Genomic DNA, 144,179 nt, shown 5'->3' with positions numbered 1-144,179 from the left:
CAGAATGTTTGAGGTGAGGGACGCTGTCAGTGTCCCTGCTGATTTCATCTGTGGGAAGTGCACCCATCTCCAACTCCTCAGAAACCGCGTTGGGAACTGGGTGAACTTTGGATCATTCGGAAGGCAGAGGTGGTCATAGATAGAAGCTTTAGGGATGTAGTTACTCCGAAGAATAAAGATAGATGGGGGACGGTGAGAGGGGCTGAGAGGAAGCAATCAGTACAGGGATCCCCTGTGGTCGTTCCCCTTAGTAACAAGTATACCGCTTCGGATACTGTTGGGGGGGGGGGGGGGCGACTTACCAGGGGTAAGCCATGGGGTACAGGTCTCTGGCACAAAGTCTGTCCCTGTTGCTCAGAAGGGAAGGGGGGAGGGGAGTAGAGCATTAGTCATTGGAGACTCATAGTTTGAGGGATAGATAAACCAGGACAGGTGTTAAGATTTGGAGGTAGGTGAGCACTTTGGTGATAGTGACCACAATTCGATTACGTTTACTTTAGTGATGGAAAGGGATAGGTATATACGCAGGGCAAGAGTTATATCTGGGGGAAAGGCAATTATGATGCGATGAGGCAAGACTTAGGATGCATCGGATGGAGAGGAAAACTGCAGGGGATGGGCACAATGGAAATGTGGTGCTTGTTAAAGGAACAGCTACTGCGTATGTACCTGTCAGGCAGGGAGGAAGTGGTCGAGCAAGGGAACCGTGGTTTTCTAAAGCAGCCAAAACACTTGTCAAGAGGAAGAAGGAGGCTTATGTAAAGATGAGACATGACGGTTCAGTTAGGGTGCTCGAGAGTTACAAGTTAGCTAGGAAGGACCTAAAGAGAGAGCCAAGAAGAGCCAGGAGGGGACATGAGAAGTCATTGGCAGGTAGGATCAAGGATAACCCTAAAGCTTTTGATAGATATGTCAGGAATAAACGAATGACTAGGGTAAGAGTAGGGCCAGTCAAGGACAGTAGTAGGAAGTTGTGCTTGGAGTCCGAGGAGATAGGAGAGGTGCTAAATGAATATTTTTTGTCAGTATTCACACAGGAAAAAGACAATGTTGTCGAGGAGAATACGGAGATTCAGGCTATTAGACTAGAAGGGCTTGAGGTTCATAAGGAGGTGCTGTTAGCAATTCTGGAAAGTGTGAAAATAGATAAGTCCCCTGGGCTGGATGGGATTTATCTTAGGATTCTCTGGGAAGCTAGGGAGGAGATTGCTGAGCCTTTGGCTTTAATCTTTAAGTCATCTTTTTCTACAGGAATAGTGTCAGAAGACTGGAGGATAGCAAATGTTGTCCCCTTGTTCAAGTAGGGGAGTAGAGACAACCCCGGTAACTATAGACCAGTGAGCCTTACTTCTGTTGTGGGCAAAATCTTGGAAAGGTTTATAAGAGATAGGATGTATAATCATCTGGAAAGGAATAATTTGATTAGAGATAGTCAACACGGCTTTGTGAAGGGTAAGTCGTGCTTCACAACCCTTATTGAGTTCTTTGAGAAGGTGACCAAACAGGTGGATGAGGGTAAAGCAATTGATGTGGTGTATATGGATTTCAGTAAAGCATTTGATAAGGTTCCCCACGGTAGGCTACTGCAGAGAATACGGAGGCATGGGATTCAGGGTGATTTAGCAGTTTGGATCAGAAATTGGCTAGCTGGAAGAAGACAAAGGGTGGTGGTTGATGGGAAATGTTCAGACTGGAGTCCAGTTACTAGTGGTGGACCACAAGGATCTGTTTTGGGACCACTGCTGTTTGTCATTTTTATAAATGACCTGGAGGAGGGCGTAGAAGGATGGGTGAGTAAATTTGCAGATGATACTAAAGTCAGTGGAGTTGTGGACAGTGCGTACGGATGTTACAAGTTACAGAGGGACATAGATAAGTTGCAGCGCTGGGCTGAGAGATGGCAAATGGAGTTTAATGCAGAAAAATGTGAGGTGATTCATTTTGGAAGGAATAACAGGAAGACAGAGTACTGGGCTAATGGTAAGATTCTTGGCAGTGTGGATGAGCAATGTACATAGATCCCTGAAAGTTGCCACCCAGGTTGAGAGGGTTGTTAAGAAGGCGTACGGTGTGTTAGCTTTTATTGGTAGAGGGATTGAGTTTCGGAGCCATGAGGTCATGTTGCAGCTGTACAAAACTCTGGTGCGGCCGCATTTGGAGTATTGCGTGCAATTCTGGTCGCCGCATTATAGGAAGGATGTGGAAGCATTGGAAAGGGTGCAGAAGAGATTTACCAGAATGTTGCCTGGTACGGAGGGAAGATCTAATGAGGAAAGGCTGAGGGACTTGAGGCTGTTTTCGTTAGAGAGAAGGTTAAGAGGTGACTTAATTGAGGCATACAAGATGATCAGAGGATTGGATAGGGTGGACAGTAAGAGCCTTCGTCCTTGGATGGCGATGTCTAGCACGAGGGGACATAGCTTTAAATTGAGGGGAGATAGATATAGGACAGATGTCAGAGTAGGTTCTTTACTCAGAGAGTAGTAAGGGCGTGGAATGTCCTGCCTGCAACAGTAGTGGACTCGCTAACACTAAGGGCATTCAAATGGTCATTGGATAGACATATGGACGATAAGGGAATAGTGTAGATGGGCTTTAGAGTGGTTTCACAGGTCGGCGCAACATTGAGGGCCGAAGTGCCTGTACTGCGCTGTAATGTTCTATCTATGTTCTATGACTACATTTTTCCATTGCTGATCATGCATATACATATATATATATTTCAGCTATAATTTGTAAAATAAGTAATGACACGCATCTTCAAAAGGGCTTCACAAAAACATATAGCACTATTGCTGCCTCGTATTTTCACTTACTAGCAACCGCGACGGCTGCAGTCTTGGTACAGGTTCCTTTTTAAAAATTTTTTCCAATTAAAGTGCAATTTAGCATGGCCAATCCACTTACGCTGCGCATCTTTGGCTTGTGGGGGCGAGACCCATGCAGACACGGGGAGAATGTGCAAACTCCTCAGACAATGACCCAGGGCCGGGATTGAACCCGGTTCCTCGGCGCCATGAGGCAGCAGTGCTAACCACTCAGCCACCATGCCACCCCATTGGTACATGTTCCTGTCATTGTTTCAAACCCTCTTTCAATTAACCATGTCCAGACTACATTACTGCAATAAGGCAGCCAATATGACAATAGGGCAAAAATTAGAAGAATTTGACTACCTTGGAGGATGCCATCTAAAGTGACCTTACCTACAAGAGCATTTAAGTAGCAAAAGGAGATGCAAGGGAGCAGTATCTTCTGGTAGGAAACACATATTGCTTTCAGGCAGTCTCCAAAACAAGTATTAAGCAGGCTTGACTGTTTTGGCTTCCAACATTAGATGAGTTTGAGTGTGTTCAATGTAGTGTGGCAGCAGACCAATATTTTGGTAAGTAGCTAGGGGGTGGGGGCGTTATGGCAACAGGTACAGTGACTGACTGATAAAGAAAATTTCCATAGTGCAAATTCTGGTTGTGTCTAATCTAACTTCAGGGCCAACAGTAGAAGTCTCTTAAACATGTATGTAGGTTTGCAGCAAGCTGTTGCAGAAACACAGTGCAGCATAAAGCAGCAGGACACAGACATTTCAGTTGGTGATCAGCCAATACCAAGTTCTTGGTCACACTGCCAGAGGAGGTGCCAAGTGTAGATCAGTTACTTTCTTACAAGGATTGAGGAAGGCTTTTTTATATTACAAAAAAATGACCAACTATTCCAGTATTACTCTTTGTGAGTGGTGGCTCTTGATCGACTGAATATTAGAAAGGTATCAACAGACAATTGCAGGAAATCTCTGCAAATATGGAAACAGGAAATGTAGTCAATTTTGCCACGTTTAAGGTTGCCAGTTATTAAATGGCATCGTAAAAATGTTCCTCCATTACGAATGCTGACCGTGCATTAATAAGGAAAATTATGTACCTGTCTGATACTGTCTACTTTCAAGTCTCCTCCTTTTCCTTGACTTTGGTTTTGCCAGTCTGTTAAGCTCAGTTGTTCCATCTGCTTGTAGAAGGTGGCTGGCAGTTCCATTCTTGTTCTCTACAGTATCAGAACTATTGCCTGAGGATAAAATATGGTAATCTGTTTCTCGTATTCAGTTGCATATTTTATGTGGATACTCCAATTTATTTGAAAAATGCAATTAATGTATTTTCATATTACTATATATATATATATATATATAAAAATAAAAAAAAGACAATAAAACGACCTCATAATTCATTACATTTAGGCACTGCAGTCTAGATATGTGCTATCCTTTGTTTAAATAGTTGTATTAATTAAACACACAATCAATATAGATCCGGAACTATTGTCAAATTGAGTCTCATCTACTGTTTCAACATTTAGCTAACGCCTTACGTAAAGTCCAAAAACAATGCATTCTCCAGTTTGTATTTGGTTACTTAACTAATATAACTAAAATAATCATTACATTAACAACAATATACTAATAAGGAAGCATAAAATGGTAAATGGACAAAGAAGCTGAAATACTTTGGTAATTTTAGAGCTTCCATCAGATTATCTCCCTGAAATTAATAATTTCGCCACAAGCACAATTTAAATGGTCCCTATACTGTTCCCCATGTTGACAATACTACAAAAAAATTTAAATAGACCTTTGCAGTTAAAAAGCTGATATATTGCTGCCTACAGTACTGAGGACCCAGGTTCGGTCCCGGCCCGGGGTCGCTATCTGTGTGGAGTTTGAACATTCTCTCCGTGTCTGCGTGGGTCTCACCCCCACAACCAAAAGATGTGCAGGTTAATTGGGTTGGCCAGGCTAAATTGCCCCTTAATTGGAAGAAAAAAAAATTGGGTACTCTCAATTTAAAAAAAAAAGAAAAGATAACAGAAGTGCCCCTGCTCCCCACATTACCAACATATGACTCAGAAAATAACCCCCCTCCTCACCTGCCTTTAACGGCTGACGGTGACCAATGCTCTTATAGAACCCCTCAACAGCACCCCTCAAGGTGAACTTAACCTTCTCAAGTTACAGAAACTCCATCATCTCCCCCACACTGAGGCACAGGGCAGAGAAGCTGCCTTCCACCCCAACAGAATACACCTGAGGGCAATCAATTTGCCCTGGCCTGCAGCTCTGCTACCCCAAATATGGCCCTCAGGGAACTGGGCTCCAAGTCCAAGATCATCCACATGGTGCTAAAGAAAGAACCCCAAAACTTCCAACTTCGTACAGGATCAGAGCATATGTACATGGTTGCCGGGCCCCGCCCACACCTATCGCAAATGTCCTATACCCCCTCAGAAAGTGAGCTCAACCTCATCAGTTATGCCCTATGCACCACCGTTACTCCTATTAACCCTCACGCACGCAGTTCCCTCCTCCCCCCCCCCCCCCCCCCCCCCCCCCATGATATTATTTCCATGTGAGAGAAATACAATGTCCTGAAACTCCATGATTATGTTGCTCTGTGAATAGCTCACATAGACTCTTCTGCAAGCGGGCCTGGCATTGCCTTACGATTGCAATACTGCTAAAAGATCTGACCCAAACTTATGTAATAAAAGCAGAAAATGCAAGAAATACTCAGCAGCTCAGGCAGCATTTATATAGAGAGAAACAAAGCTGTATTTGAGCATTCGGGAATACTCTGCGAATGTTTTAAAATGGCGGCCGAGTCCCGATTCTCAGATTCCCGCTGCCCCCAATTTTCAATCAGAATCAGGTGTTTACAATAACACTGATAATAATCCAACTATATTTTTGAAATTAGTTATAGAAATCTTAATGAATTTTTAAAATATTTACCATATGCAGTAGCCCAAGCTACAGGCACAAATGTTTTGCTAATGTCTGTGTCTTCAATTTGTTGATCATGACCTACTGTTGCATCATCTTCCCCTACGATGACTTCCATGTAAACTTCATCTGCAATATCAGTACAACCTGTGAAAACCAACAAACTGGCATGAGGAGTGACAGAAAATCTCTCTCAATTCCTACAAATTAACTACCAAATATAAAAGGAAAATCTTTCAGGACAATTTGCATACAATTCTCTTGAAACTAGAAAATTGTGCAGATAAACATACCTCAAAAAGGTTCGCATTTTCAAATTGTTTGTGCCATTAAGACTCAGTGGAACTAACATTCTGAACAAGCTGATCAGCATTATTGCAATTCCAAACAGAAAGACTATGATGTTCCAGCAGCCAGTTTGGTTTTAGTCTTTGAATTTGACTTGTGGCATAACATTGGTCTATAATCGATGGAGCCTTCAAAGAAAAGGTGAGTAGCCATATTTTTAAGCCAAGGATTCTGTGATCTCTGATTAAGTTTTGCTGGTTTACAGCAACTAAGAAAAATGATTTTAATGAACGAGATAAAAATAGCCTCAGCGAATGCCAATTTAGTCTTTTTCTCTCATCCATGGTATAGCCACATACATGATCTACAATCAAAACGTTCAGCCAATTTTACCATTCATTCTCATTGGTCAGGGGTGCCACTAATATTTAACAACAGTTAACATATTTAAACTTGTTCACATGTAGATTTTCTTTTTTCCTTTCACAACACTTACTTTTGCCGAACTCAATATTTTATGGGACTGTTTATGACAATTAAGGAGCAGTTCTACTCATACTACTGAGTATTTTTTTGTTAGTACATAGGATGTGGGTGTCGCTGCCTGGGCCAGCATTTATTGCCCATCCCGGAGAGTATTTAAGAGTCAACCACATTGCTGTGGATCTGTAGTCACATGTAGGCCAGGCCAGGGATGGATGACACATTTTTTTCTCGAAAGGACATTAGTGAACCAGATGGGTTTTTACAACAATTGACAATGCTTTCATGGTTACCTTTACACTTCTAGGGCGTCATTCTCCGACCCCCCAGCGGGTCGGAGAATGGCCGTTGGCCGCCGTGAATCCCGCCCGCGCCGGTTGCCGAAGTCTCCGGTACCGGAGATTGGGCGGGGGCGGGAATCGGGCCGCGCCGGTTGGCGCCCCCCCGCTCGATGGGCCGAAGTCCCGCCAATAAATTGCTTGTCCCACCGGCGTAAATTAGAGTACCTATTTACCGGCGGGACAAAGCGGCGTGGGCGGGCTCCGGGGTCCTGGGGGGGACGCGGGGCGAGCTGGCCCCGGGGGGTGCCCCCACGGTGGCCTGGCCCGCGATCGGGGCCCACCGATCCGCGGGCGGGCCTGTGCCGTGGGGGCACTCTTTCCCTTCCGCCTCCGCCACGGTCTCCACCATGGCGGAGGCGGAAGAGACTCTCCCCACTGCGCATGCGCGGGAAACTATCAGCGGCCGCTGACGCTCCCGCGCATGCGCGCCCCGACATGTCATTTCCGCGCCAGCTGGCGGCCGTTTCCGCCAGCTGGCGGGGTGGAAATCCCTCCGGTGCCGGCCTAGCCCCTCAATGTTGGGGCTCAGCCCCCAAAGATGCGGAGCATTCCGCACCTTTGGGGCGGCGCGATGCCCGTCTGATTGGCGCCGTTTTGGGCGCCAGTCGGCGGACATCGCGCCGTTTGGGGAGAATTTCGCCCCTAATTCCAGATGTATATTTAATGCAAATGTCACCATCTGCCGTGGCAGGATTTCAACCCGGGTTCCCAGAGCATGGGCGGAATTCTCCGACCTCCCGCCGCGAATCGCTATTCTCCGATGCGTGGCAAAACGGCTGCCCGAAGAATCGCTGAAAACGGTTCCAGCGGCGATTCTCTGCTGGAGCAGGGATCGTCACGCCGGCGCTGTTCTAACATGGTATAAAGCAGCGTGAGTCAGTCGTGCTGACTCACGCTGTTGGAGTACGTGGGTGACGGCGTGGAGCGGGCCGGGGGGGGGGGGGGGCTGACGCCGTTGGGGGTGGGGAGCCTGTGAGGGGGAGCGGCATGGCCGTGTCTGCGGGGGAGCACACATCTGGGGGTGTTGGGGGAGGGGGCCCAAACATCCGGCGGTGTGGGTGGGGGGTGGCCCACACACCCGAGTGTGTTGGGGGCTGGGGGCCACACATCCGGGCGTGGGGAAGGAGCGGTGGAGGCGACAAAGGCTGCGGGCGGCCATGGCAATGCGGATCCAACGGCCATGCCCAATGACGGCGGACACGCGGCTGTCCACCCAACTTGCTCACTTTGCGGCGCAGGCGGCCCGGCCGTCCTGACGTGTGCCAGACACCCGCACCCCCCCCCCACCCACCAAACTGCTGGCACCCGCCAGCGGGTATGTCCAGGGCGGCACACACGGGAGCCCCCCCGGTGCGGGCACTGCCACCAGATGGTGGCCCTGGCAGAGGGGACGGCCGAGAGGTCACAGGGCACCGAGGGGGCAGGGGTGGGGCACATGCTGGCAACCGGGGCAGCCGTGTAGCCCATGACACCTGGTTGTGTAGGGGTGTATACCAATGCTGAAACCCTGTCTACTCCCACCCCCTACAGATAGTACAATGTTTAGCCATCTTCCAGCTTTGTTGGCCGCCGTGGCGGGGGCTGCTGTCCTGCATGAGGCCCAGTGGAAGCTGGAGCACGGGTGTGACAGGGAGGTGGCGGAGCCTGTTGTAGAGCAGCGGCCTGCAGTGGGGCACATGCGAGCTGCCCAGGCGCAGGAGGGCACCACGCCGTGCGGGAGCTACAGCAGGAGGATGGCGAGGAGGAGGAGGAGGGTGTGCCACGGCCACGGAGGCATCTGATGCGACAACGTGTGTACCAGCCCCGCGTGTCCTTCGAGGACCTCCCGGACAGGGCGTGCAGGAGACTCCGGCTGAGCCGGGAGACCATCGCCCAAATCTACCACCTGATGGCACACCTGGCACCACATGGGACCGGGGGTGGACATGCCCTCCCGGTGGCTGCCAAGGTGACAGTCGCCTTTAACTTCTTTGCAACCGGATCATTCCAGTCACTTAGTGGGGACCTGTCTGGCATCTCCCAGCCATCGGTGCACAGGTGCATCCGGGCCGTCACCCACCCGCTGTACGACATCGCGGACCGGTACATACAGTTCACTGTGGACCGCGCCCACCAGGATGCCCGGATACTCATGATCCAGGGGGCGATCGATGGAGTGCACATCGCCATGCAGCCCACGTCGGAGGAAAGGGTCATGTGCCTGAACAGGAAGGGTACATATTCAATGAACGTGCAGGTGGTCTGTGACCACAGGATGACGATCCTGCACGTTTGCGCCAGGTACCCCTGGCAGTGTGCATGACTCCTTTATACTCACCCAATCGTTCATCCCCACCATGTTTGAGGGGCACCCCCCCACCGCCTGCGGGGCTGGTTGCTGGGCGACAGGGGTTATCCGTTGCGGTCGTGGCTGATGACGCCTATTCGGAGGCCACAGACCGACACGAAGCGCCGCCACAACGATGCCCATGCAGCGACCAGGAGTGTGGTCAAGAGGTGCTTTTGGCTGCTGAAGATGCACTTCAGGTGCCTGGACCGCTCTGGGGGGGCCCTCCAGTACCCGTCGGAGAGGGTCGGCCGCATCGTCGTAGTCTGCTGCGTCCTGCACAACATAGCCCAGCAGAGGGGCGATGGGCTGGAGGAGGACGGTCAGGATGAGGAGAACTTTTCTCCAGATGAGGGGGATGGCGAGGGGGAAGCAGATGCATGGGACATGGGGGATGTCAACAGGAGGCTGCCCAGCGCTGCCGGCTGGGCCAGCAGGCAAGGGTGTCGCTGGTAGCTGCACGTTTCGGCGATCGCGGTGGGGGTCAGCAGTGATGAACATGGGCACAGACAGTTCGGCACCTCCCCCACCACCGACCACCCACACCACCGACCACCCTCACCTCCCACACCACCACATCACCCGCATGCACACGACTCCTCCATGCCACATTCATCTGCGGCACAACTGGATGGGGGCAAACGGTTGATGGTGTCAGCGGGTCTGGTACAAGGCATGGAGGATGATGACAGCCCGCTGTGCGATGGGCTCTGAGCCATACATCGTTCGACAATGGCCACATCAAGACCCTCCACCTGGGTGGACCCTGCACGCGGCCCAGGCACTGCATCCCATGGCCCTGGCGCATAGCTGGGGGCGGGTTGGTGTGGGAGAACGGTGGGGGAGGGGGCCGTGGGGCCGCACGTCCCACGCACCGGAGCTCAACTTCCATCGCAGCGCCCCTCACACACATTGGCACACAGTCCCCACCCGCATCAGACAGAGGCAGCTCGCATAAGTGTGGAATGTGTTCAATAACGGATGTCCGGCACATGTGCCCTAGCCCATCTAACTATTCTGTGCCCTGCACCCGTGCCAACTTACTCATCAGTGTCTACCTTTCTGGCCTTACGGGCCCCATGACTACGTCTCGGTGTTCCCCCAGATGGTACAGCAGAACTGGAGGTGGACACCCGTGATGCCTGCCCTGTGACTAGGGTCCCCTTTGGCGGCCGTTTCCTGGGGCGTCCCGGCCTGGATGGGCCAGGCTGCACCTTGGGCAATTGGGATGGCGTGGTGCCACCCTGTTCTGTCTGCTAGATGCACCAGGCACGGTGGTGGTGGTGGTGGGGGGGGGGGGGGGGGGGGGGGAGGAGAGAAAAGAGTCCGAGGTGGCGCGGCATTCCGGCACCCCCACTGCAGGGGGAGCCAGAACGGGCCCCACCACCTCCTCCTCCCTTGGGGTGCCCGGTGACCCCAGGGGCTCTCCATGGGATGAGGGTGCGAGCGGATCCAGCACCCGGGCACTGAGGCAGCAGTGCTAACCACTCAGACGGTGGTAGGAGTCTGGAATTCACTTCCTGAAAGGGTTGTGGTTGCAGAGACCCTCATAACATCTATGAAGTATTTAGATGTGCACTTGTGATGCAAAAGTATACAAGGGTATGGGCTCTATGCTGGATTTTTTCCAGTCACTCCCCTCTCCACCCCCGGCTGCGCTCAGGCGTAAACCTTGCTGAGGTGCCCGGTTTTCTTTTGCAGCAGCATGGCCAGGGTGTTGGGCAGGACGCCGCCCAGCAGCTTGTTGAGCTCCACGTCGGTGCGGATGGCGAGCTGCAGGGGGCAGGGGATGATGCGGGTCTTCTTGTTGTCCCGGGCCATGTTGCCGGCCAGCTCGAGAATCTCGGCGGTCAGGTAGTCTGGCGCGCCAGCATCTCCTCGGCCTAGTGGCCCTTGCGCAGCAACCAGTGGGTGATGGGGAACTGCAGGCCGGCCCGGGAGGTGCGTGTCTTGGTCTTGGCTCGCCCTTTGCATCCAGTTTTACCGCGACTCGACATTGTTCAAATGGGATTGGAATACTTAGGTGGCCGTTTTCACCGGCGCAGACCTGATGGACTGAAGGGCCTTTTCTATGCTGTACATCTCTATGACTCTAAAAAGGCACTCACTTGTTTGAAGGTAGCAGTTCTCCTCTTGCTGTGATGTATTCACTATGACATAAACAAATGGAAGTTATTGATCTTTTGACTAAAGGACATCATACATGCACGATAGTTAAATCTTAAATTATTAAAAGAAACAAAACAGTTTCCTATGCTTAATCATGGCATTATAATGTAGTGATTATGGTACAGGCTCAGCACTACGTGCACAATCCTATCATGGCAAGTTATGAAACAGAATTCCATAAATGGCATCAGCAAAAAATATTGTAACTGAGTGGTGTTTAAAAAAGAACCGGTAGTGTTTAACTGCATTTAACTCAAAAGACGAGTTATAATCTTGTTTTTACGGGAACATATATTTTAGACAGTCCAAAGATGTGCAGGTTAGGTGGATTGGCCATGCCAAATTGCCCCTTGGTGTCCAGAAGCTTGGGTGGGGATACTGGGTTACAGGGTGGAGGTGTGGGCTTAAGTAGGGTGCTCTTTCCAAGGGCCGGTGCAGACTTGATGGGCCGAATGGCCTCCTTCTGCAATGTAAATTCCATGAAATCTAGACATGTATAGAATATTAATTGCTTTAATGATTATTGTCACCCAGCACCAAAATAAATCAATTTCTCTACAATTTAAGGTTTGAATTCCAAAAGAGGTCCAGAAAAAATTATATATAATTTGACTCATCAAAATGTCTTTAATTTGTCAAGTCTTTCTTTAAAACTTTCAAAGCGTTATCGTGAAAGTACATTTTAATTTAGTTCAATGCAAAAAATGATGTTCATTTGTACCAACTACTTACTTATATCCTCATCTTCCTGGCTGGGATCATTAACAGTCATGTAAACCATCTTTTCTCGTGATATTCTGCCTACATTGCCCTGATCCAGTAATCCAACTGCATGATCATTATCAGGTTCACTTTCGCCAATATCCACTGTCCCACCTTAAATTGCAAAAAAAAACAACTTAGTAGTGCCCCAGCATTAAAATAAAAGCAAATTACTGCGGATGCTGGAATCTGAAACAAAAACAGAAAATACTGGATAATCTCAGCAGGTCTGAAAGCATCTGTGGAGAGAAGGGAGCTGACATTTCCAGTCTGGATGATTCTTTGTCACAGCTAGAGATATCTGGAAACAGGGTCAGATTTATACTGTTGTGGGGGGAGGGGGTGGAGCAGTGGGGCTAGATAAAGGACCAGCAATAGGTGGAGATTGACAAAGATGGCATGGACAGAAAGACAAAAGGAATGTAAATGTAGGTGATCAATGCCAAGAAGAGTGCTGATAGGGGCACATTAAGAGATCAAAATGTGTTAATGCCAGGACAAAGATACAACCTGAAACAGGGAACAGATGGCCCAAGGGGGGTGAGGGGGACAATGGTGAGGGAGTAATGGATGGATGGAAGAAATGAAAATGAATTGATAGAAATAAAAATGGGGTGAAGCTGGAGGAGGGAGTTCACAATTGGAAGTTGTTCAACTCAATGTGAAGTCCAGAAGGCTGTAATGTGCCTAATCGGAGAGGTGCTTGCTGTTCCTCCAGTTTGCACTGGGCTTCTTGAGAACATTGCAGCAGGCCAAGGACAGACATGTGGACATATATCTGACCGTATTTCCAGTTCTCTCTAGCTTTGACAAAGAGTCATCCAGAGTTAGCTCCCTTCTCTCTCCACAGATGCCGTCAAACCTGCTGAGATTGTCTACTATTTTCTGTTTTTGCCCCAGTGTTAAAAGTTCCCTCACAATCAAGATTTTCTACCATTTTCCCCACATTCATCACATTTTCTCATATTGTAAAGAAATATGAATTTCCTATTTCCAAATATATTTCTCAACTCACAGCGAGTGTGACGTCTCAGTTACATAACACAGGCAAGATTACAGATTGTAGGAATCTGAGAATGTGGAAATTATGGACAACAAAGACTGTCAATTTGACCATTGTAGGTATCAGAAGTACAGACACTGAAATCTCATTAAGAATCTGTATCTAAGAGAATTGAAATGAGCGCTACAAATAAAACACAAATAAATGGGCCAAAAGCAGCGGCTGCAATTTTTAAACCTTTAATGTTTTGTGGACATCTTCCTTCTTTTCCAGTCTTGTCAACAAGCTGCCATTTTCGACATACAGCATTTTGAACGCAAACAAGAGCTGTAGCTTCTGTAGGCTTGTAACAATCCAAATTCCACACAAAACTACCACTATATGCAAGAGTGATGTGAAAAAGTACATAAAAGCATATAGACTAGGCATTGTCAAACTCAGGGGCGCGACCCACGGGCAGGTGTCGGGAGGGTCACGGAGCCGTCCGTCACGGCGCTCCCGATCGCGCAAATCTACATGCAACAGCCGAAGCAGCCGGCTGTTAAGAATGCCGACTGCAAGCGGCCTTCAAAATGGCCGCAAACGTGTTAAAAAAAATGCGGCTGCACTGCGCATGCGCGCTGATGATCGAGCACGCGTGCGCGACCGCTTTTCTTTTTTTAAACGGTTGCAGCTTGTTTTACAAGTTCAGGGGGAGTTTTATTCATTTTTTACAAGTTCGGAGGGGGGGGGGTTTATATGTTAAAATTTTACAGGAAATCTTTTTAGAACTTTGGACAGTTGGAGATTCCATACTTTCCGACACCGGAAAGCTTCACCCTCATCCAACAGGTTCCATTGGAGGAGCGTGTACGAGGGCCAAATGGACCCAAAACCATTTCCTCCATTTTTGTCTGCAGCAAACAAGGCAAGGGAAAATGGTGGGTCACGCAGTTCGACTTGCGTGGGTCACGAAGGTCGGCTGGGTTGGATCCCGAAGGTTGGCTGGTTGGTAAAAATGGTCCCCGGAAGAAAAGTTTGAAGAACACTGATATAGACTGGACTTTCATTCAATATTGTTACTTCTTAACTACTCACACAACAACAAGCCAGTACAGAAAAGTCAAGAAATTAGCATGTCAAAACATTTTGCCAAAAATGATCTAATTCAATCACAAATTATGGTTGTAGCCCTCCTTCTATTCATCCCAAATTTATGCTATTCGCTAGGAACATAAGATTAGGAGCAGAAGTAGGCAATTCAGCACTTCGAGCCTACTCCGCCATTCAATCAGATCATGGCTGATCTCTTTCTGGTCTCAAATCTACCTCCACACCAGTTGCCCATGTCCCTTTAACCAGAAGTATATCTATCTCCTTCTTGAAACCATTTAATGGTCCACCTCACTATGGGGCAGCGATTTCCACAAATTTCACCACACTCTGCGAGAAGTAGTTCCTCCTTATCTCAGATCTAAATCTATTGCCTCGCGATCTATATCTATGACCTCTCGTTCTCGATTGCCCCACAAGGAGAAATATTTGGTCTACGTTTATTTTATCAATCCCTTTTAGTATTTTATACACCTCGAACAGATCCCCTCTCATCCTTCTAAACTCCAGCGAGTACAAGTCCAAACAGTTTAATCTCTCCTCATATGTCAACCTTTCATCCCCAGAATCAATCTGGTGAACCTCCTCTAAACTGTCTCCAATGCCACCACATCCTTCCTGAAATAACGAGACCAAAACTGGACATAATATTCCAGATGTGGTCTCACCAATCTCCTATACAATTGCAACACCACTTCTCTCCACTTTTATACTCCAGTCCTTTTGCAATAAAGGTCAACAGGTTTTAGTAGATCATTAACAATATATTAAAAAGGCAGCATTACTCCAGATTACTCACCCAAATCATCATCTCCATCATCTGCTTTGAAAATGTAAACTTTAATGACTTCAGAACAAGCACCATCTGCTTTTAAATGATCGCCTTGTGTTGACAGACCACTTTCAATTTTCAGTTCACCATTTCCTTCATGTCCAATCTTTCCATCATCATCCACTGAAAAATAAAGTGTACAATATACTATTAATTGAATCATGTGCACAGCTAGAAAACACACTTTTTGACTATAGCATGCACACAGCCTGACATGCTTCTTACAAACCACTTAGCCTGCCAGCAAAATAAACCCCATACAATTTGATTGCTTTCAAACCAACTTGCATATTTTATACAAAATGGAAAACTAAATGTGGCTTTCCAATAAAAATATATACACATATCAGACCATAATGTGAAAAAGTAAGTATAGAAAAAGTATCTGGTTCACAGCTTTAAAACCATTCACAGATAAGTAAAAGTTCTCTGGTACCATTTTAACTTTGCTAGAATAAACTTCTATGTAATTAGCAAACTCAAAAATACTACACAAAAGAAAAATACCATGGTTGTGGAAATTGAAATTAAAACACAAAATGCTCAAAACACAACAAGCCTGGAAGCATCCATGGAAAGAGAAATAGAGTTAACCGGAAACATCATTACAGTTTTTCTCCACAAAAATACTAAATTAGGCACCAACTTGCATTGGGTTCAAGAGTCAAGAACTGGTGATAGAACACTGCCTGTCTGTGCAATGAACAATAATCAAGTACAGGGTGATAGATCTTCATCTTGGAAGATATGTTCCCAACACCTCAATCACATTGTATGTACTTTATCTATTTTTTTTAAGCTGTTTTTTGTTTGCATAGAAATGTTAACGATATGTATAGAGAATATTGAATGGATTTAAAAACTAATCTTCAGACTTGATGACTGAGCTGGTAAATACACATTATGATTACAGTGCTGGAGGGCAGCATGGTGGTGCAGTGGTTAGCACTGCTGTCTCACTGCGCCGAGGTCCCAGGTTCGATCCCGGCTCTGGGTCACTGTCCGTGTGGAGTTTGCACACTCTCCCAGTGTTTGCATGGGCTTTGCCCCCACAACCCAAAAGATGTGCAGGCTTGGTGGATTGGCCAAGCCAAATTGCCCCTTAATTGGAAAAAATGAATTGGGTAGTCTAAATTTATTTTTAAAAAGGAAAAGAAAAATGATTACAGTGCTGGGTGGCACGTTGCCTCAGGACGCTGAGGACCCAAGTTCGATCCCGGCCCCGGGCCACTGTCCGTGTGGACGTTGCACATTCTCCCCATGTTTGCGTGGGTCTCACCCTCACAACCCAAAGATGCGCAGGCAAGGTGGATTGGTCATGCCCCTTAATAGGAAAAAAAAGAATTGGGTGCTCAAAATTTTTTTTTAAATGATTACAGTGCTGAGACAGACATAGAAGAAGACAGCTATGGTAATTAACAAGAACAGCTGAATTGTAATGAAAAACACAAAAACGTAAGTTTGCAACATTTAAGTGCATATTCAAAATGGTTAGACCTCGAAAGCCAATCTACAACCGTTTTAAAACTGATCTGATCTCAAAAAGTATGTGTTCTTTTGCTTCACTACGTCATCATTATGATTCATGCAAATATATAAGAGTAAAGCTTTGGAAGGAGGGCAAAAGTCCTATAAAATGAAGGAACAGATCAGACAATCTTCTTGATAAGAACTAGTGGACACTCTCTAAATACTTATTGATGAAGAATGCTAATCCTAAAGTAAATGAATAAAAATGAACATATAAACAAACAAACTCAGTGAAATAATGCATTTTGATAATAAAGCAGAGGGGATCATCTTATAAAATTAAGCTTTAGATCTGCTTCGAAGCAGAAGTCAAATAGTCTGCTCACACTCAACGTCTAGCCTCACACATAATGAATGATCACTGAGTGAGTGAGGTACCTCAGTAATAATGGTACCTCTGGAACCATACCCAGCAGAAGTCACTACCTTCTGATATTAAATCAGGAAAATAAAAAATACATGAAGACCTATTAAAATCATTTAAAGAGTTCCTACAATGGCTCAAAACATTATAATCTAATTACATAACTTGAACCTACCCATACTGAAGTGTGATTACTAAACCAAGGTCACACCAATCATTTAAAAAATCACGATGCTAACATCAATACGAATTTCATGATTTACAAAACAAAGGTGGAGAAGCCCCACCATTCCTTATTTAACACAAATTCTTGAAGTGGCCATTAATGTTGAGGGGGTAGGTAAAAGAGCCAGCCTGAAAAATGTTTAAAAACCCAGAGTAATATTTGCAAGTCAGTGCTCCCAATTCCATTACAGGTACACCTGTACTTCCTTTTTTGTGATTAAACAGGAAGCTTCCAATTTGATTGAACTGATTTTTTGTCTGCTATATGATCTTACTCAAAAAGTTTACAGAATGTCCATTTAATTGCTGTGTACATCATGGCACTGAGCCATATAGCTCAGGAATACCCAAAGTTCAACCGCTACTCTAACTAAGAATTTCAGCCAGACACAGCATTAATTTATATCTGCGTTGCTGAGCTAGGAAAGAGGGCAGACAAATAGTTCAGTGATCTTGCTCCTATTCACCAGTTAACAGTTTAAATTAATTTTAATAGTAAATGAATTTATTTGCTCAAAATATTTAAGTATTGTTATTCAACATGAGCAATACAGAAAGTAGAAAATGTTATACTGGAAATGAATTATGAGTTAAATTGAATGCTGTCATACATAGTAGTATGACCAGGAAAGATAAAACAGTCAGAGGTTGGGTAGGCCTTGTGAAAGATTAACTTGCCATGTGTGGAGAGACGATGGAGAAGAAATGGAAACAGTGTAAATGGCTCAATTCTTGTGACAGAGTTCTTGACAACTGATGATAGGGGTCAGAGGGGTGGGACTAGGGATTTGAGAACATACTCGCACAGGAAAATTGCAACTGATTCTCCTTACCCTCCGAATGATCCTGAAAGTAGGCGGATCATTCAGTAACAATCAACATGGTTAAGGCAGACTTTACAGTGGATGACAAGAATCAAACCAGATGTACTCAAATCTGTGGCAATGAGTTTGGGGTTTGGAGGTGGGAGACAGTGTGACTTAGTGAGTAAGGAGTCCTTTAATTACAAATTAAGCCTCACTAGAATGAATTCAATTTATATTTCCCCTCTCTGTGTTTCAGTCACAAATTGTGAAGTGCCTCAGCCACAAAATATATATATCCAATACAATATATAATGATACATTCAGCTAGTTTTCAGGGCCAAAAAAAAAAAAATTCATTAATATTTAATTTTCCATGTGCCAAAGGCCTACCTCTCTCGTCACTTACAGGAAATCATTAAATAATCCTCACTGGTGTCTTTATTTCCTACTGGAGCCTCAATGGTGACTGGAACGGTCTCTTGACTCTGAACGTGTAAACTACGTGTGTCTATCTCAGTGGAAGGGTCTGTCACTAGGACCTCTTCTCCATCAGGCGACAAAGTGTCCGTGACTATTTCTGCTTCTGTGACAGCAGCATGCTCAACAGTAGCCATATCAGAAATGTCCTCACTTGTCAGGACATGTTCTGCTACACACATGGCCTCTGAGGTGATGTCAGAAGCCAAAACATCTTCAGGGACTGTGCCCAAGGTTTCTTCTGTGGTAACATCTGTGTCCAGTACTTGCTCAGGAACAATGATGGTTTCTGACTCCTCAATAATATCTGGACAGTGAACATCTTCAGCAACAATATCTTCAGCGACAACATCTTCAATGACATCCTGTATTACAACAGAGTCGGTATCATCAGATACAAAGTGGGATCCAGAATTAATAGTGGAATCAACAAAGACAGTTTCTTGAACTTCTACAAGAATATGGTGTCCATCAATGTGTTGGGAAGTCACTTCCTGAACTAGAAAACAGAAAAAAGGGAGAATTTTACTAAAACAGCATTGTATTGACATTCAAAAAAACTGTAACTGAGCGCAGCCAATGAGGCATTCAGTTTATTTAGTTAAGCTCTAAACATTTATGGGGATTATTCTGTACTCGTTATATTCAACAGCTAAAGCATTATATATAGAGCATAAATTTATCAATAACTGGTGGCCATGATAGATTTCTTTTTCAGAATAATTTTTTATTTTCTTAGAAGCGGTTTTTTGGACTAAGAACATATTTATTCTTCTCTGGTATACAATTTATACTGGTCTGTTAAAGTAACCTTCAAACTACTAGTTTCCACTTTTACATTATAAAAATGGTTCAGAAAGAATTCTTAAATGCAGCATTGAGAAATTCACAACTTCTGTGTATCACTCATCCTCTTGTACTTTTCTTCCTACAACTGCTTAAAATCAATTACCTGGACCCACAACTCCTCTACCAAAATACAAAGGAATCCAAATCTGCTCTGTTAATCGAACCCGATAACAGCTTGCAAAATCCAGTTTTTGATATACCAAGTGCCAGAGACCTAGCTTTGCAAAGACCCAAGAAAATACTTCCAGCTGTTACAGCCATTTTTCCGTGTAAAGTAGACTGCAATCATACATAAACACAGAAAATTGGAGCAAGGATAGGCCATTCAGTCATTTGTGCCCCCTCCACCATTCAACAGGATCATGGCTGATCCTCTAGGCGGGATTCTCCGATCCTGGGGCTAATTGTTGACGCTGAAGCGTTTTACGATGGCGTCACCTGACCCCTAGGATCAGCGATACTGCGCCGCAAGGGGGGCCAGCATGGCACTGGAGAGCCTCACGCTGCTCCAGCTGCTGATACGGGCGCCAGCACAGGTGGCGCGAGTTTGCGCATCTGCGCCACGGCCGGCGCAAGTTCGTGCATGCGTGCCACAGCCGGCGCAGGTTCGCGCATGCGCGCGGGTTGCCGTCTCCGTGCCGGCCCCGACGCAACATGGCGGAGACCAACAGGGGCCCGGCGTGGAGGAACCCCCGCTGACCGATATGCCCCGATCGCGGGCCAGGCCACCGCAGAGGCCCCCTGCCGGAGTCGGATCCCGCCCCCCCACCAGGCCGCACCCCTCCCCCCCCCCCCCCCCCCCCTGGCAGCCAGAACGCCGCGGTCCCGCCGGGTAGGACCACACGAGAATGACGCCGGTGGGACTTGGCCGAACTCAGCGGGCACTCAGCCCATCACGCGGCCAGAATTGGCAGGGGGGGGTTTGACTGGTCCCCGACCGGCGCTGCGCCAATTCTCCTGGTTGCCGGAGAGTCTGTATTGCGTATTTCGCGCCCCCACCGGCGATTCTCCGACACGCCGCGGGGTCGGAGAATCCCGTCCTCTATCTTAACACCATACTCCTGAGCTCTCCCCATACCCGTTGATACCGTTAGAATCTAGAAATTGTATATACTTCCTTCTAAATATATTCAGTGATTTGGCCTTAGCAGCATTCTGTGGTACAGAATTCCATAGGTTCATCACTGAGTGAAGAAATTTCTGCCCCTCTCAGTCCTAAATGGCCTGTATCCTGAGACCGTGACCCCTAGTTCTAGACTCACCAGCCAGAGGAAACAACTTCATCACATCCTGTCTGCCCCGCCCTGTCAGAATTTTATCTGTTTCAATTAGACTCCGTCTCAGTTTTCTACATTCGAGTGAGTACAGTCCATGTTGATGCAATCTCTCCTCATGCAACAATCCTGCCATCCCAGGATTGTCTGGGTGAACCTTTGCTGCACTCCCTCGATGGCAAGTACACCCTTTCTTAGATAAGGAGACCAAAACTGCACACAATACTCCCCAGATGTGGTCTTACCAGCGCACTGTACAGCTGAAGTAAGACATCCTTGTTCCCGTATTCAAGTCCTCGTGCAATGTCGGCCAACATACTATTTGCCTGCCTTAACTGTTTGCTGTACCTGCATGCTTTTTCCAATGGCAGGTGTACTAGGACACCCAGGTCCCTTCCCACATCACCATTTAAATAATACTCTGCCATTCTGTTTCTCCATCCAAAATGGATAACTTCACATGTATCCACATTACACTGCATCTGCCACATATTTGCCCACTCACTCAACTCGTCTAAATCACCTTGAAGCCTCTTAACATCCTCCTCACCACTCACCTTCCAACCAGGTTTCACGTCATTAGCAAACTTGGAAACATTACTTTTGACTCCCTCATCCAAATCATTGATGTATATTGTGAATAGCTGGGGCCCAAGCACTGATCCCTGTGGTACTCCAATAGTCACTGTCTGCCACTTCAAAACAAAAACCCTATTTATTCCTACTCTTTTGTTTCCTTTCTTAACCAATTCTCAATCAATGGCAATATATTACCCCAATCCCATGTGCTTTAATTTTGCACATTAACCTCCTACGTGGGACTTTATCAGCTTTATGAGAATCCAAATATATCATATTCACTGGTTTACCCATATCAATTCTACTTCTTACATCCTTAAAAAACTCAAGTAGGTTTGTCAAACATAAGAACATGGAGCAGAAGTAGGCCATCTGACCCCTCGAGCCTGCTCCGCCATTCAACAGGATCATGGCTGATCTGTTTGTGGACTCAGCTCCACTTACCCGCCCGCTCACCGTAACCTTTTATTCCTTTACTGTTCAAAACTCTATCTACCTCAGCCTTAAAAACATTTAACAAGATAGCCTCAACTGCTTCACTGGCCAGGGAATTCCACAGATTTGCGACCCTTTGGGTGAAGACATTGCTCCTCAACTCAGTCCTAAATCTGCTCCCCCTTATTTTGAGGCTATGCCCCCTAGTTCTAGTTTCACCGCCAGTGGAAACAACCTCCCTGCTTCTATCCTATTTATTCTCTTCATAATTTTATATGTTTCAGGCAGCACGGTGGTGCAGTGGTTAGCACTGCTGCCTCACAGCGCCAAGGTCCCAGGTTCGATCCCAGCTCTGGGTCACTGTCCGTGTGGAGTTTGTACATTCTCCCCGTGTTTGTGTGGATTTCACCACCACAACCCAAAGATGTGCAGGGTAGGTGGATTGGCCGCACTAAATTGCCCCTTAACTGGAAAAAATTTATTGGGTACTCTACATTTACTTTAAAAAATAAATAAATAATTTTATATGTTTCTATAAGATTCCCCCCTCATTCTTCTAAATTCCAATGAGCATAGTCCCAGTCTACTTAGTTTCTCCTCATAAACTGATGATTTCCCTTTCATAAGTTCATGTTAACTTTACCTCAGTGTCCTGTTTTTGCATCCTTTACAATAGACTCTAGCATTTTTCCTACTACTGATGTTAGGCTAACCAGTCTAGAATTCTGTTTTTCTCTCCTTTTTAAGTAGCGGGTTAGGTTTGCCATCCTCCAATCTGCTGGGACTGTTCCTGAGTCTACAGATTTTTTGAAGATGACAACCAATGCATCCACTATTTCCATTGCCGCCTCCTTTAGTACCCCGTTATATGTTATACGAACTGCAAACCTTCTGATCTGAAAACCAATACACGAAAATAAGCAAAACGTTATCGGTGCAGTATCCATGAGACAAGAAATTCTCAGTAAATTGTTCGGAACTTTTACTGTTTTCAAAAGGAAGAAAGAAAGTCTATGGAGTTGGGGGGGGGGGGGGGGGGGGAAGAGGGATGGTATGGAAGAAAGTCCAAATAGTAGAGTCTAGGTGGCTTAAGGAATGGTTGGGTTGCCAGCAGTGGTAATAAGGAAGAAGGAATCCAAAATAGACTAGAGAGTGGCAAATCTGTGAAGAGTATGGTTTGTAAGAGTGGAGGAGATTGCAGAGTTGAGAGTATGGTTTGTAAGAGTGGAGATTGCAGAGTTGAGAGGGGAGAGAATATGGATGGATTTACGCATAAGGGTGATAACTATTGAGGAATTGGAAACCAACACAGGTCAGTGAAGCAAATGTGCATAAACATGTTTATGACAACAGCAAGCATCTGGACTTCATAATCTCAATCCACCAGGGAAAAAATATATGTTTCCCGTTAGGATACATTGCAACACAGGAAATTGAAAAGGAATTTAAAAACACAAAACATTTTATTAAGGCATTTATGATTTTATAACAACAGTTACAAATGTAAACATAACTCCATAAATAACATCCCCCTCTCCCCCCAACCAACAACCATACCCAGTCAACCTGGCTTATACACACAGTTCCCCAGTCCCTCCTCCTCCACTCGCTGATCTCCCCCTACCCCCCACATTCCATAACCCCCCCACTTATTGTATCTGCTGACCGTTTAATTTTCCACAAAGAGGTCGATAAATGGCTGCCACCTCCGGACGAACCCTAGCATCAATCCCCTCAGGGCAAACGATTTTCTCAAGTCTGAGAAACCCAGCCATGTCACTAACCCATACCCCCGATTTCAGGGGCTCCGAGTCCCTCCACGCCAATAAGATCCGTCTCCGGGCTACCAAGGAGGCAAAGGCAAAAACGTCAGCCTCTCTCGCTCCCTGGACTCCGGGTCTTCCGACTCTCCACAAATTGCCACCTCTAGACTCGGTGCCACCCTGGTCTTTAAAACTGTGGACATAACATCAGCAAATCCCTGCCAGAATCCCCTAAGCTTCGGACATGCCCAAAACATGTGGACATGGTTTGCAGGCCCACCCGCACACACCTGTCCTCCACCCCTTCAAAAACCTGCTCATCCGGGCCACCGTCATGTGTGGCCGGTGAACCACCTGAAATTGTATCAGGCTGAGCCTGGCACATGATGCGGATGTGTTGACTCTGCTCAGAGCATCCTCCCATAGACCCGCCTCTAGCTCCTTACCCAGCTTATCTTCCCACTTCCGCTTTACCTCCCCTATCTGGGTTCCCTCCCACTCCATGAGCTCTTTATAAATTTTCGAGACCTTCCCCTCTCCCACTCGTTTTCGAAACTACCTGGTGCTGTATCCCCTGGGGCGGTAGAAGAGGAAAGGTCGAAACCTGCCTCCGTGCAAAGTCCCTCACCGGCAGATAACGAAAGCCATTCTCTCGTGGCAGTTCAAACTCCTCCTCCAAACATGGAAAGCTCCCATCAATAAACAGGTCCCCCAGCCTCTCATTCCCCGCTCTCTGCCACCCCTGAAACCCTCCTTCCAGCCTCCCCGGCACAAACCGGTGGTTCCCACAAATTGGAGCCCACACAGACGCTCTCTCCGCTCCCAAATGCTTCCGTCACTGCCCCCATACCCTCAGAGCTGCCATTACGACCGGCTTATGGAGTACCGAGGTGGCGAGAAATGCAGAGGTGCCGTTACCAATCCCCAAAACTTGTGCCCCAACATGATGCCGCCTCCACCCGCTCCCACACCAGCCTTCCCCCACTACCCACTTCCTGATCATGGCTATGAAAAGGAAATTCTTCTTTAAAAATAAATTTAAGAGTACCCAATTATTTTTTTTTCCTAATTAAGAGGCAGTTTTAGCATGGCCAATCCACCTATCCTCACATCTTTTGGGTTGTGGGGATGAAACCCACGCAGACATGGGGAGAATGTGCAAACTCCACAGGGACAGTGACCCAGGGCCGGGATTCGAACAAGGGTCCTCAGCGCCGCCGTCCCAGTGCTATCTACTTCGCCACATGCCGCCCCAATGAAAAGGAAATTCTTGACTAGTGTCATGTGAGAGTACCTTTAACAAATGGGTGCTTAAGAAATGTACCTTTAAGAAATGGGTGTTTATTAGTGATGTCAGGAGTGTGGGTGGAGCTGGGCTGTCTGTCAGCTTTTTACTTTCATTTTAGGCTGTTTGCTGCAGGGTGTGTTTCAGTTTCGTTTTCAGAGCTGGATAGCTGCAGTCACAGCCAGAAGGTGTATGAATCTCTCTCTGTAATCTAAGGACTGTAAATTGATCCTGGTGATTTAAAACTAATAACTTTAACCTGATGTGCTTCTGGTAAAAGGTGTTTTAAGTCTTATGGATGTTAAAAGGAAAGCTTAAAGGATTACTTAGTGTTGTATTCTTTGGGGGTTGCATTTGAATTAATGTTTGCTAAGAGGTTCACTGTATGTTTTAAAAAGGTTAACTTGAATTCATAGAATAAACCTTCTTTTGCTTTAAAAAATACTTTTCCATTTCTGCTATACCACACCTGTAGAGGGGCCGTGTGCTCCCCATACCACAATCTATTAAAAGTTGTGGGTCAAGTGAACTCCGTGCTATACCTTGGGGTTCTCTAAACCCTGGCCCATAACACTAGAGTATTTGAATTAGAGACAGTGGGCTGGATTCTCCCTTTCTAAGGTTAAGTGTGGCGGATCTGTGGTGTTTTACGTGGAAACAAAATCGGCGATGCCACCTCACCGATCCTGCAACCGGTGAGGGGCTGGCAGCCACGCCACGTAAAATTCCCGGCCTCCGCAAAATAAATGGCCGGAGAATGGCCGGGTCTGATGACCTGCGGTGGTCGCGCCATAAAACATGGCGCCGGCCATGCGTGGACCCGACCTGCCAAATAGTATGCCCCCCTGGCCACACCCCACCAGTCTCCCCAGCCCGCACGGAAGCCCCACCCCAGCCAGCAGCACGGCTCCCGCCCGACTGAGACCACACATGTCCCACACCATCAGGAACTCGGTCCATCGGGGGTGAGCCTTCAGGCGACGTGCTGAGGCCGTCCCAACGGCGTGCGGCAGGATGATGCCGTTTTGGAGGAGGCGGAGTATACGAATCCTATGTCAAACAGGCACCGCCCCCAATTTTTTCGTCAAAACGGTTTCTCTGCCCGATCGCCGATTACAAAATCGCTGTCAGGCAATGGGGAATCCCACCCAGGGTTTTCCATTCTGGTGAAGTTTCTGGCCTTCAGTATTGCATGGTGGCTTCTGGCACCAATGGGAGTAATTTGGTGGAGATGTCGAACTGATATTCCTCAGCTTGGTTATGAAGCACACAGCTTCATATTCCTCACATTAGTGACATTCATAACTGGGAAACACTTATCATGCTAATAAGCAGGTGCATGGGAACACCAGCACCTGCACATTCTCCTCCAGGCCACACAATCCTGATTTGGAACTGTGTCGCTACTCCTTCGCTTGCCCTGGATCAAAATCCTGGAACTCCCTTCCTAACTGCACTGTGGGTCTACCTACACCACATGGACAGCAGTTCACCACCTTTTCAAGGGCAATTAGGGATGGGCAATAAATACTGGTTTAGCTAGCGTCACCTACATCCTGTGAATGAATAAACCAAAAAACTTTCATATTACAGCTAACATCAACAAAATAAATTGACCATTAATTCATTTTATTTCTGGTTTGTGGGACTTTATTGATGTGGTGGAGGATCTTGAAATGAAAAGTAACCTTTCAATAACTGTGGGAGCTATCCTCTGCAAAATCATGCGAATTACATTGGCAAATCCAAAAGGAAATGCCTCAATCCATTTCAATAATCTCCATTATAATTTATCAAGTTAGGACTTCTGTATTAAAAATGGTGCCATAAAATATTCTAGTGTACTGAACAAGTACTATAATATTCTTAATTCAAACCTGTTTTTGGATTACCTGTGTTATCAAAAATAACCTTGGGCTCCTGTTGCTGTAGTTCGAGTCTGACTACATCTTCATCCATGGTCTGTAAATTTCATCAGTCACTTAAATCTGTGAAATGAACCAAGAAGCTATAAGAATCCTCTCAGTACTGAGTTACTGTACGCATGTTATTTATTTTTCACATCCTCTTTGTGCATATATTGTTATGGGTTTAAAGGTTTGGAAGATCAAATCCGGAGTTAGAGTAAATTTGAGAATTTTGCCTTTGACTACCCACAGTTCATCATTCATAATTTGAACTATGCCATCCAAAGCAGCAATATTTCTAGTTTTATTTGGTAGACTTGTATGAAAGCTGTTGAACAAAAACTACACATAAATTTCTTACCGAGTTATTTGTACACCATACCTTTTATATGATGGAACGTTACGGAGTATAGAACATTCCACTGTATCTAAATTTGGCTGATGCAAATAACTGGGGCAATACATAGAAATTTTGGGGGCATACTATTTAATGGCTAACTAGAGTGACTAAATCCAACAGTTCATTCTACCAATCTATATAAACCCTCTTCACTTAACAAAGCTTCCGCTGACCTTGGAATTCAAGATATCCCAATAATTTTTAATGATTAAGATCAGAAACATTGAAGGAAATGCAAGCTTTAAATAGAATAAAACTGGCTGTTCACGTCTATAAATTCAAGGGGTCAAATCCCTCAATCTCAATTCTGTTTTAAGGTGGAAACAAGCAATGATTAGTCATTTCCTCACAGAGAAGAAAAACAAATGAATGGAGACTAGTAAATGCCTAAACCACTTTTGCACACCTCACAAGATCAGCATTGAAGAGGCCTGGAAGCAGGTTGCTTGACCTCTAAGTAGCAAATGGAGCGAGAAATACATGAAAAATGAAGTTCTTTCAATAACAGCGCATAGATATATAATGTGGTTTTCTGCTCAGCTGTAAAGATCAGAGAACCCCCAGATTCAAATTCAATCTCAGTTCTGAGATCCAGCAATGGGAGGATGGGAAAATTAGTTATATTGAACTTTGCTTCCTTGGGAGAAGAAAGAGATTTTCGTTTAAAAACGGTCAAGTAAGCTGAACACAGTCCAGTGGTAAGTGCACAAGTGACTAATGCAGGGACAAATGTGATGCCTCTCTTGGTTCCAATGCTGTCGCAATATTGGACAAGGCGTACAGATGAAGAACAGGGACTTGGCTGGTACTGACAGTTGCTGGCCAACAAGTACCTCAGAATGTCTCACTGCCTTCAGGAGGGCATACGAGGAAAGAAAATAAACAAAATTATTTAATGTACGATTTCACAAATGGATTTAAGACTCACTCCATTACCTGTCAATATATCTAACTTCTGAAATATTCACTGTCATCAGGCAGGACTACTCAGACCCATGTCAGTTTCTCAATCGCCAATTCAACATCAATGTGTATTAATAAATTACAGTCTCACTGGAAGAATCACTAGCTATACGAGTTGATTGTGCCCAAGAATAGCAAATATTTATTGCTTCAATGCCCTGCCATCAGATGTAAACACAAAATAAATAGTGATTGATGTGTAAAAGACACAGACAATCAAAATACATTTATTTACAATGATAAAAGCAAATTACTGCCGATGCTGGAATTTGAAACAAAAACAGAAAATGCTGGACAATCTCATTAGGTCTGAGAGCGTTTGTGGGGAGAGAACAGAGCTAACGTTTCAAGTCTGGATGACTTTGTCAAAGCTAGAGAACTAGAAATAGGATGAGATTTATACTGTTGTGGGTTGCTTGGAGCAATGGGCTGGTTAGAGGGACAGCGATGGGTGGAGATTGCAAGATGTTGTGGACATAAAGACAAAGGGAACATAAATGGTGGTGATAATGACTTAGAAGGGTGCCGATAGTGGCACATTAAGACATCAGAATGTGTTAATGGAAGAACAGGGATAAGCAGTGTGTCAAAGGACAACTTGGAACCCTAGTGGGGTGGAAGGAGGGGAGACAACGGTGAGAGAAAAACAGATCAATGGAAGACTGAAAAATAAAATGATAGTAGCAAAAATGGGGTGAAGGTGGAGGAGAGAGTTCACAGTCTGAAGTCATTGAACTCAACGTTAAGTCCGGAAGGCTGTAAAGTGCCTAATTGGAAGATGAGGTGCTGTTTTTCCAGTTTACATTAGGCTTCACTGAACACTGCAGCAGGCCAAGGACAGACATGTGGGCATGAGAGCAGGACGGTGAGTTGAAATGGCAAGCGACAGAATGGTCTGGGTCTTGCTTGCTGACAGACCAAAGGTGTTCTGCAAAGCGGTCACCTAGTCTGCACTGTCTCTCCAATGTAGATTAGACTGTATTGGGAGCAATAGACCACAGGAACATTGGAACAGGAGTAGGCCATGCAGCCCCTCGAACCTGTCCCACCATTCAACGAGATCATGGCTGATCTGTGGCCTAACTCCATATACATGCCTTTGGCTCATATGTCTTAATATTTTTGCTTAACAAAAATCTTTCTATCTCAGATTTAAAATTAACAACTAATCTAGCTTCAATTGCTGTTTGTAGTTGCAAACCTCTGCCACCCTTTGAGTGAAAAAGTTCATAGAATTTGCAGTGCCGAAGGAGGCCATTCAGCCCATCGAGTATGCACCAGCCTTTGGAAAGAGCACCCTACTTAAGCCCATGCCTCTGCCCTATCCCCGTAACCCAGTCTAACCCTTTGGACAATAAGGGCAATTTATCATGGCCAATCCACCTAACCTGCACATCTTTAGACTGTGGGAGGAACTGGAGCACCTGGAGAAAACCCACGCAGACACGGCGAGAAAGTGCAAACTCCCCACAGTCACCCGAGGCTGGAATTGAACCCGGATCCCTGGCACTTTGATGCAGCAGTGCTAACCACTGTGCCACCCAGTTCTTCCTAACATCTCCCCTGAATAATCTAGCCCTAATTTTTAGACTATACCCCTAGTTTTAGAATCTCCAACCAGTGGAAATAGTTTATCTTTATCTACCCAATCTTTCCCTGTTAATATCTTGAACACTTCGATCAGATCACCCCTTTGCCTTCTAAATTCTAGTGAAAACATATCTAATTTGAGTAACCTCTCCTCGTAATTCAACCCGGTAATCCATGGATCACTTTGTAAACCTATGTTGAACTCCCTCCAAGGCCAAAATATCCTTCCTATGCTGTGGTGCCACAGTACTCCAAGTGGGGTCTAACCACAGTTTGTATAGCTGCAGCATAACCTGCGCCTTTGGGTGGCACAGTGGCTAGCACTGCTGCCTCACAGCTCTAGGGTTGAATTCCGGCCTCGGGTGTCTGTGTCGAGTTTGCACTTTCTCCCCGTGAATGCGTGGGTTTCCTCCGGGTGATGCAGTTTCCTCCCACAGTCCAAAGTTGTGCAGGTTAGGTGGATTGGCCATGCTAAATTGCCCTTAGTATCCAAAATTGCCCTTAGTGTTGGGTGTGGTTACTGGGTTATGGGATAGGGTGGAGGTGTGGGCTTGGGTAGGGTGCTCTTTCCAAGAGCCGATGCAGACTCGATGGGCCGAATGGCCTCCTTCTGCACTGTAAATTCTACCCATGTCAATAATTTGCCCTCAACTCCATGGGCTTCCACCTAAGTTAACAATCTCTTGTGCTGGACTTGATCAAATGTCTTTTGAAAGTACATTTAAATGACATCCATAGTCATTTCCTTGTCCACTATCTTAGTCACCTCATCATAAAATTCAGTAAGATTAGTTTGGTATGACCTTCCCTTCACGAATCTATGCTGTCTCGACCTGATCAAGGTGTTCAGTTACCCCATCCCTGATTATAGTCTCCAGCAATTTCCCCACCACAGAAGTTATCCTCCTTTTTTAACTGTAAACACTGAGGCAAAGTAATTGTTCAACATGTCTGTCATTTCCCCATTATCACTGACAATATCTCCATTTTCTGCTTTTAATGGGTCTGTGTTGCACTTCACCACCCGCTTTCCTTTTATATGATTATGAAATTTCTTCTTATTGCGTTTTCACGGCCCTTGCAAGTTTCCTTTCATAATCCTTTTTAGTAGCCCTCATAAGCTGCTTCGTGACCTGTTGCTGGTCCTTGTCCCATTCATCCGGATCTGTGCTATGTGCTGCATTTTTGTACTCCCTTTCTTTTAGTTTTATACTGTCCTGAACCTCTTTAGTTGTCCATGGCTGTTTTTGTGAAGTGGAGAATTTTCCTCTCAGGGATATATACTTGCTCTGTATCTCGTTCAATGTTTCTTTAAATATTCCACACTGATCTTAAGTCGGTTGACCCATTAACAGAAACTTCCCCGTTTACCATGGACAGTTGCTGCCTCATCCCGTTAAAGTCCGCCTTACCCAAGTCTAAAATTCTAGGATCTGAAACGTGCTTTTCACTTTCAAACGCTACACTGAATTCAACCATGATCAGATTGAAGGAGGTGCACGTGAAATGCTGTCTCACCTGAAAAGACTGTTTAGTCCCTTGGTGAGCAGGGAGGAGGTAACAGGGTAGATGTTGCATCTTCTACGATTGTACGGGAAGGTTCCGTGGGAAGAGGGTGAGGTGTTGGGGGTAATGGAAGAGTGGATCAGGGCCTCCCAGAGGAAACGGTACTTGCGGAATGCTGACAGGTAGAGTGAGGGGAAGATGTGTTTTGTGGTGGCATCATGATGGAATTGGCAGAAGATGACCTCTTAAATGCAGAGGCTGGTGGGGTGAAAAGTGAGGACAAGAGGGCCGTATCCTGGTTCTTGGAGGTAGGGGAAGGGTGAGAGCAGAGGTGCAGGAGATGGGTCTGACACGGTTGAGAGCCCTGTCAACCACAGTGGGTGGAAAACCACAATTAAGGATGGAAGAAATGTCAGCAGCACAGCTTTGAAAATTGCATCATCGGAAAAAAAGCAACGGAGGCGAAGGAACTGGGAGAATAGAATGGAGTCCTTACAGAGTGTGGGGTGTGAAGAGCTGTTGTTGAGATTGCTGTGGGAATCAGTGCGCTTGTAAAGGATACTAGTGGACAGTCTATTCACAGAAATGGAGATAGTGAGGTCAAGGGAGGAAAGTGTCGGAGATGGACCACGTGAAGGTGATAGAAGGGTGGAAATTGGAAGTGAAATTGATAAATTTTTCCAGGTTTTCCAGGAACATGAAGCAGCACCGAAAAAGTTGTTGATGAACAAGGAATGTTCCACACACCCCATAAAAAGATAGGCAAAACTGGGACCTATACATGTATCCATGGCCACGCCTTTGGTTTGGAGGAAGTTCGACAAGTTAAAGGAGAAATTATTCAGTGAGAGACAATTCAGCCAGTCGGAGGAGAGTGGTGGTGGATGGGGATTATTCAGGCCTCTGTTCGAGGAAGAAACGGAGAACCCTCAGACCATCCTGGCCTGGAATGGAGGTATAGAGGGATTGAAAAACCCATGGTAAACAGGAGGCGGTTAGGGCCAGGAAACTGGAAGTTGTTGATATGATGTAGGGCATCAGAGGAATCGTGGGTGTAGGTGTGTGGGAACTGGACAAGAGGATAGAGTATGGAGTCAAGATAGGAAGAAATTAATTTAATAGGGCAGGAACAGGCTGACACGATGGACTTAACCTGGACAGTCCTGTTTGTGGATTTTGGGGAGGAGCATTTACAATGACATTGTTTAGAAAACAACATTTGAAGACATATTCATTTGTCCAATTTACCATGATATCCTATTCGTCTGCTGGGCCCCAGATCACAGACTTGTGAAAACTGTTCCTGAATTAATAATCCAGAGTAAAGCTTCACAACAATTATAACCACAAATGTTTGTGGAAATGAGCACTTGAAATAATTAGTTTAAAATTGAAAAGAACTAGCCTTCAGAAACTACCATCTTCACCAAGTTTAAGGTCAAATGCTGTGCCAAAGTATTTCTCACCTTCCTGCCCCTTTTTTAAACATTCACCGCTGAACATAGAGGTTAAATAAAGGAATTGCATTTTCTCATCCAATCTCAAATTGATTGGTATTGATTGTTGCCCCCCCCAAAATCATGATCTGGATTTTAAAATTTTTTTTAAATAAAATAAATGTTAGCTTGAACTAATCCTTGAAATCAAACATCTTCAATCTAAAACCATGCCAGATTATCTTTCAATATACTCCTGTGAGCATTTTTGCGGTTTGAGATTTAACTGATTTGTTTAGGTATACATTCCCTGCGTACTTTAATTACTTACCATTGAAAACAATTTTTCAGTGTACATAGAAGAAAATCACCAATTGCAGCATGCTTATCCAGGTGCAGCTAAAAGGAGTCAGCACTTAATAGGAAATAAAGTCCAATTCAATTTCACCATACATGTTCTTCTTTTGGAATCTATATATTTAATGTTACCATATAATCAACATTTTTTGTTTGAGGGCCCTGAATGAGAAAAGTGGATATTCTTCTCAATATTTCAACGTAATTTGTTTAAATGAACTTGGGGTTAGATGACTACATTGTTTTTAAAATATAGTGGAACTGAAAAGACAATACATCCCTTCCATTGTTCCTGACATTACAACAGCGATTACAATTCAAAAAATATAATTCAGTGGCTCCAAAGCACTCTGGGGCTACCCGAGATGGTGAAAAGCACAATATTAATGCAAGTCTTTTATTTCTTTCTTTGACAATTGCAGACAAATCATTCCAACAGTGCCCACATATGCCAATAGGAAACATCTATTTACATGCAGGTTAAATATCTGTTGCTGGCTGGTTGCCTAATAAAGGTGAACCCTTCAACAAGATTTAAAGGATTTCTCAAACATCAACCAACCAAATACTAAATAATTACCCACCATTAAAATTCAATGTCAGAGAAATTAACCAGTAGACCATGATCAGGAATTTATGATTGGAAGATCCAGTTTCAAAACTAAAATTTTATTCACTGTTGTAACGTGCAAAAAATGACAGCCAAGTTTCACACAAACATTAATGAGATATTGACAGTATATTAGTTGAGGTATATATATTGACCAGGACAAAGCTGAATAATTCCCGACCCTTCTGCAAGTTCCCAGGCTAAGATCGTTTGCGTAAAACAGAGACTGTGCTTCAGTTTTACATCTTATTTGAAAAATAGTTCCTTTGACAGTGCAGCACTCTTTTTCAGTACTGCATTGATGTGTCAGGCTAGATTCCAGATCATCTGCTCAAGTCTCTAGAGTCCCAATTTGGGACTTAAGACATTCTGACCCCGAGGAAAAATGCCTTACCAGTGAGCCAAGGCAGGCAATTGCAATACACTAATCAAATGCTAACTGCTAGCTTTAACAACAATTCTGATTAGATAGTTATCTGGCTAAACAGTTATTACTTCTCTGAAGAGAATTTGTACATTTGCCAAAATACTGTAAAGTTGGCACAGCATAATAAAAGGACTGATAAAATAAAATTGGATCACATAAACCTTGTGACGTTGTTATAACAAGGAAGTTCCACAATGTCTGCCGCAACAAAGATTTATAAAGCAAAGAAGTAATAGTTCTATTTCTGGTATCCTATATTTGGTGTTAACATTCTATTAATTATTGCAACTTTCTGCAAATGTAACTATTCTTTATTACAATCATTTGTATTTAATTAAAATTAGGTAACTTGATATTAGTCACCAAGTAATAAAGATATCGAAGGGAGATGAACGGATTCATGATTAAGTGGGATTGTAATAAATGAAAAGGTCACATTGTTCTTAAATTGTCATTTGGTGGTACAGAACTAGAGTATTGCCGAATAAAAATAAAAAATTTTGTCAAAGCTTTTTGCCTTGCACCCATCAGGACAGTTTGCAAAAATACAAATGTGAGAGGAAATAACAAATTTATACTGTGTGATAATGGGGTGGCACGGTGGCGCAGTGGTTAGCACTGCTGCCTCACGCGCTGAGGACCCAGGTTCGATCCCAGCCCCAGGTCACTGTCCGTGTGGAGTTTGCTCATTCTCCCCATGTCTCCGTGGATCTCACCCCCAAAGATTTGCAGGGTAGGTGGATGGGCCACACTAAATTGCCCCTTAATTGGAAAAAAAAGAATTGGGTACCCTAAACTTATACAACAAAATACTGTGTGAGAGTGCCGATTGGTTGACAAGTGGATTCTAACTGTTAAGAGTTGCCGCCGTGGGAAATGAGCAAATTGATGGTGACTGATAGTTACATGCCAAACATCGTTTGAAATGTAAAATGGAAACTTGACTCAGATTGGCCAAGGCATTGCCCTGAGAAATGAACCTGCGAATGGCTGTCATTTATTTTGTTTAGCTGAAACAATCACAATGTACGTACATGTTCTTTGTTTGCAAAGACCAGGGCCATTTGTATTAATATACGTAGCTTCAAGTACACGCAAATGCTCCACACTGCAAGTCCCGCTGACAATCTTAAATTGGTTGTCAGTGTAATTTTTAGCACACTGATGATTATTTAGCAAAATGTTGTACAATTAGCAAATCACATCTAATGTTGGACACTTTTGCAAGCATGGGCTGGTTGGGTACAGTCTGTACCTTGCCCACTGCGAACAGCTGAAGGGACAACTCTTTGATACAATCCGCCAGTCTTTGGGACATATGGCCTACATACCTAGCATTGAAATTCATATACTATGTTACTCAATAGTGTGATAGGCAGAACGTCATTTTGGCTTGACAACAGCATCCTATTAGTGGCAAATGTTACCCGTGCTGCTACTGCACCAGCAGAGGGCAGTAGAGTGGAGCTGCTGATTGGCTGTTGCGGGGGAAATTTGCATACGTGCATTGTGGTCACCCTAACTTGAAGGTGTACCTGAGCAAGAGACCCTAGCTGTTCAAGTGAAGACAAGCATCCAGAAGTGGGCAGTAGAGCGGAGCTGCTGGTTGGCTGTTGCGGGGGAAATGTGCATACGTGCACTGTGGTCATCCTAACTTGAAGGTGTACCTGAGCAAGAGACCCTAGCTGTTCAAGTGAAGACAAGCATCCAGCAGAGGGCAATAGAACGGAGCTGCTGATTGGCTGTTGCGGGGAACTTTGCGTACGTGCATTGTGGTCGTCCTAACTTGAAGGTTTGTGGAGGAGCTGTTGTCAAGTGACAATTAAACCCGAAACACATCTTCAGTGTTTCCCTCCCTACCCCCTCCTCTAACCAAAAAAACAACCGTTGTAAAGATCAAGGGGAAGGCTTGAGGGCAGGTAGAAGTTGAACAGTGACATCACAGCCTGCAGGTAAGGGATTGGCTGGTGATTGGTAAGTAGTTTTTCTTGTATTTTCCCTCAGGTGTTAGCGTGCGGGGCGCAGAGGTTGCTCAGTGAGTGCTTGCTGAGAAAGGGAGTGAATAACAGCTAAGCTCTTTCTTTATTTTTTTATCTAGAGGGGATGACAGGGAAAGTAATGCAATGTTCCTCCTGCAGAATGTCAGTGTGCCTGCTGATTTCATCTGTGGGAAGTGCATCCATCTCCAGCTCCTCAGAAACCCCGTTAGGGAGCTGGAGCTGGATGAACTTCGGATCATTCGGGAGGCAGAGGTGGTCGTAGATAGAAGCTTCAGGGATGTAGTTACTCCGAAGAATAAAGAAAGATGGGTGACGGTGAGAGGGGCTGGGAGGAAGCAATCAGTACAGGGATCCCCTGTGGTTGTTCTCCTTAGTAACATGTATACCGATTTGTATACTGTTTGGGGGGGGGGGGGAAAACTTACCAGGGGTAAGCCATGGGGTACAGGTCTCTGGCACAGAGTCTGTCCCTGTTGCTCAGAAGGGAAGGGGGGATAGGAGTAGAGCATTAGTCATTGGAGACTCCATAGTTAGGGGGATAGGTAGGAGATTCTGTGGGAACGAGAGAGACTCGCGGTTGGTGTGTTGCCTCCCAGGTGCCAGGGTGCGTGATGTCTCGGATCGTGTTTTTGGGATCCTTAAGGGGGAGGGATAGCAGTCCCAAGTCGTGGTCCACATAGGTAGGAAAAGGGATAGGGATGTAAGGCAGGAATTCAGGGATCTAGGGTGGAAACTTAGATCTAGGACAAACAGAGTTATTATCTCTGGGTTGTTACCCGTGCCACGTTCTAACGAGACGAGGAATAGGGAGAGAGAGGAGTTGAACACGTGGCTACATGGATGGTGCAGGAGGGAGGGTTTCAGATTTCTGTATAATTGGGGCTCATCCTGGGATCGGTGGGACCTCTACAAACGGGATGGTCTACACCTGGACCAGAGGGGTACCAATATCCTGGGGGGGGGGAGAAGCAATTTGCTAATGCTCTTCGGGAGGGTTTAAACTAGTTCAGCAGGGTCTTGGGAACCTGAATTGTAGCTTCAGTATACAGGAGGTTGAGAGTAGTGATGTCATGAGTAAGGTTTCAAAGTTGCAGGAGTGCACCGGCAGGCAGGAAGGTGGTTTAAAGTGTGTCTTCTTCAATGACGGAAGCATCCGGAATAAGGTGGGTGAACTTGCGGCATGGGTTGGTACCTAGGACTTCGATGTTGTGGCCATTTCGGAGACATGGATAGAGCAGGGACAGGAATGGTTGTTGCAGGTGCCGGGGTTTAGATATTTTAGTAAGCTCAGGGAAGGTGGTAAAAGAGGGGAGGGGTGGCATTGTTAGTCAAGGACAGTATTACGGTGGCAGAAAGGACGTTTGATGAGGACTCGTCTACTGAGGTAGTATGGGCTGAGGTTAGATACAGGAAAGGAGAGGTCACCCTGTTAGGGGTTTTCTATAGGCCTCAGAAAAGTTCCAGAGATGTAGAGGAAAGGATTGCAAAGATGATTCTGGATAGGAGCGAAAGTAACAGGGTAGTTGTTATGCCGGACTTTAACTTTCCAAATATTGACTGGAAACTCTATAGTTCGAGTAATTTAGATGGGTCCGTTTTTGTCCAATGTGTGCAGGATGGTTTCCTGACACAGTATGTAGATAGGCCAATGAGAGGCGAGGCCATATTGGATTTGGTACTGGGTAATGAACCAGGACAGGTGTTAGATTTGGAGGTAGGTGAGCACTTTGGTGATAGTGACCACAATTCGATTACGTTTACTTTAGTGATAGGTATATACCGCAGGGCAAGAGTTATATCTGGGGGAAAGGCAATTATGATGCGATGAGGCAAGACTTAGGATGCATCGGATGGAGAGGAAAACTGCAGAAGATGGGCACAATGGAAATATGGAGCTTGTTCAAGGAACAGCTACTGTGTATCCTTGATAAGTACGTACCTGTCAGGCAGGGAGGAAGTGGTCGAGCAAGGGAACCGTGGTTTACTAAAACAGTCGAAACACTTGTCAAGAGGAAGAAGGAGGCTTATGTAAAGATGAGACATGCAGGTGCAGTTAGGGCACTCGAGAGTTACAAGTTAGCTGGGAAGGACTTAAAGAGAGAGCTAAGAAGAGCCAGGAGGGGACATGAGAAGTCTTTGGCAGGTAGGATCAAGGATAACCCTAAAGCTTTCCATAGATATGTTAGGAATAAAAGAATGACTAGGGTAAAAGTAGGGCCAGTCAAGGACAGTAGTGGGAAGTTGTGCGTGGAGTCAGAGGAGATAGGAGAGGTGTTAAATGAATATTTTTCGTCAGTATTCAAACAGGAAAAAGACAATGTTGTCGAGGAGAATACTGAGATTCAGGCTACTAGACTAGAAGGGCTTGAGGTTCATAACGATGAGGGGTTTGCAATTCTGGAAAGTGTGAAAATAGATAAGTCCCCTGGGCCGGATGAGATTTATCCTAGGATTCTGTGGGAAGCTAGGGAGGAGATTGCTGAGCCTTTGGCTTTGATCTTTAAGTCATCTTTGTCTACAGGAATAGTGCCAGAAGACTGGAGGATAGCAAATGTTGTCCCCTTGTTCAAGAAGGGGAGTAGGGACAACCCCGATAACTATAGACCAGTGAGCCTTACTTCTGTTGTGGGCAAAATCTTGGAAAGGTTTATAAGAGATAGGATGTATAATCATCTGGAAAGGAATAATTTGATTAGAGATAGTCAACACGATTTTGTGAAGGGTAGGTCGTGCCTCACAAACCTTATTGAGTTCTTTGAGAAGGTGACCAAACAGGTGGATGAGGGTAAAGCAGTTGATGTGGTGTCTATGGATTTCAGTAAAGCGTTTGATAAGGTTCCCCACGGCTACTGCAGAAAATACGGAGGCATGGGATTCAGGGTGATTTAGCAGTTTGGATCAGAAATTGGCTAGCTGGAAGAAGACAAAGGGTGGTGGTTGATGGGAAATGTTCAGACTGAAGTCCAGTTACTAGTGGTGTACCACAAGAATCTGTTTTGGGGCCACTGCTGTTTGTCATTTTTATAAATGACCTGGAGGAGGGCGTAGAAGGATGGGGTGAGTAAATTTGCAGATGACACTAAAGTCGGTGGAATTGTGGACAGTGCGGAAGGATGTTACAAGTTACAGAGGAACATATATAAGCTGCAGTGCTGGGCTGAGAGGTGACAAATGGAGTTTAATGCAGATAAGTGTGAGGTGATTCATTTTGGAAGGAATAACAGGAAGACAGAGTACTGGGCTAATGGTAAGATTCTTGGCAGTGTGGATGAGCAGAGAGATCTCGGTGTCCATGTACATAGATCCCTGAAAGTTGCCACCCAGGTTGAGAAGGTTGTTAAGAAGACGTATGGTGTGTTAGCTTTTATTGTTAGAGGGATTGAGTTTCGGAGCCATGAGGTCATGTTGCAGCTGTACAAAACTCTGGTGCGGCCGCATTTGGAGTATTGCGTGCAATTCTGGTCGCCGCATTATAGGAAGGATGTGGAAGCATTGGAAAGGGTGCAGAGGAGATTTACCAGAATGTTGCCTGGTATGGAGGGAAGATCTAATGAGGAAAGGCTGGGGGACTTGACGCTGTTTTCGTTAGAGAGAAGTAGGTTAAGAGGTGACCTAATTGAGGCATACAAGATGATCAGAGGATTGGATAGGGTGGACAGTGAGAGCCTTTTTCCTCAGATGGTGATGTCTAGCACGAGGGGACATAGCTTTAAATTGAGTGGAGATAGATATAGGACAGATGTCAGAGGTAGGTTCTTTACTCGGAGAGTAGTAAGGGCGTGGAATGCCCTGCCTGCAACAGTAGTGAACTCGCCAACACTAAGGGGATTCAAATGGTCATTGGATAGACATATGGACGATAAGGGAATAGTGTAGTTGGGCTTTAGAGTGGTTTCACAGGTCGGTGCAACATCGAGGTCCGAAGGGCCTGTACTGCGCTGTAATGTTCTATGCATAGTAGCAGCGTGAAACAGCTAGTTTCACTTGTTGCTCAAATGTTTAAGATGCCTTGTCCTTCCAGGGTAATAAGGCAGACGGGCACTTTTCAGGGCCAAAGGTGATGGCCTTAGGCCTGCTCATGGGTTTGCACGATGTACAGCGCAAAATGATCTGCTTCGGGTCACCGTAATCCCGTACGATGTCTACGTTGCACCCTATTTCAGCTTACATGGTGAGCAAAATGGCTGGAGCCCTATTTCAAGGCTGCCGTTAAGGCCAATCTTATAACTTGTGGAACTGCAAGGCGCATTGACCAGTAACAGTAGGCTTATGGGAAACCGTGGTAAAGAGCCCCCAAACAGATTTCTCAATTAGTACATCAAGAAGGGGAATTAATTTGACTGCTGAATTTCAAAGGAGTCCATTAAGGATACGCAAGGAAATTATTACATGCAGATGCGGACTGAAATATAGCAAATGTATTATCCACATATTGGAAATATTCAAAGGGTAGGAGATTAGGCGTCATTCCATCGAAGACGCGTTTATATGCAACCCAACAAAGTTGTTTGGGAGAGCTGGACTTAGAGGGGTTCCATGATAACAACATCTATTTGGGTATAGATGATGTAATTCTAGCTAAACTCAAATGAGTGAGTTGCCAAGTTCATAAGCTCAATGAATGCTGATTTGCCTAATGGTGGCAGGTCTAGATTGCCATGATATAGTGCTGCAGTGCAAATACATGGCTTCCTTCAGTGGAATATTGGTGAATAGGCTAGCAATGTTCTTAAATTTAGTATATTTCTTAAATTCTCATTTATAAACAGACAAAATTAACATGGTAACCCAAATAAACCTCAAGCTGTTACATTACAGGCAACATCACTACTCAGGATTTTGTTAATTCAAGTTAACAGTTACATGGAAGTACAAAGATCCATTTTGAACCAACCAATGACATGCATGCATGAGACTACTCCATGCAGTTCCAGTTTAGCCTTCAACCAAACAGGCCTCGTTCGCAAACTTGCTATTACAGCTGTTGCTTTTTAATTGGTCTTCTCTTTAATAGCTTCCACTTCACAAGTTTTTTTATTTCTGAAGATACTGACTGCACTAATAGTGAAATATTTAGCTTATTTTCATCTCCCTTTTTTAGAAATTCTCCAATCAATATCATACACCATTTTCCACATGATAAATAACATTTTCTGACAAGACAACTTCAGTTATCTCAAAATGGTTTCATTAGACCGAGACAAGCAAACTGGCTACAGTATGCATCTTTGTGAATTAGTTCTACCCACATTCATTAACATTATTACAAATGTTACATTTTCTAAGATTATTTAATCTCAAAATATTATTGTGGGTTCTTTTATCATATATACCAAAATATATAAATATACAATTGTTCAATAAAATATTTATTGATCTCATAAAATTACAAAAACAGATGTTGGTAAATAGCCTTTTTCTCCCCCCATGAATTCTTAATTTCTACATTTGAACAAATGTGAGGTGCTGCATTTTGGTAAAATTACTGGGATACTCTAAATTGAAGTATGTTTGATACTGTGGAAGAGCAGAGGTACATTGAAAAAAATGAAATTAATGAAATGAAAATCGCTTATTGTCACAAGTAGGCTTCAATTAAGTTACTGTGAAAAGCCCCTAGTCGCCACATTCCGGCACCTGTTCGGGGAGGCTCTAACGGGAATTGAACCGTGCTGCTGGCCTGCCTTGGTCTGCTTTCAAAGCCAGCGATTTAGCCCCGTGCTAAACAGCCCCATTGGGAAGCATGCTGAAACATTAGAGATGATACAACTTGGATTCACTAGAACATTGCCTAATCTGAAGAAATAAATTTACCAAGAAAGGCTTTTGTTAGATCAATGTAGATTACAAGGTGATAAAATAGAGAGCTTTAAAATACACACTTCTGACACAGGATAGATAGAAAGAGGCTGTGTCCAGTAATTGAGTGATCAAGAACAAAGGGCCATAGATTCAAGATTGTCAAAAGGAATAGACAGTCAGCTGGTCAGAGGTCCGGACTTGTTGTCAGCCTCCCGAATAACCCTGGAATAGGATCTGCACTCGACACTGCAGAGAGAATGACAGCCCGGCCAAATATTGTGGTGGGCAAATAAGGTAGCAGTGCAATGTATACACTTGAGTCTTCAGACATGAAGCTGCAGCCAAGCCAAGTTAATGGGTTTTCTGAACTAACCTGGAGTGGAGGAGGGCATGGTGGCTTATTTGAAAACAGCTCTGTATAAACCCAGCAAACCTTGCTGGAAAATGTGTTTGTACCTAGGTAAGAATGGAATCTAACGTGGCTGGTGCTCCTTGATTAAGCAATGTACATGTTCCTTTCTTGCTTATTATGGCTATTGGAAGGTTTTACAACACCCATTGCTGAATTTTTTTTAAAAAAACACATATTTTCTCCCGAGGTAAGTTTCAGATGGATTTTGAAAAGGATACTTGTGTAACAGAAGAAAATTGAATGCAATTCACATTTGAAGGGATGAAGACAATTAAAACTGGTACCATAACAGAGGGATATTTCTAAAGCCTTTTGCACTATCGCGAAAGGCATGTCAACCCATTAACATGTACTGGCAATGCAAAGGGAACCAAGACAGGCAAAAGCTGCAATGTCATTAAAACGGCAACCACCATTATTCCAAGTTGAGGTAAACCTCAGAAGAAACAAGATCCTATTAGTGATTTTAACAAATTCCTAACAGTTTGAAACTAAGATTTAAAAATGTAGTAATTACAAATCTAACCATCTGTAGCTATAAATTGACAATGTATGTAGATAGATACTAAGAGGGAAACATTGTTTGTACTACAATTTGCCCAAAAGAGTTTAAGTGACACCAAAATTGGAAATAAACAGAAATGCTGGGACCACTTGCATGTCAGCAATGGGTGTAGACCCTTGATCGCACTATTCATCTATAATATTTTCCAAAGAGAAAATGCTGGAAAATCTCAGCAGGTCTGGCATCTGTAGGGAGAGAAATGAGCTAACGTTTTGAGTCCAGATGACCCTGACAAAGGGTCAACTGGACTCGAAACATTAGCTCTTTTCTCTCCCTACAGATGCTGCCAGACCTGCTGAGATTTTCCAGCATTTTTTCTTTGGAAAATATTATAGTTTCTCTTTGGTTTAAGATTCCAGCATCCACAGTAATTTGCTTTTATATAATATTTTCCAACTCTTTTGAAATGTCAACCGTTTTGTTCTTGTAGATGCTGCCTGGCCTGTTTTGTTTCCAAATTCCAGCAGCTGAAACATTTAGCTTTTTATTCAAAAATTGAATTGTGGCTTATTAAACTTTTTTTATTCTTTCACACGATGTGGCATTGCTGGATAGTCCAGCATTCATTGCCCATCCTTAATTTGTATAATAGTAAATCTGTTTATGAACTTGTAGGAAGAACAGATGGTACTAGATGGCACTCTTGTTCTAGTTTCTTCAGCAGTAAGATTATTTACCAGACTGAGAAATCCTTTGTTACCAACAGAGGGCATGTACATTCTGATACATACGGTATATAGTTGCAGTAAATCTGGAATTCTTTGTATAGTAGTGACAAAGTGAAGCATTGAATCGGGGTCAAAAAGTGAGCAAATTTGAGTATCTCAAGTGGCTCAAATCACCTAATAATGATCTTTATTAGTGTCACAAGTAGGCTTACATGAACACTGCAATGACGTTACTGTGAAAATGTCCTAGTCACCACCATCCAGCGCCTGTTAGGGTACACAGAGGGAGAATTCAGAATGTGTAACTCACCTAACAAGTACGTCATTTGGGACTTGCGGGAGGAAACCGGAGCAGCCGGAGGAAACCCACGCAGACACAGGGAGAACGTGCAGACTCCGCACTGACAGTGAGCCAAGCCTGGAATCGAACCCGGGTTCTTGGTGTTGTGAAGCAACAGTGCTAATCACTGTGCTGCTTTCTTGTACATAAAATAGTTTCAGGTTCCAAACCTTCAATTCTTTTCTGGGCAAATACTGTTGACAGAAATATATAATCTCAGAGTTTCCAAAAAAGCTTTTTTTTTTTAAATTTAGAGTATCCAATTCTTTTTTTTCAAATAAGGGACAATTTTGAGTGGCCAATTGACCTACCCTGCACATCTTTGGATTGTGGGGGTGAAACCCACGCAGACACGGTGAGAATGTGCAAACTTCCCACAGACAGTAACCCGGATCGAACCTGGGTCCGCGACACCATGAGGCCGCAGTGCTAACTGCTGTGCCACCGTATTGCCCTATCCAAATAATGTAAACAATGAAGAACAACCATAGAAAACATATTTTTTCCCCAGAGGTGGAACTGAGATGCTAAATTTTTATTATGTCTCTTTGTTTAGCAAAATGCAGGTTCTCAAATTATAATAGAAACAAAGATGCTAGCAAAGTGCTCAACAAACTTTGAAAAATGCATTATTTTTCTGTTAGCGCACTGATGATCCAGGAATCCTTGATGGAAAAGGACTGGAATTCTCCACTTAATCCCCTCCTCCAGTTACATGGAATACATACATACATTCACTTTAATACCCACAATATAATGTTGACTAGGTTTCAATAGTAACTCTGTGCTGATGGAATTTGGTTTTTAAATTTAGAGCACCCAATTCATTTTTCAGCCAATTAAGGGGCAATTTAGCATGGCCAATCCACCTGCACATCTTTGGCTTGTGGGGGCGAAACCCACGCAAACACAGGGAGAATGTGCAAACTCCACACAGAGTGACCCAGAGCCGGGATCGAACCCGGGACCTCGGTGTCGTGAGGCAGCAGCGCTAACCACTGTGCTGCCCTCCTGATGGAATTTTTAACTCTCATGCCCACCCCTACAGATTTCACTTGATGATTTATAGATTTGTCTCTCAGACATAGCAAGTAGCGACCCTCAGTCGCTACTGAGTTAACTGGTCTCAGCAAAGGCATACCAGGTGCGTACAGCTGCCAATATGCCGCAGGTTAAGAAAATAAATACTCACAGCACTCCCTTATGACCAACTCATAATTTGAAAACCTGCAGTTAATCATTTCTGCTTGCAGAAGCTAAGAGAGAATGACGGTTACCCATGGAACCATACCCATTAAAAGTATAAGTACAAAATTCTGCACCATGCTTCCGCTCTGATCTCTTTGTTTCCAAAGAGAAAATGCTGGAAAATCTCAGCAGGTCTGGCAACATCTGTACGGAGAGAAAAGACCCTAAAGGGTCACCTGGACTCAAAAAGTTAGCTTTTTTCTCTCCCTATTAATGCTGCCAGACCTGCTGAGATTTTCCAGGGTTTCCTCTTTGGGAACAGATTCCAGCATCCGCAGTAATTTGCTTTAATCCTGATCTCTTTGTTCTTGGAGCTAAATGTAAGCACAAGAAATATCTTTCAATCAGGCATTTCACAGCCTTCTGGATTGAACAATGAATGTTACAATTTTAGATTGTAACCTCTTTTTTTTGGTTCAGACAGCAATTGTTCATTATTCGGTCACTCATACCTTTGTTCGAGACACTTCACTTGTCCCATTACCACTCTGTCTCGTCTCTTAAACCATTAACCCTTTTGTAATTTAATCACTCCTGCCTTCCACCCCATTACCCCAATTTTCTTACCTCTGTACCTGCACCTACTCTTACCTTTTTCACAATTCTGACGAAAGGTCGGCAACCTAAAACATTAATCCTGCTTCCACTGCCCTACAAGCATTACCAACATGTTCTGCTTTTATTCCATTGAAAATATCAATGCCTTTGGAACAGGTGAAAACATGATATTGGGCAGTTTCATTGGAAGCCTGACACGCTCCCATTTCTCCCCCTCCCATGAGTGTAGTAGTTTCATAAAATGCCAATGGTTGTGTGGTAAGTGAAAATAAGTGAAGGCAGACAATGAAATAAAATAGTCTTTGTACAAATCATGCATTAAAGATTGCATTTTGTTTTTTTAAAAAGCACCTCCATTTTTTTTCTTGCCAAAGCTGATATATATTATTGGCAAATGAAAGTTTACATGAATAGCAGTCCACTGGCTTCATCAGGTGCCCAACCATGCAAAATTGCAAGTGGAAACAGAGGAAATTTGAACCGTATCTTCCATCTACCTTAGCATGGATAAGTTAGTTTTCAGGATACCATGCCACTTACAGTTGTAATTAGGAACCAATGTGCTCATGAAGCTCCTGTTTGGTAGCATAAATAGTATAATGCACTTCGTCATTGAAATTACTTTTGGCACATCAAGCTCTTTAGAAACAATTTCTTCTAGGTTTGTATCAAGCTTAAAAGAGCTTTAAACTCATATCTCAGTTGCAACAAATATTCAGGCAAAACCACAATCCATGCATTTGATCTTCATTGATCATAGAATTTACAGTGCATAAGGAGGCCCAATGAGTCTGCACCGGCTCTTGGAAAGAGCACCGTACCCAAGTCCACACCTCCACCCGATCCCCATAACCCAGTAACTCCACCCAACACTAAGGGCAATTTTGGACATTAATGGCAATTTAGCATGGCTAATCCACCTAACCTGCACATATTTGGACTGTGGGAGGAAACCGGAGCACCCGGAGGAAACCCACGCACACATGGGGAGAACGTGCAGACTCCGCACAGTCAGTGACCCAAGCCGGGAATCAAACCTGGGACCCTGGAGCTGTGAAGCAATTGTGCTAACCACTATGCTACCGTGCTGCCCATTTGATACTTCATACCTATTAATTTCCAAGGAAGCAGTAATTTTCAGCATCTACAATAAAATCAGGAGTGTTAAAAGTAACTGCTAATCATAGAAACATATGGTTCCCATGTCACAAAATTGTACGCACGAGGAACTTCGGCCAAACACATCAATTGCAGATCTGAATGAGCTATTCACAGTCCTATTTCTCCACATAGACTTTTTAAACTTAATGCCCAAAGAACACTTTTTAATTTAGAGTACCCAAATCTTTTTTCCAATTAAGGAACAATTTAGCATGGGCCAATCCACCTACCCGACACATCTTTGGGTTGTGGGGCTGTGACCCACGCAGACACGTGGAGAATATGCAAACTCCACACGGACAGTGACCTGGAGCCGGGATTGAATCCAGGTCCTCGGCACCATGAGGCAGTAGTGCTAACCACTGCCCCATATGCCGCCCTCCCCAAAAGAGAACATACACCAAACTATTTAGGGTATTATATGACCAAGGTGGACTTTCATAACTCATTAAGTCAGTAATCACGTTGGAAAACACCATATTCATTTATCTCTCAAAAGGGATTTTCTATAAAAAGCTAACTATATTTTTCTTGTCATGGATTTTCATATCTCTACTGATCTTGCTGACTCTAGTGTTCCAAATTCTGTTGCTGCCAGTCACCTCTTCCTATTGCTGGTGTTCTGCTTTGTTCTCCGTCCTGCCCCAGCTGTCTTCTCTACATCCCAATAATGTAAATTCTAAATTGGGCAGCACGGTAGCACAAGTGAATAGCACTGTGGCTTCACAGCACCAGGGTCCCAGGTTCGATTCCCTGCTGGGTCACATCTGTGCGGAATCTGTGCGTTCTCCCTGGGTCTGCGTGGGTTTCCTCCGGGTGCTCTGGTTTCCTCCCACAGTCCAAAGACATGCAGGTTAGGTGGATTGGCCATACTAAATTGCCCTGAGTATCCAAAAAGGTTAGGAGGAATTACAGTGGAAGTGGGTCGGTGCAGACTCGATGGGCTGAATGGCCTCCCTCTGCACTGTATGTTCTATGTATCTATCAAGGTGTGCAGTTTTAAAATTTGCAATTGCCACTGCTATTAGATCTTTTTATAAAGTATAATTTTGTGCAGGCCATTTAATATTTATTAATGCCCCATGGAACCTGGGCCATCTTAACAGGTTCTCTTGCTGAAGAAATTGGCAAAACAGATGCTGAATTTTGAGGACCTTTCAACTCATCGTAAAATGCTAAGCCTGCTCGACAGAAGACCGGTGGTCTACGTATTTACATTGTGTACCTTGTGTTGCCCTATTATGTATTTTCTTTTTGTTTTATTTTCATGTACTAAATGATCTGTTTGAGTTGCTCACAGAAAAATACCTCGATACACGTGACAATAAACAAATCCAAATTTTATGCGCTGGTTCTTTCATATGGTCAAAATGCAGTTCTCTTTAAATATATGCATACAGTTTATAGAAAGAAAATAATGAGACTGTAAGAGAACTTGAGCCACGGTGCTGCATGGTGGCACAATGGTCAACACAGCTGCCTCACAACACCAGGGACCCAAATTCGATTCCGGCCTCGAGTGACTGTGTGGAGCTTGCATGTTCTCCCAGTGCGTGGGTTTCCACCAAGTGCTTTGCGGAGTTCCCTCCCACTGTCTAAAGATGTGTAGGTTAGGTGGATTGCCAATGCTAAAAATTGCTCCCCCCCCCCCCCCCTTTCCGGAGTGTCCAGATATGCTAGTTAGGTGAGGTTTTAGGGATAGTACATGGGAGTGAGTCTAGTTAGGCTGCTCTTTTGGTGCAGACTCGATGGGCCGAATGGCCTCCTTCTGCACTGTAGGGATTCTATGGGAATGCGTGCAAAATTCAGAAATTTCTGAACTGCACAGAAAATTCGGAAAACCAAGGCCTTTTCTTCATTCTTGCACATATTTTTTTTAGAAATAAAGTATGAAGATTTTTTTTGAATTGCGAGCACTGGCTAGTGCCGCTTATTTCGGCCCACTTGAGAAAAACGGAGGGGGAATAAGATCTCGGCTCCACAAGTCCTGTACAAAATGAACTCGGTTGGTTTCAATTCAGTTGCTCGAAGTGTGAGCCCACATGATTAAGCAAAGCAGGAGATGCAAATAAGTGCCTGAAGCTGGTATTGGGTGCTCGCTTCCACAGAAAAAGTTCCATCTTCGGACTTTTAAAAAAAAGTAAACTGGAGAGCGAGCATTCTAGTTATTCTTTAAAAAAAAATGCAAATAGTCGTTTAAAAAAATCAAACCAGAATTATTTGAGATTATTTTGCAGATGGATAATGAGCTGGCTCCTCTGTCCCTCCAGAGAAATTTGTCTGAAAACACGGAGCGCGCCTGTCATGCATTGTAAACTGAATGTACGGAACATGTTTTTTTTTTAAAAGAAACTCAGAGCCGCGTTTCTCCTCCCCAATCACAAGTCGGAAAACAAGGTTAACCAGAACGTTTCAAATCCAAGGATTTAAAGCTGACCTTACTTTACAAAAATAACCGGCTGCAAAAAGTACTTTGGGTAGGTGACATTGTTGCTTAAAAGCGCTCAATTGACTGCATGGGAGAGGAGAGCGGAGTTAAATGCGGAGAATGGCGAGAGATGCATTATGAAACCGGTAGTGTTGATTGAGAGGAAGGAGCGGGAAAGAAAACTGCCGCAGTGTCTGTCAGGCGATGACGACAATGAAGATGGAAATGGCGGACAGTCCAGGATGCACAGAATCTCTACGGTGTTGCGCAGGCCATTCGGCCCATCGAGTCTGCACTGGACACAGTCGAAGAAGCCCCACACGCCGCTTCTCAGAAAGCGACCCGCACCGCCAGGAAGGAGACGACAAAAAAACAAAACACCGCAGGAGAAAAAATTCGCGCGCAAAGCAACGGCTGCGTCTGTCGAATTTAAAATCCGGTCACGGCGCAAAGCGCGGGACTTCTTTTTTCCAATTACTTTTTTCCCTTTGAAGTGACCGGATCGCGGAGTTGCTCTCCTCTCGGAGTCGAGTCGAGGGGAGGGAAAACAAAAGGTGACTCGGGAGCCGGTTGGAGGAGGGGGTTGGAAGAGACTCCATGCTGCCCCTCAGTGAGGGGAAAAAGAAAACCACTCACCGCCAAGATGGCGCTGGACGCCTTCCTCCAACCCTGCCCCCAGCCGACATTTTGTCTCCGCCATGAGCCGCACAATGTGCCTTTGCGGCAGCTCCTTCTCGCCGACATCTCCCTCAAACACAAAAGGAAAGATCGCCCGCCGCCACCTCTCGCCTCGGATTTCCCCCCCTCCCTTGACCGATTTGATTTAAAAATTAACTTGGAACAGATTTCCACCGAGGCCTTCCTAAAGCTCAACACGACGGGGGAAACCCTCGTGGCCTAAGTGCGGCCTCCTCGCGGCCTACCAACCGCCACTGCTCCTAACGGCCGCTCTCGAGCTGCCGCGCGAGCGCCCGCCGGCTGCCCCCCGCCAGGGGAAGCGGTCTCGGAGAGAGGTGGCCCAGCGGCCGCGGCGGCGCCCTTGCCCTTACCTGGTGAGTCAACCTGGCCGCCGGTGGCCCGATTTCGGGACGTTTCGCTTCCCTTGTTGGCTGGCAGGCTCAGCCTTTCCTGGCTGGGCCGAGCGCTGGAGGGTCGGGTCGGGCCTAGCCCTGCCAATCAGGCTTTGTTGTTTGATGGCTGCGGGGAGGAGGAGGAGGGGCTGACTCGACTCTGCTCCTCGCTCCCGCCGCCGTCGTAATACGTAACGTCAGAGCCTAACCCCTAGGAAAATGCGGAAGAAGCAAGTGTGGTCAGGCCAGAGCTGGGAAAGCAGCAAAAAAACGCAGATATTTAACGTCCCCGTCAGCGGCGGCCGCTCAACCCGAGCCTCGGGACTCTGCCCGCGGCCGAATCTGGGCGAGGTCCTAGATTTTATCCCCCCCCCTTTTCGCGGTTCAGAATGATGAATTGAAACGTGTGTGTTCGTACGGCTGCAACTTGTCAGAAGCTAAAATCCCGGTTTATAAGTAAAATTGTAGCCCACCCCAGCGCAGGGATCGGTTCGTCTAAATCTTTTGTTGAGACGGAGGAGTTTAAAATGTGCGTGTGTGAAAGAACCGGCATTCCAAAGCTCAACAAGCCGAACGGGAGGGGGGGGTAGGGGGAATAATCTCGGTTAGTCGAGCACTAAAGCAGTTGATCGAGGCACCCGGCTCCTTTTTATATATTTTGATTTGTCCCTTCATCTTCGTTAACAAACCCGCGCCCGCCATTTTCCACTCCTCCGTCCACCATTTTAATTAACCCAAGCTTAATTTCCATGTTTTTAAGTGATATCCCACCGCCTCCGTACCACCTTTCGTGATGCATGGATGGCAGCACATGATTAAATTAGATCCTTGAAGAGAGTCATACTTAGACCCAATATTTGACCTCTTCACCCCCAGGTTGACCTCAAGTTTGAGGGTAGGTGGAGGGTAAATGGGAGGCCAGCCATTTAAGTTTGGAGGTAACAGAGACACAAATGAGGGTTTGAAAAGCAGATCAGTTGAGCCAGGACAGAATTGGAGAGAAGCCAGCTAAGAGAATGAGGGGAGATATAATGTACTGTGGTTAGAATTACAAAATACACTGCTCTCGTGCTCGTGTTAAGGGCGGAAACATGATTGGAATGATTCTGATGGGATGTTCATTTGAAAAGACAGCGTGGAAGGTAGTGATTATGGTTTTGAAAGGGTGGGGGTATGGTACCTGTAGCAAATAAAACATTTATAATTTCAACTAATGTACCAGCTGCATATTATGTGGTAAGCAGTTTAGATTGAATTAGGTTGGGAACAGAAGATGGGTCACGTAATCAAATTGGGCTTGGAGTCAGCGTGGGAAGAAATGGTAGGAAAACATGGGTTCAGAGTGAAAGTACGGGGAGGTGAATTGATTTTTGTGATGATTTTCTTACACTTGTTGAGGTGATGATGGGAGATGTATGTTTAAGGAGGCTATTGGTATTGGAGAAAATATGCAGTGGATTATCTTTGCTCTCCAGGAAGCAAACAGTTTTGCAGACCTGAGTACTTTGTTCATCTAGCTTGTGGATGAATGGTGAAGCTATTTGATACAGTCAAGTTTATAAGACGAGTGAATGAAGATGGAGGTCATACCAAGGAAATAACGGACGAAAGAGTAAACTTTCTTACGAATTAAGGTACCCAATAGGTTGAGCAAATCAGTTGCAGAAGTATGGGGAAAATGATACAAAAACTAGCGTGATAAATGGTTTCGGAGAGAATCGTTTCCACGGCTGGATACAGAGGAAGTATATTGAAAAAGGGATGGATATGTTGAGGAATACAACGTTTTATTGCAGATAGCTTTGATGGTGAGCGTGGTTATGGAGTAGATAGGTCACTGGAGATGTCAAATTAAGGTGTGGGCTACAAATACGAGGAAGACAGTTTATATAAAAGGAGATGTGGAAGGGGGAATTGAGGGTGGTGAAGTCAAAGGAGAGATGTCAAGGATTGAATTCACTCCCAAGTCAGTGCAGAGGCTGAGGCAGGATATCTTGGATACACCTGGTGGGTTTGGAGTACGATTTTAGAATGAAAATGCCATAGAATCCCTACAGTGCAGAGGGGGACCATTTGGCCCATTGAGTGCACCAACCCTTCGAAAGAGCACCCAACCTAGGCACAGTCCCCCACCCAATTCCTGTTACCCAACCTTAAGGGGCATTTCAGCATGATCAATCCACATAACCACATCTTTGGACTGGGAGGAAACCGGAGCACCCAGAGGAAACTCACGCAAGGGGGGGGGGATGTGCAAACTCCACACAGTCACCCAAAATCAGAATCAAATGTGGGTTCCTGGTGCTGTGAGGTAGCAGTGCTAGCCACCTTGCTGCCCCAAAATCAATGTGCTGGCAGGAGAAGTGACTAAGATGTGAGTTTTTTAGGGCTGCATTGCCACTTTAGTTATACATATAAGCCAATTATATCTAGAATTTGGTACAAGCTTTCTTATTAAACATATTTTATTACGAACATGTATCAAAACAGGTTACAGCAAATAAACACCCTGGGAGGCACACTTCCCAACAATCAACAGTTTGTACAACTTCTCTTCTCCCCTGCCCCTCGTGACGAACAGCTCCTCAAACACGGTCACAAACATCCCCCACGTTTTCTCAAACCCCTCTGTTGAGCCCCTTAACTCAGACTTTATCTTCTCCAACGCAGGAAGTCGTACAGGTCACCCAACCAAGCCGCTGCCCCCGGTGGTGATGTCAACCGCCATTCCAATAAAATCCGCTGCCGGGCAATCAAAGAATCAAAGGCCACGACATCGGCCTTCCTCCTCTCCATGAGCTCCGGCTTCTCTGAAACCCCAAATATCGGCACCAATGGTCTGGGTCCACTTCCCCACTATCCTGGCTAGGCCCGCAACAATTCCCGCCCAGAATCTCTCCCAATTTTTCACAACCTCAGATCATGGGCTGGATTCTCTGTTCTGGAGACTAAGTCCCCACGCCGGTGTGAAAACGGTGGTGTTTTACGCCAGGAGAACTGGCGCAAAACGGCCACCGATTCCCTGTCTAGCAGCCAGGCAGCTCCAGCTGCCGATACGGCCTGGAGAGTTGCTGGGTCCTGGCTGTGCATGGGCGGCCTGCAGCAGCTGCGCCGTGCTTCATGGCCGACACGGTCTGCAAAATAGTACCCCCCCCACTTCGGCCAGCTCGCGCGCCCGGACCGCCCCACCTTAGTGCCCCCTGCCCTGAATAATGCCCTCCCTGCCCGCGGGCTTTCCCTCGACTGTGGCGCCGCTGGACTGAGTCCGCAGCTGCCATGCTGAGTTCCTGACTGATGAGACATCCACGCTGACGGGAACTTTGCCAGTTGGGGATGGAGCATCGTGGGGCGGGCCTCAGCCAATGTTCAGAGGCCATGGATACGGTACGCCGCTTTTCAGGGGGTGGAGCATCGTGAAAGCGGTGCCGCTCCCGGTTCCGGCATCATCAGGGATTCTCCGCTGAATGCGATTTTGGCATCGGGGATCGGAGAATCCAGCCCCATGTGCGCGTGATTCGCTGGCCTCCGCCCACACCTCTCACACTCATCTGCCACCCCCGGAAAAAAAACACTCATTGTCGCCCGAGTCATATGCACCCTTAAACTGTATCAGGCTGATCCTTGCACAGGAGGACGTCCTGTATATCCTACACGTGCCTCACTCCATACTCCCCAATTGATCTCCCCTTCCCATTTCTCCTTGATCTTCACCACATTCACCGCCCTGCTCCCCAGCCACATGTATATATCCCCAATTCTTCCCTCCCCTTCCACATCCGGAAGCAGCAGTCGCTCCAGCAGGGTGTATCCCAGCAACTTAGGGAATGCCTTCCAGTCCCTAACCTGCAGATACCTGAACTCACTTCCCCTCGGCAGATCTACCCTCTCCCTTAGCTCCTCCAAACTGGCAAACCCTTTCTCCAAATACAGATCCCTCACGACCAACCCCACTTCCCTCCACCTCATGTATACACTATCCATCCCTCATCTCCCCCCCCCCCCCTTCAAACCCATGATTCTCGCACAACGGCATTAACACCGACATCCCCTCCACCCTAAAATGCCACCTCAACTGATCCCAAATTTTCACTGTGGATTGCACCTCTGGGCTTCCCGAATACCTACCCGGCGCCATTGGCAACACTATCGTCACCATGGCCCTTTAGCTGGACCCCCTACAAGATTCCTCCTCCATCCTCACCCACTCAACCCCTTCTCCTTCCCACCATTGCCGCACCTTTTCCACATTTGCCATCCAGTAATAATGAAGCAGGTTCGGCAACGCTAACCCCCTCTGCTGCCTCTGCACCTTCCTTGCCCATACAAAGTCCAAAATAATTGTGTCCAATTTCCGAAAAAAGGCCTTTGGTATAAAGATCGGGAGAGCCGGAAAAATAAGAACACCCGCGACATTTTAACTGGCCCATTCAGTCCCTGGACGTTCCACGTTACCAACCTTACCGGACGCTTACGCCTCCAATCCCCTCCACCGTCCGTCATCTTCTCCACTCAACTCCAGCCCTCTTAATTCCACCCTATACCTAGCCCATTCCAGATTGCCCCCTTCTCTGCTCCTGACCATGTCATCGCTCACCTGGTACGTCGCGACAACCTCCTACCCGGCCACTCCTCTTGGCCTTCTCCCCCACCCGACTTCTGCTCGCCAGCATTACTTGCTAGTGCGGCAGCCCCTGCTCAAAGGTTCCTCCCAAAGACCTCCCCCCACCCACCCCCATTCCTCTGCTCAAGGAAGAGGCTCCCTGCTGACCTTATCTTCCCCCACCCAAACAAAGACGACTCCAGGCTACCTCCCCCAAAAGCAAACAACCAAATGCTAAACACAAACAGTCCCATAAAACAGGAGGGGGGGTGGTGGGAATATCCATCCCCACATAAACCCTTCACCCCTACCACCCCTTACAATCCCAACAGTATACAGAAGACCCAAAAAAGGAACCCCTCCAATACCTACTCCCACTTCAAACGTGTTCCCAATCATTACGAAATGCCAGCACCCCGGTTCCCAAACATTATCAACTCAGTTCTTCCCCAGTTTATAGTCCTTAATGAAGTCCTCAGCCGCTTCTGGGGTCTCGAAGTAATACTCCTGGCCTTCAAACGTCACCCATAATTTTGCCGGGTAGAGCACCCAAAACCTGATCTGCCGCTGGTACAGCACCTCCTTGGCCTTGTACCCTGCCAACCACTTTGCCAACTCAGCTCAAAAGTGCTGATATATTCGGACCATGTTCCCCTCCCATTCGCAGGTGCGCTTCTCCCTGTCCCAACGCAAAATCTTCTCTTTCTCCAGGGACCTGTGAACTCGGTCCACTTCAGGGGTCTTATCTAGCACACCTTCCGCCACCAGCTCCACCAGCATCTTCGAGACGAACCTTGTGGCATTCGCACCTTCCACTCCTTTAGGCAGGCCCACTATTCACAGGTTCTGCCTTCTCGAGGTATTTTCCTGCTCCTCCACCTTCGCCCTCAACGTTTTACAACCCCACCTCTGCCTCCAGTGCCAACACACGATCGCTGTGGTCCGAGATTACTCCTTCAATCTCTCAAATCTGCGACCCCTGCACCTCCAAACATTTCTGCACCCACTCCATCAAACTCTTCAGGGGTGCCACAGCTGCTTCAATGGCCTTAGAGCGATCCTCCCACATTTCCTTCCTCTGCTGGCGGAATTCCTCCTTAATAAAAGCCACTAACTGCTCCTCCATCTGGGGCTTTCCACCTTGCAACAGCCTCCGCCATCCTTACACCGGCTGTTGCGCCACAGGTTTCCTCCAACTCTTTGGCCAGGTCTCTCACCGTCTTCTGCCGGGTCTGATAACTAGTGGACATGTCACTTCTGGGGGAAACTATGCCGACCTTCAACTACCCCATTTCATCGAAATTGCGCCCAATATCGGGTAAAAAGAGCCCTTTCCTCAGCCTTCGAGCAAGAGCAGCCCTGAGTATGATGCCTCACAGGTCGTACAGGTTCCTGAGGCAGAAACCGACAGCTGTGGAGGTGCCGCGGGTGGTGATCGTGAGACTCCACAAATTTGTGGAGAAAGAGAAGATTTTGCGTTGGGCCAGGGAGAAGCGCACCTGCGAATGGGAGGGGAACAAGGTCCGAATATATCAGGACTTGAGCTGCGTCGGTGAAATGGCGGGCAGGGTACAAGGTCATGGCCGCCACCGGAATATTTTTTTTAACAAGCTTAAGTAAATTGATTACAGCAAGTTTTAATAAATTCACATTATACCGTAAGTTGGGGGGAAAGTAAATTAGTTTGAGATTTACATAGTAAAGGACTTGCATAAAATACGGCATAGTCCTTTAATTATGTCTTGAGATTTGAGATACAAATCAATTGGGAGGCACGGTAGCACAATGATTAGCACTGTTGCTTCACAATGCCAGGGTCCCAGGTTCGATTACTGCTTGAATCACTGCAAAGTCTGTACGTTCTCCCCGTGCCTGCGTGGGTTTTCTCTGGGTGCTCCGGTTTCCTCCCACAAGCGCTGAAAGATGTGCTGTTAGGTGAATTGGACATTCTGAATTCTCCCTCAGTGTACCCGAACAGGCGTCGGAGTGCGGCGACTAGGGGATTTTTACACGAAAGAGAAAATGCTGGAAAATCTCAGCAAGTCTGGCAGCATCTGTAGGGAGAGAAAAGAGCTAACGTTTCGAGTCCGATGACTTTGTCAAAGCTAACAGACAGAGAAAGTGGGAAATATTTATACTGTGGAGTGAGAATGAAAGATGAGTCATTGCCACAGAAACCCAGGGAAACCGGGTGCTAATGGCCACAGAAACCAAGGGGAAAGAGTGCTAATGGCAGCCCCCAGACAGGACAAAAGATGTGAAAGGTCAAACAGCAGGGAAACTAACATCAGAGGATGAACTGTAGATGTGGGGGGAGGGGAAGGGGGAAGCAAAAAAGAGGAAGATGAAGGAAAGGTGAATAAGATTGGGGGAAGGGAATAAATATATATTAAGAAAGAAAGAAATGGTAAAAGACAGTTAAAATGATTTCTTTCATTTTAAGAAAGAAAGATACCATTTCTTTCTTAATAGATATATTTAAAAAAATGTTTTATTAAAGCTTTTCCAACCAACGTTTTTACATAACAAAGATAGAAGTACAAATAATAATAAAAATAAACCAGAATTATTAAACAAAACAAGGTGGGTGTTGTCTTCCTATAAACCTTACATTATATCAACAGTTCCCCCCCCCCCCCCCCCCACCTGAGCCCCCCCCCCCCCAGGATGTTGCTGCTGCCGACAATTACTGCTCCCCTAGAAAGTCAAGAAAAGGTTGCCACCGCCGGGGGAACCCCATCAAGGACCCTGTCAAGGAGAACTTTATTCGCTCCAGGCTGAGGAACCCCGCCATATCGCTAACCAAGGTCTCCACACTCGGGGGTTTCGAATCCCTCCACATTAACAAGATCCGTCTCTGGGCTACCAGGGAGGCAAAGGCCAGTACCTCGGCCTCTTTCACTTCCTGCACTCCCGGATCCTCCGACACCCCAAATATCGCTACTGTTGGACTCGCCTTCACCCGAGTGTCCAAAATCCTAGACCACCCTCGCAAACCCCTGCCAGAATTCTTTAAGTGCCGGGAATGCCCAAAACATATGGGCATGGTTCGCCGGACTCCCTGCACATCTCGGGCACCTGTCCTCCACCCCAAAAAACTTACTCATCCTTGCTGCTGTTATGTGCGGCCGATGCGCCACCTTAAACTGAATTATGCTGAGCTTGGCACATGATGAGGAGGAGTTCACCCTGCCCAGGGCGTTGGCCCACAGGCCCTCACCCAGCTCCTCCTCCCACTTGCCCTTCAACTCCTCCACTGAGGCTTCCTGCAGCTCCTGATATATGTCCGACACCTTCCCCTCCCCTACCCAGATGCCAGACACCACCCTGTCCTGGATCCTACGCGGGGGCAGCAGCGGAAATGTCCCCACCTGTTTTCTAAGAAAGTCCCGAACCTGGAGGTACCTGAACGCATTCCCCAGGGGCAGGCCGAACTTCTCCAGCGCCTGCATGCTAGGGAAAATCCCGTCTATAAACAGGTCCCCCATCCTAACACCTGCCCTATACCTTCTTAATAGATATTTAATTCCCCCCCAATCTTATCCACCTTTCCTTCATCTTCCTCCTATTTGCTTCCTCTCCCCCACATCTACAGTTCATCCTCTGATGTTAGTTTCCCTGCTGTTTGACCTTTCATATCTTTTGTCCTCTGGGAACTGCCATTAGCACTCTTTCCCCTTGGTTTCTGTGGCCATTAGCACCCGGTTTCCCTGGGTTTCTATGGCTATGACTCATCTTTCATTCTCACTCCACAGTATAAATATTTCTCACTTTCTCTGTTAGCTTTGACAAAGAGTCATCGGACTCGAAACATTAGCTCTTTTCTCTCCCTACAGATGTTGCCAGACTTGCTGAGATTTTCCAGCATTTTCTTTTGTTCCAGATTCTAGCGTCCGCAGTAATTTGCTTTTATCCAGGGGATTTTTACAGTAACTTGAAGTGTTAATGTAAGTCTACTTGTGACAATAATAAAGATTATTATGAACTTTTTAAAATTTAGAGTATGCAATTTTTTCCCCCAATTAAGGGGCTATTTAGCGTGTCAATCCACCTAGCATGCACATCTTTGGGCTGTGGAGATGAGACCCACACAAACACTGGGAGAATGTGCAAACTACACAGGTACAGTGGCCTGGGGTCAGGATTAAACCCGGGTCCTCAGCGCCGTGAGGCAGCAGTGTGGACTACTGCGCCATCGTGCCGCCCACAAATCAATGTTTTATCAATTCAACAAAGTTTCTTTAAACTTACCTGAAATCTGCAATAGCCTATAAGCTGCAGCTGACTCTGCCCTCCAACAGAAGGCTGCAAATACATCAATTTAAATCATGCTGCGAGAAAAAAAGTTCTTCTGTTAGACTAGATTCACTAAATTACAAACACACTCAACGTTAACTCTTGTTTCTCCTCTCCAGAGATGCTGCTCGACCAGCTGAATTTGTCCAGCATTTTCTGCTTTTACTTCAGATTTCCAGATCTGCAATATTTTGCTTTCATTTAGTCAACTAAATTACAACTTTTGCTGAGTTGTATTGCTGAATAAGATATAAGACATGAGTAAGGACTTCATTTCATAGGGTATTTACAAAGTTATTCTGTTAAGTTAACCCATTGAAGGGATTCTTTAAAATAAGAGGTGACCATGTTTCCAGGACCATATTAGTGGCGTAAGATTATTGAAACTACTTTGACATGCAAGTAGCTTTACAGAATTATGCAGCTTTTAACCCATTTAAGGTCCTTTCTCAGATTTCAAGATGGAGTGCGTAAAGCAGGGGGGACATGAGTTATCTCAAAGTGACTGCAAGTAGTCAATGCTGCAAGCCGCTTAGATTGGGCATTATTGAATTAAAATTGATCAAATATATTGATCCAGTTCCAGTACAAAAAGAAGCACTTGCATTTATATAAGAACTTGAGTACTATGAGCAGGAGTTGATTATGTGGCCACTCAAGCCTGTTCTGCTATTTAATATGATTGTGGCTGATTTGCTTCAACTATTTTTTTCATCATCTCTCCATGATTCCCCGAGACCTCTAAAAATCTGCATGTCTCAGCCTTGAAGATGGAGCATCCTCAACTTTCTGGAATAAATAATTCCAAGATTCTCAATTCTGAGTGAAGAAATTGCTCCTCAGTCCTGAACGATAGACCCCTTAGCATGACGCTGCAGACCCATGTTCCAAGTTCCCCATCCAAGGGAAGCAAACTGTGCCCCTCCCATTCTAAGCTCTAGGGAGTAGAAGCCCTATTTACTCAACCCCTCATCACCGGAAAAACCTCATGCCAGGCACAAATCCAGTGAATCTTTGTTGTCCCACCTCCAAGACAAGTATATCCTTTAGATTTGGAGTACAAAACTCTACAGTACTCCCTAAGTGTGGTCTCACCAACGCTTTACAATTGCAGGTAGACCTTGTATTCCAATCACTCTGTAATTAAGGCCAACATGATACTGCCTTCCCAATTATTTGCTGTACCTGCATGCTAACTATTCTTTGTACAAGCAAGTCTCTGAACATCATCATTTAAAAGTTCCACACCTTAAAAAAATTATTCTGCATCCTATTACTACCAAGTAAGAAGTCTTGCAACACCAGGTTAAAGTCCAACAGGTTTGTTTCAAATCACTAGCTTTGACTTTGTCTATATATATGTTTCTGGAACATACCTCTTCATTCACCTGAGGAAGGAGCAGTGCTCCGAAAGCTAGTGATTTGAAGCAAACTTGTTGGACCTTAACCTGGTGTAAGACTTCTTGCTGTGCTCATCCCAGCCCAACGCCGGCATCTCCACATTATTACTACCAAAGTGAACATCCTCATACTTTACACTCCATCTGCCAACTTATTACCTACTTAACATGTCTACACCTCTTTGTAGCCTGTGTCCCCCTCACAATTTACATTCCCGTCTACTTTGTATCATCAGCGAACTTGGATATATTATTCTCATCCTCTTCATCTAAATCATAAATATATATTGTAAATAGTTCAGGCCCCCAACACTAACCCCTTCTGCACTTCACTCATTACACCATGTCAATTTGAAATGCCATTTACCTGTACTTTCTGCCCATTAAGCAACCTTCTATATGCTAGTATGTCACTCCTTCCCCCCCTAACTCCATGAACCCTTACAACCTTTTTTGTGGCATCTCCTTGAATGCCTTCTGAAAATCCCAAGTATTTTTGTTATACTGGCTCCCTTTTACCCTACTAGCTATACCCTCAAAAATCACCAATAAACTTACAAAGCATAATTTCCAGTTTGTAAAACCATGTTGACCCTGACAATATAATTTTCAAAGTGCACTGCTAAGACTTAATAGATTTCAGCATTGTAAGATGTTCGTCTAACTGGCCTACAGGTTCTTTCTATACTATGTTGCCAATCCCCCCAGTCCTTTCCAGCCACTTGTGAAGTGCTGTTGTAATGAAGGAAACAAACATGTAAAGCAATGATGTGTAACTCAGGCTAGTGAGTGAACCATATGAGTGAGCCTCCTTCATCTCTGTGGGCTGCAAGATTGAAATCAGGCTTATACGCTAACCATGACCACATGAATAAGATTTAATACATGCTGAATATTTCATGAGTTACAGAAAATGCTTAATCATATATATATATTATTAGAACAGTTATCAACTTCAAATGGCAAAAAAAAAAATATTTGCACTTTGGATGCAGAGCGCACTGCCCTCAATCAGAATGCACCTCACTTCACTTGCCCTTGCTTTACGTACGTATGGGTCATACCAATAGGAAAAAATCTATGTGGATGGAAATCAGCGGAATGTGGCATTCCTGCATGTGGGCAACGGTCAACAAAATATTTCATGGACCGCATGTGGCCCTTGGGCTGCAGAGTGTCCACCACTGACTGGAAAGTTAAAATACCTGAAGGATTTGGCAGGGATAATCAATTTTCTTTCTTTCTAATCTGTGTGGTTTATGTACAATATGTATAAAACCAATTTTTTGGGGGAAATAAAGTTGGTGTTGCTTCAGCCTCAGTCCAACAATACAAATCCGATCTGATCTTATTCCTGGTATTGTAAAGGCGGGGGGAGAACAATTGAAGGTAACTGACATCATCTTGCAGTCTCACCTATCTCTGGAATTGGTGCAATCTTAAAGATAAAATAAACTTGGGCACAATTTAGTAAGATGTTATGAGGGGGGAAGTAAAGATCAAAGGAGAGCAACAGTAAATTAAACAAATCTATTGATATATTGGACCAAATAGTCAATATTATATTGGATTACAAAGTTCTCCAGGGCTCTTGAATGAGACAACAAGATAGTATGAAGGGATAGGTAAATTGGATGAGAGGATATGATTGGTGATATAATGTAGAAACAGCAAAACCATCCTGGCAAGATCTATGAAAATTTATCAATCTGGTATTAATGCACAATCAAGTGAAAGTTAGGAATGTAAGAATAGTTAATTCTCTTGGAGATGGCTGCTTCCCTGCCTACATTAAACAATGTAAAAATGCAACTGGTGGCATGTCCATTTCATGAGACATCAAGATCAAGGGGAAATAAGTAAAAGACCTCCAGACACCATTACCCACTACCACCACCACCCCTCTCAACCAATTGTTTGATATGGCACAATCTTGGGGGCATTTGTGCATTCAAGTGTTATATTTTGTGAAATAACTAGTGTGGAATGTTTAAAGATGACACTGAACAAGTCCCAAACATGCTCAATCACAGCGGGAACTCCACTACAAAAATGGTTAATAAGACTTGAAAGTAAACATTTATATTTCATTGCTGTGGATTTAAACCTTTTAATCAAAGCACATGCTTCATAGAACAGACTTTGTAACAATCGAAGTAGGGTTACCTATCAGAAGGATGGTGAAACGTAAGGGGAGCTATGCTTTTTAAAAGCATTGATAAGGATTACTGAAAAGAGATTAATAATGATGTGGAGTTTGCAAGTTGTCAAATGCATGTTATAAAAAGAAGTAAAAATGGGCATCAGCAGAGTAACCTCGAGTTCTTTTTCTGATTCAATCTCAATCCCAACTTGTTTTGGAATCTCCAATGAACTCAAGATTTTGCCATAAGTGTTGCTGTTAAGTGAATGTAAATTGTCAACTTATTACATGTACTTAATACTCTGAACAGCAATAAATGTAATACCTTTTATTTTGAGGAGTAATGTTAGAACACCCATCCTCTAACGGGATAGAAAAAAAAACAAACTGCAACGCCTGGATGAAAGTCTTTATTCTCAAATATTCGTGGGAAAACACTTCTCCTTTTCACCAATTTTGGCAACATTTTTCCTGAGCCAAAATATGAGCTTTATATTATGGTGAGTTATGCAGCTGAGCCATCCAGATCACAATGTCTGGTTTGTATCAAATTTATCTTTGACTGATTGCTGTCGAGTGATTTGTTGTGGATGGTGCTAGCCAGTTTGATTGGCAGCTGAATTGGCAAATTCCCAGACAAGAGTGTGGTGTTGGGGTGTGGGGAAAGGGAAAGTAAGTAGTCTTTGGTTCATGTTTGTTCGGGAAACAGTGCCCTTAATTATAGTGTCCATTAATTTCAGAGTCAGCTAGTTAGATAAATCAATTTAACCCACTGCAGTACTAGTGAGGTACTGTAACAAAACATTTAACTATACTGTAAAAATTATTTTGCAAAGAAAATAAATCAACTTGTTGGTTCACAATTGGCCTCATAGGGCAGCACGGTGGCGCAGTGGGTTAGCACTGCGGCCTCAGGGCGCCGAGGACCCAGGTTCGATCCCGGCTCTGGGTCACTGTCCGTGTGGAGTTTGCACATTCTCCCCGTGTTTGCGTGGGTTTCGCCCCCACAACCCAAAAATGTGCTAGCTAGGTGGATTGGCCACGCTAAATTGCCCCTTAATTGGAAAAAATGAATTGGGTACTCTTAAATTTATTTAAAAAAACAATTGGCCTCATGCACTGGAGTATTTATAACTGCTTGTAGAAGATAGGGCTGAAAGGAAAATATCAAATTTACAGGGAGGGGAGGGAGTTTGTTACAACCAATGGATCATATATTATATGACCAGATATTTGGCAGCAAAGTATCTTAAGGAACATGGGTCTGCTTGCAGGAGACTGGATACTAATTGCAAGAGAAAGTAGTCTCCAAATTTGTAACATGAAAAAATTGAATGGTCAGTGCAGCAGACTATTCCTTGCATCTAAACTAGATAAATATAGAACATTGTCCCTAACCTGAATTAATACTACAAATATTGTACATCTACCATCTTGCATATTTGCCTCATTGTCATTAGTCTACTGATGCCAAGCCAACATTGTTAAATAATGTTAAGAATGTATAATTATGGGAAAATAATTAAAATAGCTTGCCAACTTTCACTGCTTGAGTTTACATCTTAAGATTGACCATTTGTGCAAAATAATGAAGGGCTATTGGTGGCTGTGGGCTTGAAGAAGAACTATCCTGATTATACATTGAGAAGGTAGACCAATTCCTAAAAATCATTGCTTAGAATTGACGAAGGCCCAGGAGTTAGTTTTATAAAAATTATTTCTTGGGGTGTGGGTGTCACTGGCTTGGCCAGCATTTTTGCCCAATTGAGTGGTTTACTAGGCCATTTCGGGTGGGGGGGGGGGGGGTGGGGGGGGGCGGCGGCAGTTCAATCGCATCAACCGCATAGCTTTTAAAAATATTTTAGAGTACCCAATTATTTTTTCTTTCCAATTAAGGGGCAATTTAGCTTGGCCAATCCACCTAACCTGCACATCTTTGGGTTGTGGGGGGAAACCCACGCAGACACGGAGAGAATGCAAACCACACGGAAAGTGACCCAAGGCCGGGATTCGAACCCAGGGCCTCAGTGCCGCAGTCCCAGTGCTAACCACTGTGCCGCCCTATCAAAATTATTGCTGTGTGCGTCTGGAGTCACATCTAGGCTAGACCGGTTAAGGACGGCAGATTTCCTTCCCTGACGGACATAAGTGAACCAGATGGTGTTTTTTGACAATGGTCGTCATCCTTTCAATTCCAGATTTTTATTAAATTCAAACTTCACCATCTGCCATGGTGGAATTCAAACCCAGGACCCCAGAGCATGACACTGTGTCTCTGGATTACTAGTCTAGTGACAATACCACTTTGCCACTACCTCACCCTAGTGATCCCCAGATAGGTTTGTCAAATTGTTCTCTCCATAATCAGATTAAATTGATTGATTGATGTGATTTATTGTCACATGTACCGAAGTACAGTGAAAAGTATTTTTCTGCAGCTGAGGGAACATACACAGTACGTACATAGTAGACAAAAAGAATAATCAACAGAGTACATTGACAAATGGTACATTGACAAACAGTGATTGGTTACAGTGCGACGACAAGGGGCCAAATTTATCATAGAATCTCTACAGTGCAGGAGGACACCATTTAGCCCATTGTGTCTGTACTTACCCTCCGCAAGAACACCCTACCTAGGCCCATACTCCATCCCTGTAACACCACCTAACATGTTTTTGGACACGAAGGGGCAATTGAGAATGGCCAATCCAACTGACCTGCACAATTTTGTACTGTGGGAGGAAACCCACACAGACAGGAGGAGAACATGCAAACTCCACACAGTTATCCAAGGGGAGAATTGAACCCGGGACCCAGCCGCTGTGATGCAACAGTGCCAGCCACTGTGCCACCCATTTATGTTGTGATTTAATCTTCAATTAGCATATCCAGAAGCTACAAAGTTACAGAAGTAATTCTTGCAGAATCAGCAAGGAAGAACATAAATTACTGGCTGAGCACCACAATATAGTGATTACAAAATACTTTTTTGTTAAAATTGCGTACACAAACACTTAATAGGTGTGAAAAGATGTCATCAGAGTTACCTGGCAGTTTGAATCATAAATAATAGGTATTTCATAAAATTAAGTCTAGTCAATTCATTGTATTATAAAGCAGCATTAGTGGACACTGAATATCAGTTATAGCAGTGATCAAAGTCTGCATTTATTATAGTTGGTGAGGTTATTTAGAGATACACCCCTAGATTGCAGGCTTGATAGCCAGTTTATTGGATGGATTGTAATTTAGATACTGGTGATTAGCAATATTTCAAGATGCAACACAAACTTGCTTTTATGAACAATATGGTTGCATCGGCCTCCTAGGCCATGAGCATTAGATTCTGCTATGTTACGAGCCACCTTTTGGCAGAAGTTTATCATTCCACTTGGATTTTTAGTTCAGGCTGAACCCACCCTACAGAAAATGGGTGATATCTAAGTTAGTTTCACTCATATTTCTCTAATCTTGTATCTTTTTCTGTATGCAACTGGATAGTACTGCTTCATAAATGAACTTAAGCATTTTATTCCTAATGTGCTATACCCATAGAGGTAATTTTCTGCATCTGCTTGGTAAACAGAAATATCAGCCAAATAACATACTACAACTTCTGTAAAGACAAAGAAAAATCTCAAAATTTCCTACAGATTGTTTACTACTACTGAGTACATATTATCCACTCCTGAAGGCATGTAACAACCACTGCTAAACTTTTAAAAAAACATTTTAGAACACTTCCCCAACAAATCTCAAACTACCCTTCCAGCACTGTTCTTACAGACTTATACCCCCAACATCAGTCAGTGTTCAAGAGAAAAATAGAGAATGCTGCAGGAACTTCTGATTCGTTAGTCTGGGTTGGATTTGTACCAAATCAAACTGCTGAGATCACAACAATTTATTTTGCAGTCAGCCCAGTCCATTTTAATCTATTTCAAATGAAATCATCCAGGCCCTTATGCTGCCAATGTCTAAGATGATGTCTGTGTCCTGATCTAATTTATGAGTTTCTTAAACATAGCCTGCAATCATTTTCTGTTTGTAAGTTGAGAAGTTCTACCTGGGTTTAAGGATTAGAACTGTTCTTTTTCTCTTGTGGTCTAAACACACCTTTTAGCACACATCAGCAAGCAGCTTCCAGGTATAGGAAATTTAAAGAGATTGAAGTAGAGAGACTTGCATTTATATAATACCTTTCGTGACTACCAGGCACCCTAAAGTGTTATACATTCGATTAAGTACTTTGATGTACAGCCACTGGTTTAATGAAGGAAATGCTTCATCTAGTTTTCACACAAATCCCCACAAACAACAATGTGATAATGTCCAGATAACATGTTTTTGTATTGTCAATGGAAACAAATATAGGCCAGGTTACTAGGGATAACTCCCCACCTCTTCTTTGAAATAGTACCTTAAGCTCTTTAAGTTCATCTGGGAGAACAGATGGACCCTTGGTTTAAAGTCTCTTTCAGAAGAAAGAACCACTACAGAACACTTCCTCAGCACCAAACTGGAGTTGCCAGTTTAGATATTTCCACTTTGTGACCCAGAGTGAGTTATCAACTGAGCCATGGCTGACACACGACCAGGCAACCTACAGGGTAGCAGAAAGAACAGCTAGGTACAGATCAGACTGTACAATGGGAAGTGGGTGAGCAGAATAGATTGAGAACCGCAGCAAAAAATTATTTTGTTTGAAGAGTCTGGATTTGTACTACATAGCAAGGCTTTGATTTTTTTCTTACACCCAGGGATTGGACTTTAACATGGGGTGTGATTGTGTATTAATATGTATAGCTTTCAGTACACATACATTGGTTGTCAATGTAATTCTTAGCATACTGAGGATTATTTAGCAAAACGTCATCCAATCATGGAATAACATCTAATGTTGAACATTGTGTTTTGAGTATTATTAACACATAGGATCATGTCCTTTGCTGACAGGAAGAGCATGCACACACATTACATCGGTTTCAGCTAAACAAAAACAGCCATTCACTGACTCAATTCCCAAGGGTGATGCCTTGACCAGAGTTTAATTGCCTGGTTTAAATTTCAAACAATGTTTGGCAGTTAACTGTCAGTCACCTGGTGCATTATCCATGGCGATGCCTTTACCAATCAGAGTCTATTGCTTTCCAACCAGCACTTTATTTTTATACAGTATAAATTGTTGTTTTCTCCTTATATCAGTATTCTTGCAAAAGTCCTGGGTGCAAGACTAAAACCTTGACATGTCTCCTTTTTAAACAATACTAAAGTTCTGTACTTTCAAATTACTATTTATATCACCATCCTTGTCTGAGTTGACAATAGTTCCACATGTTGTGGCATCTGAAAATTTTGAAATTGTGCCCTGTACAACCACTCTGAGTCATGAGTATGTACAAAGAAAGGCAGTGGTGCTCATACTGATTTCAGCATATACATGCCTCCAGTCTGAAAAATAGGTTTTCACCAGTTCCCTCTGTTTCCTGTTGTTTAACTAAATTTGTATCCATGCTATCCCTATCCCTTTTATTCCACTGGCTTCATTATTTGCTGATAAATCTATTATGAACTGTTTTATCAAACGCCTTCGGGAACTTCATGCACATTATCCTAATCAACTTTCTCTGTTACCCCATCAAAGAACTCACTCTAGTTAAACATAATTTACGTTTTTAAAAATCCATCCTGGATTTCCTTAATCAATCCACTTGATTATTAATTTGGTTTGCATCATCATTTCTAAAAGCCTACCCACAACCAAGCTTAACCTGACTGACTTCATTGGACGGCACGGTAGCACATTGGTTAGCACTGTTGCTTCACAGTGTCAGGGTCCCAGGTTCAATTCCCGGCTTGGGTCACTGTCTGTGCGGACTCGGCACATTCTCCCCGTGTCTGCATGGGCTTGCTCTGGGTGCTCCGGTTTCCTCCCACAAGTCCCGAAGGACATGCTGTTAGGTAATTTGGTCATTCTGAACTCTCCCTCAGTGTAGCCAAACAGGTGCCGGAATGTGGCAACTAGGGGCTTTTCACGGTAACTTCATTGCAGTGTTAATGTAAGCCTACTTGTGATAATAAAGATTCTTCATTCCCTATATGCTGTGTTTCTCCTTACATTTTATTAACAAAGGTGTGACATTTTCAATTCTCTACTTTTCTGGTAAGACCCTGTATCTAAGGAGGATTGGACGATATTGACCAACAACTACCATTTTCACCCTTACTTCCCTCAGCATCCTCAGATGCATCACATATGGACCTGGTGACTTATCAACTTAAGTACAAACAATGTTTCTAATATCTTCCTCTTCATCAGTTTTAAGCCCATCTAATATCTCAGAATCACAGAATTGTTACAGCACAGGGCATTTGGTCTATCATGTCTGCACCAGCTGTCCAAACGAGCATGACTTAGTGTCATTCCGCTGCCTTTTCATCATACCCCTGCACATTGTTTCTATTCAAATAAGCATCTCATGCCCTCTTGAATGCCTCAATTGAACCTTCCTCCACCATGCTTCCAGGTAGTGCATTCCAGACTCAAACCACTCAGTGTGTGAAGAAGTTTGTTCTCACATTTGAACTCCTTCCTCTTTCACGATGACTTCTGTAATATCTTCTTCCTTGGTAGAGACAAATACAAAGTATTTATTTAGTAGCTTAACTATGTCCTCTTCCTTCATTTTTTTTTCTTTTTATAAATTTAGAGTACCCAATTATTTTTTTTCCAATTAAGGGGCAATTTAGCGTGGCCAATACACTTAACCTGTGGGGGCGAAACCCACGCAAACACGGGGAGAATGAGCAAACTCCACATGGACAGTGACCCAGGGCCGGGATTTGAACCCAGGTCCTAAGCGCCGTAGGCAGAAATGCTGACAAAGAACAAAGAAAGATACAGCACAGGAACAGGCCCTTCGGCCCTCCAAGCCCGTGCCGACCATGCTGCCCGTCTAAACTAAAATCTTCCTGGGTCCGTATCCCTCTATTCCCATCCTATTCATGTATTTGTCAAGATGCCCCTTAAATGTCACTATCGCCCTGCTTGCACCACCACCCTCCGGCAGCGAGTTCCAGGCACCCACTACCCTCTGTAAAAAACTTGCCTCGTACATCTCCTCTAAACCTTGCCCTTCGCACCTTAAACCTATGCCCCCTAGTAATTGACCCCTCTACCCTGGGGAAAAGCCTCTGATTATCCACTCTGTCTATGCCCCTCATAATTTTGTAGACCTCTATCAGGTCACCCCTCAACCTCCGTCATTCCAGTGAGAACAAACCGAGTTTATTCAACCGCTCCTCATAGCTAATGCCCTCCATACCAGGCAACATCCTGGTAAATCTCTTCTGCACCCTCTCTAAAGCCTCCACATCCTTCTGGTAGTGTGGCGACCAGAATTGAACACTATACTCCAAGTGTGGCCTAACTAAGGTTCGATACAGCTGCAACATGACTTGCCAATTCTTATACTTAATGCCCCGGCCAATGAAGGCAAGCATGCTGTATGCCTTCGTGACTACCTTCTCCACCTGTATTGCCCCTTTCAGTGACCTGTGGACCTGTACACCTAGATCTCTCTGACTTTCAATACTCATGAGGGTTCTACTATTCACTGTATATTCCCTACCTGCATTAGACCTTCCAAAATGCATTACCTCACATTTGTCCAGATTAAACTCCATCTGCCATCTCTCCGCCCAAGTCTCCAGACGATCTAAATCCAGCTATATCCTCTGACAGTCTTCATCGCTATCCGCAATTCCACCAACCTTTGTGTCATCTGCAAACTTACTAATCAGATCAGTTACATTTTCCTCCAAATCATTTTATATACTACGAACAGCAAAGGTCCCAGCACTGATCCCTGTGGAACACCACTAGTCTCAGCCCTCCAATTAGAAAAACACCCTTCCATTGCTATTCTCTGCCTTCTATGACCTAGCCAGTTCTGTATCCACCTTGCCAGCTCACCCCTGATCCCATGTGACTTCACCTTTTGTACCAGTCTACCATGAGGGACCTTGTCAAAGGCCTTACTGAAGTCCATATAGACAACATCCACTGCCCTGCCTGCATCAATCATCTTTGTGACCTCTTCGAAAAACTCTTATCAAGTTAGTGAGACACAACCTCCCCGTCACAAAACCATGCTGCCTCTCACTATTACGTCCATTTGCTTCCAAATGGGAGTAGATCCTATATCGAAGAATTCTCTCCAGTAATTTCCCTACCACTGACGTAAGGCTCACCGGCCTATAGTTCCCTGGATTATCCTTGCTACCCTTCTGAAACAAAGGAACAACATTGGCTATTCTCCAGTCCTCTGGGACATCACCTGAAGATAGTGAGGATCCAAAGATTTCTGTCAAGGCCTCAGCAATTTCCTCTCTAGCCTCCTTCAGTATTCTGGGGTAGATCCCATCTGGCCCTGGGGACTTATCTACCATAATATTTTTCAAGACGCCCAACACCTCATCTTTTTGGATCTCAATGTGACCCAGGCTATCTACACACCCTTCTCCAGACTCAACATCCACCAATTCCTTCTCTTTGGTGAATACTGATGCAAAGTATTCATTTAGTACCTCGCCCATTTCCTCTGGCTCCACACATAGATTCCCTTGCCTATCCTTCAGTAGGCCAACCCTTTCCCTGGCTACCCTCTTGCATTTTATGTATGTGTAAAAAGCCTTGGGATTTTCCTTAACCCTATTTGCCAATGACATTTTGTGACCTCTTCTAGCCCTCCTGACTCCTTGCTTCAGTTCCTTCCTACTTTCCTTATATTCCACACAGGCTTCGTCTGTTCCCAGCCTTCTAGCCCTGACAAATGCCTCCTTTTTCTTTTTGACGAGGCCTACAATATCTTTCGTTATCCAAGGTTCCCGAAATTTGCCATTTTTATCCTTCCGTACAGGAACATGCCGGTCCTGAATTCCTTTCAACTGACATTTGAAAGCCTCCCACATGTCAGATGTTGATTTACCCTCAAACATCCGCCCCCAATCTAGGTTCTTCAGTTCCCGCCTAATATTGTTATAATTAGCCTTCCCCCAATTTAGCACACTCACCCTAGGACCACTCTTATCCTTGTCCACCAGCACTGTAAAACTTAACGAATTGTGGTCACTGTTCCCGAAATGCTCCCCTACTGAAACTTCTACCACCTGGCCGGGCTCATTCCCCAATACCAGGTCCAGTACAGCCCCTTCCCTAGTTGGACAGTCTACATATTGTTTTAAGAAGCCCTCCTGGATGCTCCTTACAAACTCTGCCGCGTCCAGGCCCCTAGCACTAAGTGAGTCCCAGTCAATATTGGGGAAGTTGAAGTCTCCCATCACAACAACCCTGGTGTTTTTACTCGTTTCCAAAATCTGTCTCCCTATCTGTTCCTCTATCTCCCGCTGGCTGTTGGGAGACCTGTAGTAAACCCCCAACATTGTGACTGCAACCTTCTTATTCCTGATCTCTACCCATATAGCCTCGCTGCCCTCTAAGGTGTCCTCCCGTAGTACAACTGCGCCACCGTGCTGCCCTATCCTCTTCCTTCATGTACATGCCTTAATCGGTCCCAACCATCCTCACACTACTGTTTTACTATCCAGATGCCTGTTGAAGACTTCTGGTTTCTCTTTTATGTTTGCTTTCAGTTGTTGCTAACTTTTGCCTTAGTTTAATTGCTCTGTTCTTTTCACCTTTGCTCTTGAGTCGCCAGATATCTTTCTGATACCGCCACGTGGTTCAAGTCTGAGTAATGATCAATAATCCAATACACCGCTTAGTAAGATTTAAATCAAAGCACATTTATTATACACAGTAATCACTACTCATGCATAAATTCTACGTCTAAGCTACTTCTACGACTAACAGGACAATACTTAACTCGGAACTGGCCCACCAGGTCAGGGAAACGAATGGCCTTTTGTTCGGGTTCTGAGCCTGCGGGATTCGAAGTTGGTACAGATTGGTAGTTAGGAGTGCCTATCTCGAGACTTCCGGGTGCGGCGATGACCAGCTAAGTCGCACGTTTCGGCAGCTCCCGTTGGAACGGACTTTTGGGCTCTTAATAGGAGCCCCAACGGCAATTTAAACGGCCAAAACCACTGTGCGGTAAACCAGAAGGGAATCCCCCCGGACACGCATGGAAAAGGGAGAGGATAGCGGCCGGATTACGGAGGATCCTCTGGAGCAGCGGCAAGGAAGGGAAGCTCAAAGCAAGATGGCGTCGGAAGGTGGCCGTTTGTTATGGGGCCCGGAGCAACAAGAGTTCCTGCGGTGCTGTGTGGAAGAGCTGAAGAAGGAGTTGAAGAAGGAGCTGTTGGCCCCGATATTACAGGCGATTGAAGGGCTAAAGGAGGAGCAGAGGACCCAAGAGCTGGAGCGTCGAGTCGTGAAGGCAAAGACTGCTGAAAACGAAGATGAAATACAGGGCCTGGTGGTGAAGGCAGAAACGCACGAGGCACAGCACAAAAGGTGTGTGGAGAGGTTGGAAGCACTGGAGAATAATTCGAGGAGGAAGAATTTAAGAGTCCTGGGTCTTCCCGAAGGCGCAGAAGGGGCGGATGTCGGGACATATGTGAGCACGATGCATCACTCGCTAATGGGATCGGAGGCCCCGACGGGCCCTTTGGAGGTGGAGGCAGCTTACCGAGTTCTGGCGCAAAGACCAAAGGCTGGAGAAATACCTCGAGCTATAGTGGTGAGGTTTCTCCGCTACAATGACAGAGAGACGGTCCTCAGATGGGCAAAGAAAACTCGGAGCTGTAGGTGGGAGAACGCAGTGATCCGCGTATACCAGGATTGGAGTGCGGAGGTGGCGAGAAGGAGGGCAAGTTTCAATCGGGCTAAGGCGGTGCTTCACAAAAAGAAGGTTCAGTTTGGAATGTTGCAACCGGCGAGATTGTGGGTCCCACACCAAGGGAAGCACCACTACTTTGAGACGGCAGAAGAGGCGTGGACATTCATTGTGGACTAGAAGCTGGAATAGTCTGGCGAGAGAAAGAGCTTCTGGGACAAAGTGGTGGGGTGATTATGTGGGGCGAGGAAGGGGAAGGGGGGGGGATGATTTTTCAATTTGTTAATTCTGTGATCCTGTAACTTTTCTCTCTTCCTCATGTTGGGGGGGGGGGGGGGGGGGGAGTATGAGGAACTGTGGGCGCCGGCCATTAGGGGCGGGGCCGAGTGGGAAACGCGGGCTTTGTTCCCGCGCTATGGTAATTGTGGCGGGAACAGGGACGCAGGAAGGAGGGGGCCTCGCACAGTGGGGGCCGAGGACAAGGGGGGAAGCCGAGGTCAGCCAGAGTTCGCTGACTTCTGGGAGCAACATGGGGGGTGCAACTACGCTAGAGGGCGATCTAGCGGGGGGGGGGGTGTTAACTGGGTTGCTGCTGCTAAGGAGAAGGGGGAGCTGTTATGGGATGGGGTGGTCGAGGCGGGAGGGCACCGTCGGGGGGATATACGGGTACGTGGGAACCGGGTGAGGAGCTGGGTTAAAAAAGGGGATGGCTAGTCGACAGGGGGGGGGGGGGGTAAAGAGCCCCCCAACTCGGCTGATCACGTGGAACGTGAGAGGGCTGAACGGGCCGATTAAAAGGGCACGGGTACTCGCACACCTAAAGAAATTAAAGGCAGATGTGGTTATGTTGCAGGAGACGCATCTGAAACTGATAGACCAGGTCAGACTACGTAAAGGATGGGCGGGGCAGGTGTTTCATTCGGGTTTAGATGCGAAGAATAGGGGGGTGGCTATCTTAGTGGGGAAACGGGTACTGTTTGAGGCAAAGACCATAGTGGCGGATAGTGGGAGTAGATATGTGATGGTGAGTGGCAGAATGCAAGGGTTAGGGTTAGGGTTAGGTGGTTCTAGTGAACATATACGCCCCGAACTGGGATGATGCAAATTTTATGAAGCGTATGTTGGGACGTATCTCGGACCTAGAGGCGGGAAAGTTGGTAATGGGGGGAGACTTCAATACGGTGCTTGATCCAGGGCTGGACCGGTCGAGGTCCAGGACCGGGAGGAGGCCGGCAGCGGCCAGGGTGCTCAAGGACTTCATGGAGCAGATGGGAGGGGTAGACCCCTGGAGATTTAGTAGGCCTAGGAGTAAGGAGTTCTCATTTTTCTCCCATGTTCACAAAGTATACTCACGGATAGACTTTTTTGTCTTGGGAAGGGCACTGATTCCGAAGGTGACAGGGACGGAGTATACGGCCATAGCCATTTCGGACCATGCTCCACATTGGGTAGACCTGGAGGTAGGAGAGGAAAAAGAACAGCACCCACTCTGGAGAATGGATATGGGCTTATTGGCGGATGAGGGTGTATGTTTAAGGGTGAGGGGGTGTATCGAAAGGTACTTGGAGCTTAATGACAATGGAGAGGTTCAGATGGGAGTGGTCTGGGAGGCGTTGAAGGCGGTGGTCAGAGGGGAACTGATATCCATAAGGGCACATAAAGGGAAGCAAGAGGGTAAAGAAAGGGAGCGATTGTTGAAAGAACTTTTGAGGGTGGACAGGCAATATGCAGAGGCACCGGAGGAAGGACTGTACAGGGAAAGACAAAGGTTACATGTGGAATTTGACCTGCTGACCACGGGTAAGCCAGAGGCTCAGTGGAGGAGGGCACAGGGTGTACAGTATGAGTATGGAGAGAAGGCGAGTCGGCTACTGGCCCACCAATTGAGGAAGAGGGGAGCAGCGAGGGAGATAGGTGGGGTGAGAGATGAGGAGGGAGAGATGGAACGGGGAGCGGAGAGAGTGAACGGGGTGTTCAAGGCATTCTATGAGAGGTTATATAAGGTTCAGCCCCCGGAAGGGAAGGAGGGAATTATGTGTTTCCTGGATCAGCTGGAATTCCCGAAGGTGGAGGAGCAGGAGAGGGCGGGACTGGGAGCACAGATTGAGATGGAGGAGGTGGTAAAAGGGATTGGGAGCATGCAGGCGGGGAAGGCCCCGGGACCGGACGGATTCCCGGTGGAATTTTATAGGAAATATATGGACCTACTGGCCCCGCTTTTGACGAGAACCTTTAATGAGGCCAGGGAAAGGGGGCAGTTGCCCCCGACTATGTCGGAGGCGACGATATCGCTCCTTTTGAAGAAGGAAAAAGACCCGCTGCAGTGTGGGTCCTACAGGCCCATTTCCCTTTTAAACATAGATGCTAAGCTCCTGGCCAAGGTGATGGCGACGAGGATAGAGGACTGTGTCCCGGGGGTGGTCCACGAGGATCAAACTGGGTTCGTTAAGGGGAGACAGCTGAACACGAACATATGGAGGTTGCTAGGGGTAATGATGATGCCCCACCAGAGGGGGAGGTGGAGATAGTGGTGGCGATGGACGCCGAGAAAGCATTCGACAGAGTGGAGTGGGATTATCTGTGGGAGGTGCTGAGATTTGGTTTTGGAGAAGGGTTTATTGGATGGGTACAGCTGCTGTATAGGGCCCCGGTGGCGAGTGTGGTCACGAACAGGCAGAGGTCTGACTACTTCCGTCTTCATAGAGGGACGAGGCAGGGGTGTCCCCTGTCTCCGTTACTGTTTGCATTGGCGATTGAGCCCCTAGCCATAGCACTGAGGGGCTCCAGGAAGTGGAGGGGAGTACCCAGGGGAGGAGAAGAACACCGGGTATCATTGTATGCATAGTGTTATTGCTGTATGTTGCGGACCCAGTGGAGGGGATGCCTGAGATAATGGAGACACTCAGGGAGTTTGGGGAATTTTCGGGGTACAAATTGGATATGGGGAAGAGTGAGTTGTTTGTGCTGCATCCGGGGGAGCAGAGCAGGGGAATAGATGATTTACCGCTGAGGAAGGTAACAAGAGATTTCCGGTCCTTAGGGATTCAGATAGCCAGGAGTTGGGGAGCCTTATATAGGCTTAATTTAACAAGATTGGTGGAACAGATGGAGGAGGATTTTAAGAGATGGGACATGGTGCCCCTGTCACTGGTTGGTAGGGTGCAGGCGGTCAAAATGGTAGTCCTCCCGAGATTCCTTTTTGTGTTTCAGTGCCTTCCGGTGATGGTCACGAAGGCTTTTTTCAAGAAAATTGAGAAAAGTGTCATGAGTTTTGTGTGGGCCGGGAAGACCCCGAGAGTGAGGAGGGGGTTCTTGCAGCGTAGCAGGGATAGGGGGGGACTGGCACTACCGAGCTGGGCCGCCAATATTTCAATGGTGTGTAAGTGGATGGGAGAAGGGGAGGGAGCGGCGTGGAAGAGATTGGAGATGGCGTCCTGCAAAGGAACCAGCCTACAAGCACTGGTGACGGCGCCGTTGCCGTTCTCCCCAAAGAAATATACCACAAGTCCAGTGGTGGTGGCAACGCTAAAAATTTGGGGGCAGTCGAGATGACATAGGGGAAGGACGGGAGCCTCGGTGCGGTCCCCGATAAGAAATAATCATAGGTTTGTCCCGGGGAGAATAGATGGGGGATTTGGAGCATGGCAGAGAGCTGGGGTTGTGCAACTGAGAGATCTGTTCGTAGACGGGACGTTTGCGAGTCTGGGAGCGCTGACGGAAAAATATGGGTTGCCCCAAGGGAATGCATTTCGGTACATGCAACTGAGGGCTTTTGCGAGGCAACAGGTGAGGGAATTCCCGCAGCTCCCGACGCAGGAGATTCAAGATAGAGTGATCTCAGGGACATGGGTGGGGGATGGTAGGGTGTCGGAAATATACAGGGAAATGAGAGACGAGGGGGAGATCATGGTGGATGAGCTGAAGGGGAAATGGGAAGAAGAGCTGGGGGAAGAGATTGAGGAGGGGCTGTGGGCTGATGCCCTACGTAGGGTAAACTCGTCGTCCTCGTGCGCCAGGCTTAGCCTGATACAATTCAAGGTTTTGCACAGGGCGCATATGACCGGAGCAAGGCTCAGTAAATTTTTCAGGGTAGAGGATAGGTGTGGGAGATGCTCGAGAAGCCCAGCAAACCACACCCACATGTTTTGGTCATGCCCGGAACTGCAGGGGTTCTGGGTGGGGGTGGCAAAGGTGCTTTCGAAGGTGGTGGGGGTCTGGGTCGAGCCAGGCTGGGGGTTGGCTATATTCGGGGTTGCGGAGGAGCCGGGAGTGCAGGAGGCGAAAGAGGCTGATGTCTTGGCCTTTGCGTCCCTAGTAGCCCGGCGAAGGATATTGCTTATGTGGAAGGAAGCCAAACCCCCGGGCGTGGAGACCTGGATAAATGACATGGCAGGGTTTATAAAACTAGAACGGATAAAGTTCGCACTAAGGGGTTCGGCTCAAGGGTTCACCAGGCGGTGGCAACCGTTCATTGACTACCTCGCAGAACGATAAAGGAAATGGGAAGGTAACAGCAGCAACCCATGGGGGGGAGGGAGGGCTCGGGTGGGTCCTCAGGGGTGTTTTTGTATAGATATTTGTACTTGGTTATGTATATTGGATTGTTTGATTTTATTTCTGGAGAGTTATTATTTTTGTTATGGCAGTTGCCATTTAGTTTATATATTATTTATTTACTTGTTAAAACGGTCACTGTTATTTATATTGTTTTATTGTTGTAAAAAGGAAAACCTTTGTATTGTTTTGTTTGGCCGAAAAATTTGAATAAAATATATATTTTTTAAAAAAGAGTGCCTATCTCGTAGCGCGCGTTGAAGTCAGACTTACTAGATTGCAGCGATGGCTGGACCGGTCACTGTCAAGGGTTGGTTCGCGTTGCTGAGTGACCCGGTCAAGAAGAACGATTTGAACTTGGACTCTAGTCTTATAGTCCCCAGGGGCTTCCCGCCTTTCAAGGCGGACCCTGTACCTGGTCACTTGGTTCGATTTTCTCCAATGCTGGAGCGATTCCTTGATCGATGGGCGGTCTTGAGGTGGTCGTTCACCTCCCTTTGTGTAGGCTTCTGCTGGCGCCGACGAGTCTGAGTTGGCTTTATGTATCTAAATGTTGCTCATTAATCCCGGGGATTGCTCATTAATATGCAGATGGCTGGTGTTTTGTTATGCTGATGGTTGCCGGTATCGATCTTGTCTGGCCTTTCCAGAGGTAAATACACACTCAACCCGCAGCTGCTTGTTTGTGTCCTGTTGGCTGACTTTCCCATCAGCCTTTGCCGTTCGCTATTTTAAATCGGGAGTTAGCCATTCTAAATCGGGAGATAGCCATTTTAACTGGCTACATTCCTTCCTTGTGATCCTAACTCGAAGCGTGAAGGATCACATAACTATGTTTCTTTCCATTCCCTGACCTGGGGGGACGACGCTTCCTTCATGGCCTCTGCACTGACCATAGCTATGCGAAAAAATTTTAACTAACAATTCTAAGGGCGCTATGTCTAAAAGGGACATGCATTACAAAACAATAAACTGGGAACCTCTAACTATTCTCAATATACTACACTCACTTAAACATTTCATTATCCTACCTTCCTCAATCATACAACAAAATCATAGCATTTCATACACAGTCTTTCCTGGCTTGGCAGTCAAGCTCAGGATCATACAATTTGCTCATGAAAAGTTCTTTACATTTCTTTATTTACAATAAACGCAAGTGAATGCACTTTATTATAGATCGCGGGGGTCGGGGGTCTGGTCATATCCGAACATAGGGAATCTGATCCTATATACCGGGGTTCGAGCGCGGTAGGCTCTCCTTCTCCATTTCTGTAGATGCATAGTCTGCACAATGCAGCAGAGTATCGCTAATGCTAGTAATGTTTCGATTACATAGGACAGGGAGTACCAGGTTATAAACCTGGTACACCAAGATGCTGTAGTGTCGCTGGTGACTGGGCTCTGGGTACTGCGGGGAAGTGAAACATTAACGGCTGGGGGGCTTGAAGTCATGGGGTTCGCGTTCACGCGCAACCAAATGTCCAAAATCATGGGGGTGATCCACGTGAAGGAAGTCCTGATGGCTCTTCTCTTTCCTTTTCTTTCTTCTCTTCTCCAGTCCTGGAGTTCTGTGGAAACAAGCATAGTGTCTGTAACTATCTTTGTTTAATATCTTGTACGCTAGTGTGTCTGTCCTGTAGTGCCAATTACTCCCTTTATGTGTGACTCCCTCATTTTTTTTTTCTCCAAAAAACAAATTTTAGGACACGGCACACTTCCCAATAATGAACAAGTGCTGATTTACCATCCAAATGTTCCAGGATGTAAATAGCAGACGGTCGGCAACCTAAGGGTTACCTAAACAAAACAAAACTTTTTGAAAGAAAAATGCCAAAAATGAGGTGTGTATGGGCCACGACGGATAAGAGTTGGATGGAGTACCCGGGTAGGATGGCTACCAATGCCGTGTCTCTCCTACCCGAGCGTAGTTGACCAAAGGGGGGTTCCCAGGCAGGGCGGGTCCCAAGCCGTTTCTCCACTGCCTGAGCAACCGACAAGAATGGGCAAAAAATGTAGTCATCGTGGTGGGGCTGCCATAGTGGTCCTTTCCCTCGAACCAGAAGGGCAGTTACGAACGGGCGTCTGGTGCCGTAACCAGTCTCTGCAGACAAGCTCTCAGAGGTTTCAGCCGAACTGGTGTCTGGAAACGGTGAGTCTCTGTAGGCAAGTCCTCAGAGGTTTCGGCCGAATAGGCGTGGGGCAGTGAGATAAATTCTCCTGTCGGACATACAACATTTAACAAACGTACACACAACATAAAACATTCTGCAGGTTCCATCAGAAAGGACAACACTTCTCCCAAGCGGTTCCTTTTAAAACATCACCTGGACACCTCAGTTCTCGGTTGCGAACAGGGTCGCAAAGAGGTTCTCGGTTTGGGAGTCAGACCCAAGGCCGTCCTCTTCTCCCGGGTGCCAAACTCTTGAGTGTATGAGGGCTGAAAGGGCTGCATGGTGTGAGGTGGGGTCGCTCTCGTCGTTGTGGACGAGTCTGAATGAGTTATCTCGGTGCCAGTAATTGGTGTCTAGTTGTGTGGGGACAAAATCGGGGTCATCAGTGTGGTTCGGTGGTCGGTGGTGGGGTTTGTTCAGGAAAGTGATCATGAAGGGATCACTTGGATCGTAGTCGGAGTCGCTGGGTGTGGGTCCTGTTGCATGGGGATAGTAGGGAGGCGTGCTGTGGCTATCGCCCGAGTCACAGTCGCTGTCTCTGCTGCTGCAGTCTGTGGGCATTCCGGGGCGGAGTGTATATTTCGGGGGTGGAGTCGAGGTCGAGTCCGTGGCTGGGCTGGATGTGGTGGGGGTTGGTAGGGTTACGTTGGCTGTGGGAGGCGTGTGGTGTGCTGCGTCGAGCATGACGTGGTGTGCGTGGTTCGACTGTGTTCCATATGCCTTCAGCTGGTTAATATGAAACCACGCAGTCTTACCATTGGGGTACTTTATTTTATAAACGGAAGGGCTTACTTTATCCGCAATGGAATACGGACCCGAGTATTTTGGTGACAGGAATGTGCTGGGGTTATATACAGAGACCATCACTTGCTGTCCGATACTGTACTCAGTCGCATGCACTGTCTTGTCGAAACAAGCCTTGCTCTGTTTCTTTCTGGTGCCCAATTTTACTGCGGCTGCTAGCTGAGCCGTTTTAACATTTTCCACTAATTGTTGTACAGCTTTCTCGTGTGTGAGGGCCGTCACTTCGGGGCTGGTCAAGTCCAAACCTAACAAAAATTCTGTGCCTTTCATGGGGCGTCTGGTCATGAGGGTGTGTGGGGTGTAACCCGTGGAAGTAGAAATTGTGTTACGTATAAACATCAGTGCAAAAGGGAGGACTGAGTCCCAAGTGGTGTTCTGCTGGACCATTTTTCTGAGGGTGGATTTTAGGGTCCGATTCATGCGCTCCACGATACCACTCGACTGTGGGTAGTATGCTATGTGGAATTTTTGGGTGATGCCAAATATCGTGAGGACGTTCTGCATGACACATCCCATAAAATGGGAGCCTTGGTCAGATTCAATGCTGCGGGGGAGTCCCCATCTTGTAAAGATGTGGTGGGTCAAAATCTTGGCTGTGGTTTTTGCCGTGTTTGTGCGGGCTGGGAATGCTTCCACCCATTTTGTAAATGTGTCAATTACCACAAGTCCATATTTATAGCCATTCCTGCAAGGGGGCAATGGTCCTATAAAATCGATCTGGAGGTTAGTCCAGGGGCCATTAACAGGTCGGGTGTGGCTGAATTGAGCCTTTTTGGCATATCTGTCCGGATTATTCTGGGCACAGACAAGACAATTCTCTATGTAATGGTTTACATCTTCCTTTAAATTCGGCCACCAACAAAGCTGCTTGAGATGGGATGTAGTGGGATCGATTCCCTGATGTCCATGACCGTCATGGAACAAGCAAATCAATTGATTCCTGTCCTGTTCAGGAACCACATAAAGGGTGTCTTTTAACACCACACCGTCATGTGTGGTCAGTGCATTTCTAAATCTCTCATAGGGAGGTGGATATTTCCCTTTTACAATCTCCGTGAGATTGCTGTCCTGCTTCTAGGCCTCCACTAGATCCTCGATCTTTGTCTGTGAGACCTGAACTGCACTCACTGGTGCGCTTTCAGGGGGTGTCCAAAAATATCCATGCCTGGAACCTGCTTTAGCCAGTGCGTCGACTTTCACATTTCCAGGGGGGGAGGAACGATGGTGACTGCGGACTTTGATTATCCCATAAGTCCTGTTCTGGGCTCTTTCTAAAATATGACAGAGCAATGGGGCTGAGGGGAGGGGTTTTCCGTCTGCGGAAACAAATCCTCTTGCTTTCCACAGGGGCAGAAATTCCATAAGGCTGTTGCAGACATAGGGGCTGTCCGAGTATATGTCTGCTGGGCTGGGGAAGGAATCTGGGTGCTCAATTATATATGCGATGGCCGCGAGCTCTGCTGCCTGCACGCCTAAGTGTCCGGGTAGTTTTAACGATATTTCCTCGAGGGCGCATCCCTGCACGTCCTCGACATATATACCGCAACCTGTTATGCGCTTCCCATCCAAGACTGTGGAAGATCCATCCACATAGATCTTTATGGGCTCACACGTGTCTGTGTGCTGGGGGCTCTGGGTTGAACTACTTATCTTTCTGGGGGGTGTTTTAGCGATAAAGGGGCCTGTGTTGTGGTGTGGAGAGATAATCTCACATTCATGAGGGGTTCCGGGGTACTGTAAATTGTCGGCTAAATAGGTGTGTGTCTTTGTCCTTTTAACGGTGATGTCCCGTCCCTGCAAGAGAAGGGTCCATCTAGCTGCTCTTATTTGACTGACGGTACCGTCCTTGAGTCGTCCGTCCAGTAAATGTTGGGCGGGGGTGTGTTCTGTGAGAATTGTGATGGGGTTCAGTCCAGTAATGTACGAAAAATACTGGACTGCCCAGAATACTGTGAGCAGGTGCCTCTCACAGGCTGAAAATCCCTGCTCCACAGCATCTAAAAGTCTGGAGGCGTAAGCCCCGGGCCTTAACTGGTCGTGCTGTTCCTGGAGGAGCACGGCTGAAAGGGTGCGGTCTGTGGTCACTACCTCTATGGCGTAAGGGGAAAGCGGGTCTGGAACTTGTAGTGCGGGGGCTGCGATGAGTGCCTGTTTTAAAGAGTCCACAGCATCCGTATACTGCGGAAGCCATTCCCAGGGGGCTCCCTTCTTTAGGAGGTCTGAGAGGGGTGCTGCCTTGCTGGCGAAACCATATTGATGGTGATTTTGGCAGTAGCCAACCAGTCCTAAAAACGACCGGAGGGCTGAAACGTTCTAGGGAAGGGGCAATTTAGCAATCGAGTCAATCCTTTTATGCTCGATCTCGCGTTTACCGTGCATGATAATTGTTCCCAAATATATCACCTTTTCTTCCAAAATCTGGGCCTTTTTGGGGTTGACTTTCCAACCGATTGAGTGTAATAGTTCCAGGAGTTCGGACAGAAGCTCAATGTGCTCTTCCTTGGTGTCTGTCTGCAGTAGTAGGTCATCTAGGTACTGAATCAGACATTCGGGGCGAGAGAATTTGGCTAAACCATTTGCCAGCTGTCGGTGGAAAATGAAGGGGGAGTTGTGGAAGCCTTGTGGCAGGCATGTCTGCGTGTACTGCTGTGCTTTAAAGGTGAAGGCAAATTTGTACTGGCACGCCTTTGCCAATGGAATGGACCAGAATCCATTACTGATGTCCAAAACCGTAAAGAATCGGGAATTGAGTCTGTGCTTGAGCATGGTCTCGGGACTTGTTGCCTCTGTGGGGGCTGCTGCGGGGGTGACTTTGTTGAGTTCCCCTGCTCTAATAAGCTTTCTATTACCTTGGAGATTTCTCCCTCTGCCTCTTGGGGAAATCCGTACTGTTTCTGGGGTCTAGGGTCAGGTCCTGTTACTTGTACGGAGCCAGTCATCCGTCCACAGTCGTGCTTGTGGATCGCGAATGCTGTCCTGTTCTTTTGTAGAACTGCCCTAACCTGCTTGTTCGTACTAAGCGTGGTTGGGTTGAACCAAAATTCGCCTACAGCGCTAATTTTGTTCATGTACCCTCCTATGTTGAGCGTTGCGGGGGCTCTTGCGGATTTTGCCATCTTCCAGACACACTGGTTGACTGGATCAAATGAAAGCTGGTGGGAATTAATGAAATCGATTCCCAGAATGTGTTCTGCTGTGTGGGGCAGGTCAACTAAAACTATGGGGTGTTTGGTGGTGATGGTGCCGATTTTAATTGGTACAGGGGCTGTGATGTGTCCCTGCTGTGAGTGGCCTGTAAAGCCGCTGAGGGTGATAGTGGCTGTAGTGGGCCACGTGTCTTTTTGAAACAGGGTGGAGGAATTTATTGTGGTGCGGGACCCTCCTGTGTCCCAGAGAAATTCGATGGGCTGTCCCCGAATTTCTGCTGCAACTACCGGTCGTCCGGACCTATCCCAAAGGGTGTCACTGACCCAACTGGGGGAGCCCGTACACCATCAGTCCGTTCCAGTCAAGTCCGTCTGATCTGAACGGGCGCTAACGCTATGAATGGTCTCTGTCTTTTTCTTAATCAGAGTGCCCGTCTGCTGGGCTCTCTGTGGCTTTTTAGGGGCATTGCACTCTCTTGCGAAGTGTCCCAACTGTCCGCAGTTGTAACACGCCTGTGACTTGGGTGGGGGGCTGTTCTTTCCCTTATTCACCCATGCGGGGTTGTGCTGTGTTGTTTTTACTGCCAGCATATCTGCGGCGGCCTGCTTTTTCTCGCTATTCTTAACGGTGGGTTTACTTTGAACAGATTGCTCCCAAGCGCGGGACAATCTTTTCACTACCCACTTCTCGTTATGGGCCTCCTCTGAGGGATCATAACTCGCGCAGGCTTTCTGTCCTGTTTCTGTGGCATGGGAGATAAGGGTGCGGGTCCATTTGGCCATGTTGTCTGGGGACAAATGGGCATGGTCTAAGTCTCCAAAGACTGCTGCAAAGTGAATCCACAGGCGTCCAGCAAACCCTGTGGGATGCTCGGATTTCTTTTGCCTACATTTGTTGAGCCCATCTACGGGGTCACCCGGTTATACCCGATCGCATCCAGGATCGTGGTATGCATTTCTGCAAGGCTGCCTCCTCCTACGTTCTGTGGGTCGGGAAGTGCTGCTGCTACTGACGGATCTAAACTTAAAACGGTGAGCTTTACATCCTCTCGCTCATCCAGGCCGTACATGGTCACCTGATGCTTAACTATGGCAAAGAAATGGTGGGGGTCTGAGGTGGGGAGGAATGGTGTGATCTTATCGCACGCGTCCCGTAATTGGGTCACTGTTAAGGGGGTGGAATATAGAAATTCCGCATCGTCCGATGTGGCTGTGCGGGGTGGGTGGTTACTGGGTTCATTGGAGGGTGGACTATCTGCTGTGTGGGGGGTTGGGGCGCTTTCCTCTTTTGTGACTTTCCCTGCGCACATGTTCCCTGAACATATCTCTGCGCTGTTTCATTCAACTCTTCCCAATCAGGGCCGTCTTCCTGATCTAATCTTTCTCCAAAGGTTTCCCGAGAACTTTTTTGAACAGAAAGCAGTGATTGCAGCTCTGCAATCTGCTTCCGGCACTTTGCTTGATCTAATGTGCTTTGTCTTTGTTCTGTGGTGGCAGCATGGAGTGCTCTTAATGCTGCCTTGAGGTCACTACACTGTTTTTGTAATGCCCCTACCTGTTTTTCCGTTTCTTCTCGTACCAGGACTGCACGTTGCGTGTCCTGATAGGCCTTTTCGTATTGAGACTGGAAGCTGCTTAAGTGCGCCAGACAAGACTGGTGAGCCCTTTTGGCGTCATCCACCTCTACATCTTTTGCTGCCAATTTCCTTCTCAAGTCTAAATTCTCCTTTTCTACCTCGCTTACATCGACCTTACTCATCCGATGTATGCCTTCTACTTCTTTCCGGAGCGTCCTAACGACCTCCTCTGTGCCTCGATTGCCATCGGCTTGCGGGCTTTCCCTAAGCTCTTTTTGTGGATCTCGCTCAGGTTCTCCCACCAAGTATGTCCTCTACTCCCGGGACCTGATTCCTCGTTATCACAGAATTCATTCCAAAGGGGCCATCCTTTCCCTTTGAGATATTTCCTGATCTCTTCCTCCCAAATGGGACATTGTCCCACTCTACTGCTGCTGGTCGCTGCGACCGCAAATTCCTTGGGGTTCATTAGGCGCTGCATTGCCTGCATTGCCATCTTTCCTCTCCGAATGCTTCTTTTAAATTTGGAACAGGGGAGCTAAGGCGGTGCTGTAAACACGGGTACGGCTTTCGCTACTCTCCGATATACAAACTTCCGACAGTTTTGACGCAACAAAAATCTATCAGTTTTACCTTATAGCCCTGTTAGTTACGCATGCATACACACACTTCCGAATTATGACTATTGATCAGAACTGCTTGAACACTTGTGGTTTTCTGTTTCCAATTGGATCTCTAATTCAAATTCTGGGTTCTCCCGGAGTGGTTTTCCACTTCTAGATTGGGTCCCGTCAGGATGTCGCCAAATAAATGTTGCTAACTTTTGCCTTAGTTTAATTGCTCTGTTCTTTTCACCTTTGCTCGAGTCGCCAGGTATCTTTCTGATACCGCCATGTGGTTCAAGTCCAAGTAATGATCAATAATCCAATACACCGCTTAGTAAGATTTAAATCAAAGCACATTTATTATACACAGTAATCACTACTCATGCATAAATTCTACATCTAAGCTACTTCTACGACTAACAGGCCAATACTTAACTCGGAACTGGCCCACCAGGTCAGGGAAACGAATGGCCTTTCGTTCGGGTTCTGAGCCTGTGGGATTCAAAGTTGGTACAGATTGGTAGCTAGGAGCGCCTATCTCGTAGCGAGCGTTGAAGTAAGACTTACTAGATTGCAGCGATGGCTGGACCGGTCACTGACCCATTGCTGAGTGACCCGGTCAAGAAGAATGATTTGAACTTGGACTCTATTCTTATAGTCCCCAGGGGCATCACGCCTTTCGAGGCGGACCCTGTACCTGGTTCCAAGTGATTGGACTTTGTCCCAATCACTTGGTTCGATTTTCTCCAATGCTGGAGCGATTCCTTGATCGATGGGCGGTCTTGAGGTGGTCGTTCACCTCCCTTTGCGTAGGCTTCTACTGGCGCCGACGAGTCTGGGTTGGCTTTATGTATCTAAATGTTGCTCATTGTTCCCGGGGATTGTTCATTAATATGCAGATGGCTGGTGTTTTGTTATGCTGATGGTTGCCGGTATCAATCTTTTCTGGCCTTTCCAGAGGTAAATACACACTCAACCCGCATTTTAAATCGGGAGTTAGCCATTCTAAATCATGAGTTAGGCATTTTAACTGGCTACACAGTCTCCTCATTTTCCATCTTTTTTTTCACTTTACCTCTGAACTTTTTATATTCAGACTGATTCTCATTTAAATCATCAAGATGACACCCACCTTTTCTGCTTCATCTTCTGCTCTGACTATGCTTACCTTATAGTTGAGGTACATTCCCATGAGGGGGAAAGGCCATTCAATCATCTCTTTAAAGGCAACCGATTATATCTTTGCCATTTTGCTAGCCAATCTTTGATTCCAATTCACCCAAGATAGGTTCGTTCTCATCTCATGAAAAATTGGCCCACCTCTAATTAAGTATTTTTCTTGTCCTTTTTGATAAATAATCTAAACCGTATTACACTATGATCACTGTTCCTAAATATTCCTCTACTGACACTTTACTACCTAGTTCCCATAACCAGATCTAGCAATCCATTTAGGCTGGAAAGATACTGATCAATAAAATTCTCAAACACATTTCAGAAACTCTCCTCTCTGCCCTTCAGATTATTATCCCAGTCTATATTCAGACAATTTAAGTCCCCCATTATCACAACTCCATAATTTTTTGAATAGTCTATAACTTCCTTGCAAATATGCTGTTCTATATTTTCCCCACCATTTAATCGTTCGTAGAATATACCCAAACATTGTAATGGTAACTTTCATTTCTTAACTCAAACCAAATTGATTCTGTCCTTGGCCTGTCCAGCACTGTCGGCCACACCTCCTTTCTTTCATTCTCCATCTTTTCTGAACACCTATCCAGGAGTAATTAGTAACCACCTTGCCCTTTTTTTGAGCCAGATTTCCAAAATTGCCACAATATCACATTCCCAGTTGACTATGTATGCCACCAACTTTATTTATCACGCTTTCTGCATTTACTCCCTATTTCTATATTTACTTGCATGTAGCACTGGGATTAATCCAGAATTACGACATTTGAGGTCTTGTTTCTTTCTTTGCTACTTAATATCTGCCTGATGACTCTAATCATTCTTATCATGGTTGGTACCAATACAGACATTGATATCTAGGTGTTCACCCTCCCCCTTTCAGAGTGCTCTACAGCAGTTCAGTGATATCCGTGACCCTAGCTGCAAAATTACAACCGGAATTCACATTTGCAGTGACAGAAATGCCATTTGTTGCCCTAACTATAAAATTCCCTATTACTGCTTTTCCAATTTTCCCCTGCAACCCTATACAGTGGGGTCAACCATGGTGGTGTGTACCAATCTCTTGTGCACTCGCCTGAGGGGCCAACCCTATAATTTCAGTTCAGATCCAAATAGTGGTTGGAGAGCAATTTGCAATCAGGGGATTCTGAAATTATGTTTCTTATCTTCCACTTTCTGACAGTCAACCATTCCCTCTTTGCCTGCATTAGAATCCCTACAGCGCAGAAGGAGGGTATTCGGCTCAAAGTTTGCACTGACCCTCTGAAAAAGAGCACCCTACCCGAGCCCACTCCCCTGCCCTATCTCTGTAACACCACCTAATCTTTGGACTCATGGTCAATTCACCTAACCTGTACATCTTTGGACTGTGGGAGGAAATCCATGTAGACACGGGGAGAATGTGCAAACTCAATCACCTGAGATTGGAATTGAACCCTAGCACCTGAGGCAGCAGTGCTAACAACTGTGCCGGCCAATGGAGAATGGTCACATCCAGAAACATGCTAGCCATATAGCTCTGACCCTCACAATGCATTGTAGTGATCCCAGCTAATGCACTTACTGTACATGTAGTTGTTTAGGACAAGTTCGCACATGGAACAGGGTGTGCATTCCAGGGGACTGGAGTGCCTGCTATGCCTTTATTGATTAACTAAACTTTATTTAAAAAATATATATAAAATGCTCAAATCTTTTTTTTCAATTAAGGGGCAATTTAGCGTGACCAATCCATCTACCCTGCACATCTTTGGATTGTGCAGGTGAGACCCACGCAGACACTGGGAGAATGCAAACTCCACACGGACACCCTGGGTCAGGATCGAACCCGGGTCCTCGGCCACCTGAGGCAGCAGTGCAAACCACTGCGCCACCATACCACCCAACTAAACTTTAATAGAAATAAGCTAAAAGCTTATTAAGGAGTAATATTAAAAACCTAATCAGCCACTCCACCAATCAGCACCTTCCCGTGTGCTAGCATCACTTTTTCTTTTTATATGGCATTCCTTGATGCTTCTGCTCCTGGGCTCCGAACATTCTGCTGCCCAACTCCTTCAGTTCCACATTCCTTACTCCCATCCCTTCAACTTGTTGAAGATATTACTTTGTTTGCTCACCTGATTGCCTCACCCTCAGAACTCAACCTATGTAATCATTCACTATGAGACTTCCAAGAATTATTTGGTGTTTGTACTGGGCAGTTCTTCACAAAGGATGCTCCCTCTGCTGTTTTTTTTTACAAAACTGACTGCTCTTCTGTGCCTAAATGTGTTATGGGAATAAAGGGACCTAGCGGTACAGATAAATAAACTACTAAAAGTATCAAGTTTAATAAGACCATTAGAATAAAAAACAATAAAAGCACTAGGGTGTTTCTAAAGGGATAGAATCTAAAAGGAAATATGTTAAATTTGCACAGAAATGTGTACGGCAACACCTGGAGAACTTGGGAAACCTTGAAGTCCGAGACTTCATGTCATTAAATAAAAACATGAGGCACATAACAGCATCAGCAAAGGGTGGACGGAAAAGGTTATTGCTTATAATTTAAAGAATGGCAATGAAAGAAGGAATAGATCAAACATAACAGGCCAAATTCTGGCACTGCAAGACAATAGCATTTGGCAAATGAGTAAATAAGGCAAACAACTGTATGATTGAAGGATTTTGAAAGTAGAACAGCATAAGAACGGAGAAGGGAGTAGCAGAAATCAAAATAGGCGAATTCAATGTCAAATCAGGTAGAGAAAAAGACTGAATTAATAAAAGACAACGGAAAATATTACTTCAAAATGTTATTATATAATTTCGAACAATTAACCCAGGAATGAGACTCCACGCTTACAACAGTTAATTTCAGTGTTGTAGAGGTTGTTGAATGCTTATCACATAGAGGATACCTAACTGGATTGGACATGATTTAATTTAGTGGCAAGTTTATTTCATATCTACTATGAGAAAACAGCAACTCACCTATTTTAATAATGAGCCAGTCAATGAATGCCATTTTTGTGAAGCTAATGGTGAAACACTACAATTTCGGCAGAAACCTTTAGATTTTGGGGTTTAATTATACATTTGCCCCTTGCCTAAAGTGCTGTACCTTTCGTACAGAAATGATGATTGCCATTTTGGCAGGAAAATCTGAGGTAATATCTTCGTTTAAAAACAAAAAGAGTAATATTTTAACTATGCTAACAGAATGACATTGTAAAATTGGATGATACACTGATTATATGGCAAATCAGATTTTTATCTGTGTACATATTGTAAAATTAATTTGATGAAAGTTTGGGTGGTACAGTGGTTAGCACTGCTGCCTCACACATCCAGAGACCCGAGTTCAATTCCAGCCTTGGGTGACTTTGTGGAGGTTGCCCATTCTCCCCATGTTTGCGTGGGTTTCCTCAGGGTGTACTGGTTTCCCCTCAGTCCACAGATAGAACGCAGTGCAGGAGGCCATTCCGCCCATCTAGTCTGCACCAACCCACTTAATCCCTTACCTCCACCCTATCCCTGTAACCCAATAACCCCTCCTAACCTTTTTGAACACTAAGGGCAATTTAGCATGGGTAATTCACCTAACCTGCACGTCTTTGGACTGTGGGAGGAAACCGGAGCACCCGGAGAAAACTCACGCAGACACTGGGAGAACGTGCAGACTCTGCACAGTGATCCAGAGGGGAATCGAACCTGGGATCCTGGCGCTGTGAAGCTACAGTGCTATCCACTTGTGCTACCATGCTGCCCAAATGTGCAGGTTAGGTGGATTGACCATGCTAAAATTGTCCCTTAATGTCCAAGTTACAGGGATAGGGTGGGCCTAGGCAGGGTGCTCTTTCAGAGAGTTGATGCACTCGATGAGCCGAATGGCTCCTTCTGCACTGTAGCGATTCTATGATTCTAAGATGATTTAAGTTAAGCTATCACTTAAAAGTGAACTTATGGGCTTCCGGGTGCGGCGATGACCAGCTGAGTCGCACGTTTCGGCAGCTCCCGGTGGAACGGACTTTTGGGCTCTTAATAAGAGCCCCAACGGCAATTTTAACGGGTAAAAGTACTGTGCGGTGAACCAGAAGGGAATCCCCCCTGGATATGGATGAAAAAAGGAGGAAGGTGGCCGGATTGCGGTGGATCCTTTAGAGCAGCGGCAAGGAAGGCAAGCAAAAACCAAGATGGCATCGGAAGGTGGCAGTTTAATATGGGGCCCTGAACAACATGAGTTTTTGAAACGCTGCGTGGAAGAACTCAAAAAGGAAATGAAGAAGGAGCTGTTGGCCCCGATATTACAGGCGATCGAAGGGCTAAAGGAGGAGCAAAAGACCCAGGAGCGGGAGCTTCGGGTCGTGAAGGCAAAGGCTGCCGAGAATGAGGACGACATACAGGGCCTGGTGGTGAAGACAGAGATGCACGAGGCACACCATAAACGATGTGTGGAAAGGCTGGAGGCGCTGGAGAACAACGCGAGGAGGGACAACCTAAGGATTCTTGGTCTTCCTGAAGGTGCGGAGGGAGCGGACGTCGGGGCATATGTGAGCACGATGCTGCACTCGTTAATGGGAGCGGAGGCCCCGGCGGGTCCGCTGGAGGTGGAGGGAGCATACCGAGTGATGGCGCGAGGACCGAGAGCAGGAGAAATTCCTAGAGCCATAGTGGTGAGATTCCTCCGTTTTAAGGACAGAGAGATGGTCCTTAGATGGGCAAAGAAAACTCGGAGCAGTAAGTGGGAGAACGCGGTGATCCGCGTATACCAAGACTGGAGTGCGGAGGTGGCGAGAAGGAGGGCGAGCTTTAATCGGGCCAAGGCGGTGCTTCACAAAAGGAAGATAAAATTCGGAATGCTGCAACCGGCAAGACTGTGGCTCACATATCAAGGGAGGCACCACTTCTTTGAGACGGCGGATGAGGCGTGGACTTTTATCGTGGAAGAAAAATTGGAATGAGCGGGTTATTAAAAAAAGAACGTTTGAAACAAAGTGGTGGGGTGAGTATGGGGGGCGAAGAGGGGGGTAAAAAGGGGGGAAAGAGGAGTTTTATGTTATTAATCCTGCGATGTGGTAACTTTTCTCTCTTCCACAGGAGGTTGTGGGGAGAGGAAAGGAGGTGGAAGAGATGGGGCGTTGGCTTTGGGGGCGGGGCCAAGGGGGAAGCGCGGGCTCGGTTCCCGCGCTATGATAATCATGGCGGGAATAGGGAAGCAGGAAGGAGGGGGCGTCGCACGGTGCGAGCCGACGTCACGGGGGGAAGCCGAGGTCGGCCAGAGTTTGCTGACTTCTGGGAGCAACATGAGGGGTGTAACTACGCTAGTGGGGGATCTAGCGGGGGGGGGGGGGAATTATTGGCTGCTGCTGCTGGGGAGAGGGGGGAGCTGGTATGGGGTGGGATGGGCGGGGGGGCACCGCCTGGGGGGGGGGGGGGGGAGACACAGCTGCGTGGGAACCGGGTGAGGAGCTGGAAAAAGAGGATGGCTAATCGACAAGGGGGGGGGGGGGGTAAAAAGCCTATTAACCCGGCTGATCACGTGGAACGTGAGAGGGCTGAACGGGCCGACAAAGAGGGCACGGGTACTCGTACACCTTAAGAAACTTAAGGCAGACGTGGTTATGTTACAGGAAACGCACTTGAAACTGATAGACCAGGTGAGACTACGCAAAGGTTGGGTGGGGCAGGTGTTCCATTCGGGGCTAGATGCGAAAAACAGGGGGGTGGCTATATTAGTGGGGAAGCGGGTAATGTTTGAGGCAAAGACTATAGTGGCGGATAGCGGGGTCAGATACGTGATGGTGAGTGGCAAACTACAGGGGGAGACGGTGGTTTTGGTAAACGTATATGCCCCGAACTGGGATGATGCCAATTTTATGAGGCGTATGCTAGGATGCATCCCGGACCTAGAGGTGGGAAAATTGGTAATGGGGGAAGATTTCAATACGGTGTTGGAACCAGGGCTGGACAGGTCGAGGTCCAGGACTGGAAGGAGGCCGGCAGCAGCCAAGGTGCTTAAAGATTTTATGGAGCAGATGGGAGGAGTAGACCCGTGGAGATTTAGCAGACCTAGGAGTAAGGAGTTTTCGATTTTCTCCTATGTCCACAAAGTCTATTCGCGAATAGACTTTTTTGTTTTGGGAAGGGCGTTGATCCCGAAGGTGAGGGGAACGGAGTATACGGCTATAGCCATTTCGGATCACGCTCCACATTGGGTGGACTTGGAGATAGGGGAGGAAACAGAAGGGCGCCCACCCTGGAGAATGGACATGGGACTAATGGCAGATGAGGGTGTGTGTCTAAGGGTGAGGGGGTGCATTGAAAAGTACTTGGAACTCAATGATAATGGGAGGTCCAGGTGGGAGTGGTCTGGGAGGCGCTGAAGGCAGTGGTTAGAGGGGAGCTGATATCAATAAGGGCACATAAAGGAAAGCAGGAGAGTAGGGAACGGGAGCGGTTGCTGCAAGAAGTTCTGAGGGTGGACAGGCAATATGCGGCGGCACCGGAGGAGGGACTGTACAGGGAAAGGCAAAGGTTACACGTAGAATTTGACTTGCTGACAACGGGTACTGCAGAGGCACAGTGGAGGAAGGCACAGGGTGTACAGTACGAATATGGGGAGAAGGCGAGCAGGTTGCTGGCCCACCAATTGAGGAAAAGGGGAGCAGCGAGGGAAATAGGGGGAGTGAGGGATGAGGAAGGAGAGATGGAGCGGGGAGCGGAGAGAGTGAATGGAGTGTTCAAGGCATTTTATAAAAAATTATACGAAGCTCAACCCCCGGATGGGAGGGAGCGAATGATGGGCTTTCTGGACCGGCTGGAATTTCCCAAGGTGGAGGAGCAGGAAAGGGTGGGACTGGGAGCACAGATTGAAATAGAGGAAGTAGTGAAAGGAATTAGGAGCATGCAGGCGGGGAAGGCTCTGGGATCGGATGGATTCCCAGTTGAATTTTACAGGAAATATGTGGACTTGCTCGCCCCGCTACTGATGAGGACCTTTAATGAGGCAAAGGAAAGGGGACAGCTGCCCCCGACTATGTCTGAGGCAATGATATCGCTTCTCCTAAAGAAGGAAAAGGACCCGCTGCAATGCGGGTCCTATAGACCTATTTCCCTCCTAAATGTAGACGCTAAGATTCTGGCCAAGGTAATGGCAATGAGGATAGAGGATTGTGTCCCGAGGACCAAACTGGGTTTGTGAAGGGGAGACAGCTGAATACGAATATACGGAGGCTGCTAGGGGTAATGATGATGCCCCCACCAGAGGGGGAAGCGGAGATAGTGGTGGCGATGGATGCCGAGAAAGCATTTGATAGAGTGGAGTGGGATTATTTGTGGGAGGTGCTGAGGAGATTTGGTTTTGGAGATGAGTATGTTGGATGGGTGCAGCTGTTGTATAGGGCCCCAGTGGCGAGTGTGGTCACGAATGGACGGGGATCTGCATACTTTCGGCTCCATAGAGGGACAAGGCAGGGATGCCCTCTGTCCCCATTACTGTTTGCACTGGCGATTGAGCCCCTGGCAATAGCATTGAGGGGTTCCAAGAAGTGGAGGGGAGTACTTAGAGGAGAAGAACACCGGGTATCTCTGTATGCGGATGATTTGTTGTTATATGTAGCGGACCCGGCGGAGGGGATGCCAGAGATAATGCGGACACTTCGGGAGTTTGGCGAATTCTCAGGATATAAACTGAACATGGGGAAAAGTGAGTTGTTTGTGGTGCATCCAGGGGAGCAGAGCAGAGAAATAGAGGACTTTCCGCTGAGGAAGGTAACAAGGGACTTTCGTTACTTGGGGATCCAGATAGCCAAGAATTGGGGTACATTGCATAGGTTAAATTTAACGCGATTGGTGGAACAAATGGAGGAGGACTTTAAGAGATGGGACATGGTATCCCTGTCACAGGCAGGGAGGGTGCAGGCGGTTAAAATGGTAGTCCTCCCGAGATTCCTCTTTGTGTTTCAGTGCCTCCCGGTGGTGATCACGAAGGCTTTTTTCAAAAGGATCGAAAAGAGTATCATGAGTTTTGTGTGGGCCGGGAAGACCCCGAGAGTGAGGAAGGGATTCTTACAGCGTAGTAGGGATAGGGGGGGGCTGGCACTACCGAGCCTAAGTGAGTACTACTGGGCCGCCAATATCTCAATGGTGAGTAAGTGGATTGGAGAAGAGGAGGGAGCAGCGTGGAAGAGATTGGAGAGGGCGTCCTGTAGGGGGACTAGCCTACAAGCTATGGTGACGGCCCCATTGCCGTTCTCACCGAAGAAATACACCACAAGCCCGGTGGTGGTGATGACTTTGAAAATTTGGGGACAGTGGAGACGACATAGGGGAAAGACGGGAGCCTTGGTGGGGTCCCCGATAAGAAATAACCATAGGTTTGCCCCGGGGAGAATGGATGGGGGATTTGGAATATGGCAAAGAGCAGGAGTAATGCAACTGAAAGATCTGTTTGTGGATGGGAAGTTCGCAAGTCTGGGAGTGCTGACCGAGAAATATGGGTTGCCCCAAGGGAATGCATTCCGGTATATGCAACTGAGGGCTTTTGCGAGGCAGCAGGTGAGGGAATTCCCACAGCTCCCGACGCATGAGGTGCAGGACAGAGTAATCTCAAAGACATGGGCGGGGGACGGTAAGGTGTCAGATATATATAGGGAAATGAGGGACGAGGGGGAGATTATGGTAGATGAGCTGAAAGGGAAATGGGAAGAAGAGCTGGGGGATGAGATTGAGGAGGGGCTGTGGGCGGATGCCCTAAGTAGGGTAAACTCATCGTCCTCGTGTGCCAGGCTAAGCCTGATTCAATTTAAGGTGTTACATAGGGCGCATATGACTGGAGCACGGCTCAGTAAATTTTTGGGGGTAGAGGATAGGTGTGCGAGATGCTCGAGAAGCCCAGCGAATCACACCCACATGTTCTGGTCATGTCCGGCACTACAGGGGTTCTGGGTGGGGGTGACAAAGGTGCTTTCGAAAGTAATGGGGGTCCAGGTCGAACCAAGCTGGGGGTTGGCTATATTTGGGGTTGCACAAGAGCCGGGAGTGCAGGAGTCGAGAGAGGCCGATGTTTTGGCCTTTGCGTCCCTAGTAGCCCGGCGCAGGATACTGTTGATGTGAAAGGAAGCCAAGCCCCCGGAGGTGGAGACCTGGATAAATGACATGGCAGGGTTTATAAAGCTTGAACGGATTAAGTTCGTCCTAAGGGGATCGGCTCAAGGGTTCACCAGGCGGTGGCAACCGTTCGTCGAATACCTCAGAAAGATAGAGGGAATGGAAAAGAAGGCAGCAGCAGCAGCAGCCCGGGGGGGGGGGGGGGGGGGGGAGAGGAGGAACCAGAAGGAGTCTCAGGGTTATTAATATATATGTATAATATGTATAGGTCGCTGCTATAAATAATTGTACATTGGACTGTTAAATCATATTTTTGGAGAGTGTATATCTGAGACAAGGCAGTTGCCATTTAGTTTTAGTTATATATTATTTATTCTTTGTTTATAAAACACATCATTGTTATTTATACTGTTATATTATTGTGTAAAGGATACACAATGTACTGTGATGGTTGACCAAAAATTTTCAATAAAATATTTTTAAAAAAAAGTGAACTTATGTATAGTTAGTATAGAGCACGTGATTATGAGCTGGTTCAGGTGGGAAAGAAACTAGACATTCAGGCTACAGGTATACATTACAATTTATATGCCGCATTATCTATATTTGAAAGAATTTTGCAACGTTATATTTAAAGTAATTTGGGTCACTGTGCCAATGATAATTTTAGAAACATAGAATCTCTACAGTGGGGAAGGAGGTCATTCGGCCCACCAAGTCAGCACCCATCCTTGGAAAGAGCATCCTACCCAGGCCCTATTCCTGTAACCGCACCTAACCTTTTGGATACTAAGGGGCAATTTAGCATGGCCAATCTATCTAACCTGCACATCCAGGAGGAAACTGGAACAACCCCACACAGACATGGGGAGAAAGTGCAAACCCGAATCTGGAATGAAACCCAGGTCCCTGATGCTGGGAGGCATCAGTACTACCTACCCACTGTGCCACCATGCTTTTAATGGATATTATTGAAGATGAAGAGTAAATTAAACAATCGCGGCAGCATGGTGGCGCAGTGGTCACTGTTCGTGTGGGGTTTTCACATTCTCGTGTTTGCATGGGTTTTGCTCCTACAACCCAAAGATGTGCAGGGTAGGTGGATTGGCCACGTTAAATTGCCCCTTAATTGGAAAAAAACGAATTGGGTACACAGTTATTTTGAAAAATGGAAAAAAAAATAATCGGAATCAAGAGATGTTTAACAGCATATTTTGTGAAAAAAAACATGTTTTCAGAAGAGAACATTCGAGTAGCTTAAAAAACTGCAAAACAACTTTTTGCTAAAGAATATTTAGCAGATTGATACATTTAAGTTGTACATATAACAGGTTTGCATGCAATAATGGTAGTTTTTCAATCCATTAGATTCTCAGCATTTAATTTGTAATTACTGTATTAGTTTTAGCTGACTCAGTCTGGATCCGAATGTACTGTTTTGTGAAGAGACTGAACTGAAGACATAGGGAGACTTCGACATAAATTTGACTACACAATTTACTGCAATTTGATTGTTAGATTCAGCTCATGTCAACTTGTACAACAGTAAACTTCCTCGTTCTGAAAGGCAAGATTTGCTCATACAAAATTGAAAAAAAGTTGAAATAGAAAATTGTTAAAATCCAATTAGTCCAGTTTCGTTACAGTGCTGTGACAACAAATGATTGACGTCATTGTTGCTAATCCATTGTGAAGAGAAAAAGGCCAAAATACCAGACCTGCCAAATGGGGCAGTGCTCAATGTTTGCATTGTTGTGCAGAATCCATTAAAGCATTTAGACATTCAAATCACTCCTTACCATACCTTACTCTTTAGAATCTTGTTCTTTAGAAAAATAAATGTCTACCATACCAAATGTTTGTGGCAAGTTTAGGACACTTAACATGACATAAGCAGAATGTTAATTAGTATGTGATGATGGGATTTTTTGCAGTAGAGTGAAACATTATTGTTCTCACCTCTTGATACCTCTAATAGGATTGCTGGAGTTGGCAAACTCATCCCAGATGTAGGAGGCAGATTTAAGCAGATGTTTCTGGTGAGCTTAATCTACACCAAATAGACTAGTGTTACACAATTACAAAAGATTTATAACCATTTAGCCACAAATATAAAGTACTGTTGATAACAAAAATTCTTAATTTGTATAAAGATGTGATTTGATGGTCATGTTGTACTTTGATGCAGAAACAGACCGCGTTGGCTTCAAATGTTTGTGCAGAAAGTGGCCTATAAACCTCCATGACATCTGCCGTGTTCAAAAATATTAGTATCCATGTCCAAATGTTACTCAGCAACAACTTAGTATTTATATAGCTCCTTTAATGCAATAAAGTGTCCCAAGATGCTTCACAGAGGCATTATAGAACATGTGATATTGATATTAGGGCAAATGATCTGGTCAAAGAGGTAGGTTTTCAATTTAAAAAACGTAAATTTGTACAGTACCTTTCACAATGGGACGTCCAAATGTGTTACAGCATATTAAGTACTTCGAAGTGCAGTCAGTTATAATGTAGAAATGGTGGGAGCCAATTTGAACAAAAGCTCCCAGAAACAGCAATATGAAAATGACTAGATAATTTTTATAACATTGATTTGAGAGATAAATATTGGCCAGGACACTGGGGTTAATTAAATCTCTTGGTTCTTCATTGAAATAGTGCCCGGAATCTTATGTCCACATGAAATGGCAGGCAGTGCCTCGATTTAACATCTCATCCAAAGATGGCACCCCGGACAGTACAGCACCCTCAGTATTGCAATGGAACATCAGCCATGAGTTTTGTGCTCAAGTCCTGGAATTGGCCGCGAATCCACATTTTTATGACTCAAAAGGGGAGTGTGCCAGAAAGCGAGTCATATCAGACAAGGAAGTCAAAGGAGCAAAAGTTTAAGGAAGGTATTCCAGAGCCGAGGCCCAGGTGTATGAAAGCAAGGCCACAGATGGAGGAGTAAATGAAACTGGGGATGCTCAAGAAGCTGGAATTAAAAGAAAGCAAGATTGTAGTGCTGGAGGTGATTAGATATATAGGGAAACCAGGTCATGGAGAGATTTGAAAATAAGTATGAAAATTTTAAAATCAAGATAATGCTCAATCAGGAGACAAAGTAGATCAGTGAACATGGTGATGGATGAATAGCATTTTGCACAAGCCTAAGAGCAGTTTTGAATGACTTCAGCATTAGGGATAGTAGAATGTGGGAGGCCAACTAGGAGTGTGTGGAATCATCAAATTTTGTAAATTAACAAAGCACCAATTTGGAAACAAGTGCTGTGACATTTTTACCACTTAAAAATTATCTATGCAACCTAGATCAAAATTAAGATTTTTGTACATTCTGGTTTTAGTCCACCCCTTAGCTGATATCCAAAACCATCTATTCCAATTAATTTGATAGCTTTTGTTCCCCTCTATTGGTGAATTTGCAACTTGAGGATAATAAATTGGAAATAGGTATTAAAATTAAATTTACTATTTGAAATATTATGTTGCTTTTAATATGTAAAATAAAATCTATTCAATTCCCTTAATGGTAATTAAGGAACTTTGGATCTTTGTCACCCAAAACTAGAGCTCCCCAGACAGATTAAAATGAAACAGAAAAAAACAAGCATGCGATAAATGTTGGGCTCACAATTCAGTAAAAAAACTAAGCGGAGTAGATATTAGTACAAGGGAAAACAGGAAAAAGGAAATAAGCGAGCAAAGATAATTTGAGAACAGATTAACAAGTAACATGAAACAGCCCAAGTTTTGAAAACAAAGTGAAAGGTAATCAATGGAGGCTTTGGTCAGTTAGGGATCAAAAAGAAAATGATCAGGTACAGGGTTAAATTAAGGTTTTAAATGAGTACTTTGCATCTGTTTTCACGAGAAATTGCAGCAAATGTCACAACAGGAAGAGGTACCAGTGAAATTGGATAGGATAAAAAAGGTTGGCAGTGCTTAAAATAGAAAAGCCACCCCGTCTGGATGGCATGACTGAGGCTTAGAAATCCAGAGTGTCCAGCAACAATCTTCTAATCCTCCCTCGTTATGGAAGTGGCACCAGAGGACTGGAGAATTTCAAATTTTGCACCTGTTTGGAAAAAAATGGAGCTATAAAGCCAGTCATTCCAGATCAATCTGCCAAACAGGGCTTTGAGGAAGCTTTTAGCTATGTTAAAGGTAAATTGTGTTTGACGAACTTCACTGATTTCTGTGCTGAAGTAACAGGAAGGTTCAGTAAGTGTAGCGGGGCTGACGACTATGTGGACTTTGAGAAGACATTTGATAAAGTACTACAGAGCCAATTGATTAATAAAATTGAAGCCCATGGTATTCAATGGGAAACGGCTGCATGAATACAAAATTGGCGAATTGACAAAGAAAGAACAGTAGCGGTGAATAAAAACAGAAAAAGCTGAAATACTCAGCAGGTCTGGCCGCCTGTGGACAGAGAACCCGAGTTAACATTTCAGCTCGCCAACTTTCATTCTTTCCCCCAGAATTGCTGAAAAGTAATTTACCTAAAACATCAGCTGTTTTTCTCTCTCCACTGACCCAGCCAGCCTTGCTGAATATTTCCAATATTTTTTGTTTTAACTTTGTATCACTGAATGTGGTAACATGCAAGAAAATGTCAATTTTCTACTGATTGAAAGGAGCTATCAAATCAGAAATAAGAATTACACCATCAGGAGTGAAAGCCAAATTCCCCATCAAGTCTATCTGAAAGGTCCCATATCCATTGAGGCTGCATTTAATTTCAAAAGCAGCAGGTAAAACCTTGTGATCATTAAACATTTATCCCATCCTTTAAGTTATGCACTAGAATAATTAGCGCTGCATCGGTATAATAGAACATAGTTGACAACAAAAATTTTGTTAATACAGATATCACAAGTACAAAACAATGAATATGAAAGGATTTAGCATTAGTTTTTAAATATTCACTCAATTATCTTACATGATCACTAATTCAACTTAGTAAAAGTATTAATCTTAAAAAAAAGATTAAACAAATACTTTAGCTATCAGTCAGCCATGAGATGAGGATTTAAGAGGCATAAAAACCTCAGATATTTTGCCAATATGGAAAAAATGCCATGTTGGAACAACAGTCAATGACAAAAGATGCTGTTTACACGTGGATGCTTCCTTTGAATGCTCAAGAGGCCATACTTGCAGCTCAAGACATTGTTTTATTTCATTCTTTGCTAGGTTTTTCTTATTTTACTTTCTAATTTTTGCATCACAAGGGAAGGGGAAAAAAACATATTTCACTTTGCTAGAATTTCACTGTTAGGTACGAACCGATTGTTACATAAGAAAGATGGTAAGAGTGCCACGTGCTGAATGCAGTCACAGAATTAAAATGGTTTCTTTAATCAGCAAAGCCACCTGGGACTGACAGTTTTTTCCTTCCCCTTTGTTGCTGTTGGTATACAGTTTCATAGCCACAAGACACAGTTGGTACTTCATCCAAGTGGCTATTGTTTTGACAAGTAGGATTTTGTGGATAAACAGTGAAAAATATAGTTGAACCTGATCTGGTCACTCATTTTATCCTGAGCAAAAAAATGCTGATCATTTTCCCTTCCTTATCCCAAAGCTATAGATGCCATTTGTATTGTCGAACAGCTGCCCTGACAGAATTCAGCACAGATTGGTCTATATGGCTAAACCAGCTGAACCCCTTGGGAAATCATGCAGGTTATACAATAGAGCATTTCTGAATCAACCAAAATCCTTGTAGATTCATCCCTACAGTGCAGGAGATGACCATTCAGCCCATTGAGTCTGCACTGACCCTCCGAAAGAGCATAATCACTCAAGACCGGAATCGAACCCGGGTCCCTGACGCTGTGAGGCAACATGCTAACCACTGTGCCACAGTGCCACCCTCATAACGAACCAGACAACTATGGTCAATTACTGTCAAAATGTTATGTTTTTGTGCAACTAATTGGCAGAAGAAACCCCTATCTGATAATCATATCCATTTTTGTTACTTCATATTAATCATAACAGGATTGAAACAAAGTATATTAAGCACAAGATTATGGTGATCAGTCCAAGGTTTTGAATTTTAAATAAGTAACACCATCATAAACGCTATGTCACTGTAAGCTGCATATCAATGAAAATGAAAACACTACTTCCACTCTGCCCCAGACCTTCAGCTATACACCAATGTGACGTTTTCCACTTCTCATACAAACTATCCTTATAATGACTGTGAGATTGGCAATTATAAAATAATTGTGGTAGTTGTGTGTTGTGAGCTCATGTCCTACAGAGTCCATCCATACATTTCATTCAGCATCCTTACAGATAGCTGCCAAAGAGATATCCATTCCATCAGTCTGTACTGGATTTCAGCCCAGATGTGAAAGGACTGATCAAGAAGTTATTCTTTACTCATGTGATTAAAAAGTTAGAACCAGTTTCCAGATTGGAGAGTTAATTGAATTCATTTAAGAAACACGTAAAACACTGCAGTAGAGTTTAATATTCATAAAAGATGAGATTAAATGGAGTGGAGGACCTTGATCTAGCTTTAAAAAATGCCCCATTACTCTGTAATTACAATCCCTTGCGGTGTAGCCATAAAAGAATCTGAATGAAATAGTTGAAAGGTGTGGGCTTAGGAGGGAAAATATAGAAGAGTGATAAGGAGGGTAAAAACACACATTTAACTCTAAATGTCAAAACACTTTTAATGTTTTATGTTTACTGACTGTCAGTGTTGACAGGCCTGATTGAATGGAACTTTATTCTTGCTGAAAACACAACTTCTATTCAAATATAAATTAGATTTATCACCAGGAGATATTTGAATTGTTTTAAAAAAAAATCATTTTTCCAAATTTACTGGCATGATACCAGAAGTTCTTTTAAACCATGTTTAAGTAGTATTCAACAGTATTTGGAAAATGCTAGGTACTGCTATACGCAGTCCACTAGTCCTCTTCAATGATCCCACTCTCTCCAGCTTTAATCATCATCAACTGTTGGCTTTATCGTTACACCTCTTCTTATCTGACCCCAGCCAATTAAACTGTGTGAAACAAAGAAAGTTAATTAGTCTTGTGAATGAAACAATGCATGTTAACAGTTTATTCAACCGCGGAATGACATTAACAGTTGATTCAAATTTACATTCTGGAGGGGATCATTTGTCAGGTTGACATCTCCTCCTACTTTGCTCTCCTCTCCGTAGTCCAAAGGTACATTGTACGGTCCCTACTGGGGCCCTAGGAATTGTTAATTTGTTAATTCAGCATAGAAAAGGGTCAGATCAGACCTTCCTGGTCTGTATGGATTGGTATCATACTAGGTGGTGCATTTGCCCACGAAGAAGTAGGGGACGACAGCAATGTGATTCCACAGAACTTGAGCAGTGCTCAAAAAAGAGAATTGGTGTTAAAGCTTTTTGTCTTGTATTCATCAAGACAGATATAAGAATGACAAATTTCAAGGAGCAACAATTTATACCGCCTGAGAAAAGGGTGCATATTGTTTGGCAAGTCGGGAGAAAACCAGAGATGCCAGAGGAAACCCAAAGTGACATGGGGGGGGGGGGGGGGGGGGGGGGGGGAAAGTGCAAACTCCACACAGTCACCCAAGGTTAGAATTGGACCCGGGTCCCTGACGCTGTGAGGCAGCAGTGCTAACCACTGTGCCTCTGAGGGTCTCCAGACTCGATGGACCGAATGGCCTCCCCACTATAGGGATTCCGTGATTTACACGGCATCACTTTCTCATGGCAATCGAGACATGTTGCCATTTTCTGAATCTGTATTCATTGAACTTATGAACTTATGAACTTTGCAAATCCCACAGTTTTAACACCACCATGTATCCTCAAATAGATGGGTGTTGCTATGCGATCTCCTCTGAGCCACAATCTCATAACACTTCTATTAGTTTCCACAAGAAACGTGTTTCCGATGGAATGGCCCGTAACTCCTACCTCGTGCCTATTTCTGAAATGTAGAGGATATGCTTGCTATATTTTAATCTGCAGCTACATATACAAATTTCCTTAAGCACCTGAATGGACTCCATCTCGTGCTCAAAATCATCTTGGAAATGGAGCAGTCTAATGACCTCCATTACCTCAAAGTGCTCGTTGAGAAAGCAGCAAATGAGCTCTTTACTACTGTCCATCACAAGCTTAGTCATCTGTCAGTGTACCTGGGATTCCTCCAACTCCACGCATTATAAGATTAGCCTCATCAGCAACCTCACAAATAGCCATTTGCTCACCAAAGCTTGATGCCGAAATAGGGCACATCAAAGCTATCCTGCGGGATAATGGCTATCTCGATCAGGTCATTGTTGGCGCAAATTCACAAATTAACCTAAAGCCACCAGCTGAAAAGTGTCCAGTCTACCTCAAATCACCATGGAAGGGCCCTTTGGTTGCTTGTAATAAGTAGAATATTGATTTTACTCAACCAGCCTGTGCTTGCAAAACTCAAAACATAGTGTACAACATTAGATGTGATTCTACAAATGGACAACACGTCCTGAACAATCCGGAGTGTGCTACAAATCACACTAACAATCAATGTAGGATCATCATTTGGCTAGCAATATTGCACACTTACTGGCAAGAAACTGCATATATTCATATACAGGGACCTGTCCTCTAAAACATTAACATGTCCAGGAATTGCAACCTTTCTGAATTAAAAGAAGTATGGGGCACCAGTTCCCTATGCATTCGCCATTCTAATACCTCGACCAGAGTCGACTTGCCAACAAATCAGCATCCTTTTCTCATGCTGTTGGATTCAACAATTATAGAGGGGACCCTTTAAGAGAATTAGCCAAAATATACTGGAAAATAAAATGATTCTTGAAAATTGTGGAATTTGTAGAAATATGATCAAGTTATAAAATTGGGTAAACTTTTGAATCCTGACCATGACTGTCTCAAATGTTGTAAAATATGTGCTGTAGAAAAGCGATATGAGGGTACATTCAACAAATTTGAAACAATCTCTTAACTGAGACCAGGGAGTTTGAACATGGGACAAGAGCCGTGAGAAGGATAATTAATTTGGAGTAATTGATTAATGTCTAATTAACCAATCACCTGTTAAGTGACTGACACTTTCCTGAACGAATCAAGGGGGTCTCAGCTGAGAAATAGTACCAATGAAACTAAGTAAGGGGCTAAACCACAGATATGGATTCCCTTAAGAATGTGATCAATATGACTGATTTGGGAGAAGAATTTCAGCCTTCCGAGATTCTTGCAGCATTCATGGAAATTACTTTTAAAAAGCCTTATGTTGAAATTACTTTTATTCTGTAAATCTGGAGTTACTTTTATCTTGAAGCATTTTGCTTTCACTCTTCAGTGTCTCAAGGACTTTTCAATGCGCTGTCAAGTTTGTCGATTTAATTTTGTGCAAATGTACCAAGTGAATTCTTAAAAAAAAATAAAGAGTGCTTTGTATACCTCTTCAACCGGACTGAGTGCCTTGCCCTGAGCAAGAAATAAGAGGATCTTTCACATGCGATATAAATTATTGCTTTCTTTGAAATTTGGCATTCTTGTGTCTGTCCGCATGAGTGCAAGACAAAAAGTTCCAACAGCATATCCCTTTTTTTCAGCAATACTCAAATGTAATTCTTCTATGATGATTCCGAGCACAATACAAAATTAACAAAGTCTGAGTGACAGTGTCAATTCCAATTTCTAAACCAGTCTGTTTCATGACACTACCAGAAACAATAACAGTTTGAAAACATCTCTCATTAGATCTCTCTGCATGATAACCATTCTTGAGAGCTCATAAGCTAGGTACTCCAAGCTGCTTGCTAAATTCAGCCTTGAGCTGCTTCTGGTCTTTAAAAGCTGTCTGGGCAATTTGGCATTTGGATTTGCTTCACTGTTGAAGTGGCGGACCTGGAGTTGGCACTTATTTACGAGCAGATTTAATCAACTCTGGTACACCTGGAGTACAGCCATTATTTCGATACTTTTAAAGTGTTCAAGTTTAATGCTTGGTATAGATAATTTGCCTTTAGCCACAGCATTGCTTTTTAAGAGCGAAGCAACTTTAGCTTTTCTTTTCAATTATCTTTACCACAGAGAAGTAACATTCCATTTCTGCACAAAATGTTTCATAGATTATCATGGATTATCATAGAATTTACAGTGCAGAAGGAGGCCATTCGGCCCATCGAGTCTGCACCGGCTCTGGGAAAGAGCACCTTACCCAAGGTCAACACCTCCATCCCATCCCCATAATCCAGTAACCCCACCCAACACCAAAGGCAAGTTTGGACACCAAGGGCAATTTAGCATGGCCAATCACCTAACCTGCACATCTTTGGACTGTGGGAGGAAACCGGAGCACCCGGAGGAAACCCACGCACACACGGGGAGGATGTGCAGACTCCGCACAGACAGTGACCCAAGCCGGAATCGAACCTGGGACCCTGGAGCTGTGAAGCAATTGTGCTATCCACAATGCTACCGTGCTGCCCAATTATTTCCTATTCCTAATTGGCCTTGAGGGGGCAGTTAAGCTGTGGATCTGGAGTCACATGTAGGCCAGACCGAGTAAGGAGGACAGATTTCCTTCCCTAAAGAACATTCGTGAACCAGATGGGTTTTTACGACAATCGACAATGGTTTCATGGTCATCCATTAGACTTTTAATTCCAGATTTTTATTGAGTTTAAATACTATTACGGGCCGTGGTGGGATTTGAACCCGGGTCACCAGATCATTATCCTAGGTCTCTAAATTACTAGTCCAGCAACAATACCAGTAGGCCACCGCCTTCCTCATCCACTAAAACACAATTAGCAGAGAATGGTTTTGATCCATCGACCTCTGGGTTATGGACCCAGCACGCTTCCGCTGTGCCACTCTGATTTTTTATTTTCCCAATGACCTTCAACAATGTGTTCTACATCATTCTTCTCAGCGTGGGATGCTTCAGGACAGAATCATTTTGGATACCCCCATTAAAACAAATTAATAAAACTTATATTATGACATTTATTTTTCAAGGTGCACAAAAATGTTAACTTCCAAAATTCCCTGGAAATGTTTTAATACTTGTGCCATTTAATTAACTTACCGCCAATGTTTCTCTACTCTTCGGCTAAGGGCAATCTTTTCACCAACTTCTGTACACACTGGATTCGTTAGGACTATCTTCCCCAAGTCAGCCTTTACAGCACTGACTCTTCCTCCAGTAGAAAGGGATCCTATATTTACCATTAACACCTCATTTTTGGATAGTTTTTGTACCTAAAGGGGGAAAAAAACATTTCTATGGACTTATTATTTAATAGCTAAATGAAATTCCACAATTGAAATATACATCCAAGTTTAGGATCTAGACATTTTTATAAATCAAATCACATTTAATTTTCAGAACTTTGTGTACTAAGTTGTGATTAGTTTGATATTTTCAAATTGTATTCTTCCAAACTGTGCTTTTATTTATTATATTCTTTTTTAAAATGTGTAACTTTTAAAATATTCATTCATGGGACGCAGGCATCGAAGACTGGGCCAGCATTTATTGCCTATCCCCAATTGCTCTTGAGGAGGCAGTTAAGAGTCAACCACGTTGCTGTGAGTCTGAAGCCACATATAAGCCAGACCAGGTCGGATTTCCTTCCCCGAGGGACATTTGTGAACCAGATGTTTTTTCTTTAAATTTAGAGTATCCAATTCTTTTTTTTCCCCAATTAAGGGACAATTTAGCGTGGCCATTCCACCTACCGTGCATATCCTTTGGATTGTTGGGGTGAGACCCACGCAGACACGGGGAAAATTTGCAAACTCCACACGAACAGTGACCCGGGGTTGGAATCAAACCCGGATCCTCAGCGCCATGAGGCAGCAGGGCTAACCACTGCACCAGTGTCACCCAACCAGATGGGTTTTTAATGACAATCGACAATGGTTATGGTCACCATTAGACTTTTAATTCCAGATGTTTATTGAATTCAAATTTCACCACATGCAATGGCAGGATTTGAACCTGCCAAAGCATTGCTCTGGGTCACTGATTTACCAGTCCAGTGACAATACCACTATGCCACCATCTCCCCATGTGCACAATATTGAACTCACCTTTGCTGCTTTCTTGTCTCCTTCTGTACGTACACCCAGCAATCGCCTGAGAAGAAAGTAAGAGATTTCCAGCTCTGTGAAGATTTCTGGGAGAGCTCCCACAGCACCAAGCACCTGTCCCACCATACGATCGGCACGGCACAGAGTTGGGTCAATTTTTGTTCCAACACCTAAAACAATAAGTAACTACGATTCAACATTTTTCATCTTGCTGGAGTTTTCGACTTCTAGTTATGGCATCATGAGGAGTTACTTTGAGAACTCAAGTGAAGCATTCCCCCTCAAGATAATTTTATTTTCTGGCCCAGACTATGGAAAAACACACCCACCAGATATGATTGATCACTCAACAGTTCAAAGTATGTTCTGGAGAGGTCCAATGGAAGCGGAAAATGGATTCTTTCCAGTTTCGTAGTTGTATTTAATTAAGAAAAAATGCCAAGAGATGAATGGCTGAAGAAATACATTTAAATTTTATTGGAGCACTTGTCAGCATCCACAACAGAGGAACATGAATAGTCAACCCTTCAAAACAAGCACTCATTAGTCCTGATTCAATTCAAACCATTGAAAAATTTATGGCTACTATATGGTTGACTGTAGTAATAGCTAATAATGTTTAATATAATAGATGCAAAACCAAAACCTCACTCTTCAGTAGTTAAACTGCCCATACTCCTTTGTGAGGTCACAACATGTCTTGAACAGGTGTTCAATATTGTGTGGAGCTGAATCAATCCTAATCTTGGCGAGTCTCAATCTCAAGTCCAGCTTCAAATAACAGGAACTAAACACTCGCAAACAAGCATGACATTTTAACCAGACAATAAGCTAGTAATTATACAGATCGTAAGTAAGACACTATCAAACCTCACAAAATTCAACCAGCAGTATTGTTTTAGTATGCAGTTTTAAAATAGCTATGCCGTCTGATTTTTTAGTTTTATTTCACTTAATTGAAAAACTCAAACAAGATCAGCTTAAAGAACAAAATATTTTTAATCAGAATTTTTTTGGCTTAATCAGCAAATAATTTAATGATAAATAATAACCAGCAGTCTTTTACCAAGTATAATAAAAGAGTAAAGGCAAATCAATGCTATATACATCCTGTGAAAGTGTTTTCACACCATGCTGCAAAGTGAAGTATTCACTGCGCTATACAAGGTATATCTTGTGGATGATATTTTATCAGGAGCTGTTTAGCACAGGGCTAAATCGCTGTCTTTGAAAGCAGACCAAAGCAGGCCAGCAGCATGGTTCAATTCCCCTATCAGCCTCCCTGAACAGGCGCCGGAATGTGGTGACTAGGGGCTTTTCACAGTAACTTCACTTGAAGCCTACTTGTGACAATAAGCGGTTTTCATTTCATATTTAACACTTAACAGGCTTTTCATCAAGTAAAATCTCAAAATTGGGTGGCTTAAGTAAAGCATCCTTTTTAAAACTTCATTCATAGGATGTGGACATCGCTGGCTGGGGCCAGCATTTACTGTCCATCCCCAATTGCCCGTGGCCATTTCAGAGAGCATTTAAGAGTCAACCACATTTCTGTGGATCCAGAGTCATATGTCGGCCAAACCAGGTAAGGATGGCAGATTTCCTTCCCTAAAGGACATTAGTGAAACAGATGGGCTTTTACAACAATCAACAATAACTTCAGTCACCATTAGGCCTTCTAATTCCAGATTTTTATTGAATTCAAATTTCACCACCTGCTGTGGTAGGATTCAAATCCAGGGCCCCCAGAGCACTGCTCTGTATTACTGGTCTAATGACAATACCACCACCACCTCCCCCTCCCTTCTTACCAATAAGGCCACCAGGTGCTGCAAACTGGAGGTCATTGTGCTCTGCAAAAAGTGACACAATCTTTGAAAAGATGGGTTTGCACATCAGCTTCCCTTCATGGTCTTTTGACACAATACCAGGTCGAACTTCAAGTTCCTGTCCCACCTGTAAAAAGCACACATGAAATCCTGCAGACTTATGGGTATAAATTAAATTACATCAGGACATTATTATTAGACTTGTATTGTCTGAACTGTGCTGTCAAACAGATTTTTTTCAAATCATTTCATTTGCTCTGCCAATTTCTATCCCCTAAAAGGTTGAACCTTCAGGAGGGCAAACTTTACATGAAATTAGACACTGAATTTTAATGGGTTATATATCCCTATAAGGCAGCATAGCCGAGACCTAACTGCCCTCAGCTAATTTCCACATATGCACTTGTGATTAGACTTCTAGGTAGGGATTATCAGGCAACCTAACCAGTCCCTTCCTGAAATCTCAGGCACATCAAGGCTAATAATAATACCCTCCCATTACCATGGCCTAAATCAGCTATCACAGCACCGAGTAAGTTTACTGATCCAACTAACAGGTAAAATTTACTGAGTCACAAAGAAAGAAAAGGCTTGTATTTAACATCTTATCAAAAGATAGAAACTCACCGACAATGAAGTAATTCCTCAATACTGCACTGGAGAGTCAGTCTAGAAATTTGTGCTCAAGGCTCTGTGGTGGCACCTGAACCCCAAACCCTCATGACTCAGTGGCACTCTTGGTCCTACTAACTGAGTCACGGCTTACATAGTATTATTGAGAAGACCGTGGCAAGATTTGAACCCATGGCTCCAAAGTATTAGACTGGGCTTCTGGATCACCAGTGCAGTCTGAAGTGGACAAGTCGCCATGGTCTTCCCCAAATTTCAAATGTGAAGACATATAAAGATTCTCAAGATTGAAAACAGAAATGAGAGGTTATAATTATGAAGAAATGTTTAAAAAGATTTTACCCTCCAGAATGGTGGTGGACAATTAAACAGCTAATTAGAAGAGGGAGCTCCACAAATATCCCCATCCTTGAGCCCAACACATCAGGGCAAAAGCATTTGCAACGATCTTCAGCCAAGAGTGCCGCGTGGATGATCCATCTTGACTTCCTCTTGAATCCAGAGCATCACAGAAGCCAGTCTTCAGCCAATTAGATTTACTGCACATGATATCAAGAAGCGACTGAAGGCACTGGATGCTGCAAAGCTTATGGGCCCTGACAATAGTCCGGCAATAGTACTGAAGACCAGTGCTCCAAAATTAGCCCTGCCCCTAGCCAAGCTGTTCCAGTGCAGTTACAACACTGGCATTTGCCCAGCAATGTGGAAAGTTGCCCAAGTATACCCTCTTCACAAAAAGCAGAACAAATCCAATCCGGCTAAATACTGCCTCATCGGTCGACTCTCGACTATCTGCAATGTGATGGAAGGTGTTCTGCATCATTCAGCTCCTGACCTCATTACAGCCTTGGTCCAAGTATGGAAAAAGCTGAACTCCAGCGTTTAGGTGAGAATGGCTTCCCTTGACACCAACATTTGGCTAAGTGGGCATCAAGAAGCTCAAGCAAAAGTGGAATCAATGGGAATCAGAGACAAAACTCTCCACTGGTTGGAGTCATATCCAGCATAAAGGAAGATAGTGGTTGTTAAAAATCAATTATTTTAGTCCAGGAACATTACTGCAGGCATTTCTCAGCATCATAGCATCACTACAGTGCAGAAGGAGGCCATTCGGCCCATCAAGTATGCACGACTCTCTGAAAGGGTACCCTAGCTTGGGTGAGGTCCCCCACCCTATCCCCTTAACCCAGTTACCCCACCTCATCTCTAACCTTTTGGACACCACAGGGCAATTGTTCATGACCAATCCACCAAACCTGTACATCTTTGGACTGTGGGAGGAAACTGGAGCACCCGGAGGAAACCCATGCAGACATGGGGAGAAAGTGCAAACTACACACAGTCACCCGAGGCGGGAATTGAACCCGGGTCCCTGGCGCTATGAGGCAGCAGTGCTAATCACTGTGTCACCGTGCCACCGTGGAGGGTAGTGACTTAGGCCCAACCATCTTCAGCCATTTCATCAACGACCGTCTTCCATCATAAAGTCAGAAGTGGGGTTTTTCGCTGATGATTGCACAATGTTCAGCACCATTCGTGGCTCCTCAGATACCAACAGTTTGTGTTCATATGGACCAAGAACTTGGCTGATAAATGGCAATGAACATTTAGGCTGCATAAGTGCCAACGGCCATTTCCAACAAGAGAAAATCAACCCTTTCCCACATGATGTTCAATGGCATTACCATCGCTGTATCTTCCACAATCAATACACCTCTGGGTAGCCACTGACCAGAAACTAAACAGATCAGTCATATAAATACTGTGGCTACAGAGCAGGTCACAGGCTGGGAATTCTGTGGAGAGCAACTTACCTCCAGATTCCTCAAAGCCTGTCCACTATCAACAAGGCACAAATGAAGAGGGTGATCGAATACTTTCCACTTACCAAGATGAGTGCAGCTTCAACAACACTTTAGAGGATTTACACCACACAGGACAAAGTACTTGATTGGCATCTCATTCACTACCAGAAACACTCCCCCCTCCACCACCAATGGACAGTGGAAGCATTGTGCACCATCTACCAGATGTGCTGAAACAACTCACCAAGGTACCTTGCAAACCCATGACCTCTGCTACCTAGAAGGGCAAGGCCAGCAGATGCACGGACTCACCAAAACCTGTAAGTTCTCACCAAGCCTCACACCTTGCAACTATATCTCTGCGATTCCTTCATTGTTGCTGGATCAAAAACTGGAGTTGAGTGTATAGCATTGAGTGTATGTATACCACATGGTCTGCAGCAATTCAAGGTTGCAGCTCACCACCACTTTCTCAAGAACAATTTGAGATGGACAATGCTGGCCGGCCAGCAAAACCCACATCCTGTGAAAGAGTTTTTTAAAATGGAAAATAGAGGTAACTATACTTTCAAAACTGTGTAATGATTTAAGACATAAATAGGAAAAGATTGTTTCCTCTTGTCAGAGCTTAGATAATAATGTCATTAGAACATGGGGTGACTCGCCACAAATAGCCAATAAGTGCAAACTCCACACAGACAATCACCCGAGGCTGGAATTGAATCCGGGTTCGTGGCGCTGTGATGCCGCAGTGCTGACCACCGTACTGCCAGTGTCCTCTGCTCCAGACCCTTGATTTGTGGATGTTTACTCAGGGTCTCAAATTTCTGCCATTAGTCTTAACGTGACCGAACAAGTCTATTCTTGACCACTGGTCTTTGGGAACGTGAGGCAAGAGTCCCACCAGGTAGCAAGATTTGATTCCTTTTCTTTCCTTCTTTGCCACTATTCTGCATCATTAAGGTGTTTGGATTCAAACCATGATGCGGCTTGATCTCATCGCCATTTTGAACAATTGGTAGCAAACTCCTCCCAGTCATCAATGTTAATGCTGCTGTGTTTCTGGGAGAGCTTTAGTTTGTCTTGAAGCATTTTCTTTGCTCTCCCTTGGAATGCTGGCCATTTGAGAGTCCAGAAAACAGGACCTGTCCAAGAGACACCTTTCAGCCATCCAGACAGGAGTGTTCAATCCATTGTGGTTGATTTATCAGGAACTTTGCCTGAAAGCATGTGGAGCTGCCTCAAAGTGGACATCAGGACAAGTGGTGGGAAGGGAAAACCTGAGAAATCCAACAGCAAGCTGACTGTCATGACATGCAAAGCTTTTAAAAAAACACCAGGGCCATTCAAAGATGAAGGTCAAATTGCTTCTCAAGGATGACAATGTCATTTGTCAACCCTGTACAGAATACTTCCAACAACTCCTCAAACATGATCCTAAGTGACAGCGGATACCATCCATGTTATTTCTCAGTACCTTCTCGTAGAATGCATGGGTGAGCCACCATTGATGGGAAAGTTGCAACAAACAACCAAACAAACGATAACAAAGCCTGTGACCCAGATGGTATTCCAGCTGAGGTCTTCAAAGCTGGTGGGCTTCAAAGACTCCTTGTACTCATCTACAGATTTGGAAGGAAAAACAACCCCCCCTGCAACCAAATGGATTTCATGAATGTAACAGTTGTCTTCAAGGAGATAAATCAAGTTGTGGAAACTATTGAGGTCCTTCCCTTTTGTCCCATAGCAGGAAAAATCCTTCTGATGAGCCTACCTCCGGTGGCTGAGGGAATCCTCACAAAAACACAGTGCTGCTTTAAAAGACCATCTAGAGGAACCTCTGCCATGGTCTTTGTTCCCAGGCAAATTCAAGAATAACACAGGAACTCTTCAGTGCATTCATGAACTTGACCAAACTCATTGACTCAGTAAGTTGCGAGGCTCTGTGGATTTTGCTCCAGAAATTTAAATGTTCAAAGTATTCCTTGTCACAATCCGGCAATTGCTTCATAATGATAGGACTGCAACCACCTTGAGTGGGTGAAGGGCGATTTGAAACAGACATCTTCAAAATCTGGACCCGTGTTAAGAAAGGCTGTATGATATAGGTTGATCTTAGATTAGGATAAATAGTCGGCACAACATCGTGGGCTGAAAGGCCTGTACTGTGGTGTTCTATGTTCTATATGCCCCATAGCATACAACCTACCTGGCATTGGCTATTCACATCAAATATCAACTGCCCTCTGGTGAGTATTAAATACCACCTAGATAGAAAACTCTTTAACCTCAGTCACCTCTGTGCCAAAACTAAACCGACCACCATAGGTTTATATAATCTACAATTTACAAATTACTGCAGTGTTGCTGCCCACTCTGCACCAGATTTGCAAGTCACTCTCCATCTCTTCAATTCTGCACAAAAGAAACTCAGCCTGACCTTGAATGTCGCCAAAACTGAACTCATATCTACCAAGGCTTGGTCAGCCAACATTCCATCTCCTGTATATGTTGAAGGAGACACTCTGGAATATGTTGAGCAAGGCCTATATTTTGGCAGCTACCTCTCTCAAAAAGGTCATCGTTATCAAAGAAACCCAATACCAGATCAGCTGTGCCAGCCTTCTATAAATTGCGGCAATGCGTGTTTGACAACAAAGACTTCGACAAGTCAGCAAAAGTGAACAGTCATTGTCACCATGCTGCTGTACTGCAGTGAGACCAGGACTGTGTATCTGTAAAACGGAAGAGCTCTGAAGAAATTCCATCAGTAATCCTTCTGCCGCATCCTCCGATTCAACATGAGGACCATTGAACAAATGCTAGTATCTCCCCAGAAAGAGTGAACTTCTGGAATGTGTTGTTGGCTGGGGAGGAGGTCGCATCATAGGCAAACTAAGTGGTTTTACAAATTTAAAAATTGTCCAAATGATCAGCTAGACTGGTTCTAATCATTTGAGTCAGTTGGAAAAGGATTTTCCAGACTATTTTATTCCCTTCTTGTCCCTGCGTTATCATGATTTTTTTTGTGCCCCTCCTAACAAAATGACATGACTGGAGGGGTAGGGTTTGGAAATGTCTAGCCATGATGCTCCCGATCATGAAAATGGAGCAAGTTTGAAGTACCAGTCAGTTTTTTCCTATCTTCCATTTTTGCATATTGATAAATGGACCCTCCTGGTTGGAAGGTGCATCATCAAACCAAATCAAAACATATTCACTACAGATTTTAAATCATCCATTCAAGTCTTTTGAACAAGCTAAATGTTATTACCAAACCAAGGAATGTGCCATTGTTATTTAAAGCTCTTGATTTCCAAAAAAAGTGTAGAGCTGAGCATAAACCACATCTTAAAACACTGAATCTTTATAACCACTACTGGTACTTCATAATGGTCAGCTGATAAGGCTGTACAAAATTTATTCTGATAAACACAGACAACTAAAATATCATTACTGCCACCAGCAGGAATTTGAGTGAACTGGAGACATTTGAAAAGCACAAGTTAGTTTATTTCTGGAAATTGAAAACTAAATACATTTAAAAGTTACAACATTTTATTAGGTTACAGCAACAAATAAATAATTTCCATACCTATACAATTAATTGAACTAGTCAACTGCCCATGATTTCAAAACCCATCTGAGATGACCACAATCCCACTCCCTCCAGTTATTTTGCTTAATATTTTATACCTTAAGCACTCCTTTCAGAATACTGCCACCAGCCACACCACCTTTTAAATCATCTACTTCACAGCCAGGCTTGTTGACATCAAAGGATCGAATGACTGCATTGATAGAAAGAAAAATGTATTAAAAAATGAATTCAATTTGCCTCAGCACCCCTCAGGACCAGGGGAAAAAGGAATGCCCAGGATTCCAATGATACTCAGTGGAAATTAACAGAGACATTGGCTAAATCCAACATCTTATATTTAAGCAATGCCGTAATAAAATGCCACAAAGGTGAAAACAGTGAACAGTAAAGTGAGAGAAGTTAGGTAAAATGACCAAGACAGCCAGATTAGTGTATTGGTAAAGCAGCTAAAGGCTGTGAGACTAAAGGTCATAGTGGGAATGGCAGTGGTAAAGAAACCCAAATTTCTCAGGAACACAGTCCTATTAGGCTATTGTTAAAGCTTAACTGGTCAAAAGTACAGCGTATGAGATCTAGCACTGAAAGCTTTCCATTTATTATTATTTTTAAAAAAAATATCTATTTTATTGAAAATTTTTCGATCACAATTTTTTCCCCTTATACATCAAACATAAGAAAAAAAAAAAAAATTAACAGTACATGTAACATAATAACCACAGTCTAAAAACAAGTAACTAACCAACATGGTAAACTAATCAATTAACATAAAATAAAACTTTCCCCCTCCCCCCTGGGTTGCTGCTGCTGGTCATCTATCTTCCCTCGAACATTCCCCTAGGTAGTCGAGGAATGGCTGCCACCGCCTGGTGAACCCTTGAGCCGATCCTCTCAGCGCAAACTTCATCTGCTCCAGTTTTATGAACCCCGCCATATCGTTTATCCAGGCCTCCAGTCCGGGGGGTTTCGCTTCCTTCCACACGAGTAAAATCCTACGCCGGGCTACTAGGGACGCAAAGGCCACAACATCGGCCTCTTTCGCCTCCTGCACTCCCGGCTCATCTGCAACTCCAAATAAAGCTAACCCCCAGCCTGGTTTGACCCGGACCATCACCACCTTCGAAATCACTCCCGTCACTCCCCTCCAATACCCCTCCAGTGCCGGGCACGACCAAACCATAGGTGTGTGGTTTGCCGGGCTTCCGCCGCACCTCCCACACTTGTCCTCCACTCCGAAGAACCTGCTCAACCTTTCTCCCGTTATGTGTGCTCTATGTAGCACCTTAAATTGAATCAGGCTAAGCCTGGTGCATGAGGAAGAGGAATTTACCCTGCTTAGGGCATCAGCCCACATACCCTCCTCTATCTCCTCCCCGAGCTCTTCTTCCCACTTTCCTTTTAGTTCGCCCACCAGCTCCTCCCCCTCTTCTCATATCTCTCGGTATATCTCTGACACCTTGCCCTCCCCGACCCACACCCCCGAGAGCATTCTATCCTGGATCCCCTGTGTCGGGGGCAATGGAAATTCCCTCACCTGTTGTCTTGTGAACGCCCTCACCTGCATATACCTAAAAAAGTTTCGCCGGGGCAGCTTATACTTTTCCTCCAACGCTCCCAAGCTCGCAAACGTCCAGTCTATAAATAAATCTCCCACCCTCCTAATTCCCAACTGGTGCCAGCTCTGGAATCCTCCATCCATCCTCCCTGGGGCAAACCTATAGTTGTTCCTGATTGGGGACCCCACCAGGGCTCTCAGCACTGCTCTCTGTCGCCTCCATTGTCCCCAGATATTTAATGTTGCCGCCACCACTGGGTTCATGGTAAATTTTTTTGGTGAGAGCGGTAGCGGCGCCGTCACCAGCGCCTCTAGACTCGTCCCTTGACAGGACTTTCTCTCCAGTCTTTTCCATGCCGCTCCCTCTCACTCTATCATCCATTTACGGATCATCGCCACATTGGCGGCCCAATAGTAGTCGCCCAAATTCGGCAGCGCCAGTCCCCCTCTGTCTCTGCTACGTTGTAAGAACCCCCTCCTTACCCTCGGGACTTTCCCTGCCAACACGAAGCTCGTGATGCTCCTGTCTATTTTTTTTAAAGAAGGCCGTAGTAATTAGTATAGGGAGACATTGGAATACAAATAGGAACCTCGAGAGGACCATCATCTTAATTGCCTGCACTCTGCCCGCCAATGACTGCATGTCCCACCTCTTGAAGTCCTCTTCCATTTGTTCTACCAATCGTGTCAGATTAAGTCTGTGCAAGGTTCCCCAGCTCCTGGCGATCTGAATCCCCAGGTATCGGAAGTTTCTTTCCACTTTCCTTAGAGGCAGGCCTTCTATCCCTCTACTCTGGTCCCCAGGGTGTATCACGAAAAGTTCACTCTTCCCCATGTTAAGCCTATATCCCGAGAAATCTCCGAACTCCCTCAATATCTGCATGACCTCTATCATCCCCCCCACTGGGTCCGTCACATACAACACAGTAGGTCATCCGCGTAGAGTGACACTCGGTGTTCTTCTCCCCCTCTAATCACCCCTCTCCATTTCCTGGAGTCTCTCAGCGCCATGGCCAGTGGTTCAATTGCCAACGCGAACAGTAATGGAGATAGCGGGCATCCCTGTCTTGTTCCCCTGTATAGTCGGAAATACTCCGATCTTTGCCGACCCGCGACCACACTTGCCGTTGGGGCCCCATAAAGGAGTTTGACCTAGCTAATAAACCCGTTCCCGAACCCGAACCTCCTTAGCACCTCCCATAGGTACCCCTACTCCACCCTGTCAAATGCCTTCTCTGCATCCATTGCCGCCACTATCTCTGCCTCCCCCTCTACTGGGGGCATCATTATCACCCCGAATAGCCGTCGCACGTTGACATTTAGTTGTCTCCCCTTTACGAACCCTGTCTGGTCTTCGTGCACCACCACCGGGACACAGTCCTCTATCCTCGATGCCAGCACCTTTGCTAGCAATTTGGCGTCCACATTTAATAGTGAAATAGGCCTATAGGACCCGCACTGCAGCGGATCCTTATCCCGCTTCAAAATTATCGATATCGTCGCCTCCGACATTGTCGGGGGGTAGAGTCCCTCCTTCCCTGGCCTCGTTAAAAGTCCTCACCAACAGCGGGGCCAGCAGGTCCACATATTTTCTATAAAATTCCACCGGGAGCCCATCTGGTCCCGGAGCCTTCCCTGCCTGCATATTCCCCAGCCCCTTGGTAACCTCGTCCACCCCAATTGGTGCCCCCAGGCCTTCCGCCCCCTGTTCCTCCACCCTCGGGAACCTTAATGGGTCCAGGAACTGCCACATCTCCTCTTTTCCCTCCGGGGGTTGGGACCTATAAAGTCTTTCGTGAAAGGTCTTAAACACCCCGTTTATCTTCCCTGCTCTCCGCACCATAGCTCCCTTTTCGTCTTTAATTCCCCCTATCTCCCTCGCCGCTGTCCTCTTTCGCAGCTGATGGGCCAACAGGCGACTAGCCTTTTCCCCATACTCATACCTCACCCCCTGTGCCTTCCTCCACAGCACCTCCGCCCTCCTGGTAGTCGGAAGGTTGAACTCCGTCTGGAGTCGTCGTCTCTCCCTGTACAGTCCCTCCTCCGGGGTCTCCGCAAATTCCCTGTCCACCCTTAAGATCTCCCCCAGTAGTCTTTCCCTTTCCTTGGCCTCTGTTTTCCCTTTGTGGGCCCTGATGGAGATCAGCTCTCCTCTGACCACCGCCTTTAGTGCTTCCCATACCACTCCCACTCGGACCTCCCCGTCGTCATTGGCCTCCAGGTACCTCTCGATACATCCCCGCACTCTTCCACAGACTCCCTCATCCGCCAACAATCCCACATCTAATCGCCAGAGTGCTCGCTGCTCCCTCTCCTCTCCTAGTTCCAGGTCCACCCAATGTGGGGCATGATCCGAAATAGCTATGGCTGAATACTCAGCTTCTTCCACCCTCGAGATCAACGACCTTCCCAAAACAAAAAAATCTATCCGGGAGTACACTTTATGAACATGGGAGAAGGAGGAGAATTCCCTGGCCCTCGGTTTAAGAAATCGCCGTGGATCCACTCCCCCCATTTGGTCCATAAACCCCTTAAGCACCGTGGCCGCTGCCGGCCTTCTATCTAACCCTGGGTCCAGCACGGTGTTGAAGTCTCCTCCCAATATCAAGTTTCCTACCTCCAGGTCCGGTATACGTCCCAGCATCCGCCTCATAAATCCCGCATCGTCCCAATTCGGGGCATATACGTTAACCAACACAACCTCCATTCCCGCCAGCCTGCCACTCACCATTACATATCTGCCTCCACTATCTGCTACAATGCTCCTTGCTTCGAATGCTACCCGTTTCCCCACCAGTATGGCCACCCCTCTATTCTTTGCATCTAGCCCTGAATGGAACACCTGTCCCACCCATCCTTTCCTTAACCTAACTTGGTCCGCCACCTTCAGGTGCGTCTCCTGGAGCATAGCCACGTCTGCCCTCAGTCCTTTCAAGTGCGCGAGCACTCGGGCCCTTTAAATCGGTCCATTTAGGCCTCTCACTTTCCACGTGATCAGCCTCACTAGGGGGCTACCTGCCCCCTTCCCGTGTCGACTAGCCATCACCTTCTCTAGGCCAGTCCCACGTCCCGATTCCGCGCTCCCACTCGTTCCCCAGGTGTCGCATTCCAGCCCCGACCACCCTTTCTTTAGCCAGTTCCTCTCTGATTTCTGCAGCAGCAACCCAGTTATCCTCCCCTCCCCCCCCCCCCCCCCCTCCGCTAGATCCCCCTCTAGCGTGATTGCTCCCCCCATTATACTTCCGCAAGTCAGCTGACTTCAACTGACCCCGGCTTCTCCTGCTCACTCCTTGACCCCCCCACGTGTGGGGAACTCCCATCTACCTTGCGCCTATCTTCCCGCCATTATCTTTCTGGCGCGGGAACATCTCTGTAGCTGACCCGCCTCTTGTGGCGCAGCTCCCTTTCCCACCCCACTCCCATTCCTCATCATCCGCCTATTTCCCTTCTTTCCCCCCCCCACCGGCGCCCACATTTCTTAGTGTCTCCCCCCTTCCCAATTTACTTCTCTATATACATCGACAGTAACATTTCCCTGTAATATCAGTCCCTCAGTTCCGATCCAATTTCTCATCTTTAATAAAAGGTCCATGCTTCTTCCGCCGTTTCGAAGTAGTGATGTCTCTCCTGGTACGTGACCCATAGTCGTGCCGGCTGCAGCATCCCGAACTTCACCTTCTTCTTGTGTAACACCTCCTTGGCTCGATTAAAACTCGCCCTCCTTCTCGCCACCTCCGCACTCCAATCCTGGTACACCCGTACCACTGCATTCTCCCATCTACTACTCCGTACCTTTTTGGTCCATCTCAGAACCACTTCTCTGTCATTAAAGCAGTGAAATCGCACGATTGTCGCCCTAGGTGGTTCTCCCGCTTTTGGTCTCCTCGCCGGGACCCGATGAGCCCCCTCCACTTCTAAGGGGCCCGAAGGGGCCTCAGCTCCCATCAGCGAGCTTAGCATCGTGCTCACGTAAGCCCCGCAGTCCGCTCCTTCCACTCCCTCAGGGAGACCAAGAATCCGAAGGTTCTTCCTTCGTGCTCTGTTTTCTAGGGCTTCAATCCTTTCAATGCACTTTTTGTGGAGCGCCTCGTGCGTCTGTGTTTTGACCGGCAGGCCCAGGATCTCGTCCTCATTATCCGTCACCTTCTGCTCCACCACGCGGAGCTCTGTCTCCTGGGTCCTTTGTGCCTCCTTAAGCCCCTCAATTGCCTGTAGCATCGGGGTCAGCACCTCCTTCTTTAGTAGCTCCACACACCGTCTTAAAAATTTGTCTTGATCGGGCCCCCATGTCGCCTGGGCTTTCTCCGCCGCCATCTTGTTTCTTTTTCCTTTCTGTCCCTATCTTTGAGGATTCCTCGCGCTGCAGCCGCCGCCGCCGATATTTTCCTCTTTCGTTGGGGGGGGGGGACTCCCTATTAACTCACCCCACACCGGGTTTCGTCGCGCGAAAATGTCCCGTTGGGGCTCTTAAAAGAGCCCGAAGGTCCGTTGGAGCTGGAGCCACCGAAACGTGCGGCTTAGCTGGTCATCGCCGCAACCGGAAGTCCTCCATTGCTTATTTAGCTAGGATATTAAGTTGCACAGTTATGTGGAACTGAATGGTTGAAAATTACAGCACCTAATGACAAACCCCAGGGATATGTCAGGCTAGTCAACTAACCTAAAGCACTGTACCATACCTGGTACCAGATAATGGAGTCTGCTACAAAGGATTAACTCTATTACACCATTGTGCATGTCATCTTGGATTGCAACTTAACTTCCAAGATTCAGTTGACCTCCTCAACTTCCTCATCCAAGAAAACAAAGGTGTCTGTGGATATTTATTAACAAGGGGAACCTCAGAAGCAAAAAGGTTGATAATTCCAGTGCATTTTATAGCAACTGACATCATATCCTAGCTTGATTTGGCCCTTCACACACTAGCATCAAATCTGATCACGAGCACGACTTTTCCCTCCGCTCGTCCTGGAATGTTCTGGCCAATTGCGAAACTCCTACTGCCAATGCATTTGAAATCAGTTAACTTAACACAGGCAGGAGATCAAATGCAGTGCTCGGTAACATGTAAAAAATTAGCACTTCCAGATATAAAAGTAATGGTTTGAGTGGTGTTGTATTTATAGTATATTGCATAGTGCAAGTAAAGACAATTGTTCCAATAAAGTAGAAAATAGCATGAAAAGAATTTCAATGTTTGCACACTTAGACGTCATAGACTGCAAGAAACCATTCAGCCCATCCAACCACCTGAAAAGGTACCCCAATGAGGCCCATTCGCGCACCCTACCCCCGTAACCCCACCTAACCTGCAGATCACTGGACACTAAGGGGCACAATTGTTGCATGGCCAATCCACCTAACCTGCGCATCTTTTGTCTTCTGTGAAATTATGTATCGGATCGAAAAAGCATCACAAAGAATTCAACATTTTAAAGAACCAGGTAAATAAAACACTTACCAATTAGCCTTGGTTCAGAAATAAAGTCTCGGATGGGCACTGGAATTTTTTTTACAATATATTCGCATACTACTTCAATGTTATATTTCAGCTGTGCTGAGATTGGAATAATTGGTGCCCCTTCTGCAACTGTACCTGCATATCAAGACATGAAAAGGTATTAGGCTATAAATCCAAAGAGCACATCAGTAACAAAGCAAACTTTACACTCTGATTAAGAAAAGGGGAAAGATAAATCAGTCCAGAAAATGTCACTAGTGGGAAAACTTGAAACTGAGTGAAAATAATAAAAATCCAAAAATTGAAATTGAATGAAGTCTGGACGACGCCAGCATGGATTTGTTAAAAACAAATTATGTTTTATTGCTCAATAAGCTTTAGTAATTTAAGATGTATACCTTATCATCTCAATTTTGCCTTCAGTAATACGGAGTATAAAAAAAAGCTTCCCATAATTGCCACACCTCTGCTGCTAATGTCAAGACAAGTGACAGACTCCGGCTCCCCTCAGCGTGAATTGCAGTACCTCAATGTATTCAAATTAATATTAAATGAACAAACTCTATGATTATTTAAAATTAATGATGTGGGCTACTTATCTTTGTTGTTAATTTAAAGTGCCCAATTTTGTTTTACCAATTAAGGGGCAGTTTAGCATGGCCAATTCACCTACCCTGCACATCTTTGGGTTGTGGGGGTGGGACCCATGCAGACACGGGGAGAATGAGCAAACTCTACACGGACAGTGACCTGGGGTCGGGATTGAAACCAGGTCCTCGGTGTCATGAAGCAGCAGTGCTAACCACTATGCCATCGTGCCACCCATGCGACTACTTATCATAATGACACTTGCCTGCAGAATGATTTAATCTCTAAACATATTGACTGGCTTGAAGTTCCTGCTTTTTCAAAAAAGATAGCCCTTTTGGTGATTTTGTATCCATTGTAAGGATCATGGCCAAGTATTGTTCTCGTCAATTATCATTATTTAGAATCATAGAATCCGTACAGCGCAGAAGGAAGCTATTCAGCCCATCTAGTCTGCACCAACCCATCCCGACCCCAGGTCACTGAGTGTGGAGTTTGCATATTCTCCCTGTGTCTGCGTGGGCCTCACCCCCACAAGCCAAAAAGATGTGCAGGGTAGGTGAATTGGCCACACTAAATTGCCCTTAATTGGAAAAGAATAATTGGACACTGTAAATTTTTTTTTTTTTTTAAAAAGAGTGCGCACCAACGCTCTGAAAGAGCACCCGATCTAGGTCCACACCCCTGCCCTGTCCCCGTAACCCCACCTAATGTTTGGACACCAAGGGGCAAATTAACATAGCCAATCCACGTAACCTGCACATCTTTGCACTGTGGGAGGAAACCGGAGCACCTGGAGGAAACCCACGCAGACAAGAGGAGAACGTGCAAACTCCACACAGACAGTCACCCAAGGTCGGAATTGAACCTGGGTCCCTGGCGATGTGAGGCAGCAGTGCTTGCCACCATGCCACCCAAGAGAAACAGGGAAGTTCTCCTGATACGCTCCTGGATTATGTTGTTTGTTTGGACTTGCAAAATGCATTTGACAAAACACTACACAATAGGATCATTGGCAAAATTAAAGCCCATGGAATTAAACCGATATTGGCAGCATGGATGCAAAACTGGTAAAAAGAAATAGAGCGTAATGGTGAATAGTTATTTATTAATAAGTTAAGTCACCATAGTCCCAGATGACCATAGGCTGCTTTCCCCTTTGACAGGGAGAGCTGGCTGGTGGTAATTTTTGTTTCTTTAAAAAAAATATTTTTAATTCTCCTTTTTCGCATTTTCTCCCAAATTTACACACACCAACAATAAACAATAACAAATATGTCAATCCCCATATCAATAATAACAATCCCATCCCCCCACCAACCCTCAAACATTAGCCCGCATGTTCACAAACAAATGACAAAAAGGAATTAGGGATCACCCATAGTCGCCATTAACACACAGTCCCCCTCCCCCCAACCCTCCCATCCTCACGCCCCAACTAATGTTCAATGTTATCCAGTTCTTGAAAGTGCATAATGAATAATGCCCATGAATCGTAGAACCCCTCCATCCTTCCCCTTAGTTCAAACTTAACCTTCTCAAGAGTCAAGAATTCCAACTGGTCCCCCTGCCACGCCAGGGTACAGGATGGAGAGGTTGCTCTCCAACCTATCAGGAACCGCCTTTGGGCGATCAACAAGGCGAAGGCCACAACATCTGCCTCCGCATCCGTTTCCACCCCAGGCTGGTCCGACACCCTGAATACAGCTTCCCGGGGGCCCGGGTCCAGTTTCACGTGTACCAGTTTAGAAATTACCCTACTAACCTCCTTCCAGTAATCATCTAGCTTTGGACAGGAGCAAAACATATGAATGTGATTAGCAGGGCCCCCCACGCAACGTTCACACACATCTTCTACTCCTTCGAAGAATCAGCTCATCCTCGCCCTCATGAGGTGTGCTCTGAATACCACCTTCAGCTGTATCAGCCCCAACCTCGCGAACGAGGTAGAGGCATTCACTCTCCAGAGCACCTCACACCAGAACCCCTCTTCCATATCTTCTCCCAATTCTTCCTCCCACTTTGCTTTGATCCCTTCCAGTGGTGCCTTCTCCTCTTCCAAAATAGCTTTGTCAACCGCTGACACTACCCCCTTCTCCAGTCCCCCTGTCGTCAGCACCTCCTCCAGCAATGTGGAGGCCGGCTCCACCGGGAAGCTCTGTATCTCCTTTTTGGCAAAATCTCGAACCTGCATGTATCTAAACATTTCCCCCTACTCCAGCCCATACTTGGCTTCCAGCTCCTTCAATCCTGCAAACCGACCCCTAAGAAACAAATCTTTTAGTGTCTTAATCCCCTTCTCCTCCCATTTCTGAAAATTTCCATCCCACCTCCCTGGCTCAAATTTGTGGTTCCCCCGAATCAGCATTTCCCCTGACCCTGCCCCCAACCCGAATTGTTGGCGAAACTGCCTCCAAATTCTCAATGAAGCTATTATTACCGGATTGACTGGTGGTAATTTAACTCGAGGATCACCACACCTCAGCAGGGGGCAAGGTTGAGAAGGCAGGTCTTCATGAATAACCTTAGCCAGTACGGGAATTGAACCCACGCTGTTGACCTCGCTCTGTATCAAACACAAGCTGTCCAGCCAACTGAGCTGAAGTAGTTTGTTAGACTGCCAGGAAGTATACAGTGGTGTTTCCCAGGGGTTGGTACAAGGACCACTGATCTTTTTGATATATATTAATGACCTAGACTCGGGTATATTGTTTCAAATTTTGCAGGTAGTGCAATGAGAATAGTCATAAAACTTCTGTTGGACACAGACAACTAGTAAAATAAGCAGACACACAGATGAAATATCATAAGCAGACACAGATTGAAATATTGCCTTGAACTCTTGCTCCTAAAACCAAATGGCACAATTTCAAGGGTGCTGGGGCAGGACGGGTTGGATTCAAAAATTGACAAGGCTACCGGGGAAGAGAAAGTATGATTAATTGAATAGTTCTACCAAAGAGCAGACACAAGTATTGTCTCCTTCTGTGCTGTATCATTCTACAATTCATGAAATCAAACAAGTAAAAACTGTTCAAGTTTCATTCAGGGACAACTTACCCTGAACAAAAGCAAGTATCTGTTCGTACTGTTCCTTTGCTTGACTTTCCTTTACAAGGTCAATCTTGTTCTGCAGAATCAGAATGTGTTTCAATTTCATAATTTCAATAGCAGCCAGATGCTCGGAGGTCTGAGGCTGAGGGCAAGATTCATTACCAGCTGACAAAGAGAGGAAGAAGCATGAACATTGCATAATAGAATTAATGTTAACAATTCCTAATCTTCGATATTTTATTTTTCCACTTCAATACTCACTGGATTAAAATGTAAAACGGGGGGGGGGGGGGGAATTAGACACAAGATGTAATCAAACTGAAATATATTAGCTAATCACAGAAACGATACATTCGTAGACTGCTGGGGATGGGCAGGAAAGAAGCATGTTTACGTAAAGGTATAATTTCAAATACTTCCCATACTTTGACACTTAACCTGATAAGCGTGACCCCAAGAAGTGAATTAAATGCCCCCATGACCTCTTTCGGGTCACTACAAATCAGTTTGATTCTTTGTTGCTTGCCATTCATACATATGTAGCGCGAGGAGTAGGACATCTAGCTAACTTATTCACTTCCTTAGGCAAGACTGCTGAAGTAACTGCAGGGCCTTCGTCACTTGACTGGCTAATTACCATACACAACCTAGGCCATAATCAACAGGATTTTTCTCGACCCTCACGAATCAACAGCGTCCAGACAAAGCACCTCATCACTAAGTCACACTTTCAAAAATTAGACATCACTATTAGACGGGGCCAATTCTTATATACTGAAGGATCTAGAATCTCTCTCTAAACTGAACAAGTCATTTAGCCTTCAAGATGATTTAGAAAAGAACTCGAGTCTCTTCACAATAAATTATTCTATCATTCATAATAGAAACCACTATCTAATCACAAAGTGCATTCTCTAAAGAAGAATGCTGTCACCTGATACATGATCTAATGGTCATCTAATGACAGCTTCTATTCTATAACATTATGGATATGGTTTTAACTCAGCTAGCCAATATGGTTATTGGCAGTGTAAACCCAGATCTTCTCCTTCACTCCTGACAATTTACTCAAGCAAAATATAAGGTGCGATGAACTTCCGTGAAGTAAGCGAAGGCAGTGCTTTTCAGGATTGCTTAAATCATAAGGATCTGTACAAGGACTCTGCATTCAGAGTACAATACAGAAACCAAGAACATTCTGCAGGTGATAACTAAGGTCACTGTCCCAATTACCTATTAATAGCAAAGCTGCATCCATGACAGCAGCTCCGTTCAACATAGTAGCCATTAAGATGTCATGTCCTGGGCAATCCACAAAAGATACATGCCTATAATAGAGGGAAACAAAATTTTTAGAAGTCGCTTAATTTAGTAGACTTTTCTCCCCTACATTCCATCGAAAAGTAAGAAATGGACAAATGAGTATTCTTACGTGTCATTGTTTGACCATAGAGACAAATGAAAAATCTAAAACGTGTGACTGAAGGAAAACCACAATACCTCATAAATTACTAACATATTTAAAAATCACATCATTGGAACTCTGATGATGGTTACAAAATCCTAAAAATCAAAGAGTTTAGTGAATTTCATAGGAGTAATATATAATTATGAGCAAGATATTTCCAAGTTTATTTTTTTAGACCAACATCACAAACAGTAACTTGTATTTAAACAAATATAGAGAAATGGTCCAAGATGCAACAGGTGTGATCTGACAAAAATTGTTTTTTGAATATTTGTTTATAAAACGTGGGTGCCATTGGTAAGGCCAGCATTTATTACTAATCTCTAATTGTACTTGAGAAGATGGTGATCAGCAGCTTTCTTGAAGCACTGCGGTCTATGTGGTGTAGTTACCTCCACAGTGCTCGGAGTGTTCCAGGATTTTGATGCAGTGGCAACAAAGGAACAGTGATATATTTCCAAGTCAGGATGATGTGTGTGGCTTGGAGGGGAACTTGCAGGTGGGGGTGTTCCTGTGTGCCTGCTGACTGATCTTGTTCTTATAAGTGATGGCAGCCACAAGTTTAAAAAGTGCTTTCGAAGGAGCCTTATTAAGCTATTACAGCGCACTTTGTAGATGGTACACATTGCTGCTTCCGTGTGCCAGTGGTGGTGTGAGTAAATGTTTAAGGTGGCAAACGGAGTAGCAATCAAGTATGCTCATTTGTCCAGAATGTTTTTGAGCTTGAGTATTATTGGAGCTTGTGAGTTGTCATCGAGACAAGTGGTGAGTGTTCCATCACACCCCTTACTTGTGCCTTCTCGATGGAGAACAGGATTTGGGGAGTCAGGTGGGTTACATGCTGCTGAATTCCCAGCTCTGGCTTGTACTTGTAGCCATAGTTTTTACATGGCTGATCCAGTTATCTTTCCGGTCAATGGTGCCCGGCAGGTTTTTGACGATGGGGAATTCGGTGAGGGTAATGGCAATGAAAATCAAGGAGATTCTCTCTTTTGGAGATGGGGATTGCCTGGCGCGAATGTTACCAGCCATTTATCAACTCAAGATTGAACGGTGACCAGGTTTTATGCACGCTGGCAAGGACAGCTTGACTAAAATAAATATCAGATGGGGTGATTAAATACATGGCTCAAGAGTTGGATTTTAAGGAAGATCTTAGATAGGGGTGGGGGAAGACAGAGAAAGAGGGTGCTTGGGAGGGGGTATTCCAGAACAAGGAGACTAGATGTCTGAATGCAACGCAGGTCAAAGAGAGACGAGAGTACAGGAGGCCAGAATCAGTGAAGGGGGTGGTGTATAGCAGGGAACTTCTAAGGCTGCAAGAAGTCAGATGGGAGGAACAAGATCATTAAGAGTTTAAATAAGGCAAAATAATTTGTTTTAAATTGGAGAACTAGGTGATCAGGAAAAACTGTCAGACAACAATAATAAGGTTAAAGTATGAGTGAGGTTAGGGACAGTAACATAGAAAAACATAGAAAACATAGAAAATACAGCACAGAACAGGCCCTTCGGCCCACGATGTTGTGCCGAACCTTTGTCCTAGATTAATCATAGATTATCATTGAATTTACAGTGCAGAGAGGCCATTCGGCCCTTTGAGTCTGCACCAGCTCTTGGAAAGAGCACCCTACCCAAACTCAACACCTCCACCCAACACCAAGGGCAATTTGGACATTAAGGACAATTTATCATTGGCCAATTCACCTAACCCGCACATCTTTGGACTGTGGGAGGAAACCGGAGCACCCGGAGGAAACCCACGCAGACACGGGGAGGACGTGCAGACTCCGCACAGACAATGACCCAAGCTGGAATCGAACCTGGCACCATGGATCTGTGAAGCAATTGTGCTATCCACAATGCTACCGTGCTGCCCTTAAGAACAAATAAATCTACACTATATCATTTTCCCATAATCCATGTACCTATCCAACAGCTGCTTGAACCGGCGGTCCCCCCGGTCCCTGGCGGGCAGAGGGACCTCCTGGGCCGGGGGCAGTAGTGTATAGAATATGGAGGATTGAATTTTGCAGGCACAATATGGGTGGAAAATGGCCAAGACAGAGCTGGAAAGTCGGGTTTGAGGTGACATATCCATGTGGTAACTCAAGACACAACGGATCGAGTCAGGACAAGAATCCATTGGGAACAGGTCAGATAAGAGTGGAATTAAGGACAGTCTTTTTGAACTGGACAGTAGAGCAAATACATTGTGATCATGTGTTAAAGGCTACAGAGGGTGAGGAAAGAGTGCACCACCTTGGACACAGTGATGGTCAATTGTGATTAGGGTTGTTTCAATGATGAGGGGGCAGAAACACGATTGGACATATTCGAATATAGAGCTGCAAGAAAGATCATAGAATGGTACAAACAGGAGACTATTAGAGCTATCCAATTAAACCCAACCTCCCCGCCCCCCCCCCCTCCCCCCCCCCCCCCCCCCCCCCCCCCGGGGGCCAGATAACATGTTTCCCAGGTTACTGTGGGAGGGAACGGAGGAGATTGATGTAAAACTCTTTGATTCTATGACAAGATGAAATGGCACTACTCCCCATCAACTTCCTCTGCTATTCAAAGATCATGATTATATTAATAATATATGATTTGCCGTTTGTAGCCATGTAAAATGGCTAACTCCCGATTTGAAATGGCAAACGGAAGAGGCTTATGGGAAAATCAGCCAACAGGACTCAAACAGACAGCTGCAGGTAAAAGTGTATTCGCCTCTGGGGAAGCCAGACCGAATCGATACCTGCAGCTATCAACACAACACACCAACTATCTGCATAGTAAGTAGCAATCCCGGGAACAATATGCTGCAAATTAGTAACACAAAGCCGAACCAGACTTTTCGGCGCCAGCAGGAGCTTACACAAAGAGAGGTAAATGACCACCCCTCGATCAAGGAATCGCTCCAGCATTGGAGAATATTGAACCAAGCGATTTGGACCAAGTCCAATCACTTGGAACCAGATACAAGGTCCGCCCCGATAGGCGGGAAGCCCCTGGGGACTATAAGAATAGGGGCCAAGTTCAAATCGACCCTTCTTCACCCCTCTTCCTATCTCTATCCTCTCTGCACCTTTCGAGACCCTCTGCAACAGCCGCGAGAAACGTAAGTCTTACTCCAACACTCGCTACGAGATAGGCACTCCTGACTATCGACCTGTACCAGCTTTGAATCCCGCAGGCTCAGAACCCATACGAAAGGCCATTTGTTTCCCTGACCTGGTGGGCCATTTCCAAAGTTAGGTATTGGCCTGTTAGTTGTAGGAAGTAGCTTAGAAGTAGAATTAATGTATAAGTATTGATTGCTGTATATAATAAATGAGCGTTGATTTAACTCTTACTAAGCGGTGTGTTGGATTATTGATCATTACTCGGACTTGAACCACGTGGCGGTATCAGAAAGATACCTGGCGACTCAAGAGCAAAGGTGACAGAAAAAGAGCAATTAAACTAAGGCTAAAACGAGCAACACGTTAACAAATCTGTGCTGACTTTCATTTATCAGCCCATACTTTTCTAAATGGCAATCAATTTTGTCCTTCATTTCTTTCTCAAAGATGGACATGGATTTGCAAGGTGCAAGTTCATGGTCGTTAGAGAGGAGACTAGATTGATGATTTTTTTGAGCAGCTAATGACAGTTAGAAAATAGAAAACCATTTACAATGTCACAGATCTAATTGGATATTTGCAGTAATTCAGAAAGTGAATTCAGTACAGATAATAAGTAATGCTAATTATCACTTATTTCATGAAAAGGTTTTTAAAAAGAAATTTAAATTAAATAGGAAGGATACGTGCTTATGTTTAGGAGCAAACCACTGAACACTAATTGATGTCTGCAAACATTTCAATGTCAGTTTAACCATAAAATGTAAACAAATTTTGTGTATTCATATAGTGTTGCAGGCTGTTATCAAAAAATTCAAAAAGCATGCTGGAGGTTTTTATCCGTCGTCCCAGAGAGCCGCAACAGCTAGCAAAAATTGCTGTAAAACGTTACCAGATGTAGTCAATGCAAACCAAATATTGGAAGACATGTGTCCAAAATAATTCTCATGAGTGCACAGATGCTAAATCTTATCACTGACTTTCATCTAGATTGCACCAACCTGACTAGCTTGAAATTTCCTTTGGTTCCAGGAATATCTGACGGGAATTCATCTGGTGTACTGCTACCACACGACCTGTAACAGTCAGGCCTTGGACAACTGGGATCTTCAAGTTTGTAAACCTAAAAAAAATTAGAACTAAATGAGTCATAAAAAGTTTGAAGTTTTATAAAAGCCAGCAATTAAAGCGAATGACTAGATTTTGTAACTGAAATAAAACCTGTTAAATACCAGCAAATTATTGACCTTATTCACAGGAACTAGGATACCTTTCATAATAAAATTAAACAATTTAAGACTATAGTTTATTAATTTGTGTTCCATCAATTCTTTGCACTTTGAATAACAAAGGCAAACAAGTCGAGGCTTCAAGTCACCCAGATTGCCATACAGTTATTACTGCTATTGTATACACTGATGAACAGCTAGATGTCAAATTTGAAATTGTTCAGCTGGTTGGCAGCCCCATCAGCCTGGTATAGAGCAGTGAGACTGTGACTGAAAGACAGATCAGGGCACATATCGATTATATGCTCCATGGATTGCACTTCACCAGTTACATAGGGGTGAGTCACTATATCCCCAACGGAAGAGGTTGCTGCGGCAGGGTCCGACTTTGTGCGAAACCTGTTCAGTTTGACCCATTCACTATGCGGGAGGTCGGAAACTGTGATTTCCAATGTGGGGTCATCAACCAAATGCTTACTCCGGCTTACACTGTCGGCGTCATGCCATAGGTCCTTCCACAGGTCCGCAGCAGAATTGCCTACCTTGGGCAAGTTGGTCCAGATTGGCCACCTTGAGAGGAGGCATTTGCTAAGTGGGTGGGTGCTGTCCTCTACCAATGGCAGATCCAGATTTTTGTGCACCCTTTCTAGCAATAGTGCTGTGCTATCTACATGACAGATTTCTGGTGAGGCAATGCTGCAGAGCATAGGTAGCCAATTTGTGTTTGTTGACTGGATTACTCCAGAGATGTTCCTCATGGTCTCATTCATCTGGACATCTACCAGCTTGCAGTGCGCAGAGTTCTTCCAGATTGAAGTGCAGGACTCGGCCACTGAGCAGCAGAGAGCCAAAGAGGAGGTTCTTAAAAGTTTGGTGGCTGGTTTAGCACAGGGCTAAATCGCTGGCTTTGAAAGCAGACCCAGGCAGGCCAGCAGCACTACTTATTTGAAGCCTACTTGTGACAATAAACGATTTTCATTTTTCATTTCAAGAGGTTCCTGAGAGTTCGCTGATCAGATTGTTGAGAGTCTTCAATTTAGCCTCACAGTTTAAATCAAACACAGAGTGATTTAACTGAACATGAACTACAAAGCTGGAAATATTATGCACTGCTCTTCATTTATTTTACCTTTGCATTGGCATATCCCAGCTTGATAGTAATATTTCTTTCCAGTTCATTTTTAAATCGGACAGTCTGAACACCAGAAATAGCTTTAACTACAGTGGACTTTCCATGGGCTACGTGACCAATTGTGCCTAAGGGAAAACAATTAATTGGAACACAAGTTAAGCTACTGGATGGTTTATGTACACAACATACCTCAAAATCTCAACTCAAGTTTGGTCAACTTGCAGCCAAAAATGCAATCCAAGTCATTGATCTGTTCCCCTTCATTTACTGTGCCCATTTCCCTATGCTATTGTAAAGTGCCATTAGACAAAGAACAAAGAACAAAGAACAAAGAAATGTACAGCACAGGAACAGGCCCTTCGGCCCTCCAAGCCCGTGCCGACCATACTGCCCGACTAAACTACAATCTTCTACACTTCCTGGGTCCGTATCCTTCTATTCCCATCCTATTCATATATTTGTCAAGATGCCCCTTAAATGTCCCTATCGTCCCTGCCTCCACTACCTCCTCCGGTAGTGAGTTCCAGGCACCCACTACCCTCTGCATAAAAAACTTGCCTCGTACATCTACTCTAAACTTTGCCCCTCTCACCTTAAACCTATGCCCCCTAGTAATTGACCCCTCTACCCTGGGGAAAAGCCTCTGACTATCCACTCTGTCTATGCCCCTCATAATTTTGTATACCTCTATCAGGTCGCCCCTCAACCTCCTTCGTTCCAGTGAGAACAAACCGAGTTTATTCAATCGCTCCTCATAGCTTATGCCCTCCATACCAGGCAACATTCTGGTAAATCTCTTCTGCACCCTCTCTAAAGCCTCCACATCCTTCTGGTAGTGTGGCGACCAGAATTGAACACTATACTCCAAGTGTGGCCTAACTAAGGTTCTATACAGCTGCAACATGACTTGCCAATTCTTATACTCAATGCCCCGGCCAATGAAGGCAAGCATGCCGTATGCCTTCTTGACTACATAATAGACAACTGGGCTAAATCGCTGGCTTTGAAAGCAGATCAAGGCAGACCAGCAGCACGGTTCAATTCCTGTAACAGCCTCCCCGAACAGGCGCCGGAATGTGGCGACTAGGGGCTTTTCACAGTAACTTCATTGAAGCCTACTTGTGACAATAAGTGATTTTCATTTCATTTCATACCTGCATGCTAACTTTTCTGGATTCATATAGCAGGACACCCAAGATTCCTTGGTACCTCTGCATCTCTCCCCATTTAAATAATATGCCACTTCTCTAATCTTCCTGCAAAAGTGGACAAGTTCACATTTTCCCAGACGATACTGCATCTGCCAGTTTTTTGCCCACCTATTCATGTTACTTTGCCGACTCCTCATGTCATCTTCACAACTTACTTTTCTACCTATCTTATATCAGCAGATTTGGCAACCACACATTCAATTCCATCATCCAAATCATTGATACAAATTGACAATAGTTGAGGCCCCACCACTGATCAGCCGGGTGGCACAGTGGTTTGCACTGCTGCCTCACAACGCCAGGGACCCAGGTTCAATTCCAGCCTCGGCTTACTGTCTGTGTGGAGTTTACAGCCCCCCCCCCGACCCCCCGGCGTGTCTGCATGGGTTTCCTCAGGGTGCTCCAGTTTTCTCCCACCGTCCGAAGATGTGCAGGTTAGGTGGAAAGACCATGCTAAATTGCCTTAGTGTCCAAAGATGTGTAGGTTAGGTTAAGGGGTTATTGGGATAGGACAAGGGAGTGGGCTTGGATGGAGTGCTCTTTCAGAGGACCGGTGCAGACCTGATGTGCCAAATGGTCTCCTTCTGCACTGGAGGAATTCTATGATCCTGTGGCACCCCACTCGCTGCAACTTACTATCCTGTAAATAACCCATTTACCCTCACTCTCCGCTTCCTGCTAACAGTCCTCTATCCATGCTAATATGTTATGTAATGTCATCCTTACTTCGCGGAGCTACCCCTCTATCTTTTCCTAGCTTCATGTCCTTCCCAAATGCCATGTCTCCTTGAAGATTTAGGTCCCAGTCTTTGTCATCTTGCAGCCTTAATTCTAATACCATAAAATTGTAAAACCAACTTGGGCTTCTCCACTCACTAGAATTTGCACTGTCCAACTTGTTACCCAACTTCCAAGTTGCTCAGATGCTTACAACTGAATAGATATTTGCCATTCATAATTGTAAATGGTGCAAAGACCAAGTGGTTTCCTCTGGGAAAATGTTTAGAGTTATGATATTTATCATTACAGGTTTTCTAATACTTGAGACAAAGCTTCAACCAAAATAAAAAGCAGTGGAAAGATTTAATTTAGTTATGATCTATTGTAAGGGATTTCTCTTTTAAACATGTACCATGGTATCTGGCCTTGTACTTTGATTGTACACATTTTAAATTTCTTCCTTGAAATCATTACTAATTTGCCAAAAAGGTTCTGAAGCTGTCAAATGGGATTGTGTGGCAGCATCAGGTTGCCATTATTTTCTGTTTTCAAATGTTGCCCAGACCGAAAAGATTAAATTCTGATGGCTGAAATGAGATTTTGCACAGATTCACAGCATAATACTTTCAAACCATACATCTTATTTAGAGGGCACAAAATATTTGTGGAAAAAGTAATCATTAACTATACAATCTAACTATACTGGAGCATTCTCCATGGCAACATGCCCATTAGAATCCACTTGCCAACCAATCAGCACTCTCTTCTCATCTAGTACAAATTTGTTGTTGCCCCTGAACTTTCCTTGTGAATTACCCTGATGAGTGCAAAACAAAAATGCTTCAACAAAAAGTATTTATTTCAGCAATATTCAAGTTCTGTACTACCAAATAACTTTATCTAGTGAAAATGCCTTTTGAAAGTTTCCATGTACAACTTCCAACATAATTGCACATAATACTTCTTCATCACAATCTGTAGAACCTATTTGTATATTTAAGGTGCAGCAAATAAATGTACGTGAAGACTTGCAACTCGGCAGAATTTAAAAGATATTTTTCATAAAATTTTGCACCACAAATTCAATTAACAGAAAATGCTTAGACTACCCAGTCTTCAAAATCCAACTCAAATACATTATGTTCAAAACAAGCATCTACCTCCAGTTGAAAATGAACATTCAGGTAACCAAGAATGAGCCAAAAGGCTTTACTAACTCACCTATATTGATGGTAGCTTGCCTGCTGATAACTTCGGGAGAAAGAGGTGTTAATTTGGTAACATCCTGTAAAACAGAAGCACTGGATCACAAATCAAATATTTCATGATTTTGCTTTTTGGACAAATCAGTTCATTATTCTGCCACTCACACTGACTCTGGACAATTGCTTTGTTTCTCCACTACAACCATTGACACGCTTACCTTTTGTTCGATGACATCTTTGTTATTTAATCTCTCCCACCATCTAAACCAAGCATTATTTTTGTTCTCCCCTCCCCCCCCCCCCCTCCCCATCACTTTTAATAGCATAAAGCCAACCACATTTCTGCCTTCCTTCAGTTCTGAAGAATCAGATTTGATATGTTAACTCTCTCCAGATGCAGCCAGACCTGCTGTGTATTTTCCAGCATTTTGTGCTTCTATTTCAGGTTTCCAGCATCCACAGTATTTTGCTTTTGTTACAGGAAATATGAATTCCTGACTATGTCACATCAAACAACTTCAGAAAAACACATAGGGATTGCACATTACCCTTTGTCATCCTCAGGTAAAACCCAGACAAAATAGAAATGCCCAATTTGGGATTCCAACTTTAGAGCTGCGAGCTTCAATTTGACTGTTAACAGGTTGGGTGATATTTCAGACTTTCTTTCCTTGTTAAGCACCTAGCAATTGGTAGCATATTTCCTACCACCTTTCATCCTTCAAAACTTATTTTTTCTTCCTCCTCAGGGGCAGCAGGTGAGCATAGTGTTTAGCACAATTGCTTCACAGCTCCAGGGCCCCAGGTTCGATTCCCGGCTTGGGTCAATGTCTGTGCGGAGTCTGCACGTTCTCCCCGTGTGTGCGTGGGTTTCCTCCCACAGTCCAAAGATGTGGAGGTTAGGTGGATTGGCCATGCTAAATTGCCTTTCATGTCCAAAATTGCCTTTAGTGTTGGGTGGGGTTACTGGGTTATGGGGACAGGGTGGAGGTGTGGGCGCTCTTTCCAAGAGCCAGTCCAGACTCGATGGGCCGAATGGCCTACTTCTGCACTGTAAATTCTATGATCTATAAAAGGTTTTTCAGCAAGTCACCAGTGCTTCCATTTATCTACAATAGTTAAGCACAAGTGAAATGAAAAAAAAATGAAATGAAAATCGCTTGTCACAAGTCGGCTTCAAATGAAGTTCCTGTGAAAAGCCCCGAGTCGCCACATTCCGCCGCCTGTTCAGGGAGGCTGGTACGGGAATTGAACCGTGCTGCTGGCCTGCCTTGGTCTGCTTCAAAGCCAGCCATTTAGCGCTGCGCTAAACCAGCCCCATGGAAGTGGTCAGCAGATTATAAATGTAAGTCATACTTTGACAATGAATGTGAATATATTTATAAAAGGCATGACAATTTTAAGTTTCACTACAGTATTCAAAAATCAACCCCAACTAGCTGTCAGTGGTGGACTGTCACTTTCGTTTTGGTCTTCCACTTTCCAAACAATTACATTCCAAATTATCTGCTAACCATATGGAGAGAGTGCATTAGCAAGCTAAGTGAACAGCACCAATCTGGCTACTGGGCAGATTGTAGCCAACTAATCATAACTATTTGGACCATAATATCAGGTCTATTTTTTTCTATGACTGCAGGCAATGGCAAAGCAAGAGACGGGAAAGTTTTGGTTCCAGAAGAGCAGAGAAAGTGGATTGGTAGTTAGAATGGAAATCATCCCCCACAGGTACACCATTGGCAGTGTGATCCACAACCCTGGTTTGAACATGCCTATTTTTACCACCAGACTTTTAGAACCTGCTCTGTTTTGTCAGGTTTTCATGTTTTCCTTCTCTAACCATAGTTACTACCATTTAAAATGAACAGACACTTTTATTGGCCAAGTTGGGCGGCATGGTGACATAGTGGTTAGCACTGCTGCCTCACAGCATCAGGAACCCGGGTTCAATTCCAGCCTTGGGTGACTGTGTGGAATTTGCATGTTCTCTCCGTGCCTGTGTGGGTTTTCTCCCGGTCCAAAGATGAGCAGGTCAGATGGATTGGCCATGTTAAATTGCCCCTGGGCGTCCAGGGATGTGTGGGTTAAGTGTGGTTGCAGGGTCGCAGGGACAGGGTGGGAGCCTGGTTAGGGTGTTCTATCGGAGGGTCGGTGCAGATTCGATGGGCCAAATGGTCTCCTTGCACTCAAGTGATTCTATGATTTTGTGTGACAATCATTAGCCATTAACATTAATTTGAAAGTTGCCAGTATGTGCCACCACTTTATGTGCTCTGTTCATTTTGAAGATAAATAAACTGAGTCAGCCAGTTTCCAGAAAAATCCTATAAGTTAATTGTGACTAAGTGCTAATTTCCTGTCTTTATCAGCCACTGCATTCAATGGACAAACTACATTCACATTAATGAACCAGCCATAAACGTTTTGGCGTGTATCATACATTCTCTGGGTCTCATTATATTTTGTTTTCTCTTTGTGTCCCCATCGGTTCTCCTAATCAGTTTCCAGTTCATTCTACTCCTTTTCTTGTGCACTTTTTTCCTCCCCTATTTCTATCAATTTTCCTTTTTATAAGTTGTTCATATATAAAATCTTCCAGAAGGGATATCCTGAAACGAAAAAGTTTGTTTTTGATTCAGCAAGCTTGTGATTAATGCTGCCTCTCTCTCCTCTGTAAAGGACACTGATGTTAAAGTTGCTGAGTGAAAGAAAGTTGTTAACTTGAGCATACAGATGCACAGAATTATTCTATATCCCCCTATACCCCACCTGAAACAAATGTTTGATGTGCCTCCATGAGGACCAGATTAAGGCTACAGCAAATAAGAATCATATATTTAAGAATGTAGCCACCATCTCTACATCCACATGAAAGATGAGATTGGCATACTGATGGTTCACAGTGAGCCTCATATTGTCTAAGAAAGTAGCTTATTTTGGTTCGGAGAGTGGGCTAAAATGTGGCAGATGGAATTTTATGTGGATAAGTGTGAGGTCATGCGTTTTGGTCAGAAAAATGGGACGGCAACTTATTATCTAAATGGGGAGACTTCAGGTGCTCCGTTATCTGGGTCTTCGAGTCACAGAATACTAGTGTGCAGTTACAGCAGATAATAAAGAAAGCGAATGGAATGTTGGCATTTATAGCTAAGGGAACAGAATATAAAAGGTAAGGAAACGTTGTTGCAACTATACAAGGCATTGGTGAGACCACAGTTTTGTTCTCCTTATTTGAGGAAAGATAGATAGTGGCATTGGAGGCAGTTGAGGGAGTTTACTAGGTTGATTCCAGAGATGAGAGGTTTGTTGTGTGAAGAGAGGTTGAACAGTTTAGGCCTATACTAATTTAGAAGAATGAGGGGAGGTCAAATTGCGGTATACAAGACGATAAAAGGTATGGATAAAGTAGACATGGAGCTAATGCTTCTTCTTGTGGGGTATTCTAGGTCACAGCCTTAGGATAAGAGGTAGCAAATCAAATAAGGAATTAAGGAGAAAATACTCCTCCTAATGGGTTGTGAATCTGTAGAATTTGTTATCCCAGAGTGCAGTGGATGCTGTGACTTGAGTTAGACAGATTTTTTATGCATAATGGGGGCTTGAAGGGTTATAGAGAATGGGCAGGACGGTGGAGTTAAAGGCCAAGATGAGATCAGCCATTATCGAATGGTGGAGCAGACTCGGTGGGCCAAGTAGCCTAATTCTGCTCAGGTATCTTATGAACTCATGAAAATATGGAGCAATAGTTTTCTTGGGTGACAAGTGCTTATTCAGTGAATATGAAGGATTACTGCATATAAAGCAAACAGTCAAGGACAAGAGGAAGCTGATGGAGGCCGCATTCCTCATTTTCAAATTTTGCCAGGTCTTGCATGACTGCTCAAAAGCTGGAGATTACTGAAATTGTGCATGCAGTCTCTGACACCAGTTTATTTTGTTATCCACTCCTCTGCACCTTCATTGGCAGGCCCTTTCACCCATCAAGCCTTTTCCATCTGGAGTTCATTCCCCTATCCCTCAGACTTGCAAAATAAATTCTTCATCTGCTGCGAGCACCATTCCCAAACTTCTTGTTTATTCGTTTTTCCCCTCATGCTTGCCATGCACTTCACCACTCTGCTCTGCCAAGTGCTGAGAAGTTGGTCTATGTATGAAATGTGACAGAAATGTAAATTTACTTCACATTAGCAGGATCATCATGAGTTTCACAGGAGATCTTACTGAATCTACTAGAATTAGATCCTCATAAATCTGAAATAGGTGCTTGCCAGATAGCCGATACAATTAAGAATAACATTGCACTGAAAGCCCAGTTTGCCAAGTAGGCGTTACACTTGGAGAATTTTGAATATTGGATATTAAATGAATAGGATGCTCTCCAACTGTATCGAGGAGATATCAGATCAAATTCTGGCAAAGGTATCAGTGAGATGCTTAAAATCAAAACTAGAAAGAATTTAAAACATATACATAAATTAGAGTACTAAATCTTTTTTCCAATTAAGGGGCAATTTAGCATGGCAAATCCACCTTACCCTGCACATCTTTGGGTTGTGGGTGAGACCCACAGACACGGGGAGAATGTGCAAAGGAAGACAATTCCTACACTGTACGTCAGATGAACAGAAATAGACCATTCAATTCCTCAAGCATATCTGTTCTGCCATTCTAGTAGATCAGGAATGTTCCCAATTTACATGTTTTTTCAAGATGTCTTCAAAACGCCATCTTACCAAAATGTAATTGATCAATCTACATCAACCAAACAGCTCTGGTTGACAAATAACAACTGAAGCAACAATTCCTCAAAGCTTGAAAGAAAAATCTGAAATTAAGAAACTGCTTCAATATCTGGCAACAATAGATTTATCAATATATTTTCTACACTGAGAAAGCAATGAAACACCAACAGTATTTAATAATAATAATTGTTTATTGTCACAAGTAGGCTTCAATGAAGTTACTGTGAAAAGCCCCTAGTCGCCACATTCTGGCATCTGTTCGGGGAGGCTGGTACGGGAATTGAACCCGCGCTGATCTGTTCTGCATTACATGCCAACTGTTTAGCCCACTGTGCTAAACCAGCCCCATCTTAACATTCAAAGACAACCATCAATTAATTGAATGTCAATTATTTTGCAGGTTCAATATCAGATCTGGCAAAACTAGTACAAACGCACAACTGATAGAATTATACAGCAAAGCAAGCAGCTAATCAGTCCATCGTCCCTGTACCAGCTCTTTCATAAAGCTATCCAATTAGTCCCGCTCTGCTGCTCCTTCTCCAAGGCCCTGCAATGTTCCCCCATCAAGTATGTATCCAATCCCTTTTTTGAAATTTGCTGCTGAAACTGCTATCCTGTCAGTGCATTCCAAAGCAGCATAACCTGGTGTGGAGAAATGGGCAAAAGAATGAACGGTACATTGAACCATCAGTTCACGTGTCCTCTGGTTACCTATTCTTCTGTTAATCGAAAAAGCTTCTCCTGATTTACTCTTGTCAAAATCATTCAAAATTTCAAACATCTCTACCAATTCTTCTGTTAACCTTCTCACTAGTAAACAATCCGGTTTCTTCAGTCTCCCCATATGAAATGTCTCTGATACCATCCTAATGACTGTCTTCTTCTGCATTCCCTCGAAGGCTGAGAGAGATCTTTCTCCAGTTTGGCGTCTGGAATGGAGCACACACTTCAGCCAAAGCCAAGTTTGATAAATTTGAAAGTGCTGGCAAAACTCAACAGGTCTGGTGGTATGTGGAGAGAGAGAGTTAATGTTGAGTCCAATATGACTCTTCTGCATAACGGGGTGGGGGGGGGGGGGGGGGACCCATGTTTATAAACCACTTTCCCCAGTTGTCCTGCGCCGAAGATTTGTACACACCCACCCTTAAAGTTCCTGTAAGCAGCTCCCTTTTTACAAATTAAAAAGAGCTCGAGAACCAGAGGGTGGAACGTGGTCACTCGCTATGTTGGGGGGCAGACTGCTCCCCGTCCTGAACAATAAAAGAACTGGGTCCAGGGTCACAAATGATCCCAGGCTCTGGGTTGGATACAGCATCTTTTTTGGGGGGTGAGGGGTAGTGAGCGGGGTACAGGGAACTCGGGCCTATCCAGCTCCAGGTGAGACAGAGTCTCCCCTCAGAGCCACACGCTGCTGCTGCTCCAGAAACGCGCCGCCTCCCTTCGCTCAGCCAAGCCCGCGTGTGGCCCATGTGCTGCGCTGGCTGAGCCCCTCCTGCTCCGCTCCCCAGCCCAGCACTGACCAGCGCGTTCAGATCCTGCCTCGCCAGGTGCGGCTGGCCCACGGTCACACCGGCCTCGTCTCCCATCATCCTGCTCCCGGGCCCAACCGCCGCTCCCAGAATGATGCAACCCTCCAACGCCAACAAGACCCGAATGGCACCGCAAGATGGCCCTTCCGGCGGCAGCAGGAGCGGCGCCAGTGTTAGCGCCACCTCCAGGACAACAAAATACAGCGCCCATTAACAGAACAGAGCAATTTTTCCAGAAGCAACAGATCTACAAAACTGGGGCATTTTTGTAAGGGACAACGAAAGGCGTTCACACTGAAGTGTAAAGAAAAACAAAATGTATTTTATTTAACGCGTTAACTATTATGTACTGCTCCAGTAGTTCCCCAAGGGGTCTTTTCTAGTCGGTGCTGTGGTGAGCCCCGTATGGCTGTTGGAATATTATTGTATTTACTCACTGTTACTGTTGTGTTGATGTTGTTGTTGGCTCCGCCCCTCTGAGAAGGTATATAACCCATCGAACCAGGGACAGCTTCAGTGTGGGAGAAGCTACTGGTGGGCACATTCTAGCTGATTAAAACCATTGTTCTTGTTAACTATCGTTTCGACTGGATTGATTGGTATCAATTTAATCGGCTAAAATCTTTTTAACATGGAAGCAGTTTTAAAACCAGAACACCTCGATCTTGACCCGCAGGCGCCGGAGGCTACGGCAATA

General features: G+C 44.9%; 2 protein-coding genes and 1 pseudogene across 4 annotated transcripts in view; all 3 read right to left on the bottom strand.

The window, feature by feature from the left end:
* Positions 1–50,587, bottom strand: part of LOC140427999 (zinc finger X-chromosomal protein-like) — a 58,993-nt gene extending 8,406 nt beyond the window's left edge. Inside the window, exons 1-8 of one of the 3 annotated variants that reach the window (XM_072513938.1) lie at positions 50,081–50,587; positions 26,546–26,641; positions 18,398–18,967; positions 15,034–15,189; positions 12,110–12,253; positions 11,317–11,358; positions 5,780–5,917; positions 3,919–4,059 (exon numbers count right to left, since the gene is read on the bottom strand). In XM_072513938.1, the coding sequence (XP_072370039.1) occupies positions 3,919–4,059; positions 5,780–5,917; positions 11,317–11,358; positions 12,110–12,253; positions 15,034–15,189; positions 18,398–18,967; positions 26,546–26,612 (1,258 nt within the window). In that variant the 5' untranslated portion in view covers positions 26,613–26,641; positions 50,081–50,587. Of the gene's footprint in view, positions 1–3,918; positions 4,060–5,779; positions 5,918–11,316; positions 11,359–12,109; positions 12,254–15,033; positions 15,190–18,397; positions 18,968–26,545; positions 26,642–43,606; positions 43,784–49,667; positions 49,964–50,080 lie in introns of those variants that run through there. The other 2 variants (XM_072513939.1, XM_072513940.1) reach the window with 2 other exon arrangements.
* Positions 10,503–11,310, bottom strand: LOC140428000 (histone H2AX-like; annotated as a pseudogene).
* Positions 50,588–103,173: 52,586 nt separating the features above from the next.
* Positions 103,174–143,620, bottom strand: eif2s3 (eukaryotic translation initiation factor 2, subunit 3 gamma). Its single transcript, XM_072513937.1, has 12 exons — positions 143,474–143,620; positions 137,225–137,288; positions 134,070–134,197; positions 132,713–132,834; positions 128,352–128,446; positions 127,125–127,283; positions 123,477–123,611; positions 116,559–116,653; positions 110,410–110,554; positions 108,599–108,768; positions 107,592–107,764; positions 103,174–103,540 (listed from the first exon to the last, which is right to left on the bottom strand). Exons 1-12 carry the CDS (start codon positions 143,540–143,542, stop codon positions 103,477–103,479), a joined length of 1,419 nt encoding a protein of 472 aa, XP_072370038.1. The 5' UTR covers positions 143,543–143,620; the 3' UTR covers positions 103,174–103,476.
* Positions 143,621–144,179: the final 559 nt, after the last annotated feature.

The sequence above is a fragment of the Scyliorhinus torazame genome, chromosome 8, assembly GCF_047496885.1.
Source record: "Scyliorhinus torazame isolate Kashiwa2021f chromosome 8, sScyTor2.1, whole genome shotgun sequence".
NCBI lineage: Eukaryota > Metazoa > Chordata > Chondrichthyes > Carcharhiniformes > Scyliorhinidae > Scyliorhinus > Scyliorhinus torazame.
This window is presented reverse-complemented; position numbering and strand designations above follow the sequence as displayed.

Excerpts from the sequence above, each read along its gene's own strand:
- eif2s3 (XM_072513937.1), bottom strand. The coding sequence starts at position 143,542 with ATGATGGGAGACGAGGCCGGTGTGACCGTGGGCCAGCCGCACCTGGCG. Across the intron at positions 137,289-143,473 it reads GGCAGGATCTGAACGCGCTG|GATGTTACCAAATTAACACC; the intron begins GTCAGTGCTGGG and ends TCTGTTTTACAG. Across the intron at positions 108,769-110,409 it reads AGCACCTGGTGGCCTTATTG|GTGTTGGAACAAAAATTGAC; the intron begins GTAAGAAGGGAG and ends TTATTGTTTTAG.